Here is a 133,607-nt window from a genome sequence, read left to right as displayed (position 1 = left end):
ATTGTCTTCCCCTTCGGTTTTCTGAATTATTTATGCCAACGAGGCATTTTCCCACAAAGCCTGGCCACAGAGTAGACGGATTACATCCCGTAGTTCCTGCCCGAAAGGTATTCCAATGCATAAACGTTCGTTTCGTTGAAATATTGCGGTTGCATGTTTATTTTACGTTTCATCTGTATGTTTTAGCCCTCGAATAATAAATACCCTTCGATTTGACCCGATTTCCCACGCACTTTTCCACATTTTCCCAACTGCCACGGGAAGCAGTGTCTTTTAATTTACTGTGAAATGAGTTTGCCAGTGGGTGGCAATGGGAGCGATGGATACCGGGGGCCAGGGATGGCTGCAATTGCTGACTTCTTCTCTAATTGACAGGATGGCAAAGTTGCCACGAATTATGGCCAACAACAACAACAAGGTGGCAAGAGCGGGGTGAGCGAGGGGAAGTGCTTAATTCGACAGCCTGGGAGATTTATAAGGCAGAAAGGGTTTTTTTTTCGCAGCGGGAAAACTCGGATGCTGTCCTCTCAGCACAGAGTCCTTGCAAAAAGAATTAGTCCTTGCATTACATATAACATCGTGGAATCAATGAGGGATTCTGCAGCCAAATCACCATTTTTATGCATTTTAAAGCATTACAATAAACATTTTTAACATAAATATAATAGAAGATTAAGATATGCATATGAACCATATATGTTCCACACACATTCTTATTTATAAATGTAATAAAAAATATAATATAATAAAATGCACAAGAGCCAAGTCTGAAACGGGTCTACTCTTTCAGCGTAATTCAATTTGCATTCGTTGTGCTTTTGCATAATGCTGGGATTCTTGGAGCCCGGAATATGCTGAACATACAGCTAATTGGCAGCTGATTAACATTCCCGACTCTTTTCCAGTTCCAAATTGGATCATAATCCCTCGGCGTCAAGGGTCACGTCCAGTCGCCAGTTGATTCGGGTAGGACCGCCAATAATTTTTGGCTTTTTGTTGCACGAATTTCCATTTCGTGTACCGAAATCAACGGTCAGTGGAGAATCGAGTTATGTTTCCAAAATAATTAATTAATAATCGCATTTTTATTAACACTCTTTTGTAGCTTTTGCCGTCGAGGGTGTATGAGCCCAGTTGGGCATTGAGATCCTTAAATGGGGAACTATATTTTTTATGAAACATTGTATTTACTTGCCGGTTTTTTATTTCAGTTAATTTTCAAGCATTTTTATACCCGTTACTTGTAGAGTATACCAGATAGGGTATACTAGATTCGTTGAAAAGTAGGTAACAGGCATAAGGATGCGTCTACGACTATATAAAGTATATATATTCTTGATCAGGATCAATAGCCGAGTCGGTCTGGTCATGTTCGTATGATTGCCTAGATCTCAGGAACTATAAAAGCTAGAAGGTTGAGATTAAGCATAGAGATGTTCCCACATCCGCTCTAACGCCCACAAACCGCAAAAAACAGTCACGCCCACACTTTTAAACCATTTTAAAATTTCCAATATCTATTGATATCTCAGAAAAATTATTAAATTTCGCTTTCACACTAGCTGAGTAGATATCGGGTATCTAATGATAGGGAAACTCGACTATAGCATTTCCTTTTGTTTTTTGATGCAATTTTCGGCATTCCGGAACACGCTTTGTGATCAACACCAAACATAAATGTATTTCATGAGATCTTTTTTGTTCATAATTGACCCACTGTTATGCAATTATCTCAAAAGCTGTGGAAACTTTTTTTTTATTTTCCTGAAATTTCCTTTAAGATAGTCTAGCTAGATATTCCCATAAGAGTGCGTAGCCCATTTTTGCATAGTTTATATACCTTCTTGGGTCCTACAAACTTAAGTCGTACATAGATAGTTAGATCTTTCTTTTCTTAATATTTTTGCATTTTGTATTTTTTAGAATTCACCTATAAATAAGGAAACAATAAATAAATAAAAAACTTCCCCATGTTCCAAATTCTACCACTCCGCCATAGACGCTAACTTAGCGACGCTTATTTCACGCACATCACTAATATTAACAGTTCGAAAAATAACGATTACACCCTCGATACGCTGCCTATCGAACTTATCGGTCCAAGCTGAACCGAAGCGTCTGTCTTGAACACATATCCAAATATTCTAGAAGCGTCTGCATAAAATTTGGGCTCTAAAATGGACTTCAATCACCATGCGGATTCGGCACTAACCACTTTATCGGAAAACCATAAGTTCTTTAAGGAAATGGCAGAATGTGAGTTATGTGACACACCGAGACATCTTTAAAACACACCCACCCACAGTCGTTTCTGATTTCAACGATGGCGGGGAGATCCAGAAGTTGCTGGACCAGAACGTGGAGCTCGCCGAGGATCTCATCCGAACTAAGAGCAAGCACCAATTGCTCAACAAGGCTCTGAAGCATGCCAAAAACTCTAGCAACACCGTCGAGAAGTTCGAGGAAGTCTGGAAGGAGCGCTCCGCAGCGGTGGAGCAAACGCGCATCGATGTCAAGAACTCAGCCGAGTTCAAGAACTTCATGAAAGCGGTGGAATCGGCAGCTCCCCAGGAGGGTGCGGAAATCAATGGTCAAGCGAATGGCCCCGCCCATGATGAGGACCTTATCATGGAAGCCACCGGCGCCGAGGTCTTCTCGCTCTACGATCCCTGGTCCAAGGCCCTGATAAAGAACCCCGTGCGTAACAAAATTTGCGGCCACGTCTACGAGCGCGACTCGGTGATGCTGATCATTAAGGACAACATTGGCATTCGATGCCCGGTGATCGGCTGTGCCAACAGGTCCTACATCCAGCCAGTGCACCTGGTCAAGGACCACGACCTACAGCAGAAGTTGCAACAGCGCATGTCCGACGCGATCGAGGATGAATCTTCCTCGGAGGACGAGGGACAGGCAGATCATTAATTATGCGCAACTTCATTCTTGTCCACTAATAAGCAAATAATAAGCTCCTTTAAATTTCAAGATTTAAATACGACGTCAAGTCTGGTTGAAAATTATTAACTTCATAAATAAAAAACAATCCTTTGGAGTTTGATTGAAAAGAATTTTCGAATCTTATGATATATTTTTATACCCGTTACGTGTAGAGTAAAAGGGTATATAGCATTCTCTCTTGTTCAAAATATAACTTAACTAGAACTTATAATGCTCCCTAAAAAACAAAGACTGCGCTGTGTTTTCATTTTAAACCACCGTTAAAACGGCTTCTTACATTTTGAAAATAGCTTTGCGAAGTTGGCGCTGCAACACGTCTCGAACTCGAACTCGCCATCGAACCAAGTTCGCAGTGGAGCCCCGAACCGAACCTGCGTTCGAACATGTTGTGTTTTGTTCGCGACGCCGCACAGTGAGGCAAGTGTGAACGGTAGTGAGTATGCTCATGTTGGAAACAAACTATAAGGATAAGGTAAGCTATCACATAAAGGGCATAACTAGGGGCTTAACAAAGGGGCCCACAAATTTCATAAAACACGTATGGTATTATTATATTTATGAGTTAGGCACACTTGAAAACCAAATAGTAAGCAGCGTTATTTTCCTGCCATTAATTTGTTGTCTAGCACCTGTTTTGCAGGCATCACATGTTTGTGGGTTTTGGGCCCACTGTGCGGGCTTGGTTCGCTGCGCTGCGATTCCGCTCCAAATTTCATTCTCTAAATTACAGTCGCGGGTGGCGGACGTTCGGCGGAAAAACTCTAACTAACTTTAACTAACTTTAACTGAAAATAAAACCAGAGAAAAGCGAAGAACGTGTGATAAGAACAGCAGAAACAACAACAACAACAGCACCAACAAAGTTGACTTTTGATTTTCGAGCGCGTGTGTTTGGATTTATTTCTTTGCCATTTATAATATTTGAGCAAAACAAAACCCAAGCATACCAACAACAACTAAAACGTGGTTCAACTAATTCGTTCATTTTTGTTTTCACTTTTTTTTACTGTGCGTTCGAGTGTATGTGTTTGTTTGTGTATGCGTGTATTAGTTGGTTTGCCTTTTAATTAGTTCGACTCTTGTTTTGATTTTTGTGATTCGCTCATTTTTTTCGAACGAGATCTACAGAACAAAACAAAGAAGCAAGAAAACAAGTAAGTGTATAATGTGGGAAATTGCATTTGGTTATTGGAGAGTCAATTTAATTTGTTATTTATTATTGTTTTTTATTCTTGTTATTGTTTTTGTTTCTGGTTCGCCTTTCAGTTATAATACAGAAAATACAGATACAGAAAACTGCAAGCGATCTTCTGTTCCTCTTCCTCCCGATCTTCTTTGACCGAACCGCCGCACTATGGGAAATTTACCCCCTTTTTTTGGTCAAAACATATTTTATGTTCGGTCGATTAAGATAATATTAAATATTAAATGCATTCATTATTAACCAATGTTTAGTTCTGCATACCAGAAATAAATATAGATGGCGCCACAACAAATAAATCAGCTGTTGAAAACAGCTGTTGCACGCACAAAATATGTTTGTCTGCAACGTTAGGTTTTTTCCTTCAACCAAATATTTAAATATCTTTCGAACCAAATCGTTTTTTTTTTAGTTTTAAGCCGTCTGGCTTGTATTATGTGTTTGTGTCTGTCAAGACTAACTTACTAATTAAAGATAGTGTTTCCCCTTAAAACCGTAAAAATGTAAGTCGTCTAAAATATTGTTGTGATAAAAACTTAACTTTCAAAAGGGATTTAAAATGAATGCAGCAAGCATCATTCATGAAATAGATAGTTGCCAAGATAGTTTTAATTAAAAAGTGGGATGTACCACGCCCACAATTTTTGGTAACATAAGAGATATGTGCTAGTGTAACCCGATGCAAAAAAATAATTATCTTAATATCTCCTTCTCCCTCTTCCTCTGGAGTTATCAATTCTGGCCAGAAAATGTGATCAAATTTCCCATAGTGCGCCGGCGAAGGGAACATCGAGAGAAAGAGAGAACAAGAAGAGTTGGAGTTGTGCGGCTGCCAACTGTGGGATACCCTTTATTCTAATAAAATGGCGATTAAAAAGTTTTTTATAAATTGACAGGGTTCCCAATAAACTAGACATAAAGTTATGTTAGGTTTTTAGAAGTCATAGTCATACATAGGTCCCGAGATAAAGGTGTTAATATAAAGTCTATGATGGTCCAGATGATACAATGTCTCGCTTAAATTTATTATTATTTAAAGTAGAATAAGCAAAATAAGCAATTGATTCAGAGCAGACACATGATTTTCTGTTTACTGTTTCACTTTAAATGAAAAAGAGATTTGGATTTGAACCTGGTGAGTTTTCAATATGCACATACCCCCTTTCTCCAGAAGTACGGAGTATAAAAGAGAACGTGAGAGAGTCTCGCTGTTTTTGTTGCTTTTATTAGCTCATACCAGGCTCAAAGATCACTTGCTTTCTCGCTCTTTAAGACTCGAATCTCATTTCTAATTGGTTAGCCCAACTATGTAATGCATTCTTTGGCCTCTTCCCACATAAAAAAGTTAGGTAGGTAAATCAAGTTAATAAATATTATATTCATTTTTTGTTTTTTTCAATATAAAGAAGAAACTAAATAATTAATTATCTTACATTTGCCATGTTGATGATAGAATTTCACATTGATGTTAGCAACAGAAAATCCCTATTAATGGGTGTTAGATATTCGCCACCTGCCAACTAAACTACTGTTTGCAGCTTCATTTTGTCAGCCAGCTTTTGGCCCCTTTCGATAACGAAATGACGCCCCCCAACCCCATAAAATATCCAAAAGCTTAAGCCAAAACCAGAAGCGGGAGGAATGATAAAGTGTGGTTCGATTTTTAGGATTTCGAGTGCTGCTGCTTCCTCATCGATGGCGAAATTGTTTTCCGCAAATGCTCTTGGCCTTCAGTGGGTTAATGGCCAGATGCTACAATGCAGATCCTGGCTGAAAAAAAAAAAGAGAGTGCAAAACGCGCTGGGATTTCCCGGGGTAGTGTGTTATGACCGAGAATCGCTTGTTTGTCTGCGGTGATAACGCGCCACGAGCTTCGTTCTGGAGAACCCCCGCAATCCGATACCCCTGCACTCCTTAACCCCGCGGCCCCACCCCCGCTTAACCCCATCCGGCTGTCTGAAAATTGCATTCCCTGGATGAATCTCCGAACTAAACGCAGTTGCAGTCGCATTCCCCGGAGCGGAGTGCAGTTAAGCGCAATCTTGTCTAGAATTTCAATGCCAAACAGAACGCTTGGCGCTTTGACAGCCCATGGAGTGCGGGTGCAGTGGGGCTCGAATGGGTTAACGGGGCTAGGGGGGTTAAGGGCGGTGGGCAGTGGATGGTTCTTAGCAGCAATCTAGACAAGTGGAAATTGCTCCGAATGATGCAATTTTGCAGCAGACGTCAAACGGCAAATGTGGCAAACAAAGGCCGCCAAAAGCGGAACTGTAACTTAACTTTTTGCGAGGGGAGAGGGTTAAGATTGGTTAAAATACCATTCTGCATTAGTTGCTCTTATGAATAATTCCTTTCCACAAGAAAATATAAGAGCTTCGCATAAACAATTTTAGAAACAATTCAAAAATGCAAAAAAATCTAATCGTACATTGAATGTTGAAAATGCATAAAAATAAGAGCTGAAATTATAAAACTGCCGTTTACTACATTCCTTGCTGCTAAGATAGCACATTCGTTTCAGAAACATTAAAATTCAATGAAGATTTATCAAGTGCTAGTCGAATAGACAAAATTGAATGTTGGCATTGAAAGTGCAGATGCTCATCTGGTATTATCCAGATCCAGATGAAATCAAATATTTTCTTATTGATTTATTAACAAACAAATAGAATTCGAGCGTGAAGCTGTTTTAAAATCCCAAGCAGCAGTTTTCCAAATGACTTCGATTATTGTGGGGGGTTCTTGTTTAATCATACGATTTAACGAGTTGATTTAAAATCGTATCAATCTTTTATTTATGGATTCCCGCGCCATCGATATGCCGGCTTATCATTTCTTTTCAACAAGAAGGATCGCCGCATTCTCTGGCATATTGTATTTGCTTAATGATAGCATAAAAGTTAATACATTTGTGATTTATAGAGAGTGAAATAAATGTTACCAAGCGATTGATAAACGATTTGGTATTAAAGTTGATATACAGCTGGGCAAAATGTAATGCCAATGCACATATCAAATATTAAATCAAACTTTAAATACGTTCAGCACTCCAACTAGTTTAAAGCCAAGTCACTTCAACCAATTTCCTGTGGATATTACATTGATTAAAGTATTGAAGCTATACTATAATTTCGAGGGGAGCTGCGTCTCGGTTTAACGATATCCGAGTAACGTGGGGTTTCCCCAGTTCCGAGCCCCCCACTTTTTCCATTGAGGCTAAGTAACCCACTAATGTAAAGCTTGTATCCGTTTTCTGTGCACCTGTTTTTCACCTGCCTTGAACGAATTTTCCTTGCCGCCTCGGGGAATCCCCGACTGTGCCATTTCCCCCCCGCCCCCGGCTGCGTTGCAGTCCATTCAAATGCATTTTCCTGCAGCAGCTTTTCCCCAGATTCAGCTGCTTATGCTCGCCGAACGGGGTGTTCCTCCTGCTCCTTTGGCTTTCATCTTGCCTCGAGTTTCGTTTTTCACTTTATTACCGCAGGACATTTGCTGCTGCTGCTGCTGCTCGTGCGTTGAGGTCCTTGCCGCAAACAAAAACAACAACTGGCAAGGAAAAACGCAAAAGGCCGCAAACAACAAGAAACAAGAAACATGAACGAAACGAAACGAAAAAAGAAATGGCCACCCAAACCACCCACTTTTTGAGGTTTTCCCCTGCAGTTTTCTGTGCCTTTGAAGGGTCGCTCCCATTTTGACATTCAACTTTTCGTGGCATTGTTGGCCGGCAACAATGGGCCACAATTTGCTGCTCTTATTTATGGAAAATTAAAATTAAAACTGATTAATTAAGCAGCTGCAAGTGGTAGTGGCAATGGCAGCAACAACACCAAAAGCAACAGCAGCCGAATCAAATAAAAATAAAAATAATAATAAACACGGCTTTTTTCGTGCCGCTTGGCTTTGCTGAACTTTTTGCTATGAATTTTTAAATTACTCGTATAAAATTTATGTTTTTCTTTTCAATGCTCGCACACATGGAATGGTCGAAAAGGGGCGGGGCCAAAGGGGCGGGTGGCCAGACCAGTTTCAGTCTTTTCAGACTTTGTCGCTGAAAATCTCTCGAACAAATTTCCGAAGCGTGAAGAGCGCGTAAACAGTGACGAGGTCTCGAAAGTAGCGCTGAAATCCATGGCAGAAACAGCTGTTTTGGTTCAAGCCCGATGCACTGACAAAAACTAGGGTACCACTTTGAAAATTATAACTGCATATTAGAGAGAATGAAATAACTCTCTAGAGTTATTGAAATTAAATTGTTTAGAAGAACAAGTTAAGCAGATATTATCTTTTCAACTCGCTGATGTTTTACTGAGAACATAGAAATTTATTTAGATTTTGTAATTAGGAAAAAAATCCATTTGAAAATTATGTCTTTGTTATTTAGTACACCTTTTTTCCCAGTGCATTGCCCACTTGTTTGTTGTTACTGCTGTCGTCGCGATCTCAACTGCCGATCAGAGTTGAGCCGAATTAGATGTCTCTTTTTGGTTTTGATTGCGACTCGGATCGCAGTTTTTCCCCTCACTTCAAGTCCGAGTCTCACGACCAAGGCAAATGCTAACTGAAAGAAAGAATAGAATGTTGCACATTCACTTGGCATTTGTTAGAAAGTGTTATATAAGTAAATCAAAACTTAATGTAACGTGCAAATATTAAAAGGGGAAAAGAATACAATAATATTATTATAATATCTGTATCTGTATCTGTATCTGTATCTGTATCTGTATCTGTATCTGTATCTGCATTAGTATCTGTGTCTGTATCTCTATCTGTATCTGTATCTGTATCTGTATCTGTATCTGTATCTGTATCTGTATCTGTATCTGTATCTGTATCTGTATCTGTATCTGTATCTGTATCTGTATCTGTATCTGTATTTTTGTATCTGTATCTGTATCTGTATCTGTATCTGTATCTGTATCTGTATCTGTATCTGTATCTGTATCTGTATCTGTATCTGTATCTGTATCTGTATCTGTATCTGTATCTGTATCTGTATCTGTATCTGTATCTGTATCTGTATCTGTATCTGTATCTGTATCTGTATCTGTATCTGTATCTGTATCTGTATCTGTATCTGTTATCTGTATCTGTATCTGTATCTGTATCTGTATCTGTATCTGTATCTGTATCTGTATCTGTATCTGTATCTGTATCTGTATCTGTATCTGTATCTGTATTTTTTTCTGTATCTGTATCTTTTTTTTTTTTTTTGTATCTTATCTGTATCTGTATCTGTATCTGTATCTGTATCTGTATCTGTATCTGCATTAGTATCTGTGTCTGTATCTGTATCTGTATCTGTATCTGTATCTGTATCTGTATCTGTATCTGTATCTGTATCTGTATCTGTATCTGTATCTGTATCTGTATCTGTATCTGTATCTGTATCTGTATCTGTATCTGTATCTGTATCTGTATCTGTATCTGTATCTGTATCTGTATCTGTATCTGTATCTGTATCTGTATCTGTATCTGTATCTGTATCTGTATCTGTATCTGTATCTGTATCTGTATCTGTATCTGTATCTGTATCTGTATCTGTATCTGTATCTGTATCTGTATCTGTATCTGTATCTGTATCTGTATCTGTATCTGTATCTGTATCTGTATCTGTATCTGTATCTGTATCTGTATCTGTATCTGTATCTGTATCTGTATCTGTATCTGTATCTGTATCTGTATCTTTTTTTTTTTTTTTTTTTTTTGTATCTGTATCTGTATCTGTATCTGTATCTGTATCTGTATCTGTATCTGTATCTGTATCTGTATCTGTATCTGTATCTGTATCTGTATCTGTATCTGTATCTGTATCTGTATCTGTATCTGTATCTGTATCTGTATCTGTATCTGTATCTGTATCTGTATCTGTATCTGTATCTGTATCTGTATCTGTATCTGTATCTGTATCTGTATCTGTATCTGTATCTGTATCTGTATCTGTATCTGTATCTGTATCTGTATCTGTATCTCTGTCTGTATCTGTATCTGTATCTGTATCTGTATCTGTATCTGTATCTGAATCTGTATCTGTATCTGTATCTGTATCTGCATTAGTATCTGTATCTGTAGCTACAGCTGTTACTGTGACGCCAAAGATAAAGCTAACGCTACAGCTAAAACTGAATCTGAATCTGATGCTGAATCTGATGCTGATGCCGAAGCTGTAGCTGAAACTGAAGCTAAGGCTGACTCAAGGTGACGTAATGGCAACGCCTAAAGTGGCTTTTATACGCTCCACCAGATCAAGTATGAATTACAAATAAGCAAAAGTGGGCACTTTGTGGGTCAGGGGAGTTGGCATGCCCGTAAGCGGGGCGGTGGGGGATTTAGGTTCATTCAGTTGGGCATTTGGGATTTGAGAATTGGGATCGGAGGGCGCTAAAATCGGGGGTAAACAGAGCGGAGTGGCACTTGGCGATACGAAAATACATATCTGATTTGTGGGCAACTGCGAACTTTTCTCGCCCGCTTCAAGTTTTATTTGAGTATAAATTATAGGGCGCTAAAAATAGCCGATCTCATTTCGTGGGCATCCACAGACTGCATCAGTGAGCATGGCTGTGCGAGTGTATCTCGAGGATACGAGTTCTTCTTCTGGTGACAGCAGCCCCGGGATATCGGCTTACATTTGGCCAACAACGTCTCCTGCAACTGACGTTTCAACTTTCCGTTTTGGCCAGACAGACACTTGTGAACAGCTGTCACTCCAATAAAAACAAAAAAAATATATATAAAACCCAACCAAACCAAAATAAAACTCCAAAAACAAAATCTCCCACAAGCCTTCAACTTCAACAGAAGCCCGAAACTCAATGAGAATTAAAAAACCGACACGAATAAAAAACTGAGAACTGAACAACAGTGAAAAAACGGTAGCAATAACAATTCGCCAAACAAATGTAAATAAACAATAATGCGAGGGGTGGGGGGATACAAAAACCAGATAAATAAATCGGTATTGTTAAAATGTTGTACGCCACAGTAACAACAGAAATAACACCATTAATTGGCGGATTGGCAGAAAATTAAACAGCCAGAAATTTCAGCAAAAGCAACAATAAGTGCACAAATTAACTCGCTCAAGTTTGCTGTGTTTTTTAACACCTTATTCCACCAGCGATTTTATATGATCGCAATTCCAGTTCTTAGAGCAGATGAAAGAAATATAAACTATATAGGCATTATACAACGAAACCAAAAATTCACACTAATTTTAATTAAAGGTTTATGGAATTAACAATTTCGTAAACGTTTTCGTTATTCTATAGACTAAAAAAGTCGATTTCATTTGAATTTGTTTGTAATAAAAATTATTACTTGAATCATTTGTTCGAATTTGATATTTAGCAAAAGAAATGCTTTCTTTTGCGTACAATTACCAAAGAAGGAGTTTAAACTAATGATTTGTATTTATGTTAACTTCAGTGTGTATTTTAGTTAGTAGCCGAGCGTATTTCAAGTTCGTTTTGACTTTGATTGGTGTTCATTCTGCTTTATTTCACTTGTTGTATCTGCTTCTTTTGTTTATGTTTATTTTTGTTAATCTGTGTCTTTTATTGTTGTTAATGCCGCCGTTTTTTGCCTATTTGCACTTTTCCGTCGTTTATTTGTCTTTCGACTTTGTGCTTCGAGTTCATGAGCGCCAAAAAGCACAAAACCCCACTGCCCCAACTTCTTGTTCTGCTGCTTGGAGTCATGTAAACAAATGTTTAAAAATGAATTTTTCAATTCCCATTTAATGTGGCAGCGACATGAACAATAACAAGCTGTCCATCCCTTTCCAATTACATGCATCCCATCGCCGGGGATTTGGGCGTGTTTTTGATGTGCCGAGGTCAAGGACGTGTCGAGGTCAGCGCTGTGCCATGCAGCTATACCATGTGTGTGTGTGTATAGGTGGGGGTATTGGTATTCCCCAAGAACTGACCACCACTGGGAAAACTTCACACGCCGCTTTATGGCACACATGCTCCCCATTTGCAGTCCCATTTTCGTGGCGCTGATGATTTATTCATCACGAATCTCTAACCCACTGGCTTCCATAGAGCTTTAACTATATCCCTGTCCAACTATTAGCGTATATGGTATGCAATTTGTTGTTTACCCTCGGTTTCGGTTTTCCACATCAAATGCACATAAAGTTATAGACAACCCTTTCGATTTTCCACTGAAAATTCCCTGCCATGCATTTCGAATTTCCCCTTATTACACAACAGCCGCCGATTTAAGCCCCCATCCCCTCCGGATTCCTGGTGGTTCCCTCGGCATGTGGCGGATGATTAGCATTAATCAAGCTGTTGATGATGGCTCCGCTTATCATTAGGCTGATGATGCTATGGAGAGAACTTTCCGCTGCGAATAAAGCAATCAACGCACCGATCTGGTCCGATCCCATCCCATCCATCTCATCCAATCTGATCCGATCCAATCCATAAACACATTGTCTCGCCGGCCAGCGTGTGCCTCATAAAAATGAGAATGTTTCCATTCGCATTTAGGGGTAATTACCGCGCGGCATGGAATCACTGGGATCATTTGATTCACCCAGGGATCACCGGGGATCACCCTGCACCCCTGTACATACATATATTCCAACCGGAGCTCCCTTTTTTCTGTTTTTTCTGTTTTTGTTTTTGGTTTTTATTATCCCACGTTCGCTTAACTTAACGAATTTCAAGTCCGATTCGCCAGTTGTTTGCTCAGTGTTTTTCTTCCATAATTAATTTTTTCTTGATAATTATAGAGAGCTATTGACCGGGTACACAGTTTATTTTACACCTTACAATTGGTGTGGCAAGTTGAGGGGGGAGTGGTGGAAGGGGAGGGGGTATCTCACTTACAGCTTGCATTGTTCTGGCCATAAAGAGCCCCCGATTGCCACGCCCCTGGCCCCAATTAGAGAAACAGCTGCATTGACTTTTGTTCTTAGTCTCGTCTGGCTAAGTCTTGGCTTAGCAAGTGATTATAGTGATTATACGGGAATGCAGTTTCCATATAGATAGACTTATGCACATACATATATAGGCCACACACAAAGACAACGAAGAAGTCCACGTAATTCGCTTTAAATATTTATAGAGCGCTCACTGTCTGGCGCACTCATCGTGATTCTGATTGTTCATCTGAATGTGAATGCGAGTTTGAATGTAAATGTGAATGAATGTGAATGTCAATTCGAATGTGCCCTGAGGACCAGAGAATAGGAAATCAGTTCAGTGCCAAAGTCGACAATTCATCGTTTAAGCAGCGAGATCATACACAGCTGCAAAATAAGCTAAACTCTCTGGAGATAGACTTTAAAAAATGAATGAAATTAACACTGTGAGCAATCAAATCAATTAGCGCATTTCAGTATCTCTAAGATATTTTGATAACTTCCTAACAAAATTCTAAAGTTGCTCAAGAATTTGTCCAAGTGTCTGTGACTAATGATGATGATGATGACGATGACTTTGCGCCACTCGCATCGAACGAGTATCATATCAAATGTTAATGAGCAATTTGTGCATAATCATGGCACACAAGCCGCAAAAGCCAAAAAAGCCGCACATTGCGAAATCGGAAAGTGCCACGCGTTTAGTGGCTGCAACTGCAACTGCAGCAGCAACATCACAGCGGCAACATCAAGCAGCAGCGACGGCCATGCCAACAAGTGGGGCAATCAGTCGATGAATCGCTTTGGGGCAACTCCACTATTGGGGCTTCATTTTACCGACTTGACTAAAGATTAAGGATTAAGTAAAGGGTTACTAGAATCAGTGGATCAAAGAGAACTTAACTGGTATAAAAATAAGAATTACTTGCTACAATTACTAAAGCTACAAAGATTTCACCATAATACGTGTAATATTTGGTCTGCGTAGCACTAAACTCAGTGAGTCGGCACTTTTATGATCTCTTACCTAATGGATCTGCGTTATTAACCCACACGTTCCCGTTCCTTGTGTGCCAGACAAGAAGTATTTAAGTCTTAGCATCGCATTTATCAACCCTAATCGATCTGCACACAACAAATTGCGATTGCATTGTCCAACCTGGGGACTTTACCCAGATATATGGTATACATGGTGGTAATGTATATATAATATATATTCACATTCTATCGTGTCTGGGCGTCTACTTCCTGCCGTTGCACTTGGCACTCAACACTCGGCACTTGCTGCAGCCGGGGGTTCATTCAAATGCCCGATATCGGTGCTGTAAATGAGCAAACAATTGCGCTTGTCAAATGACATAATCCGTCCATAAATATTGTATAAACAGTATGGAATCGAGTTCTATCTACTGCAGTTGCTGCTCTTGCTCTACCGTATTCGTATGCGTCACAAGACGACGTCAGCTGCAAGGCAGTAGTGCACTGAGAAAAAAGACCTGCAAGTTTGCCATATATTCAATATGTCAGTATAGAGAAGATGCTACTTCCAAGGACTAGTAAGCAGATTGTTATTTATTAGATATTAGTAGGCAGTAGTAGATACTATCTACTAGATAAATAAAAAATCCATTAGATGTGTTGTTACTTTTCCAACACTTTTCCCCAAAGCCTCGATCATTTCCCTGCACTCCCAGCTAAACAAAAGAATGGACTGTGGAGGGGAAGAGACTGGAGCAAGTGAGCTAGTTACACCATCGCCACAATGGGCCGTCGGCGTGACAAGTGCAATCAGTGCTGATACAAATTAATTACGACGCAGACAGAGCGCAGACGAATCGCTATATATGTACATATATATGCACCGATATCGCGTGGGGAGATCTCGGCTTGACATTGGCATCTCAACGGCAAGAAGAGAAGCCCGCCAAGTGGCCGGCGGCGAAGTGGCGGAGCAAGTGCCGTAATCCGAGACAGCCACATCCATATCCACATTCGAGAGACGCCGCCACCGATCGCGGCATCTTCGCAGCTGCAACATGAATATACATATACATATATATATGCACACATGTATGAAAAACAGGAAGTAATCACTCTCCTTTGCATGCGAACGATTTACAATAAATAATTATGATAATGCTGCTCTGCTGCTGGCGATGCCAGTGATGAATGCCAGTTCAAACGACCGGAAGGAAGTGTTTGCACTTGTTAATGGATCCCGGATCCACGATCCTCAGTTCCAAGTGCCCAAGTGCCCCATCTCCGATCTGCGATCTGCAATCTGCAATCTCAGCGGCGCAAGATCATCGTGTCTGAATTGGCAACACCTTCGGGTAACAAAGCAAAATGGGCGGGCTTCTTGGGAGTGGGGGGGCGTGGTTAGAGCCATAAAAGTCGGAACTTGAGCTATCTGGTAAATCAGCAATTAGGTTATAGTGAAAAAGGGCTTAAGTGCCGCCTGCTGTTTGAAGCAAATGCAAAAGCAAGTGGGCTGGGCATTAAAGTTAATTACCTCATATATTCGACACTTAAAGCACAGAAACTGTTGTATATATAATTATTTATGGTAATTTCAGCAATTGCGAAATTGTAGCAATTCATTCCGATGTGGTATTTTTAAAAGCTCATGAGTATTTTAAAGCAAAGCAATATTTGTGTATAGAGATTTCTTTTAGAACCCAATGGAGATTTCGAGCTCAAAAAATTTAGTGCTGCAAAGTGAAATAAATGGTTAAAGTCAAAAAATCGCCAACCGCAGCCTAATGTCATAACAATTCATTCAAACTTGGCCTACCAAACAGCCAAACAAAAGGACCAACTTTTAAGCTCGACCGCACCGTTTTGAAAATATTTTCACATTTCCGCATTTTCACCGCGCCATTAAAGCAGTCAGGGATTTTCGAACTTTCTTTTCAAGAACACTTTCCCTTTTTTTTTTGGTTTTTTTTTTGTTTTGGGTTCAAAGATGTTCGTTGTTCTGGTGAATTTTGGGAACGAGTGTCTGGTTTTATTCGACTTGCTGGCACTCTTGTTCGGCTACAATTTCGATGTTCGACGTTCTTGAATTTCGTCGCACTTGGCGCAAAATGAAAATGATAATAAACGAAAAAAAAGGGTAAAAAAAAGTAATCGAAGGGTGAGGTGCTGGGGTTAAGTCATTGTAATATTCGAATTACAATTCCTGGTATTCCTCTGGCATTCCTCAAATGCTATTATCACTCCGCACAATCGACTTGTAGCATTATATTTTAGCACCCAAAATTCCACCTGAGAACCAATTGAAGTCGAAAATGTTTCGCTATGTATGCTTTATGTTCTGCGATTTCTTTTTACGTTGTTTAAACTAATGGTAAACAAATAGTAAAATTGATTCCATTAATTTCTGCGTAAACTGTGCAGACTTTAGGCTTTTTAATCGCTTGGCGAATAAAGAAACAATCACAAACAGGCAATTAGAACGAGATGGTATCTAGTTATATGTATATGTGAATTACCCAACACTTCAATTGACTTAAAGTTCGGCTTTTGCCTGCAACATGCGCCATGGAGTCAACCAGCTTAGTGGAATTTGTCCGCAGTATCATTACATGATTATTGCCCCCGCGGCGACCTTCGCACCCCCGTGGCCACCCACGCAATGCCCCCACCCGCATGTTTCTCTATGTTTTTTTTTTCCTCTGGAGCGGAAGCCACCAAACAAGCGGGATTCATGAGCACATCATCATTATCATTGGGGCCATTATTATGCATTATGTGTGCCCCGATTACCATCTCCGTTTGTCGGACGAGGGCTTCCCGTTGTCCACGGGGTTGCTGGGGGGGATTGTGGGGAGTTACGGCGAATTCCGGGGAGTTCCGGGTATTCCGGGCATCCCGGGGCATTCCGGGGGTACAAGGATAAGCGGACTTTACGCAACTTTCCGCCATGAGTGCGCTTACATGGGCCATCACATGATTATGGCCATGAATTGTGTAGGATTACGAAATAAATGCGAGAGCGGCAATTGATTATCACAATTTTAAATATTTTCCGGGCGGGAAAAGCAGCTACAATTTGTTGCCGAATTATTCCACATTTGGCGGAAATTAAAATGTGCAAATAAGTCGCATTGCTCGCGACTTATTAAAACCTTGAAATAAGTATTCAATTTCAATGAGCAGCCAACTGTTTAAAAAATGTCGTTTGCAGCAAGTTTCGCGACAAGTTTCAAATGAATATTAAAGCAACAATTTAGATATCATTCTTGAGCAAGTATATAACCCACTTATCACACTTTCCGAAAGTACCAACTTGATAGAGTTTTATCGAAACCATGTCACTGGAAATCTGCTCAACTTTTATGGCTCATACATCAGATGCTCCACTCCGGGGATAGTAGTTTCTTCCCACCCAGCGAACTCTGAAGTTTTTCGACGAGCCAAAGTTTGTGAAATAGCTTGGAAAATAAGTTTAGCTGAGCGATGATAGAAACTGACAAACAACTTGATGCATTGGATAAGCACTTGGCCACGATGATGGGGATTGGGATGGGGATGGGGATTGGAATTGAGATAGAGATAGCGACTCAGAGACGTGGAAAAGCGACTAGATGCTAATTAAAAGCGGCGACAAATTGAATCAAAGTTAAGTCGCGACAAAGTTGGGCCTTGCACGATTTTCTCAATATATCTAATTGTTTCCCCTCTTTTCCCATATGCACATATGTACATATACTCGTATGTTTTATATACATACACGTACATATATGTATATTTACACCAACCGCTCTCTAAAAGCCAGACAAACAGCCGCCAACGATAATCGATGAACACAAAGCCAGCGAAAAATAAAACTTGAAATTTATCACCGAAAGATTCTTGAACTCGTCACTAAGGTCATCCACTGTCCCCCCTGCCCCATTCCCCTTTAACCCCTCTCGAACCCCCTTCGCCACGCGATCAGAACAGGTATCGCGGTGTGTGCTGACTGATTGTTTGACTGATTGATCGCCCGATCATTGATTGATTAACTCCCGCTCGCGCTCTTCTTACACATAGAGAAATGAGTAGTTTAAACAGCGACAGTGGCAGATTGTTTAATGTTTAATGTTTAATGTGCTTGAATTACCAATGTTATTGTTCTTATTGTTAAGTATTCAGTTTCAAACCTTTACCTCTGCTTAAACTATCTGGGCAACTTATTCATTCATTTTAAGTTAATTTTACAAAATAACTTTAATATTCAATTATTAAAGAATATTGATTTAAGCTTTGATTATTTATAGTATTCATTTACTTTATACTTTATTATTTATAGTACTTACTAATTGTTTCTACCCGTGCATTTGTGTTTTACAGGCATGTGGCAGCCATGAGGCGGCAGCGCTCCACTCGCCGCCAGCTGTTATTATGTCCGGCCACTTGTTGCAGGCATTCATGATGCAACTGAAACTGCAGCGACCGGCGGCACAGCGAACTCGATTCCAGTCACTACTGGGCTGCGGCCACGAAAAACACTCATACGCCATGTGGGCGCGAGGCGATCGGTGGATGTTGCAAGAACGGCAGCCAACAACAACAGCAGCCACGGGCGCCACACTGGCCCACGGCCAAGGCTAGGGCTAAGGCTAGTGCCACAGCCACACAGCACCAACAACACCACCACCGCCACCACCACTACCACCACCACCCCAAACCACCCACACCAGCAGCAGCAGCTATAGGAATACAAAACACAGCCACCACCACCACCAACAGCAGACACAACAACAACAACAACAACAGCGACGACTGCAGCAACAACAACGTTCAACATCGGAAACATCAAGGAAAGTTGAAGAATTCCGTTGAACTCGAACGAAACAAAAACATCAAGAAAATGTCTGAGGTAAGCCAAAGTCACACAGTTACACAGAGAGAAATTGAGTGCTGTCAAGATAAAAAACGATATAAGGAGCTTTGATATACACTAAACACTTATCTAATATACTAAGATTTAAATAATGAATGTGTAATATCAACTTATTGGGTTACTATTTTAGTTTAGATATATTTCTTGTGATATGTTGGTCATTCTATCTTTGAAATAGTTCTATAGTTTTTGCAGTGTGTCCTCAAGGATGATTAAAGGAGCCAGACAGAGAGTGTTTCTTTGAGGCAGCCTTTTTAAAGAGACGGGGGTCAGAATTTCCATTTTTATTGAATTAAAATCGATTTTCCGTTTATTTTATCAAAAGACTTAAGAGCATCAAACACATTAAAAGCAAAAAACCACACACACACACATGCACAGAGACACAAGAACCTATTTGCGTGTGTGTGTGTGTATTTTTGTTAGTGTGTTTGTGCTCATAACAAGAAGAACAAGAAGATGTCGCTTTCACATACAAAGTCTTCAACTATAAACTTATATAAAAGTGGGGAATGAAGTGCAATAAATGCTAGATAAAAATCGAATGGGCCATTTTCTACAAGATAGATAAGGAATTATAAACTTTTATGAACAATAACAAGGCCAATTTAAACGTGACTTGGATGGCAAGCAAATGGTTTATAAAACTTAATAATAACTTTGTAAGTGCAAAAAAAGAATATATACCTTTATTGCTCATTTTGAATCCATGTTTCGCCAAAAATATATATTATTTTATATATTTTAGTTATAACTTATTGTGTTTTGATTGCATAGCAAAAGATATGTATCTTGAATTCATTCGTTAACTTTTTCAATTCAAATTCTTGGCGCATCTTGAACGCCATCGGCTCTTGACCTTAAGATTATATGATGGCTCTAAGATTATTCTGGAGCTGCGTTCCTTGGGTCTTACATTGCTTTCGCTGCCCCATCTCCACTGCCACTTCCTGCTGGCATTTCCCGCATAGGCATTTGAATTTTGGGTCACTGACGTCGTCATCGTCATAGCCATCGTCATCGTCATCGTCTTTTGTCGCCAACGTCGCCATCGCCTCATGTTTATGTATGTGTGCGACTCCATGTGGCGGCTATACGGCTATATGGAGCATACCTATGGGGTGGGAGCATCGTGAGCAACAGGCGGCAATAACTGAGTCGAGCAGCTGTCGCCATAAACAAGCGGACGACGGACCCATACGACGGACTCGCACACGCAGACATAAATATTGACCTAATTTGCACCTGTTTACAAATTCATTTGAGCCACCCAACTTCCCACTCCATCTAACCATTTCGCGTCCTGGCAGGACTTTGTGCTTTTGGCGCATGATTTATGCAGCAAACGGAGCGCGACAACCACGACGGCGTCTCCATCGCGAGCACTCCTAAATGGGTCGACCATGTCCACATCCACGTCCACAGGCACATCCATACATCCACATGTTCAGCCACGTCCGCGTTGCACAGAAGCCAAGGAACGCCACTTCCATCGCTCCAATGCTCGTGCACTGCGAGAAAATAGCAATGAAAATGTAGTTTAATAGCCACTACATTTTCGCCGATAAAAATCGTTTTCCATCTAAAATTGTAAAAACGCTCACGTTCGACATAAACGGAAATCACCAATTGCTCTTTTTTTATTATTATTATTATTATGGCCAATAATTTTATTAATAACATGGCATTTTCTCGCTGTGCATGGCTTTTCGGTCAGATTGCTTGTTGGCATGTTATTAGGGAGAATATTTGCATTTTCAACCCGCTCGTTGAAGGGAAAAGTTAGCTGCGGGAGCAACAAATTTGCAAATGCGAATTTCGATGTTATTTTGCGCTGGCTTACGCGGTGTATGATTGATCTGCCTGGGATGGGATGACATGCAAAATGTAACGAACTAAATTAGGGTAATCGTAGGCTGAACTAAATGACATTTGGAAAGATTCACTAGTTTTGCTTTTGAAGAAGAAAACTTTAAAACGCACTTTTTGGCCTAAAGGTAATGTTAAATAAACTAAAGAGGAGACTCATGTTGAAAAATAAATAGTTTACTACGAAATAAATTTGTGAAACAGCTTTGCTTTGACATTTGAGACGACTTCTATTTTCCAAATCAACTTTATTGTTAGGTTATTGATATCATTGCAGCAAGAGTACTTTCATAAATGGAATATAAATAGTTCAGAAACAAGTTCAAAGTAAACTCACTTGAAAAATTCTCTTTAAATGAATTTAATAAATAGGAAATAAATAGAAAGCGGTTTTAGACAGCTCAGAGCTACGACCCTCGAATAGAAAGAGAGATGGGACTTGAAAATCATTTCCAGTTGGACAATTGGTGCTCCATCAGAAGTGAGTTAATCCCGAGAAGAGCCTGAAATTGAGATACTTAGCCGGGTGAATGCTTAACTTTAATTGCCGAGTGCACCAGTTGCGGATTAGGAGCACTCGAAACGCGAAACGATTCAATCGAGAACTTAATGAGTGCCTTGGTCATTTGCCTCGACTCGAATGGAATCCACTGATGGCAATGATGGTAATGATGATGATGATGGTGGGTGATGATTATGGCGTCTGGCAATTAGGCCGCCCTGCCATCAACTTGTCCTCGCCCATGACATTGCCATTGAATTATCCACATCCTTAACCACATCCTCATGCCCATTTCTATGCCCACACTGGTTATTCCCATCGTCCGCATCATCATCGCTGCTTGTCTTTGGCAGCTCGAATCAGTTGTTGTCCATTGTTGGCATTGATTTCCCTTGATTGATGCGTTTTTAATGAAGGCGGGGAGGCGCCAGGTGCCTCGAATCATTAGCGCGATTTTCTCCACTTCTCTGGCGTTGTATCCGTATCTTTTTATGTATCTGTATCTGTATCCGTATCTGTGTGTTGTCTCCGCTTTTTGTTTTGTTTTGCGTGTTGCCCCCGAAAGACAAACAGCCAGCCCTGATCCGCAATAAACTAAATGAAAAATAAATAGTCAATAACAATGGGGAAAGTGGAGCAAGTAGAGGGGTTTCCCCGCACGAAACCAGAAGGCGAAGAAAGTGTCGCAATGTCGTGGCCTGAAATTGACACAGCACTAAAGTTACGGCAAGCAAACAAAAGTGGCCAACAAGGAGCTGTGTGGGTCAGGTAGGAAAAAAGGCCGCACAACTGTGTGGAAAATGGGGAAAAACTAACTGCGATGGGTGAACGAAGAGCAGGAAAACGGGAAAACTGGACAACTGGGCAACTGGCAAACGAATGGAGCTTCCCCACGTGAGACGTGTACAAATGAACTCGGGTGCAGCACCCAAGGATATACATACGTGCATGTAGTTGCACACGATCTGCGCCTGCAAGTGTGCCATAAAAAATATTGTAATCACAAACTAGGCGAACGAAGGACCCAGAAACAGAACAACATGCCACACAGCAAAACGGACACGTATCTCGACCAGTTTTGTCACATTTCACATGAACAGCCAGGCTGTTAGCAGTTCACTTGGGAAAAACAAGACAAATCGAATAAATGAATGGGACAATGTGGATTATAACATGATTTCTTGCAAGTACTTAATTAGGTTTTCCCTCTTGAATGCAAATCGACTCCCTTTTCTAACGGATTTTGTGGAAATAATTTGTGGCCAAATTTTCATCAAAATTTGCGAAAAATTCAAAAATCCTAGAATTTTCAAACTTGAATGCAGATCGAATGGGATTTAAACAACGAACTCAGCGAGGTATGACATTCCTTATTTGAGTCATTATTTTCAATGTTTTGATCAAAATACCGATAATTTTTTTCACAAAAAATCTGGAAAACTTTTTTCGACAAAAAACCCAATTTTCAAGTTGGCTGTTTTGGCTATAACTTGTCTAAAAATGGTCACACAGCAAAAAGAAGTACCATTTTATACTCCTTATAACCAATACTAACCACCCCTTTCACTTTTAAACGGATTCTGTAAAATTAATTTTTGGCCAAATTTTTGCATTTTTTGTAAGGGGTACCATCATCAAAATTTGCGAAAAATTCAAAAATCCTAGAATTTCCAAACTTGAATGCAGATCGATTTGGAATTAAACAACGAACTCAGCGAGGTATGACATTCCTTATTTGGGTCATTATTTTCAATGTTTTGATCAAAATACCGATAATTTTTTTCACAAAAAATCTGGAAAACTTTTTTCGGCAAAAAACCCAATTTTCAAGTTGGCTGTTTTGGCTATAACTTGTCTAAAAATGGTCACACAGCAAAAAGAAGTACCATTTTATACTCCTTATAACCAATACTAACCACCCCTTTCACTTTTAAACGGATTCTGTAAAATTAATTTTTGGCCAAATTTTTGCATTTTTTGTAAGGGGTACCATCATCAAAATTTGCGAAAAATTCAAAAATCCTAGAATTTCCAAACTTGAATGCAGATCGATTGGGATTTAAACAACGAACTCAGCGAGGTATGACATTCCTTATTTGGGTCATTATTTTCAATGTTTTGATCAAAATACCGATAATTTTTTTCACAAAAAATCTGGAAAACTTTTTTCGGCAAAAAACCCAATTTTCAAGTTGGCTGTTTTGGCTATAACTTGTCTAAAAATGGTCACACAGCAAAAAGAAGTACCATTTTATACTCCTTATAACCAATACTAACCACCCCTTTCACTTTTAAACGGATTCTGTAAAATTAATTTTTGGCCAAATTTTTGCATTTTTTGTAAGGGGTACCATCATCAAAATTTGCGAAAAATTCAAAAATCCTAGAATTTCCAAACTTGAATGCAGATCGATTTGGAATTAAACAACGAACTCGGCGAGGTATGACATTCCTTATTTGGGTCATTATTTTCAATGTTTTGATCAAAATACCGATAATTTTTTTCACAAAAAATCTGGAAAACTTTTTTCGGCAAATAACCAAATTTTCAAGTTGGCTGTTTTGGCTATAACTTGTCTAAAAATGGTCACACAGCAAAAAGAAGTACCATTTTATACTCCTTATAACCAATACTAACCACCCCTTTCACTTTTAAACGGATTCTGTGAAATTAATTTTTGGCCAAATTTTTGCATTTTTTGTAAGGGGTACCATCATCAAAATTTGCGAAAAATTCAAAAATCCTAGAATTTCCAAACTTGAATGCAGATCGATTGGGATTTAAACAACGAACTCAGCGAGGTATGACATTTCTTATTTGGGTCATTATTTTCAATGTTTTGATCAAAATACCGATAATTTTTTTCACAAAAAATCTGGAAAACTTTTTTCGGCAAAAAACCCAATTTTCAAGTTGGCTGTTTTGGCTATAACTTGTCTAAAAATGGGCACACAGCAAAAAGAAGTACCATTTTATACTCCTTATAACCAATACTAACCACCCCTTTCACTTTTAAACGGATTCTGTAAAATTAATTTTTGGCCAAATTTTTGCATTTTTTGTAAGGGGTACCATCATCAAAATTTGGGAAAAATTCAAAAATCGTAGAATTTCCAAACTTGAATGCAGATCGATTGGGATTTAAACAACGAACTCAGCGAGGTATTACATTCTTTATTTGGGTCATTATTTTCAATGTTTTGATTAAAATACCGATAATTTTTTTCACAAAAATCTGGAAAACTTTTTTCGGCAAAAAACCCAATTTTCAAGTTGGCTGTTTTGGCTATAACTTGTCTAAAAATGGTCACACAGCAAAAAGAAGTACCATTTTATACTCCCTTTAACCAATACTAACCACCCCTTTCACTTTTAAACGGCTGTTTTGGCTATAACTTGTCTGCTAACTGCTAAGTATAACACATACCATATTTTGGAAAATGCTATATCGTTTGAGGTATGAGATTATCCCAAGCACAACCGAGCAACGAGATATGTACAAATTGGTAGCCGAAGCACTATCACCTATTTCCAAATCCAATCAGTGGGTCTAATGTCAAGTCAACGAGCACAGGTCCACTTGTGGGCTGAGGATATTCGATTCTGGCTGCGAATTCATGACTTTGACGTCTCGTGGAGGCCGCAATCGGGGGTCAAGGCGGGGCCAAGGTCATAATGAGAGGGGGTGCACCGCAACACCCCACATTTGCAGCCACTCTTGTAATCTCCAATCGGCATAACCTTCATTGAACCGCAATCCGAAAGGTCAGCAGGGGGACATTGGCCCACTTAAGTGACATCTGATACTGGGAGGCAGCGTTAATCGGTTGTAGTTAATGGGAAATGGGCAACTTATAGGCATTTTCGATTGATTTGTGCCCTTTTACAAATATGTGATATCCTTGTTTTGTATTTAGGAGGTGTTCTTTGAAAGTAAGAATGTCTGGTGTCCAGAATTTTCCACGTAAACTGACTTAAGGACGTCATCTAGGCAAAGGTCCTGCTTGCCAGCTGTTTCATCGGTCTCCAAGCATCTGCCTTCGCCCTCGTCCTTCGTCCTGCGGCCCTTTCAGCAATCCGATCATTCCGCATCATTATGAGGAAGCCAGCGACGCCTTTGCACTCGCAGCAGCTGTCGAAATTAACATAAAACATTTATGGCAATGTCGCAGTGTCGCGGGCAGGACTAAGCCGTTTGTATCCTGATTTGCATGCATTTGCATATGAGGAGATGAGGGAGGAGGCAGGATGCGGATGCGGGATGCGGTATGCGAGATGTGGGATGTGCCGGATGGAATGGGTTGGCAAGTGTCCTGGCCGCTTGAGCTGTCGCGTTGAGACGCGTTTATCTGTGCGTATGCAGAAAGTTTTCCAATTAAAAGTTTCGCCCAGGTCCAAGTCTGTCGCCGCATCTCCGTCTCTCGGTCTTGGGTTACCAGCTCACCGCCCGGATTCTGCGTCCTTTTGGCGACAATTAAGCCCCATAATGAGCTATAAACTTCCAGCGACAAGTGGTAAAGCTTCGCAGTGGCAGAGGCACGCAAAGTGCCCTGTTAAAATGCGCACATATGGCAAATAAATACGCATACGCCAGGTGTGACAGCAAAGCTGATGGCCCACTTCGCCGAGAAAAGCACACTTTGGCCAAAAAGTTGGCAAAGGTTATTAATTTCGTATATGCTGTAATAGCCAAAAATGTATTCTGATGTTCCAAAATTATTTACAACTTACAATGATATAAATCATAGAAAATAATAGCAGACAACTTTCCAGCATGGCTCTACAGATTCTTTAAGGATTTTCTGTGCTTATGGGAGCGTTTTAAATGTATTGAAAATTCATCAATAGCTTTGATAATCTATTGTCCGTGGCCAGCGGAATGTTTGCGTCTTCTTTCCCCTTCGACTTTTGTTGTCAAATGAAGCGTGACAGCTGCCAGGGATTGTAAAGCAAACAATTGTCGAAAAATTATTGCTGCCTCATTTGCTGTGGCGGCCCAATTTGGCTTTGACACCTTTGACAGATTGCTTGGCATTGTTGGTCTGTCACCCCGCACCCCCTGTTGCCTTTTGCATTTCACCTTTAACCTTTGGCACTTGGGCCTGCCCCACAGAGCCTTTGCCAAAAGAATTTCATAATCAGCAGCAGTGCGATAAAAATAAACTCGGGTTGGGGCTGATAAGAGGGTGGCGCCATTGCGTCAGCCGCCTTTGCAACTCATCAAAAATGTCTGAAATGAGGCTGGTGGGTGGCGAATTGTGGGCGGGGCTCTTTGTGGGCGGGACATGCCCTACAGCTGCCACCAGCGGGGATTTGTCGAACGTCATTTGCAATATGCGAGCAGCCAAAGGAATGCCATGCCAAGTGGCGTGCATCCTTCCCATCTTCCCACCAGCCTCGTAATCCCCAATCCCGTGAAAGCCACCCACCGCCCACATTTTAGCCTGCTAAAAGTGAGTTCCTTCTGCTCCTGGCAGTAATCCTTTACCAACATATGTTGGCGTTCTTTAAACAGTATCAAGAGTATCTATTAAATTGTATATACTAAAAGAAATCCATTTTAAATCATATGAAAGTATCTATAAGAATTTTTAGCTTGCATCGATAAAAGAAATATTCAACGAAACTATCTAATGCAATATTTATATGATTTATTTATTCTAAATAGCTTCATATTGGAAGAACTCCCTTGGAAACTGGGTTAAACCCACCACATTCATAGCCAAGCCATCAATATTTGTTCGTTGTTTCCTGGGAGCTTTTATCCGCCGGCCGAAAATTCAATTTAGGTGGCGCCGCCCACTTGGCTTCCCTCCCTCGGGGACATAAACCCCAATCTGGATATCCCATTCGAGGGCCTTCGGCGATTTGCCAGAGATAAGGAGGCCGCTCGTGGCATCCGCGGCAGTCCGCTGTCATCCGTTGGCCCGGCCGGCCTTATCATAAATTTCAAGCACGCAGCAAATAAATCCAATTAAATTAGCAACAATCTCAAGTGGCCGACGGATGATGGCTGCAGCTCCTCCTCGTGTTGGCTCCAGCTCCTTGTTGGCTCTTTTTGCGCTGCCGCTCCTGTTGCTCGGCCTGATTCTGTCCTGGCACATCCTTGTGCCACTCCTATTCCGCTGGCCGGGATACATTATTTTCAATTTGCCTTCTGCGGCTGTCCAGCATCTCTCTCGCCACCTTCGCCTCATCATCCATCTTCGAGGGCCCATCTCGTCTCTCATCCCACATCGCATCTCGTCTTGCTGGCCAACCAACCTATGGGCATCGGATTTTTATGGGCATTGTGTGTGGTTAATATACCGCCCACACAAGGAGCACAGTGAAGCCTTGACAGAAGGCCATGGGAAAACACTACTACTACTGATACTTATCCCGTCCAACTTACTGAATCACTACTGTAGCTGTAGCTGCTTCACATATGAAGTACTATTTCGATTTGTTTGCCTCCCCTTGAACTTCTTTATGCCGCCTCGCATTTGTTTGTTGTTTGTTATTCAATAGAAAATCAGTTTGTTTCTTCGCCGCGGCTTTTTGTATTGGAGTAAAATGTGCTTTGATATATTATCAGCATACAAATGCACTCAGCTAACGTGAATTTCGGTTTCTTCTCGCATTTCTAAGAAACCAAAATCGAATCCTAGTCTGGAGTCCACCCCAATTGAAATTAGCAGCATCTGGTGCAGAATGTAATGTATTCCTCGGCAGCTGTGTGAAAATTAAAGGCCCAAAAAGGGTTTATCCGCCAGCTGGTGAATGGAAATTATGGGGGTTACATCGAGGAAACTATCGGGAAAACTGAAGCTGAAAACGTTAGGAAATAGCCAATAATCAAAATGTATATTTCACAGCAGATGGTCATTTTTTCTCTAAGTTTTTTTAATTTAATGTACTGCTTGATAAGATTAAAATCACTTTCCACATGTGCATGATATATGATTGTATATGCGCTTTATCAATATCATTGATGAGCCTTGTGCAATCAAGATAATTTCCTTTGCATATGCAACCGATTAACAATATTGATAAGCTTGCTGCTCTGTAAGACAAGTTTATATTGCTAATTAGCTATCTTATATCGCTATCAATTGTTTATTGTTATGAATGGGGGAGGCGATTGATAAACTTTTCGCTCAATGTACAATATCGAGTAATGATGGTCATGATTTACCTTTTGTCAATTAGCAAATGCAACAAATTAAAATGGAATTATTTTCCAGCTAGAAAGGCAGAAGAATGTGCAAAATTGGCTACGAATATTTCAATTAACAAGTGCATTTATATTAAAGATGGGATATTTCTTTTACCCCGTAGAACGGCATTCCAAACTGGGAAGCTATTCCATCTCGGCACTTCATCGTTCTCCTGGCGGGCAGTGGAACGGGATGGGATGGGATTTCTGGGATGCCAGTTGCCGACCTTTGGGCAATCAATTAAGTTCTGCGGCACGCAATCTCCCCGAGTGTTTGCTGACCATCTGACCAAGTGACCAACTGACCAGCTAACCAACTAACCACCTAGCCAACAGACCATCCAAAGGAGCTGCCTCATTAGAACTGGAGGAGTACTCCTGCATTCCGATTCCCTGCGATGACAAAGGGAATGGTGGGGAGTGGGCCGGGGCGTGGAGTGAATCTTGGGTGCCCACGTTGCGGCTACGTGACAAACTTGGCACGACAACGCGTACCCTGAATTTTCAAGCCACTGCGAAGTGAGCCAGCGATTTAATAGAATTTAAGCAGCATTTAGGCGGGGTTATGAGTTGTGAGTTGTGAGTTGCCTGGAGGGGCAACCGGTGACAAGTGGGGGCCAGGGACCTTTGCCACATAAATCTGTCAGGCCGAGAGCAATTCTCATAAAATAATAATGGCAACAGCAGAAACGGGAATGAGAACAAGTGCACTGAGAAAAAATTGTGCAGCTTTCCCAGCCTTAAAACAATAAAAACTGTAATGGTTTGAAACTGGAAAAATATGGATTTCAATCAATATAAACTTCAATGATATAATATATATGTTTTGATGAAACATTCAGTTTTCTTTCAATTATAAGCAAATGTGTCTTTTATCACTTTTTTTATGAATTCGTAGCTTTTCTCATTTCTTTCTCTCAGTGCACCAAAGACAAGGGCAGGTAAATGGTGCAGCGATAAAAACGCGATAAAGTCATTCAAAGTGTTTAACCGGCGGGCGGGGGAATCTGTGGGGATCATCTCGAGAGTTGGGCGGCTGGGTGGGTTGGATGGGCGGTACGAATCGGGGCAAACAAAGTCAAAATTTTCCACATGCGCTGTTCCGAAAGAAGAAGAAGAGGCAAAAAACAAAAAAAAACCGAAGCACTCTCGCTCACCTGTACTTTTTTTGTTCTTTGTATTTTTGTGTTTGCTCGACAGTGTCATAAATTTGTTGATGTTTGCCTAACACTGAAGGGGAGTGGCAGCTGGTGGTGGGCGTCGCAAGGGGAGGGGTGGCGTCAGCTGGGTGGCAGGTGAGAAGCGGGTGCAAGGTCATGCACACAATTATATTACGCCTGGCCAAACAGAGTCGAAAATCATGGAAAAATAACCAATCGCATTCAGTGAACGCATTTGCAAATGAGCGCATTTTACGGCAAGCAAAGGGGGATTAAGGGGGCTTAAAAACCCCTTTTTCGAAAGAATTCCTCTGAGTGACGTGTCAGCAAAGCGACTGCGAAGTGAGCAGCGAACTCTGACAGGTGGTGAGCAGTGCTGGTCCAGAGTATTGTCGCATTATCTCGTCGGGTGGGTAATCCAGTGATTCTGCATTTCGGACATTATCGCAGCTGCACAAATGAGGTGAAAATTTGTGCATTTATTTATTTTACACGCCAGTGAGTCGGCATAGAGTGTGTTGGTTTCAGTTCTTAAAGTAAAGAAGGATATCATAAATATTTCACATATTTCAATTGCATATAGTTAACTTAAACATACCATTTAAGTTACATGCTTTCCAAGCTGTTTCTGCTTAGATTCAACATTCGATTTGCCACAACTTTTGCTTTCTTATTCGCTACAATTTCTTCTGTCTGCCAGCGACAATTGCTGCAATCCCAAGCAATTCAAATATTTGGCGAGCGTTGTCGGGCGACTCAGTACTTTCATTATCAGACATCGTCGCAGCAGCACACAAAGACATTTAAAATGCGCTGTGCCAATGCACTGGAAAAAAAAACGAAATTTAAAGCAAAATTTTAATAAGAAATAGTATGGTATATATACATTTTTTATTTGCAGAGTTATTACAGCACTTAAAGGTTATATTGAGCATACTTACCATGTTAATGATAATTCCATTTAATTTATGCTTTTAATAACACCCCCTTTTATTCACTGTGTAGCTGCTTGGCAGCATTCTGCTTCTTACATTTCTGTCTCAATCTGTCACAGCAGCCAGCTTGAAGTGAAGATCTTATCGCTTATCTCGCCACCGTCAACAATTCTCGTTTGTTCGTCAATTTGTGTGTCCCCATGCCGGTCCTTCCCCCTTCGGTATCCAACCCCCCATCCCCTTGTTTTTCAGCTTGCCTTGTCACACATTTAACTTCTTCTTTTTTTTTGGCCATTGCGCTGATAAGACTGCCAACGCTGTCACCACTTTTGCCAGACGCCTTGCAGAGACGTCATCAGGTGGACAAACGGAGTGATCCGGAGATCGTATATGGGTTGAGCCGTGGATTCCACAGTGAGGCAGAAAAATCTGGCTGCTAGCAGTCCATTTGCATCCCATTGACGCACAACGTGGCGTATGTTTGATATCAGGAAGCAAAACTCTGTGAAGCTAGCAAATAGCAACTTACTATGATATTTCCGCTCGCAAATTCATTCATTTCTCAGCTCGGATTAGGTTGCATGCTACTCACAATGGTAATTAGATTGAAAAATAATTACAAAAATGGCGCAGAGACAGCTCAATCTGCAGGCATCAGTTTGCATTTCATGCAGTGACGTTCAACATGGCGTATGCGTAATATCGGCGTATATGTATATGGCACCAATGGGGATTTGCGAGAACAATCGAAATGGCACCTGATCCGCAGCATCATCACGTTCATTTTCGGTCGTCAGCTACAGTTTCGGTTTTAGTTTCAGTTGGAGGAGTGTCACATTGACTGGGGACCCACGTGGCGTATGCTTGATATGTTTGCCAACAATGCGGGCAATGGTTTCAGTTTTCAGTTCAGCACAGTAGAAGTTCTGGTCCTTGATAGAAAGATTTATTTACCCCGAAATAATGGTTTAGTAAGTAGTTTTCAGTAGCTATATGACTGCTTTCCCAATCTTCGACTGGCACCACAATTAAACCTTGCAGCACCTCCGTTTTGTGTCATCCAGATTGCCTGTCAGTCGGCTGGTGGCGGCATCCACATGAATGCATTTGCGTGTTTCTGTCGAGGGCTTTTCCCATGTCCCATTTCCCATTTTCCGTTTCCCATTTCCCGTTTCCCGCTTCCCTGGGCCTGCCAAACATTTGGCCGAGGAAGCAGCTTGTTATCCCGCCCGCCATTCCCCCTCCGAATCTCCTCCTCATCGTGCTTAAAGCAAATGTCATGCAATGTTCTGTTTTAATCAAAGGATATTCGAGCGCATCATACGAATAACAAATGCAAGCACATGCACATAAGTACACGTATTTATTTGCATATGCATTAAAAGGGACCTGCCAGCATTACCTCGGGAATTTTTTGATTTTTTGCCAGCGAATGTGGCGCTAATTGACGCCACTTTGCACTTAAAGTAATGGCCTCTCAAAGGATCCGCAAAAACCCCAAATACAGTTAACTTCATAATGGAAAAAAGTGTTAGCTGCGTGCTGCGTTTATAGAATACCCTGGAAAACGGGGGATTTTGGTACTGAGCTTAATGATATTCAAGAATTGGGTAAAAAAAAAGAAATAAAGTTTATTGTAACTTGAAAATCGTCTAAATTGAATACAAAAACGCCCATCTAAATCTGATTTTCAAAGGGTATTTCAAGTGGTTGTTGTGAGAAGCCAAAAACTATTTTCGCTGCAGCAAACGTGTCACCTGCAATGAGGGGCGACGTGATGCGAGTGGGCGTGGCAGGTGCAAAGTGCATTATATCTAAAATAAAAATGGAAGATGGAACATCAAAACGGACGTAAAGCTGCACAACAATTTGAGGACAACGTGTGCGGAAAATGTGCTGGGTATAAATCGAAGAAAGGAAAATCGGGAAATGGAGGAGAAGGGGGGATTGGGGGGTTGGGGGTGGACTTTCCATGGGAAACTGCAGCGGAAAAGAGCCACGACTTAGAGTGTAGTGAAGCGTGAAGCGGCGGAAGTGCTGTTGACTTTAGTCGGAAATGCCATAATCTCATGCTCATGCCAACTGAACAGTTCGCTTATATATGTGTATATATGTATAAGCTTCTTTTTCCAATGCATATATACCAGTTTATATATAGACAGAAGTTTTCCGTCTTTGAAATAACGCTTCATTGAAACCAATTATCAGTTGAAAACTTTCCGCGAGCACAAAGGAAATGAACGACGACGAGTTCCTACTAAGAAGTTAATCAATCAATGCTTAAGCAGATTCTGGGGAAATATTTGCAATAATCTTATTTAGAATCTATATCTATATTCCTTCCCAATCAATTATCAATCAATTTTTAAAATCCTTTTCTCAGTTGAAAACTTGAATTATCCTTGAGAACCATAACCATAATGCATGCTTATCGGATTATTGAGCTCGAGTCTTGAGTTCCAGCTCCAGTAGCTTCGATCTTATCTGAATCAGTTTTATTTGCCGCAATTAGGGCACTTATTCCACGTAAATGCCACTGCACGGAGTACGTCATCATGTGTGAGGAGCGGAGCGGAAAATGTTAGCGTTTTATTGGAATTTATACTTATGCGAAAAGGACCTCGGCAATTCCGATTGAGAGCTCCCTTGAGTGCGCGATTTGTGATGGCGAAATCCTTGGTCCTTGTCGGTCGCACGGCATTGGCTGGCGATGATGGTGATTGGGCCTATGATGATTGCGATTTCGATTCCGATTGCGATTCCCATTCCCAATCCCAGTTACAATCTCATTCCGATGGCAGGCACCGTCTGTCTCCGGAATTCCCCAACTTCCCCGACAGAGCTGCGGCGCTTCCTTGGCGCTGCTCATTATCCTTGGCAATGTCTTTTTAAATTGATTTTTTCGCTCTCAGCTTATTACACACACTCACACTCGCACACTCACACACACACACACACAAGTGCAGCAAATTCGCGCGAGTAATTGTCGGTGCCTGTAACTCAGCCTCAATGTGTGCGATATATTTCCACTGTTTTCATTTTATTTTCATTTCATTTGAGCCCAATTCTCAAGAGCTGCAAGTCACATGCTGGGGCACATGATTAGGTCCACTGTAGGTAATATATACTACAAAACCATCGTGGGTTTTAACTATCCAAACACAACTCGTCTTGGCCATCAAGGACTACAATTGCTTTCGAACAAAACTGTATATCCTGCATCCCACGTTCGCAGAGCACACTTACATATGCTGAACTTGGCACACTCTACGTTTTGTCACTGTTTATTGACTTGATGGCGAAGGGTCGAAGGTTGGGGAATCCGCCCCCCCTACCCCTCTTTTTTTGCAATGCTGTTGCGCAGGCCTTTTCATTTCGCATTCAGGGGGGTGGTGGGCGGTGGGGGATTCCCCGCACAATTGTTGCCAACGGATTTTCGGCTTAAGTGCGAGTGCTTCTTTATATAAGCATATGCCATATGTGTGGGTATATATATATGTATCATATATATATATATATATATACATATATGACTCGATTATATTCCAGTTTATGCATTATACATGCCTTTTCCGTTCGCATGTCTGCCCTCATCTTTTTCGTACATCTTTCGTTGTTGTCCTTGTGTAGGCCGCTTTGTTATAATCGCATTTTCAGTTATTGTTTACCACCACCACCCACCACCCACCGCCCTTCGAATCCTTCGTGCCCATCCTTGGAATGTCCTTTGTGCATTTCGAATGCGGGCAAACGGAAAATCTTGCGAGGTCCAGGTTTTTGGGGCTCGCAAAAACCTACTCATGCATATTTCAGTTGGCCATCCAAACGTTCACTTTCTTTCTGCTGCGTGTAAGTGGCATACACAGAAAAAAAAAACTGATACTAAACTAAAATACTCGAAACTACAAATCGTAAATACTATAGTCGTCAACTCTAGCACCTTATGGTGATTATTTCCCAAGTGAATTACCCATTTGATTGACCATTTCCTTCGGTGTGTTAAAACTAATGACCAAAATCAAAATGGATGCGGCTTATTTAAAGTAAGGCCTCGTTATCCTCTTGCTGCTCCAAGTGCAACTTTTTGCGGGCCCAAGTTTAGTGCATTTGCTTTGATTGCATTTTGGCGACGCCATTCCACTAAACACATATCCTTTCGCCCCCATATCCATCGCATCCATGGCGTGCAGGATATTCGCAGGAACACTTGCCCGTTTTCGGTTCCAGCTTCATGTGTATTCATTAAAAATTTAAGTGCTTATTTACACTTTGAGTGAGTTTGTTGGCTCGTCGGGATGCAGGGCGATGCAGTGGGATGCAGTGGGCTGCTGTGCGGTGGGCGTGGCATGTGCAGCACAGGGACCACAAGTGCATTCACTTCGGCCACATGGAAAACCGCAGTGCAACCAAGGCCCTGCTCTCCACATGACCCGACCCATGCCACGCCCCCCTTGGCTGGACACCGCCCTGTTTTGACAGTTAATCATATTTTGGAATGCAACATGGACATGACACCATCCACTGGCCACGGAGCACGGAGCACCCGGCTATGGCATGACTTTGTTGGACACTCATTGCTGGCCCGCCATTCCTTTGTATGCCCAACGGGCAGCAAGGGGTTAAGGGGGCTAAGGGGGTTAAGTTGGTTGGGCTAGGACCGAAAAGCGCTCCTGGTGCAACCAACCACTGGTCCACGAGACGAGCTCCTTGCAAAGAGTGCTAACCACAACGCAATCGATCCACACAAATTGGCCATCGGCAGTGATTGAATTTCAATATGCTTCGGTCAACTGCAATTTTTTCTCAAATGTTGTTAAGATTTCATAGTAACTCAATAATGGGGTTTCTTTATTTTCTGCCAAATTTAAAGTTCCGAATTTAAAGTTCAGAATGCGCACTTTATTTCCAACTGAAGTGTAATGGTCAAAAGAAATTACTAAAATTGTTGTTGAAAGTTTATCGGATTTTAAAGTAAATGAACTAATATTTGTAGCCTCTACTGATATTATATAGTGCTTATATATATATATATACAATATAAAATGTTTTTCTGCGTTCTATAGATTAAAATAGCAGCCTTAGTCATATTATTTTACCACTAATCAACGAGCGTCTCCAATTTGATATGAGCATACCCCTTTATCCACCTGCAAAACAGATCGATTTATCGCTGGTAACTTCCTAGGTATATCCGTGCCACGCCCCTTCGCCGCGGCCGCCTTCGCCTGCGAATCGCCGTACTGAAAAATCCGGCGTAAATTTATCAGTTTACTGATAAGTGGCAGCCAACATGGCTGCTACTTGGCTTTCGCCTCTGCCGTTGGCTTTTCTGCTAATTAATATTCAAAAACTTCTTAACAGTTTGCCGCTTTTGTTGTCGTTTGCCAGGCGAATTGATGCGGCTGCCAAGAGAGTTTAATTAAACAAATATTTGGAATTTGATTTGCAGCCAGCAGAATTGTCGTGCTAGTGGTGGTGGTGGTGGCAGTTTGTGTGAGTGGTGGTTGTTGGCCAAGAATTCAAGACGACTGCCAACGGAATTCCAATTTCCTGTCCCCAATTGCCGAATGCATTATGCAAGCCACTGAGCCAACATCACAAAGGCCCCTTAAATCGAATGTAAATAGAAAAGGGACGCTGGCCAGGACTCTAGAAAGCCAATCAAAGGAATATTTGCAGCCATGGACAGCAGCTTAATTGCCAAATTAAGTCGGCCACTATGTGTTGTATAATATATACATCTATATATACCATGTACGTGAACTGAAGGAGCAGGAATGGCTGAGTGCACGATAATAAAGAAGAGAAATAATATTCGCAAGACATCTGCTTTTGTCAGCCTTTTGGCATTTTATCATATCGCTCGTATCTCTTATCTGCCACATACATATGTATCTACAAGATCGTGGCTTGTCAGAAGCATCTTTCGAGGCATTACTGTCTTTTATACCTTTGTTTTTGCAGTTCAAAGTTCGAAAAAGGCAGTACTTTATAAACAAAAAATATATATATATTTATTGCTAATTTCTTAGTTACTTGTGCCGCTGTTGCCTGTATTTGCATATAATTTCATCAAATGTGTTAATTCCTGGGCATATATTGCGAAGTGACATTGATCTTATGATCATACTAATGAGATCAACTTAGACGCAATAATAAATATTTTGCACAGGCCTTATAATAAGCAAGACCAAATACATATGTTAGTAATAAGTAAATCAAATGAAATACTAAAATATCTTTGACAATTTGCATAAGTAATTCCCGCAAGTTCCACTGTTTTTTTCCAAGTGTAAATTAGTGAATGAACGCGCGAAAGAGTGAGTGTGTAATGAGTGCACTCGCCGCAGAAGTTCAAGGCGATTTCCCCCGGCCAGTTCACATGGCAAAGAAAGAATCGTGTCTGGGGGCGATCCTTATCTTATCTGGCCCCAACTGCCGGAATAGCCGAGCGCTATTTATATTAAATTTTTCTGTTATATTTTACGGGTCCAACAACAATGTCGCCCAACTTCAAAAAGGGGGTATCTCTGAATATGACCTCATAGATTATGGCCGTGGGTCCTTGGCCACTTGAAAGCGATATTCGAAACGGGACTGATCTCAAGTAGATCCCTATCTCTTTCGCTCTCCGATTTCGATTTCGATTTCGAGCGATTCGAGCGATTGCTCAGTTACTCGCCGCCAATTCTCGCTCACCTGGCCTTATCAGCTAGACGATAAGCTGCCTGCTTTTTGCATTCTCCAAACGCTGTGGCTGCGGCTTCTGCTTCTGCCTCTGTCAGCTGTTTGCTGTTTGCTATTTTACCGCTGGCGATCGACGGCGGTACAATCGACACAATCCCCAACGCCGCACCGAAAAATTCAAATCAGTTCTCATTCAGCGTCGCGTCAACGGAATTCGTTGAACCGCACCGCTTCTCCGCTCGGAAGCCATTTGTTGCTGTTGCTGTTTCGTTAACTGTTTCCGTTTCACTCTCAAATCGAATCAAATGAAATCGCATCAAATCGCATCGCATCGAATCGTATCAAATCGAATCCAAACCGCATTCAAATCGAATCGAATAACGTACGCATAGCGCGGGAGGCGGATTTCCAATTACCAATAAATAACGAAGAAAATACGACGAAAATGCTGGGACTCTAAGTGAATTGTTTATTGTTTAACGCTATTTGCCGACCATTCGAATATATGAGCAATGTTTTACTCACGTTCATGGAAATTGTGTGGATTGTTATTCGGTAGGTGGCAGCAGTTGAAAACTAGAACACACATTTTGTTAAAAAACCGCAATACCTAAATGAAGTAAAAAAGAAAACGTGGAGTATTAAGAGCAATTCAAGGGTCAGCTAGCAATTTGCAAATTAAATATTTGCTTTGGCGGTTAGGAAAAGGATTCAGCGGCAAAGGAAACCCAAAATATGCCCACAGATTTGGTTAGATTTATCCCAAAAGTCGCTTCAAAGGGTAAAAAGGTGAAAGAAAGTTGTGTTCGCGCTTGTATCTTGTATCTCAGCCCCACCCAAATGATAAAAGCTTGTCAGAACCTTTTTAATACCCCTTTGTTCGGCATTCAAACTTCTATTCATTTTTGTAGTCAATATTCGAATATTTTGATTTTTTATATTTGATCGTGACTACAAATGTTTTATTTTTAGACTTTTACCCATGTAGTTAAGTAGTTAACAATGTTTAAAATAGCTTATAAAATTATTGAAATGATAGATTGTGTTGGCGCATTTTTAGATTTGTTACTCCGCGCACCTTATCTATTTTTTTTTTTTTTTGTATTCCACCAACTTCTATTTTTGGACCCACTTTTTAGCGGCTTCTTAATGAACAACCAAGTCGCTTTGTATGGTGAATGCTTTTATGATTAACTTAGCAACTTTGTCCGTTTTGTTTGAGCGTTTCGCTCGAGTGCCGCCCACGGGTCGTATACGCGATGCGATTGGGCGCCCGAAATTGACGTCTCTGTTCCTTGATTTTGCCAGCGATTTGCGGCTGCACTTGGGCTGCTGCTTTCTTTTGGCTTTGGGCCTACTGGGCACCCAACCTTCGCTCATTTCACGATAAGATTGCCCGAAATCGAAGGCCGAAAGAAATCAGCAATCGCAAATCAGCTGGCAAATATCAGAAGTCAGAAATCGGAAATCAGAAATCAGAGCCGATGTCGCGTGACTTGCGCTGCGGCAATTTTTGGTGATAATCAAAAATGAGAAATACTACAGGCAAAGGAAATTAAAAAGCGTTTAAAAGGAATTTTTACGAGGGGCCATAATTCAGAGATTTATCACTGTGGCCGGCAGTCCACGTAGTGACGAAGAGCACCGACCAGTGTATGTGGACATCATTTTTGGATATGGTATTTTTTTTAATAAAAAATCATTTTTCGTTACAAAAGCTGATATTGTAACTCTGGTGTTTTGGTGTTGAGGTGCTATCGTCACTAGTTTTTATGTTTGTTTTTATTTGATGTTTAAGGTTTTTTAAAATAACATCATACAGTTGAAATAAAATCAACCAAAACTAGATTCTCAGTGCAATTTTGTGCGATTCGCCTGGGGAAATAATAGCTCGGAAAGCCATTGACCCATTTGCGAAATGGCAAAGATTTGAGGTCCCTTGGCCGTGACCTTTGACCTCGCACCCACCGCCACGCCCATTCGCAATGGCTGCCTCCGTTGCTCCGTTGAATAATCCGCTAATCCCCGCATTTCAACCCCTTTGTTGCTATTAATTATAATTTTGTTTACTTTTATTCTTGTGCCACACGATTTGCGGACTATTTCAGTCGCGTAATTGTTTAAACATTTATACTTCTGAAAGTCAAAGAGCTAAAATGCTGTTTTTAGAAGTTGAAATTTAATGATGTGTACATTTTAGTATTTATTATGGCCAGAAGGAATGACAATTTGTATTAATAATATTTAATTTAAAAATTAGGGAAAAGGGCCTTTACTTTAGATACTCTAAATCTTGCAATATTACTTAAATATGCTATTTTTTCCAAACTAACCTTTTCTCTTGCTTTACTTGCAGTCGCGCCGCCAGTCGGTGAGCTCCAGGGCGATGCCACCGGGCGTTCTGGTCAACGATAGCCGTGCGAACTCCACCGATGACATCCAGATCGCCTTGGCGCCCCACATCCAGACCTACCTGAGCCAGACGGGCCGGCGGCACTCCTGCTGCAGCGTGATGCTCCCAGTGGCATTCGAGCGGGCGGCGGCCAAGTCCTGGCTGGATCCCAAGTTCGACTCCCCGGTTCTCGAGGAGCAGTACCAGGCCAGCGTCTTTCCACACGTCCGCATGCGATACAGGTGAGGGATATAGACGCCACATGCAATCTACATACATATATCCGAAACAAGATTTCGACTTATCACTTAAGGCCAACAAATGTAAAAGTATCTATGTTCCCCTTTCGAAATATGCAGATACATGTTGCCACTTCTTAATGAAGCAGATTCAGATTCATACGAATTAAATACTTTTGATTTTGGGCTTCAATATTTTATTTTATCAGTAGCCTGGGTTTTTCCGGCGCTCTTGTAATTAAAATCGCAGCGGGGTGGGGCATCCAAAACGGAATTAAATCTAAGTGGGGCCAGTGGGTCAACCCGTCCATCATCGTGGCTTCCACCCAGCCAACTACTCAAGTACTCAACTATGCAAATCGAGCTGTCAGCCAGCGCAATCAAAAGAACAAATAGGCCAACTCCACCAGGGGAATACAGTCAGTTTAAAGCATTTACAACGCCATTTATTCTCCACGATTTGGAACAATTTAAATATCGTTTCGTTTAAATCGTTATAAATACGCGAAAAATGGTGTGCAAAATGGAAAACCTTTAGAAAATGAGGCTAATAATAAATGGCTAAAAAAATGCTGGCTCCTAATTGGGTTTGTACCCACTAGTTTATTTTTAGTAATTGTGGCAAATGGAAAATCAAATCTATTCTATTCGAATAATTTAAAAACACGTACTTTCAGTGTCCCTAAAAATCCTATTAAATATGTATTTATTATTACACACTCCAAACCACTTTTCCACATCCAATTATGTGTTTAAAAGTCACAGGTTCGCTGACACCTGGCGGAGATTCCATTTAGCCCAAAGACCCCGACGACTGCCTTCCGCCTGTATAGACCCTTTTTTACTAACCCTTTTGCAGGTGCACGGTTCCATGGAATCGCAGGGGAGTCCAACACACGGACGTGCATGCAATCAACACGACGCCAAAGGACATGGGTTTCTGGGCGGGATCAGGGTACCAGGGGTCCGGAATTAGGGGCGGAGGGGCTGGTAACTGCGCAGGATGGCGAAATTGCCGCCATAAATGCTCCGTTGGCGTGTGCTCACCCAAAGAGGTGGACGCAGGTGTGGGGCATCCGCGGAATTAAGGGGTCTTGGGGGGTGTGGGTTACGGGGTAAGAGGTATGGGTTAAGGGGCTTGGGGTTAGTTGCAGGTCAATGCCTGTTCACACATGAACACGAATATATTTAAAGACTTACAATTTTGGGCTCCGTTCATATCTTATGTAAATGAATCGAGAGCGATAAATTATATTTAGGATTTTGTTATCTAAGGCGACATGGGTGCATTGCTCAAAAACATGTAATTTAAGTGCACACTACATGAGTCAGTCACTTGAGATCGTTCCCCGCCTCCTAAAATAGTCCCTTAGTGGGAGACCACAGATAAGGTCCTCGCCGCTCAAGATAGGCATATGTGCCCGAGCGTGGGACCTCGATAAGGCGGGGACTATTTACTTAGGCCTCTGCGTAGGCCATTTACTTTAAGATGCGATTCTCATGTCACCTATCTAAACCGAAGATATTTCCAAATAAAACGAGTTTCTTACAAAAACTCAACGAGTAAAGTCTTCTTATTTGGGATTTTACAATGCCATTTCGGGCCATTTGGCGGCCAATTGCAGCAGTTTCGCGTGCGGCACCAGAAAAAGGCAAACAACCAATCGATTTGACTGCCAGTACTGTCAGCTGGGGAATTTTTAAACCAAATATATTAAGTTCGCTTGCGGGTGAAGCTAACTTTTCAAAAATCCACTGAAGCCATTAACTTTCATTTGCATTTTCTGTCTAATGAGTTTGCTACCCACTACCTGGTTAGTTCTTAGCCAGGTGTTTTTACAATTCCCCCAAATTGTTTTGAATCACCTGTGATTCCTGGAAGTTGCCATTTGCACTACTTCATTTACTAGCAGTTTAAAATTGAAAAGTTTCCCGAACCAGCTTTTGGCATACGTAAGCCTCGGAAAGTTTTAAGTTCGCCAAGTCCGAATTTTGAATTTTCCAAGATGGAAAGGGCAGTGCTCTGCTCTTGACACTTTTTCACTTGGGGAACTTTTGATGGAGACCAAGGGTGTTGCCAGCCAAAGTTGCTCGAAACAATGGCGACAGCTCCTGGTCCCAACAGCTGGCTAAGCCATCAACAATGGCCGGAGATTAGCGGGCAGGTGGGGGTCGTCATCTGGGCAGCATTACCCGTTTAGTTCCGCAATGACCTCTGCTCCCTGGAGCGGAACCAAGTGGGTGATGAATGCAGTTCCACTGGCAAAAGTTCCCATGGTGACAGCTCGGGCAAGTAAGTTGAGTAAGCCGCTTTCTCCGCTTACCGCTCCAGTTCTCAGCCGCTTTCCTTTCGCTGCAGTTGGCGTTAATTAGGATGAATGGGGCGCTGCCTGCCTGCAAGCGAAAGTTAAATGGGATGAACGTAAGAATCTTGAAGTGCTTGCCATCGCTGGCCAACGGGAAAACCCCGGCGCCACCCAGTTGGGTCAAGTTGGCTTCTCGGGCATATTGTACTGCACCTAACCCCATTAATCTTCGAACTTATACCATCAGAACGGAAATACAATCCCAATTATTTCCTGGGAGCGCGTTCCTAATGATTATTCGTCTCAATTCGCTCACTGCCTTCCAGGTTCACCCTCTCGTACATCCTGCTCTGCTCGCTGATGTGGTGCCTGTACTTCGTGGTGGATGGCGGATCGGAGGACTTCTGGCGCCCCATCTCTAGCTCCTTCTCGATGCTCTCGCTGGTCACCATCATGGCGTTGTGCTTCACCCATTGGGACCTGTACAGGGAGCACCGAACGGTGACCTCGGCGGTAACTGCGCTGCTACTCTGCGGCGCCTCATTGGCATTCCTCACCTACACGGGCCGGGCGTTCAGTCCGCTGGGTCACTTCGCCATCTGCCTGGAGATCGTCCTGCTGATCTACACGGCTCTACCGATGCCCTTGTGGCTGGGCGCCAGTACGGCGATCAGCTATTCGATTGCCTTCGAGATGGTCTCGCACATGGTTATCGGATGCAGTGCGATTCATGGAGGTCCCATGCACGGCGGAGGTGGAGCAGCTGAAGGATCAGGAATGGAGGCCAACGGAGATCCCAGCAATAGGATACTCATACTGCGGATAATGGCCCACCTGAGTGTGCACTTGGTGGGCGTGCATGTGCTGATCATGAATCTGGTGCGCATGCGCGGCACCTTCATGAAGGTGGGTCAGAATCTCCTCGTGCGTCGCCAATTGGAGATGGAAAAGCAGCTCAAGGAGAAGATGATACACTCGGTGATGCCGCCGAAAGTGGCCGATATGCTGCTCAATGAGGGTGGTCCGTCGGGTCTGGATGCCGGTGGACTGCCACCGGAATCCCACTACATGCGACCACGTGCCTCCAACGATGTGAAGTCCCTGTTCCGACCATTCCACATGCACAGCATGGAGAACGTGAGCATCCTATTCGCGGACATCGTTGGCTTCACCCGCATGTCCTCGACCAAAACAGCCGAACAGTTGGTGGAGATACTCAACGATCTCTTCGAGCGTTTTGACGACCTTTGCTCGCTGAGTGGCTGCGAGAAGATCTCCACGCTGGGCGATTGCTACTACTGCGTGTCCGGTTGTCCAGAGCCACGGGCGGATCACGCCATTTGCTGTGTGGAAATGGGCCTGGGCATGATTGATGCCATGCGCTGCTTCGATGCCCAGCGCCACGAGGGTGTCAAGATGCGAGTGGGCGTCCACACGGGAACAGTTCTCTGCGGGATCGTCGGCACGAGGCGGGTGAAGTTCGATGTGTGGAGCAACGACGTCAGCCTGGCCAATAAGTAAGTTGTCGTGTGGGTATCACTTCCAAAGATTACAGTTGCCTAACTTCCGCTTTATCCCTATCCCAGAATGGAATCCTCGGGCAAACCGGAGCAGGTGCACATCTCGCAGGAGACATCCAGCTTTCTGGGCGATGCCTACTACTTGGAGGAGGGCGAGGAGGTGTTTGGTGAGTGAACCCTTTGATTACTTTCCTCTGGAAATCCCCTAAAGTTTGTCTATCCATGTCAGGTCATCGTACGTACTTCGTGGTGGGAAGACGACGCGACTTCACACGCACCAACAGCCTGAGTCCCAGCATGCCTGCGAATGCCACTGGCAGTTCCCTGCTTTTGCCAGGCGCCCATGGCGCCTCCCTTTCCCAGAGTGCCACCAATGTGTCGGCGGTGCAGCCGAACGTTCCTCCGGCCTCGCCGGTGGGCCAGCTGTCCAGCTCGCTGAATCCCTCGCCGGTGCTCTCCATGCGACCGCGTCTCACCTCGTTGAGCATGAAGATGCGCAAGAAGTCGCAGAGCCGCGACCGGGATGTGGAACGTGGCATCATCCATCCGGCGGCAGCGGGCATTCCACCGGTGATTGTGGTGCGGGAACGACCGAAGATCATCATCACCACCAAGTCTCTGCCCGGCAGTCTGGACTCTGATGAACAACCACCAGTCAGTCCACCGTTGCTACCGCCGGCAAATCCCCCGGCGGCCGAAACACGATCGAAGATCAAGCTAAAGGTGTGGAAAATTCCACGATTCCTCAAGCGATTTGAGGACTTAACCAACAGGAGTAGCTGCGGCGGCAGCTCCTCCGCCGGTCATCTGGACAAGGAAAGAGAGAGGGAGCGTGAGAAGGAGAAGGAGGAGCTGCACCATCAAAATCAACTGAATCCCGAGGAGACCTTGGCATTCATGGACAACCAGATGCAGAATGGCAACGGTTGTGGCTATCAGCAGTTGCCCGTTTTGGTAGAGTCCAACCATCGCACTCAGACCCTGGACATCCCGGCCGCTCGTCCGGTGCTCCATCATGCAGCTACATCCACGGCACTGGCAAGCAGCGTGCTCAGATCGCCGGAGGCGGGAGTCAGTGGGGGCGGAGGTTGCTGTCCTCCTGGTCAGTACTCCATGTACGATGACATCATCGATGTGCGATCCTACATCAGTCAGTCAAGGAGCGATATATCTCCATTCGGTCGTTCGGGCAGCTATAGATCGCAATGTGGCCGCCAGTCAACGGGAGGGGTAAACGGAGCAGCAGGACCAGCAGGAGTTGGGGCCGAAGGAAGAGCTGGTACCTCCCAGGCAGCGCCACCGGTAGAGCAATCGCCACTCCCGCGACCACGCGCATCCACCTTGGCAACCGGTAGACCCACTCCGAATAGCCTGGAACCGGGCACTTCGTCCACGAGTCCCTGTTGCCTGCCAGCTCCGGGCAACTCCGGCGGAGGTGGTAGCATCTTTCCGCCCACGCACTCCCGCCAGTCGAGCATCTGCCCATCGGCCACTTCGCGCAAGGATTCCGGGATCAAGAGCAACTCGCGCAGATCCTCGATCCAACAGCAAATCTATGCACTCAACCAGACGGCGATTAGTCAGCACAGGGTCTCCGGTTACTTTACCAGCTCCACGTCCAGTATCTCCAATTTGGGAGAGGTGCAGGGACTGGGACTTCCGCTGGCGGTCCAACCACCACCACCCCTCCTGATGCCCGCCTGCTCCTCGCAAATGGCGGATCCTCTGGCCGCCTGCCTGCAGCAATTGCGCAAGCAATCGGATCTCCAGCTAATCCGTTGCGTTCGGGATAATGCCAGGTCGCAGAGGAGCTATCTGGTGAAACCGCCGTTGCGGAAATTCAGCTTGTACTTCAAGTCACGGCAGTTGGAACGCGATTTCCGCTCGAAGGCCCATCGATTTGGAGCGGAAAATGAGACGGAAGGACCGCCGACTTTGGCCACGCCACGCTATAATACCTACATTGATATATTCGTGGGTATTGCGGTTTATCTCTGCATCTCCGTCTCGCTGTTTTTGATGACCCAGAACACGGTGTCGCCGAGCTTCCGTCTGTGGGTGACCTTGTTCTCCTGCTTCACAGGCATCCAAGTGTTCGCCCTCTTCCTCTTCACAAGGCAAATGTGTCGCCGGCAGAGCGGGAGCAATGTCAGCAATCGATTCAGATCCAAGTCGACGACCAGTGAGGATTTGGAGCGGGAGGAGCGAGGAGCTGCACCGGGAGGAACACCACACTTTGAGTCCTGTGCCGATCGCATCTTCGAGGCCATATCCAGCTGGTATCCGTGGCACATTTGCCTGGCCGTTCTGATGGCCATGCCAGTGCTGTTGATCATCGCCAACTTCCTGCTCCTGGACTTGGAGCAACTGGAGGCGTTTGAGTACCATTATGGATTCCTGATCTTTGTGTGCATCGTGCACTTCTGCAATTTCACACAGCTGAATTGCTGGGTGCGGAATGTGCTGGCCTTTTTGGCAGCCCTCTGCTTTATTGGCATTGCAGTGTCCCAGTTGATGGTCTACAGTCACAATCGGAGTGACCAGCAGCAGGATCAGGAGGCGTCGAATTTCATCCAGGAGATCAAGTGGTTCCAGGACTATCACGTGGAAATCTATCTGGATCTGCTGCTCATCCTGGTGTTGGTCTGGTTCCTCAATCGCGAATTCGAGATTGGTTATCGGCTGACCTTCTACGGCAATGCGGTGGCCAATCAGGATAAGGTCCGGGTGCAGAACATGAAGAACCAGGCCGACATGCTGCTCCACAACATTATACCCAAGCACGTGGCTGAGCATCTGAAGAACACGGCCAAGTACTCGGAGAACCATCACAACATAGCCATCATCTTTGCCTCGATCGTGAACTTCAATGAGATGTACGACGAGAGTTATCTGGGTGGCAAGGAGTTCCTGCGCGTGCTCAACGAGCTGATTGGTGACTTTGATGAGCTGCTCTCACGTCCGGAATTCCGGGCTGTGGAGAAGATCAAGACAATTGGGTCGACCTTCATGGCGGCCAGTGGATTGGATCCCTCGCATCGTGGCACGGGGGACGAGCATATTCACACACTAATGGAGTTCTCAATCGCCATGCAGGAGGTGGTGGATGCCTTCAACAAGGATCTGTTGGAGTTCAATCTCATCCTGCGGATTGGCATGAACATTGGCGATGTGACGGCGGGAGTAATCGGTACTAGCAAGCTGTACTACGATATTTGGGGCGATGCAGTCAATGTGGCCTCCAGAATGGACTCCACCGGGCTACCCAATCGCATCCAGGTGGGCAAGGATTGCCTGCCCTTCCTCACCAATCGCTATGAGTTCGAGCCACGTGGCAGTGTCTATGTAAAGGGCAAGGATCACATGGAGGTGTTCCTCTACACGACGCGAAGAGATAATCCACTGGATGATGACGAGGCTGATAGGGTTGAACGGTTGCCAACCAAGAAGAAGGAGTGCGTGGAGCGGGATGAGGATGTGGTGCAGGGCGAGCAGCAGGCGGAGGACGATGACGAGGAGGAGGAGGAGGAGGACGATGACTTGCACTCCAGTGAGACCACCACGCTCTTCAAGTCACAGGAATCGCTGCAGGCGAATGGTGGCAGCCACTTGGCACCCACCGCCGCAGCCACCAGCCACACCCACACCATTACCCTAACCAACAACAACAACCATAACAGCAGCAACAACAACAACATTGCCACCAGCAACACAACAACAACAGCCAACAACAACTCAATGCCAGTGGAAACTTAGGAAAATTGCAGGGTAGCAAGGCACTTGAAAAATGGTTTCAAAATTGCATTTAATGACTCTAACGGCTGGGCAGCAAGTTTCCCGGACAACCAGACCATCCGTCGACAACCACAAATGGCTAAGAGTATGGAGCTGTGGCCAGAGAACCAAACCGGATCCAGGGGATACAAAATCGGAGGGGCGGGGCGAGGGATTACCCAAAGGGGTGGGGGTTGAAAATTAAAAAAAGCAACCGTGTTTTTTGTGATATAAATGAATATGAATAGATAGAAACGTTAGGAACGATAGAATCGGTTTAAAGTTGCTAGTGATTGATTGGTTGATTGATTGATCCATCGATTGATTGTTGTTAACTGCGTCCTTATGGGATGGCCAACGAGTATTGGAGTATTCGAAATCCAACCGGAAGCAGACCATCAACTATTCGGCATATGCAAATTATGTGTGTGTTTAAGTGTACTAGCCAGTTGACTCATCTGCGCAACCAAAACGAAATGCTTTCTTTCCATTCTACCACTGTTTTTTTTTTCAAATAGATCTAACTACACTTAATTAAACTAATGGAAATACGTGGCTTTAAATGGTAGTAGCGAAATATAGATGTGGATTGTATGTAGATTCAATGTAACATAGAGTTAGCCCACTATGCATATAAGTAACTAAATAACAATTTTTTTGAGCCAACGAATGGATATTACCTGTATAAATTGGCCGTTGTTCAATGTTGATCAATGTGTGTATATAAATGTATGTAGCTAAAGTTAAACGATTGCTGATTGTGTCTCGCAGACGAAGATCTGTTGCCATATAAGTGGGGTTTTTTGGGGTCTGCAGGGGTCGGATTATGTAGGACTACGTCGGATTTCGAAGAATCATAACCAAATGATCATTGTGTCGTCCGTTTTTAGCTATAAAATCGGAGAAAATGGCGAGGAAATTGGTTTCCCAGTGTAGCTTCATTTTTTTTTTTCAAGTTTCTTGTAGTAAAGCAGTTATATTTAACGATCTACAAATGTATGTAGTAATATTATAACATGCCGCTTTTACATAAAATGTACCCCAGCAAAGGACCGAAAAGTATGCACCAAAATGCTTGCCATACACACACAAAGACACGCACTCACCCACCAAAAAAAGCTTTCACCTCACTCACACACACACGCACACACCAACCCCCAAGACACCGGAAAAAATAATTTTATAGCCTTTTGTATAATTTTTGTATACAAACACACCTTTTGTGCAATGCAACATTGCCAGTTTCTAATGGTAAACTTAAGCAGAACTCTATTTGCGCCACGAAAAATATAAGAAAAAATCAAAAAAAATAATTACAAAAATCAGTGAAAATATATTGCAATGTAAACGTGTATGTGTATCGAAACCTATGGACCCTATTGTATTTTTATATTAACAAAACAAGTATTTTCTACTAATTTATTGAGCGACAAAAAAACTAAAAAGACGTACATTTTTTTCTTGTCTTTTTGAAACCTCTAAGTGTACATACAGCATGATATATATATATATATGCAAATGATATATATATATATGAATATTTATATTTATAATTGTATATTTTTATAAAACAAAAACGAAACTGACAAAAAAAAAGCATTGAACTCAAAGAGCGAATGATATTTATGAGAAGTCTAGCAGTCCTGTTTACGATGTGTAGAAATGTTTAAATGTTGTTAACGCTGAGATACAAACAGCAGCCATAACCATTATGGCCATAACCAAATGTATGTGGATCCTACGTGTGTCCTACGTGTGTTTTAGCAAACGATTTCAAAGAGTTTATCGAAATGTTATAGGCAAACCTACTAAGCGAGATGTGTAGTAATAAAAATAAACCAAGGCAGCAGTCTTATATTGTATGTACTTAAAAGAATGTTGTTTCATTTCATTTCTTGGCCGGGAAGAACGGCTCACAATCCAAGTGATAGAAATACTATGCTTTCGTTTAGTTATTTAATTATTTTTTATTATTTGGCGGCTACTCATTAGCAAGGCCGCTGTGAAGGCGTGTCACAGGCAAGCAAAACGGGCCAAAACCATTGGGTTCTACTTTTCTTCTGCTGCCCTCGACATGTTCAAGTTGCATATTACATATTTACAAGTTGCTAGTGTTGCACATATACACATACAGACATTGTACAGTTTTGGAGATATACATAGTTAAATATATATATATATATATATATATATATAGAGCGAGATATATGCGGGACATATGTTTGCGGAATACGGGCGACAATTGCACAATTCGGTTTTAAAATATGCTAAAATTAACCAATAAAAAAACACGCGACAAACATAAAGAGGCGACTATTCTACAACAATCAGGAGTCGCTGAGGATGTCCTTCAATATCGAGCTGGAGTTGCGTGTGGGCGCAAATTCGTTGGAGCCCATGGCCAGCAGCTGTGGTGAGCCACCACCCACGGGCGGTGTGCGAGGAGCCGCAGGATCCTGCTGACTTGCTGCTGTTGGCGCCGGCGAAAATGGTGCCGCCTGCGGAAGATGGCCTGAGGTGGCGGATGTGGAGGTGGCGGTGGTGGTGGTGCCACTGGCGGATGTGGCCGCATCCATCTGGCCCGTCATGCTGAGCAGAGTGGGTCGCGATTGCGCCTGCGGCTGCGACTCCTGCTCCAGGAATTGAACGAAGGCCTGCACCAGATTCTCATTGCCACGCGAAGATCCTGTTGGTTAGATACGGATATCAGATACGGACTTGGGGTATACATCGAAATGGTAGCTTACCTGCTCCCGACGCTGTGGCCGGACCGCCACCGAGAATGGCGCCCAGCCAGCTGCTTTGCTGCTTATTGAGTCCCACCTTGTCCGCCTCCTGGGCATTGAAGTCCAGCACAGAGGAGATCATGCGCAGCACCTGCTGCTTATCCCCCGCATGTCCACTGACCACATAGCCGATGAGCAGGCTCTTGATCAGGCTCTTGTCAATCTTGTCCGTCTGGCTGCTCTCGCTGCTGCTGAGCCGCTGCTCCAGCTGGCCATTCGCCTCCTTCAGGCTCTCCACTGGGCGTGAGAAAAGGAGCAAAGAGTGTGCAGGATTAGTAACCGGAATTGGCAGTTGAATGGACGTTGAATTAGAGGCATGGGCATGTGAGTGGAACTCGGAGGGAGGCACATCCGTGTGGGTGAAGCGCGCGCGTTGGTTTGTTGGTCATGCGGTTAGTGCGATCCGTGCACGGCGTAGTATGACACAAGTACTGGTTGTTGGATTTCAGGCACACCAGTACCTGATGTAATACTCAACCGTACAGACGCTGCTCCATCGTACAGACGATCCTTCAGTGCGTCGCGGCAATGGTTCCCTATGGCCCAATCGGATTGCTTTGCTCCGATGGCTCGACGGGAATCTACTGGTCAGCGGTTGTGATTGATTCTGCTCTCAGCTGGCTGGGTTTGGTCAATTATTTGGTTCGCTCAAATGCAAATTTAAGGGAAAACAAAAATGAAAATAATAAAAGGAGAGAGAACAAGGGCATACGACAACGGAAACAGATCAGACAGCATATCCAAACGATATTTAGAGGCATAGGGATAGATACATATATGATGTATATATAAATCATTATTTATATATATGCATTATGCAGACATGCAGAGTAGATAAAGGCGGTAGATATATATATAGGCTATACATAAGGTGTGTACATAATAATGTGGCATATGCCGCAGTCTCGAGCAATCTCCAATTGCAAAGTGAGTGCGTCAAATGGCTCAAACCGCTCACATTTACAAATTGAGATTATTCAATGCTGCAGATACAATTGGTACTGGTTTTCGTTTTTCTTTGTCTTTTTTTTTTACTTTTGGTACGGATTACGGGTTACGAATTACGGATAACGGATGGTACGGTTTACGGTTTATACGGTTTATAGAGTACAGAGTTTCTTGTCCCTGGTTGTGTCTTGTGTGCAAAAACGCTCATACTTATTAGCTTGTACGCAAGCAATATTAAATTATAATAATCAAAATGGATAAAACAACAAGTGCCAAAGATACATTCAAAGTAAGCAGCGATCAACAACAAATAGGGGTGTGTGGGGCAGCAAGGGGTTAAAGCTTTCAATACTCTACTTTCAAGTGCGCTTTCAAAAATGCAATGTGTTCGGATAAATACAAAATACTAAATATCTAATCAAACATTTAGTTACTATTACTTAATTATCTTTGTATTTTTCTGGCACACTTCAGGTGTGTTTAGCACAACATTAAAACAACATGAAGATCCAAAGATACAAATCACAGATACTCGAACTTAGGGCTACACAAAGTACTAGCTAATTGGTTTACAACATCAAAGGATTGTTTTCAGTGTACTTTCGGTTTTGGTGGTGCAACATTGATGGGTTATCAAATGGTGAGTACTTCCGTTTCGGCGGAGACACTTGTGACGGACGCAAAAGCGGACAAGTTAGTTGCGTTTACCTGTGGTGAGGTGAGCCAATACTGATTTTCATTTGCCACGTGCCGCAGGTGCGATCTATATTGATTTGCCTTCTTTTTTTGTATTTCTGTGGTACTTTTCTATGTGTTTTTGTTTTTATTTTCAAATTGATGTCGTTTGTTTTTTTTTTTTGTGGTGTTTGGTTTCGGTTTGTTGCGCTTATGGTGATCAAATGCAATTCAAAAAAGTCGATACCAACTGAAATTCCGAGTGTTTCATATTTAGGCTTAGCTCCCAGAATTACCAGCTGATATTTACCTTTGAGAATCGTGTGAGGTGACACTTTTCTCTGTTTTTTTTTTTTTTCAATCCCAACATTAAGTACTATTATTACTTTCCTTTAGCAAGCACACTGGCATACTCTCTCTCTCTCGCTCCCAAAGTTAATTCAATATGCTAAGCATTTTCCCAGTTTTATGCGTGATTTAGTGGGAACATGTAGTTACGTGTGTATAGTTTCGATCGGGGTGCAACACCGTGGGTTAGAAACATGCCGGGAATCCCGGAGGTGCTCCAACAGGTTTTTGGGTTAGTCAAGTGAATCGCGGGATGCGTAAGCACACAAATTGGGGTTGGTTGGCTCCCCATAGCGCCACAACCACCAGCTCACCAGCTCCGCTGGCACTCACCTTCATCCCGCAGCACGGCGATCGTCTGCTGTCCAGCCTCCAGTTGATCCGAGAGTCGGGCGGCAGCTCGCAAGCCCTGATTGGCCTCCGCCAGCTGCTGCTGCAGCGCGCTCATCTCCAGCTGGAGCTGACCCTGCCGATCCAATTGGGCCTGCATCTCGCGGCGAATCCTCTGCGTGGCCATTTCGATGTCGTGATCCTTGTCTGAAACGACAGCCCGGATTAGTCTTCATAGGGCTGTGCTGTGAATAGTTTGCGTGCTCTTACCATTTTGGAACTGCTCGAGGGCACACTGCAGATTGGTCAGCGCCGCCTGCTGCTTCAGCTCCCGATCCTCGTACTGGCCCAGTTTGGCCAATAGCTCATCACGCTGCTGCTGGAGCAGGGCGTGCTGCGCCTGGAGCGTCTCCGCCTGCTGATTCGCACGGATGCTAAGGGGGATAATTAAAAGAGTAACTAAGTGACGATGGAACTTCGAAGAAAGGCTCATTGTAATTTCAAATTGCCTTGGTGCTCTAGGTTTTTGCATTTTTGCAAGTAACTTAATAACTATATAGGTGCATGGCTTACTTTCACATCCACAGTCTAGCAATCAACACTATTCCCAAGCCCAATTCTATTATATTTTGAATGACTTTAGCTAATTATTTTAATAACACCCGGCAGCAAGTAATCTAGTTTTTAAAATCTAAACACCACAAGGTGTTTGGAATACTTCGCAATGAAATTGATTGATACTTGATTCGATTCATCAGAATCCCGCTTTTCCAACCTTAAATAGCAATTTTGGTGCCAGTAGACCAGGAAAGGACTCTTATGCAAGAGCACCCAGTGACGATATCCAAACCAGGTCGAAATCGATTTGCCAGCTGGCGATAAGACGAGCTGCCAGGCATGCGGAAATATGGATGGCAATTTGCATGGTCCGATTCCGCCGGCGGCGGGATGGAGTGGGTGGAATGGCAATTGTCATTGGAATTGGAATTGGAATCGTGTGGGAACATGTGGCGAATGCAATTAGCCAGCTTCGATCGCTTATCGCCGGTGTGACGAATATATCAGCCAATGGCAACCAAGGTGACCCCCAGCTGTAAGTTGTTCTGGTCTGTTTCCCTACCTGGCTGATGTGTACGCCGTGCTGGATTTGGACACCTGCTGCTCGAGGATCGCTTGACGGGAGCGCGACTCCTCCAGATCACGCTGCAGCTCGACAGTTTCCTGCGTGTGCAGCTCCTCGATCTCCAGGAGATGGGCCCGCAAACGCTCCAGATCCCGCAACGCGCTGGCCTGCTGCTCCTGGGACTCCGCCTGCTGTTGCTGCAGGAGGCGCTGGTTGGTCTGTTCCGTCAGCAGATTCGTGGTGAGTATGTCGGACTTCTCCTTGAGGAAGCCGACCTGATCCTGCAGCTTCTCGCGCTCCTTGACCAGTTCCTTCACCTGCTGCTCGAAGGGCTGCAGTCGCTGGATTTCCGCATAGTACTGGGTGTTCTCCTGGTGCTTTTGCTGCAGTACCTTGATCAGCTCGTTCTTCTCCTGTCCCAAGCCATCGATGGTCTGCTGGAGTTGCTGGCTCTCATCGGCAGCTAGCTGGCCCTGCAGTTGTGATTCCAGAGACTGCAGCTGGGATTCCTTGGCACGAAGCTGCTCCTCCTTGGCAAGGAGCTGCTCTTCGTTAACTCGAAGTGTCTCCTGTAGTTTTTCCAGTTCAGCTTGGTTTAGCTGGAGTTGCTGTTCCTTGGCCAGCAGCTGATCCTCAAGCTCCTTAAGCCGTTTTGCCTGCTCGGAGTCCAAGCCAGATTCCTGCTCCTTGATCAGCAGTTGCTCCTGCAACCTTGTTCTTTCCTCGTTTACGTCTTGCAACTTCTGTTGGATCTCCGCCAGCTGGGCTTCCTTGACGGTTAGCTTCTCCTGGCATTCACTCAATTGATTGGTTGTCTCGGCCAGCTCCTTCTTGATTATGGTAATCTGTTGATTCTGGTCGACTTCCATGAGCTCCTTTTGCTGCTCCAGTTTGTCCTGCAGCTGGAGCAGTTCTCTCAGCTTCTCCTGATCGGCTTGCAACTGATTTTGGAGATTGGCCAACTGGAGTTTGTGCTGATCCTGACTGTTCTTCATCTGAATGGACTTCTCATCTAGATCCTGCCTAACGGAGCTTAATTGCTCCTCCAGCTGCTTTAGGTCCTCATCCCTGCGTTGCAATGTTTCCCGCAGTTGTGAAAGTTCTTCCAATTTCTTTTGATCTGCTTGATTTTGCTGCTGCTGTTTAGTCAGCTGTTCCCCATTCCTCTCCAGCAGCTTGTTTCTATTGTCCAGTTCCGTTTTGGCGAAGGCCAACTGCTCCTGCAATTGGAAGTGTTCCTGCTCCTTTTGCTCCATTTTGGCCAGAAGCTCGCTATCCAGGGCAGTTTTTTCTGGACTGGATATCAGATGGGCTTCCATCTGCTGTTGGCTAGACAGAGAAGCCTCCAATTTCTGTCTGGCCTCCTCCAACTGGGCCTCCAGCTGCACAATCGTCTCCTCGTGATGCTCCTCAATGGTTTCCAGCTTGTTGCGCTTGTATTTGTCCAGTTCGTTGAGCAGCAGCTCATTGTTCTTCATCAGCTCATCGCACTGGAGGATATACTGCGAGATGTCCGCCTCGAGGGTCTTCTTCTCGTGCTCGCTGATCAGCTGTTGGTTCTGTACGTCCACCAGTCGCTGCTCCACCAGGTCGAGGCGGTGCCAGCGATCCTTCAGTGCGTTCCAGGCTCGCTCCAGCTTCTGCTGCGGAAACGAGCTGGCCAAACGATCCTCCATATCGGCCTGAAGCAGAGCACGCAGCTTGTCCAGCTCGAAGGTGCCGTACTCCGAGTCCGCATCGTCCAGATCCGTAATCTTCTGCTTCTCCTCGTTAATGGCCTGTCGGAACTTGGCCTCTGCTAAGCTGCTGTTCAGCTCCTGACGCAGACGTTGGTTATCCTCGCGCAAATCGCCCAGCTGCTCCTCCAGTTTCTGGGCGTGACCCTCCTGCTCAGCCTCCGCGTGGAGTTGCAGCTCCTTGTCCTGCACGGTCAGTTGCTGCAGGCGAAGCTCCAAGTTTAGCTGAAGCTGCTCCTTTTCCGCCTCGCTGAGGCGCAAGCGCTTTTCCAATTCTTCGAGCTGTTCACTCAGCATATTGATGCAGAGCTGCTTCTCCAGCTGAGTATCCTCCAGCTGGGTATTGGTGAGGGTCAGCTCCGCGATTTGCGATTCTAGAGAGACGAGGCGATCGCGCAGCTTCTCCTTCGAGGGCGGCGAAGTGACGTCGGCATCTGGATCGCGATCTGAGCCGGAAGCGGAGCCAGAGCCCGTGGCGTCCGCCTGGCGCACCACTATGAACTCATCCTCGCTGTGCTTGCCCGTGGAGGAGCTGTTCGATGACGACTCCGAGGTCTTCTTCTCCTTGGCTTGCCGAGACTCCTCCAGATCCTTGAGCAGCCGTTCGCGCTCCGTTTCCGCCAAGCGTACGCGTTCGATGAGCTCGGCAGTATCCTGGCGCCGTTTTTCCAGCAGCTCTCGCATCTCGACCAGCTCAGCCTCCTGCTGCTCCACCCTCCGCTGCAGCTCCTCCTGCTGCTCCTTGGCGGCTGAGGACGTCTGCAGCAGTTCGTCCAACTGCTTTTGCTGCCTGGCATTGGACAATTCGTGCTCCACCAGGCGATCCGCCTGCAATTGCTTGAGACTCGCCACCTGTTCCGCCAGCTGCGTCTTGTGCTCCAGCACATCCCGCATGGCCAGCTCATGCTGCGAGTCCAGCTCCTCCAGCGAGGCATTCAGCTGTTCGTTGAGCTGCTCCAGCTCCGCGATGCGATTGTTCAGCCGCACCACATCGTTGTTGCCCAGTGCGATGTCCACGAGTCCGGACTCCTTGTCTCTGCCCGCCGAATCGCCCGATCCGGCGCTTGTGGCTCCCTTCTCGTCGCCTCCATCGGGCTCCCAGCACCAGCTGTCCTCCACATTGGGCTCCTCATTCTGCTGTTGTGGCGGAAAAAGATGGAAGTGGGAAAACACAACTATTAGTTAGGGTGCCAACTAAATTAGGTGCATTGTTAAGGGTCTACTGCTTACTTTAATTGATATTTATAAACAAATGGTCATTGTGTTACTTGCTATATTCATAGTTAGTTAGCTAGCTACGAAAAGGGGATTCATAAATCTATCTGAAAGACTTACAAGTTTAGGATGCTGTTTTTAAAACGTGTCAGCCGATTCAACTGTAATTTTTTCTTAACTTTTAGTTATTTAAATTAAAGTATTTGTAAGATATCATATCTTATTCAAAATCCACAAATAGATCCGCAGATGATTTTCGATTGGCTGGCTGGCGATTTGCACAGCACAGAGCTCATTATATCCTAGCCGCCAATCGCAATCTTCTGGCACCTGTTGCGCATGCGTCGCCCACTTGGCCACCGGAGTCCACCCAACGCCCCCCTTCCCACCCCTTTTGACTCATTAGCAAACCAGGTCAATTGGCAGACGCTAATGGCAGGTGGGTAAGGGGCAGGAGGAGGTGCTGGAGATGGTGGAGGTGGGTACGGGTGGGACAACAGGTGCAAGCACCGCCGGCGGAAAAGAGAAGGCAACGCGTGAGACATGCGCGCGTTAATGAGTTTATGGATGAGTTGAGCAAAGATGGCTGCCCTCTGCCGCTGCCTCTGCCGCTGCCGCTGGCGACTGCGACGCCGGCGACCCTAGCGATAAGGTCCCAGCAACGAAATCCCCATAAAACCCATGACGAGACCGCTTAGCGGGCGCCAACAAAATGGCTGGGGTCGTAAAAAAAATGGGTTAAATAAAATGAACAACGACGAGCAACGGGAAACGGGCCACGAAATAAATATTTGAAAAAATATGGCAAGCTAATTAAAATTACCTCAAACGACATGCATGTGTCTATGCACACATCTCTGCCTTTACGGCGATGAATCACAAAGGTTCGCCTTTGCCAGGCATTTGAATAGGTTTTGTGATTTGGAATACGGTTTCGCTAATGATAGCCCATATAACTGGTACTAATGAGAACTCAGATAAACAGAGATACGAAAAAATTACTTAAAAATCAACGGGTATTGTATAAACTAGCTGGGTTTACCATATATAAGCTAATAACCATCCTTAAAGATCAGCGCTTCTCTCTTTATCTCAATGTGGATAATGCTGATTAAACAGTTTGATGCCAGAACGATAATACCCATGCGTATGTACTTTCATTCAAATAACACGAGGCAGTAAACAAATCCTGGGAGGAAACCACCAGAAATACCATTCCCACACTCGGATCTCGAAGCAGTCGGACCGGACGGGTAATACATATGCATATATAGCCGCCGATCCGACGTCGGTCTGCACTGCGTTTGTTTGCTCGGCCGGCATTCCGCTTGCCCGTTTCCACTTCATGGGTGTGTAATTATACCCTCTCGGCCCGGTTAGGGTATCGAAACGCCGAAAAGACACTTGTGCAAACTGGGTTATCAACGTGAACAGCCTGCGGAGAATCGAGAACTGAGAACCGAGAATCGAGAATGGAGAATGGAGAACGGAGAACGGAGAACATGGCTGCCATGTAGTTTGGGTGTGAAATAACACTTGTGTTTTGTTAACAAATATTGGAAATATTATTCACGCTCCGCGACCTGGAAGGCACCATTTGTGCCACCGATCTCGACGATCCACGAGGCAATCGATCATCGATTCGAGCCGTGCCACATATGATATGATGTGATACGATACGATGTGATATGATATGATATATGTATAATCTGGACGCCTATATGGGCTGGTCATATAGCAAGATATATGGGCAGAGACAAACGCACTGAGTAGCCATAAAAAGCGAGAGCGAACCCACCGAAAATTCCGACGCGATAAGATAAACTGGTGCTGTTTCCACAGGGGTTAAGCAACAGGTTGTTGGCGCTTCTCGGGGTTTCTTGGGGTTTCTTGGAGTTTCTCGAAGGGAGCGGTTTACAATAGTTCGCCTAGCAACCGGAAGTTCGCAAGAAATAGTTTCGCATTTGATATTTCCCAAAGAGAATAGCACACATATGTGTCACGGCGGCCATAAAATAAATACAGCTGAAATTTGATAGCGCAAATCTAAGCTTGTGTTTATAGTTGAGTGCTATTTAGAGCTAAATGAATACCAAATCCATTCGATAAGCGTATGATTGTAGTATTCATAGTGAAAGTTCTCTTGAAATTGAGCTTCCAGGAAGTAAACCATTATTTTTCATTATTTTTACAGTGAATAGTGACTACATGCTATTCCATCACTACGATAAACATGTAAATATAGTCAAGAACTCGATTCCTCTTGAAATTGAACTTGATACTTATCGAATACACTAACTTCCCAAGAAAAAGACTCTAGGCCAGTCAAATAAGCGAGTCAGGTTTGCCGAAGATAGTGTATTTGTGCAAATAGAGTGTGCAATTACCGGGAAGTATAAACAAAAAAATGCGGAGCATTGCTCGATCAATATTAATTTGAATCGCTTTCGCTTTAGTCATGCCACCCCGCTGACGTCTGCCGCCAGAGCCCAGAGATTCCTTATCTTATCGGTGCCATGGCACCAAGATATCTGCAGTTCACCCCTTTCTCCAGGCACTGGTATTTCGTACTTTGTTTATAAATAAACATTAGCCGATTGCCGGGAATGGTCTGCGTGCTTCATTCGCCCCCGAGGGAGCGGCCCTTCGACTCGATTGAATGCGATACGTTCCGATCCGATCCGATTTCACGCAGTACTTCCACTCCTGATTTCGTCTAGGATACCGCAATCCGAGCCGCGGGGATTCGGAATTCGAATCGGAGCTTATCAGAATGGGCTCCAGTTTTGGGCCATTTGTGGATTTGTGGATTTGTGGATTTCGGTTTCTGGTGTTCGGTTCTCGTCATTTTGCAGCGAAATTCAAACACTGGCGGTACCGAGAATTCGATGTCAGCAAATCGGAGATTTCCGAGGGTCCCACAAATCACTGGAAACAATGCTGACCTAAGTTCTTCGCTCTGTGCCCATAAAGGCGACTGCCAAAGGGGCACTGAGCAATGGACTACGGGTATTAGATTACAGGGCAAATTAATGTTAATAAAGTTACTAAGCAATATATAATAACTGGCATTTTGATGAGCTGATAGAGAAATGAAATCTCCATCGAGACTGCCCGATAGCAACATAATCGAAAGTGACAAATTATTAAATGGCCGAAACAATGACGATAAGAACTAACTCAATTAGGCTGGTTCTCCGTGCTCCACCTTGATACGGAAACCCATGGAAAGTTTCAAATGTGCTTATCTCCGGAATTCCAATCCCCATTCCGTTCCAATGCGAAGTCGGTTGTCTGGCGGCATTTTGGCCAGACTGTAGTGATGACTCTATTAAAACGTGCTCTTCTCGTGATGGCACAATCTAAAGTGATTTCAGGATTTATGATGTTTTAGCCCAGAAGATTTATAACCAAATCTACAATACAGACTTATTAATCTCGGGGAAGTCGGGAAAATTGTTTGACAGATTTACGAATTCTTCACTGAAGAAAAAATTCTACCTAAACTGGGCTGTTTAAATGGGAATTTAGACGTTTTAGTAGTGGAATAGAATAGACTTGCACACAATAATTCCGTATTTAAATGCCACTCCACATTTCACACTTTAGAACACTTTATTTTTCGCCATGTTTTCGCAATTTGAGTTCGGGCAAATGAGTAATAATAAACACAATAATTTAGTGTATGCAGTGCAATAAAAACCAAGAGAAAATTACATAGTTAATAAGAGGAGATGTCAAGACGCGACAAAAGTCGAAAGTCAAGGCGGGCTTAAACGAAAAAAAAGCGAGGAATAACTCAACTTAGCTCAAGTTTAAGCCAAGTCACTCTCGACTAGCCCCGTCTCTTTCTGGCCCCCACCCTGACCCCCTGAACCAGCCGGCTAAGTTAATGGGCATTATTAACTGACGGCAACAATTACATTTAGCAACAACTTACAGTTTTTCACTCGTCAGCTGAGCGGCGATTTTCAATTTCGATTTGGCAGGCTGGGCAGTAAATTCTTTTCAATATTTTTCATTTAATATTTTTCCATTCGGCTTTTCCGTTCCGTTCATCACAAGCAAAAACAAACAAAAAAATAATAGGTTTTGTTCGAGAAAAAAAATGAGGAAAAAACAAGAGTCAAATGTAATGCAACTTTTCACTTGATTACAATTTTAAGGCAGCGATACAAAAAAAAATTAGTCAAACGTATTATTCTGTTTAGGATATATGTGTTTCAAACTTTATAATGTTTTATCGGTTTCGAGGGGGTGGCAACGCCGCACCGACGCGAGCAGCGACTGCGACCGAGTCAACGGAGGAGCGATAATACCGGCACGTCCGATCCGCTGAGCGAGCGATCGACGAGTGATTGCTGCGTGCAGTGCGCCGGTGGAAATAGCGACCTGCGATCGCATGCGACGGAACTGCAGCCGAAGCCGCACACGAAGCCGAAGCCGAAGTCGCCGAGCCGAGCACACGAAGCCCGGCACGAAGCACCGCCATCGGTGGGCAAAGAGCGAGCGAAAGAGACGATAGATGGCGCGAATAAGGATCATCATGTCTTTGAAACGAACTCAGGTTAAGTGGGAACTGTTAAAACCGTTTAAAGTTCTAGTTACTAACTATAGTTATATTTTGATATTACAATACGATAAAGGATTGTATAAAGGATTCTCTAAGGTCAAAGCTACACTAATCTATATAATATTATATAAGGGATTATTATCACCAAGCTTGAATATCCATATATATAATGAATGACACCCATCAAAAACATATTGCCAGCTTATTAAAAGCATACCTACTACACAGTTACTCTCTTTATCGAATTCCAGCTCGTCATGTTAGAGTTTCACATCATCATAAGTATGATTGGCGTTTTTGCGTTTGAATTATACATATTTTTATTGCTTAGCAACTGTGACCACACTGATCCCACTAGATATACTTTAAAAGCGTGTGCTGAAAGCAACACTTTGATGAGTTTGGTGAGTTAGGATGCTAGTTTAAAAACAGTTCAAAGGACATAGCCATTGAGTTGATGAACCCGACCCATCCATGATTCATAACTCTGATTCATGTGAAAGGTATAAACCCATAGATAAAGACCGCGCTGGGTGGGTAGATATCAGCGACGGGGTTAATGGATAAAATGGTAAGACATTTATCATGACAGCCGTGCATAACCTCACTCGGCGGTGGGATGGAGGTGGTGGGTACATGGGCATTCGTACATGGATTCGGATATATGTATGCACATGTGTACATATGTATGGCGATATGCACACGTAGCCAGCAACTTCGACTTGCTCTCCATTTCAAAACTCAAATAATGCGCGTCGGCTATTTAACTTGAAATTAAGCGACGTTTGTTGTTGTTTTTATTTATTTTCTTTCATTTTTTTTCCTTTTGTGTTGTTTAAAGAATTGCTTATGTGTGTGTGCGCTGGTGTAGTTGTCGCTATTGTTGTTGTACCGCTGGAGACGGCTTTATTTGCTTATTTTGCTCATTTTGTTTGTTCTCGGCGCTCAGTGATGTATGCTCTCTGCTGGCCGCTCTCCGATCGCCTAAGTCGTCTGTACCGCCTCTGCCGCCCCGCCCCCAAGCCGTCCTACCGCCCCCCCTGTCACTTCTGCCGACGCTGCACCGCCGGCTAAGATACACCTACAGTACGACAACTCTATGACGATCTTTGAAAACCGCAATCTCGAAACCTCTATTCCCAAAATCTAATTCTAACGTGCATTGTACTTTGAGTAAAGAGAAAGCTTTGAACCTGGACCAAAATTTCGTAATAAAGTGGATAATTTGCATCTCTAACTGCAATTGAATATATATGTATATCCCAGCTTAAGACCCCACACTGTATTTGCTGAGCTCTCCCCTCATTTGAGTTCCTTTCGGGAGAGCCCAGAGATAGAGATAGCAAGTTGTTAAAAGAAAACAAATAAGCCCGATATCGTTGTTGAAAAAAGGTTTGGCTTAGAAAGGGACGGCAGGATGCGACAAAAAGCTGGCTACATAGGCATTACGTGCCATCCAGATAGACCAGTCGAGTTTCCTTGCTTTCCCAAGTGATTTGATGGAGAAAGACGACACCCGGACGCATGTAGTTTCATCTTTTGGCTGTGCAAGCACAATTCCAAGCTGCCCCGCCGCAATTCAGAGTGTATTTTCGGTTATATCATATATGTAGTATATGATATATGGGTATTTATATGATATATGTTATTATATGGTATATGGGTATATGGTATATGGTATATGGGGTTCTAGTGGTTCCATATGGCCACGTCGTTGACTTTAAGCGGGCTGTTGTTACTGGTGTTTCTGTTCGGTTTCGGTTTCTGTTTCTGTTTCTGTTTCAGTTGCTGTTTTCACTGTTTCTGTTGTATTTGTTACTGGCGCAATCGAGCGTCTGTGTTTAATTAGCAGATAAAAATACAGTCAACCCATGAAGGTAGGAAACACACACAGCACACACAATCGTCTAGACCCCAAGCCCATAGAGGCCATCTCTTTTGCACCTTTTTGGCTGGGCAGGAAGAGGGGGTGGGGAGCGGGGCAGTGGGCAGGGGGGCACACTATCAATGCTTGGTAATATATATGTATGTACAAAATGTAGGTATATGCCATTATATACTGGCAGCAAACACGTTGCAGGCGTTAATTAGTTTTGGGGGCATTTCTTTTATCAGCAATGGGAGGGAAAAAAAGCAACTGTAACAACAGTCAGCACAACAATGCGCAACACCAGCACACAGATACACACGCACACACACACGCACGCACACACACACAACGCTTTTCAAATGCATTTCGTTCGGTTGCGAGTGCAGAGCGAATTGTTGAAAGGGGGGACCCTTGTACTTAGCTTCCTTGTTCCACGTCCATATCAATCGGGCGTGCAAGTTAACAGTGGCGTTAACATGCGTTAAGTACAGTACCCCCCAACCCTTGCAGTAACCAAACCACACTTCACCACACTGCCCCTTGCCCCACGCAGACATAAGTCACCGTCTTTGTGGCGCCAATTGTTTAAATCGATTGTATAATAAATTCTTTCTCGCTACCATTTCGGTTTCATCTTCGGATCGCTTGCTTTCTTCAGTGGAAGAAACGCCCATCTATGTATGTGGCGGAAATAATAGAGAGTACTCCATATTGAGGCCACACAAACGAAGCCAAGACAGAGGCGTAACCATAGGGGGGGTTTTTTGGGAATGTCCTTGTAACAAGAGAACTTGAGAGCTAGTTATATTGATAATAAGCCATATAAAGAAAAGGTTCACCAATGCAGGGTTATAGAAGTTACTATTTAAAGATCACTAGTTTTGGAAAAACACCATGAATGCCTCGATTCTGAAGTAAAACCCAGTAGAATTAACTAGGTTAAGTACCCCGAAGAAGAGTGGTTCCAACTACACCGCTGCCTTAAGCAGATACAAGATGCTAACGAACTGCAAAGATAATAAATATTTAAATTGTATTTTATTTGCACACGTTCGATCAATATGTGGAAAACACGGTACCAGCACACAAAGGCGGTACGTGCATAACTTTAAGAAAGCGGTCACCGAAGCAGGAATAGAGAAAGATACGGCTGGAGACCCAGATGCGGATGGCGACTGGCGGATACGGATGCGATTCATAGACGGATCGATGACGAAAGCACGAGGCTCTGACGTCGACCATCCAACTCGATCTGGAGCAGCTCGGATCGGGAGCGGGAGCGGTATCGACGATGCTCAAGAACGAGGTAAATGGACAGAGCATGGCACAGACATACATAGCACTTGGGGATCGGCGATCTGCTAGGTGCGAGTATCTCCGGATGGGTAGATACTAGTTACCTGGCAACGACAACGGATACGTTCGAAATGGAAATGGACATAGAGATAGAGATAGATAGATAGGCAGATAGAGATGGAGATGAAGATGAAGACCGAACCGCCGCCGGCTGTTTCTTGTGTGTTGGCATTCATTTAACACGTTGCTGTTAAAATTCAGACAAGACAAGAAATCAAATTCAAATAACGCGCTTCAATTCGGTCGCACAGGCAGTTCAGTTCGTTACCGTTCCATTTAGGATGCAAAGATGCACACCTCGACCATAGACGCGAATATATATGGTATATATACACGTGCACGGGCTTCAGTTGCAGATGGAGTTGAGGCTGGAGATACAGATACAGTTGCCAGCGACTGGAGTTCAAGAAGAGATCGTCTTCCAGATTAGTTGGCAGCTAACTTAAAGATTTAAATTTACCTAAATAAATTATAGATATATACTTTTTACTTCCCCATTAGATACTGTATAGATATAGATACGAATTATTCACGGGCTGCACTCTCAATCCTTTTTTGAATTTCAGATTTTTCATTTAAAAAATATATACATCTTGCTTTTATTGCTACGCTGCAATTGTTCTCGTTTTGAGCCAAACAAGATCCCTTTCAACGATAACTAAGTGAAAAGGCAAATAGGAAGTCGGGAAAATGACTTTTCTTGTACGCAAACAAATCCCATTTCCATTTAAGCTAGAGCAAACACAGTGGGTTTTTTTTAAGGAAAACTAATGCTTATCGTCGTTGGAAAATTACACTGAACGTGTTTGAATAAATAATTTGGAACCTAAATTCGAAGTGGGATACATGGTTAGTTAAAGTCTATAAATTATGCAAGTATTCGTAAGAACTAAGATTAATAGTAAGAGCAATTAGTTAATACGTACTAAAATCTTAATGCATTTCATTACAGTAAATGGGATTTGCAAGACAAACTAGTGATAAGCGAAAGCCTTTCAACTGGAGTTATATATTTTTGGGGCCTGTTGGAAAAGTTGGCTTGTGAAAATGGAAAATGGCTAATTGGAAAATGCCACGAGTGGCGGGAAAATCGCTGCGTTCGTTCGCTCAATTTGTTCGACTATTTTATGGGCGTTCTAGTTTTTAGTTTTTTCCTTCTCGTTTCTACTTTTTTGTTAGTTATTTTAATTTTCTTTCGGTTTTGTTTTTTTTTTTTGCTCACCGGCTTGTCCGGTTGTCGTTTTTTAGTTAGCAGTTTTTAGTTTCGTGGTTTGAAATTTATACACTTCGTTGTTGCTGCATTTTGTGGCTTCTGCCTTGACGTACAGGTGAACATATTTCCATTTTGGCGTCGTCGCCGCTCGCCGGTGTTTATGCAACTGCGCGACTTGCCAATAAAAATCGCCGAAACGCAGCCCCCATCCATTTCTGCCACTTGCCCACATTTCCGCGAGCCCCGACCACCGACCCCCTTCTTCGTTTGCCACAGTAGTTTTCCAGTGCAAAAACTCTGGGCCATAAATATATGGATGCTTAAATTTCGTCATTTACGGCCCGACTGGCCTGCAAACGAAAAATCTTTTCATAATTTAATGCTTATTAGCATTTGTTCGCCACTCAGCCAGATTTTTCACTGCGGCTTCAAATGGCCGCTGTTTCGTGGCACGGGGGCAGGTGTGGGTGGCTGGTGCTGCGTAATTGCTTATAGGGGGAGGTGGTGGTGGGGGTAAACGGAGCCATATACACCTGACCTAGAGCCACCAGCCAACAGTCAGTCAAGAGTCGACAGCGTTTTGTCAACGTGGCCCAGAGGAAGGTTATGTGAATAGAGCCAAAGAAACAGCAGACCGACAATGCGAGTGGGGAGCTCCAATTGAAGGCCGTTGGCAATCCGTCAATCCTCGATATAAATCAGCCAAAAGAATGCCACAAATCTGCCAGAACATGGCGATTTGCGAGCGAGCAGCTTGCGTGACAAATGCATTTTGGCCAATTTCGATAAACGAGCTTCGGGGCGTAGGCGTTGGTCAGGAAATGGGGGGATTTGGTTGTTTGAGTATAAAGATATATAGAGCAAAAATAGCAAATTTCAAATTTCATATAAGGTGCATTCCCTATGACAAATAACACAGTTGAAATGGTTTTGTGGGCTTCATACATGGTGATGGCAACCCTGCCAGGGAATTTCTTTTCCATCAGCCCTAATTCCATCATACGATCCCCTTCAAAGAGCAACCCTGCGCTCAGTGCCACAGTTCTGCATGTGCATCTGATGACTGCGATCTCAGGAGGTGGCTCCAAACACATGCAATTACGTGCGAAGGTTAAACGCGACGCCAATTGAGCAACTCACTGCTGGCCATGGCAACTCTGGAAAATGAATAGCAGCAGCAGCAGCAGTAGCAACCCCCCTCGACAGCGACGTTTAGGCCTCAAAAGCTGACTCGGCTCGTTAGAAGCACGCGAAGCTAAATGGAAACGGAAATGGACGTGGTTTGTGGATATGTGGCTGTGGATGTGGATGTGGCTGTGGATTTCGATGTGGAAGTGGAAGTGACTGAGAACGAGAATGAGTTGGAAGCTGAAACTAAAGTCCCCATTCACAGGCAGCAAATTGATTTGGACCAAGATTTTTGTTGCGTACCAGACCCCCGCATTGTTCGTATTATTATACTCTTTCGGAAGGGTACTTCCCCTGCAAGATAATGTGATAGTTTCGTACAGACGTACGTACGTTTTTTTTTTTTAATCAGGCTGTTTGCTCCTTTTTTCTGGCTAATTGAATATGCAAAATTACAAAATTACTTTCCAATTTATAGCCAAGTTTTCGACAGAGAGAGGGAGAGCATTTTCAGCTGCGGTGCTTAAAAGGCCGCCTCATTTTCTAGCTCATTTTCCATTTTCCACGTTTTGCCGTTGAAGTTTTTGAAGTTGCTGGTGGCAGTTAGTGAAAATTGGCCGCTCGCTTCGCTGATTGTTTATAGGAACCCACGGGCAGCCGAACAATGTCAGTCATCAGCAACAACAAATGTTATTAAATAATTGCAGGTCTCCACCGACAGCAAACGACAAAAGCAACAACAACGCAGCAGCAGCAACTTAAACTGCAACTGCAACTGCACTTAGCGACATGCAACGTTTGACATCCCATTGGCCGTGGGTCAGTTGCTAGCAACTGGAGTCGGTAGTTCGGTGGGTGGTGGTCGGTGGTCGGTGGTTTGGTGTGTGCTTTTGGTGGGTGGCTGGGCGACGACAGCAACTGCACAAAAATGCACTCCGTTGAGACAAAAACCGAAATAAAAAATAAAATAAATGTCATTCTCATTCGTGCTCGAATGCAACAACATTGGATGATTGCATTATCATCATCATCATCATAGCTGAATGATTTCGCTGACCACAAGCACAACTCCAAACAATAGTTACTGCCGATTATTAAATACGTTTTCATAAAAAAAACTATGACAAACTTCAGTGGATTTCTACGGACAAGAAGTTACCCTAAGTTCGATTTTAATAGGTGTAATTCTGTTTTTGGAAACAAAAGCAACCAGAAATGGAAAAGGATAAAATGCATATAATGTACGCATTGAAACAGTCTTGATTTGGCTATCGAACATTATGTTAGGATATATACTTATGATCTTTAGGCGTCATTCTCGACTCGAACCCCCATCGGAATCATGCCATATTCCAGCAATTGTGCCTCGTTGGGCTCTAAATAATATGTGGATCACTGGCGCGACACATAGAGGTAATCTATAGCATTTATGCCATTAAAACATGAGTATAAACTAAAGAGTAATCATTTAAATCAATTGCAAAGCAATCGTATCCATTTTATCTGGAATTATTCCCCATTTTTTGCGATGCAAGTAACTCATTAGCCGTCAGGAAGCTGCCCAGCTCCTCCAATTAGTTGATTCTAGCCCCCAATGCAAAACATGCCATTTCGAATTCGAAGGGGCTCCAAGGGCAAGGGGGTTGGGAACTGGGTACAGGGAACTTGGAACTGGGAATGAAAACGTTTAGAATGGTGACATATCGGACACGGAGCACTCGCGATCCGTGGCCAATGGGGAAATAACGCCCACAGTCGCCCGATTATTGGGTAGATGGTCGAATGTGATGATGGGGATGGCGGCGAGGGGACATCCAGGTAAACTGAGGTAGCAACAAGTGCAGCTGGGACACATTTGACACAGTTTGGCCGAGCGTAACAAACCGCGTTTATCAAATGGAACTCGATTCGGTTTCGGTTTCGCTCCGGCTCTTGACGGTTGACGTGTCCAAAATCAAAAATAATATAGAAAAAATGGAGCAACTGGCCAGCGGACCACCTGAACAGCCCCCTTCCCCACCACCAGCCACCCACTGACCCAGGCGGGTGAGCCAACCAAGCGGCCAATCAGCATTTCCGCTCTAATGAAATCTGTGCAAGATGAACGCCATCAGCACAGGAGTTCTATGATATGTACGGTAATTACGATTATTATGCACATCGAGCGCAACATTCGATACACATACGTAAATACAGAGAACTGAGTTAGGAAAATGTTATAAACATAGACAACTGAATGCATAAACAATCCCAATGGGCGCACGGAATTCAAAACTTAAGCGTTCAATTTCACAAACATGTCGCGCCATTGAGTGGCGCCATCTATTGGTCAGGTTTCGGCTGAAGCTGAGATATCGGATGATAGATTACAAACAAAGCTATCCATTTATAAACAAAATCGAGCTAAATTATTAATGATCAGCAATGATTATTTCATAATAAACATAGCCGGACTTTATATAACTTACTTTACCATTAGTTAGGTACAGTAACAGGTAAAACTTCTAATAAACGAATATATTTATACAATCGAATACAGAAACCCAAATATTTTGACAAACATATTTGCCTACCTAAGCTGTCATTCGAACAATGGACTTTTATTAAAATATCCCCCCTAATTTCCCATTTAGCCCAATTTTTGTAGCTTATTATCAACGCCAGTTGCGTGTCGCGGGTTTTTGAGTTTTAATTCCTGACCGAAAGTCACCAAATCATTGCGCCTATAAATTTGACAATTAGACTAATTTGCCTGTTGCATATGGGAGTGAACACGAAAAACTACACACTACGTAATTTTCAACTCACCCAAAATAAATACCGCAAAAGTACACACCAGAGCACAAAAAAAAAATATAAAAATGCAGTCGTCGCGAGACTTCCGGCAATAAAAAATGAATGCAAAGAACAAACAAAAAAAAATGTTAAGAAAAATTGACCTTCTTTTTGGATGAAAATTTCACACGATTTTCAAATGCAAATCGCGTTTGTGTCGTTGCGTTTTTCTTTTCTGTAGTTTTTCAGGCCAAAACTGTGCACACCGAATGAGAAAGAAACTGAGTAGAAATTAACACTTTATGCGGGCCTACGTGAATCGATCACACGGAACCGAATGAATGCCAGCCAGCAGGTGAACCGGGCTTTTATAGGCCCCCGGATCCAGGCAATCCAGCCAACCAACCCCCTCGATCCTGGCCAGCTTGGCCCGGATAAGATAACCCGAGCATGCAGATGTCCCAAATGCCCGCCTAATGGGGATGATAATGGTTGGCAGGAGCAGATTGTCATATCCACAAAGGAGGAGGAGGAGGAGGAGTTTGTAGTGGCAGTGGAGGTGGAGGTGGGCCATGAGGGATGTGGATGGAAATGGAAATGGGAACGGGGACGAGGGCACACTTATCGCCGGTCGCCTGGCGCAATTATGCAAAACAATATGGTGACCCAACTATCGATCCAAAAGATAGCCATAGATAGTACATGCGAGATAGCCCAGAAGGAAAAATCTGGGAAAACATATACCCACAAATATAGAAATCGAATGATGAAAGTTTAAGCCCTTCAAGTCATATCATACTCAGGAAGATTTAGATTTGAATTAGCAGACTAGATATATATGTACATATATATACATTATATTAAAAGAATAGCTCAAAATCGCTCACTTGAAAGAAATATATATGCATCAGATATCCATATTGATTTTCCAACCGCTTACTGTTCAGATTTCACCAGTTCCGATAAGGAATGAGTATATATGGTTTATCTCTGAATACTGGTGCTAAATGATGCAATTTTCCCTCATAATTTATGCTTCGTATATTTGATAGGAACTCATTTTTACACATTCGATTAGCTAATCGGAAACAAATATAAAACATGAGTAACAATGGCCGAAACTAGAAAGAGCAATTTGCCAATTTAAGCTGCAATAAAAACCGGGTTTAGAGCAAAATAAAATTTAGCAAGTCATAATGGCACGTTTAATAAGCATGAATATGTATAATATAGTGTTTAGACATTGGAAACTTTAATACCTATTTAAATTTGATTCAAATATTTTGCTGTTTTTCAAACAATCGATTTTAAAACAAAAAACTAGACAACTATATATTTTGTTTAAAGAACTTTAAATTTCAAAAAGCGGTCAGTTTGAAAGTAAAATTCATATTGTTAAAGCCTTTAGTATTTCTGATTATTTACCTACTCGCAATACGATCGATTTGAACTTTAAATAGTAATACAATGTTCATTATTTAAAGAATTGAATAAAGTATCTACGATTCTTATAAAATTGCCAAAGAGTAATTCAATCTTTTAGAAAAATAGGATATCTTACGTTATAGACTCCTGCATTTCTATATGCACGACATTTAGCATTTTAAAACTAGATCTACAATGTGGAAAGCCCTATTTTGTATATTTAAGGTGACTATGGAATCTCAGGTACAGTTGTGCTCTAGATAGATCTCCAGCCCCCCAGTGACCAAACCAAATGGATACAAAAGCAACCCTGTAACCCTGCATTTTCTGCGGGAATATCAGGCACTTGGGGTTGCGCTGCAGTAACTTGCCTAATCAGAAATAATTCGGTAAATTGAACAAGCAGTTGGCGAATGGAGGGCTATGGAGCGATAGGGTTAGCCGCACGTCCAGATAAGGCCAACAGGCATATGGGGTGATCGAAAAGGAGACCAGGGATTTATGACAGCCAGGCAAATAGCAGGCACCAAACACCACCGAATGTCAAATCAAATAGAAGTTGCACGGGGAAAAAGGTTAATGGATGTCAAATGAAGAATCAGAATCAACAAAACGGTTAAATGAAATATTATATACCCTGCTATACTATTAGCACATTCTTTGCAATCAAGAACTTGGCTTACTTATAACCCCTCTCTACTTGTTGGGAAAACAGAAATCGGTGATTTCCAGCGATTTGTAATCGTGCCAAGGAAAACAACCATATGCCACTGCAACCAGTTTTCTCTCCGTGTGGAGCATACAATGTGGCATCAGGTAAACGCGAGAAGTGCAGATAAAACTAGGGTAGTGCCGACTCCTAGCTTATCGCAGTTTAAATATTAACTCAGGGATATGTGGCCAAAAGCGAAACAGAGAGCCCGAGAGCTGGGCTTATCGCTTATTTGAAAGATAAACCCGGTCAAACACCACTCCACGCCGGAGTGCAATGTTTCCTGGAAGACGGAGTGGGCACCGGATGTGGCATGGCCACATGGGGGCCAGCTGCAGGTCCCTCGGATCAAACGTCACTTACCAAATGCGGTTCCCGCGTAGCTGATGTGCTGGCTGCCAGCTTGGATTCTTGTTTCTGCTTGCTTTTGGCCAGTTCTCGGCGCAGTGCGGCTATCTGAAAGTGGCAATCGGGTGGCCATTAGTGGAGAAGCCGCAAAAGTGCCTGTGAGTTGACTTTACCTCACGATCCTTCTCCTCGCACCGCTTGTCCAGCTGCTCCTTTTGCTCCTGGGTCTCGGCCAGCAGTTCCAGGGCTGTCTTGGCCTGCTGCTCGGCGTCTTGGGCGCCAGCACCTCCTGCTCGATGTCCCTCATACTCCAAGTCGCCGGGTCCTGCCGTTTCTGCCAGAACTTCCTGCGCCAGATTGGTTAGTTGGCCCTTCAGCTGGCTGAGACTGCTGTTCAGCCACGACATCTTCGCTGCTCTCTTATGGGCAGCGTGGGCGGATGGGGGGCGTGGCTCTTCTCGGCGGGATCACTCCAATTTTGGCTACCTGTTTACTAATTTTTTGATGAAGTTGGCTTAGTTTTTGGGAAACGATACTTTTTTTTTGCGTGGCAGTGGCACAAACTCAAGCGGTTCTGTTTGCTTCCTTCCACAAATTAAATCCAATTTGGCTATTTGTTTTGATAAAGAATGTGTAAGCTTTGTCTGCTTTTGTTTGTGTTCTAGTAGTATTATTTCTGTTATTTATTATTATTTTTATTATTAGTTTGTGATATGGTATCGATATCCGACGTCCTATCGTCAGCTGATTTTGTTATTGTTATTGTTTTTGGTCAGCTATCGATTGGTGATAGGCAGACCGGCCGCAAAAGTACATGGCAAAAGGCTGGCAGCTACGAAAACGAGTGCCAAAATTCAAAACTTTAACCATACGTTTATTGTAAAAAAATACCTTTAATTATTATCTAATATGCAAGCATTCTGCAATTAGAGCCGCTGAACTTTATAGTTAAAGTTGGATAACTCTTAGCAAACTTAGTAATAGTGTAGACTGAGGGTCTACCTAACGCTGCATTTATCCCAAGCAAATCCAAAGAGAAAGCCACGTCACTTCATAAATTCGGTTGCAACGTTTATTTGAAATCAAAAAAACATTTGCTCAACACAAACAAAAAGTTGTTGAGGAGAAACATATTGACTGACTAATGAGTTGAGTGAGTGGCATGGTATTTACAGCCTGGCAGGGAGCCGATCCGACTCCGTTCCGATCCCTTCTAGAAAGTACGTGGCTGGGAGCCGAAACCAAGCCCCACGCCGCGCATCGTGTGTGTGGCGGCTCGCGCCATCTCGTACTGCTGCTCCATGTTGGAGAACATGCGCTGGCGCTGCTGCACGTCCGTGGGCACTTTCGTTCCGCCAGCGGCTCCCGATGGCGCAGCACCTCTGACTGCGCGATTTCCCTCGCCTGCTGCACTCCCATTGGTGGACTCTGCCCTGTCATCGCCATTGCCGGAAGTACCTGCGTTCTTGATACCCATCAGGCGCATAAACTTGGAGGCCACCTTGCCGTCGGAGTCCTGGGAGAAGTGCGCGTTGCCCCACTTGTTCGCCGAGTTCTCGCTCTTCTTGGAGCCCCACAGCAGCTTGCGCTTCTGCTGCTGCTCCGCATAGCGATTGGCATTGATGATGCTCGGATTGTAGTAACTGGGCAGCTGGATGGGTTCTGCGACTGGTGCTGCTGCCGCTGGTGTGCTCAGCTCCAAGGACATCAGCGAGGGTATCTTGGGCGCATAGTTGGGTGTGGGCAGGAGACCACCGCCACCGCCGCCAGATGAACCGGCTGCCATGGCTGCGGCTGCTGCATTGGCAGCTACCAGAGCGGCCGCTGCAACCCTCGCCGCTGCTGTTGCATTAGTTGCCGTTGATCCTGCTCCGCCGCCTGACTTAGCGAGCAGAACATGAGATCCGGCCACAGCTCCACCGCGAAGTGTTGTGGCATGTTCTTCCTTCGGAGATCTGGAGCGGCTGCTGGAGTCGCGTTCGCGATATTTGCGTGACTGTTGCGACTGATGGTGGCGACGAGTGGGCGGCGTGCCCGGGGGTGTGCGGGAATCGGATCGAGAGTCCCGGCGACGACGACTGCGTTCATCATGGGAGCGACGGACTGATGCTGCACTGACCGCTGCAGCGGCGGCTGACGATGAGTTGTTGTGATGATGATGATGGCGTTCCTTGCCACTGTGGTGGCGACTGCTCTTCTCCGAACGCCTGCGGTCCCGATCCTTGTCGCGATCTCGCTCCCTCTCCCGGTCACGATCCCGCTCCCGCTCCCTGTGGCTGTTGCCGTCTTTGGTACGATGGTGGCGATGGTCGCCCTGTAAATAACATAGACATTAGTTTGGCTGAGTTATGCTGAGTTGCCCGGGAGTTGATTAGGACTCTGTCTCACCTTGCTGTGATCCTTGTCGCGTCCTTTGTCCCGACTGCGTTCTGAATCGCCGCGCTTCTTGTCCTTGTCCTTGTCACGTTCGCGGTCGCGGTCCCGTTCCCTGTCCTTGTCCCGCTCCTGGCGGTGGCGACTGCTGGGCTTCGGCTCCTGGAACGGGATGAAGCAACCCATTGCGAAGAATTACATTAGAGCGTATGGATCTACGAATCAGCGTCGGTGACTAAGGATCTAGATCTAGATGCTAGATGCTTAGGAGCTGGAGGGGGAATAGAAAGAGGATTCGGGGTGTGGGCCACCAGCTGGGGCCCGAGGTCCTTTCCGGGGTGTCCTAGATTGCTTAGAGTGTTGTTAGGTTCTATTTGATCGCTTTTTGTATACTCACTTTCGTGCGCCTTGATCTCTCTTTCGCATTATCTCTCTCTCTCGCTTTCGCGCCACCAGTGAGTGAGTGAGTGGGTAGGTGGGTGGGTGGTTGTGTGTGTGTGTGTGCGGGCGGGCATGTGTGTGGTGAGTGTGATTGTTCTATATGCTTTTACCTTTTTCAGTGGCTCACACACACCCACCAACACAGCCACAGAGTCGCACACAGGACTACACACACAGTGGTGGTCATAACAAATTTGATCGATTGTCGCATTATCGAAGAAGCTATTGGTAATCGAGCGATTACTACGATCGGGCTATTGTCAATTATCGTCGGTCAGGTTTGTTTTCGTTTTTTTTTGTTTGTTTTTGACTTGTTTGTTTTGAAAATGGTTTTTCGTTTTGGTTCGATTCGGTTTCGTTTACGTAACAACAATAATAATGATAATAAAATGGTAGAGTTTAGTCATTTAAATATTGATTGGCATATAAAGTTTGTAGTCTTAACTAAGCTGGCCGAACAACAACAACAATGTGTGTGTAAATCGCAAGCGGACCGACCAAACAGAATTTTCTTTCTTTGGATTTGAGTTTGAGTTTTTGGCCCATAAGAAGCTGGCAGTAGCGAAATTTGGATGGAACGGGTTGGAGCGCAAGCAGTCGATCGTGGAGATCAATATATAATATATATTACTACATAGATATTGAATTTTTCATTGGGGCACAGTAGCTGACCAAATAATAGCACACGAAAATGCCTGAAACCCTTAAAGATGCAGAATTAAACAAGATTTACTATTTATATCTGTAACTAAAGGAAGTATTAATCAATAATAAACGAAGTAAAGTTGAACTCATAATCTGTTCTTGTCGTTAAATTCAATATAATCTATAGAACCAGCGAGAAATGTACTGCATTGTGTTTGACTCTTCCTTTTTCACATTCTATTAATTTAGTTTTAGCAATAAATGCAGTACAATCATATGGATTGCCCTGCGCTGCCAATGACCTTGCCTATGTATGAAATTATTACTTTTGCTGGCAGAAAAGAATGGAGGCACTGAAAACTAGGCCGCATTATTGATTTGATGCAGTGTCCTGTTTTATTGCACAAGTACTTTTCTTCTCTATTTAATTGAACCCAAGTGAAATTAAACTCAAAAGCTTGAAAGATCTCGGTTTCGATTTGATTGATATCTATATTTAGCAGACGTTTGATTTAAAGCGGACTATGCTATATTGATATCTATATTTAGCAGACGTTTGATTTAAAGCGGACTATGCTATTATTCTGCCCGCCACTGTAAGTGCTGCTGCTGCTGGCAGCGCAGTCGGCGATGGCGTCGCCCTTTGCGGCAGCGGAAGAAAACGGCACATGGAAGATCCGCTTCCGCTCCAACCCAGATACACACACACACATACGTATGGAGTAAGTAGTACAATAGCATATGGTATTTGGTATATACATATATCTATATATATATGGGGAGTATATATCGATTTGGTGCAACGGCAATTCTTTACCTCATCAATGCGGCCTCTGCTGCTGCTCCTACGACTCTGCTGCTGCGACATCGGCTTTGTCTTCTCTCTCTCCCGCTCGCGCTCTCTTTCCTTGCCGCGCGGACTACTGCCGCTGCCATTGTTATTGTTGTTCTTCTGCTTTAGGAAGCTAGCAGTTGTTGTTGTTTTCGTGGATTTAGCATGCGGCAAATGCTGCAGTTGTTGTTGTTGTGGTGCCTAGGGGAATTTTTCAACTTTTAAGAAACAGCAAATTCGCATTATTTTACTAAAGCACTAGGATACTTGAACTATATTATTGGAGTGGTTAGTGGTTTTGATGTTTGATTATGTTTTTTGAATTGATGGGATGAGTTAGGTTTATTTATTTCGCATTTCCGCGTATTCGCACACACACACACGCAGTTCTCATATACGGCGCTCTCTTGCCGCGCGTACTGTTGCCACTACCATTGTTATTGTTGTTCTGCTTTAGCAAGCTAGCAGTTGTTGTTGTTTTCGAGGATTTAGCATGCGGCAAATGCTGCAGTTGTTGTTGTTGTTGTGGTGCCTAGGGGTACTTTGCCACTTTTAAGAAACAGCAAATTCGCATTATTTTACAAAAGCACTAGGCTATTCGAACTCTATTATTGGAGTGTAGTGGTTTTGTTTTTTTACTCTTTTCATATGTTTTTGATGGGATCAGTTATATTTATTTCGCGTTTCCGCGCATTCGCACACACAAACACACACAACACTAACACGACACACACGCGCTTCTCATATACGCAAGGAAGAAAAAAGTGATGAAGATGTATGTGTACACAAAATGCGCTCTGACGATTCTTTCTTTTTTCAGCTGCTTCCGGCCTTGCGGTGTAGGCATATTTACCCGTATCTGAAAGCCAGCATCCTCCTGGTCGTCCTCACTACTATAATTCACTAGGGCCTCCATTGTTTTGGGCCAAAAATTGTTTTAGGCCAAAATGTGGCTGAAGCATGCAGGTGCGTCCAAAAAAAAAAAGTAATCAATTGCTAGAGCAGAAACTAGTGGTGGAACTATTGATAGAGATGGAAAGTGTGACCAGCGCGCGCTTCGAACTATCGATACAAAAAAAGTAATCAATTGCTAGAGCAGAAACTAGTGGTGGAACTATTGATAGAGATGGAAAGTGTGACCAGCGCGCGCTTCGAACTATCGATACAATTTCCTAACTATCCGTTGAAAAATAACGTATATTTGAAAAGCCGATGTTTTGAAAAACTAAATTTGCGCGTCTTTTTAGACTAGCTTTAGATTTTGCCGAATAATTCCCGACAATTTAGGCCTTTGATCATATATTTTGTTTGCGAATATTTAAAATAACTTAATAATTACTTATTTTCATATATCTTTATTTTCGAAAGGCATACGAGTGATTTCCAACTGGCAGCTATTAAGTCAGCCCATTTCGGCGCGCCGGCTAACTAAAGTTAGTTGTAACTAAATTTATAAATAACAAAACAGGACAATAACACTTGTCAGTCAGTCAGTCATTGTCTACTGACCCTCCTTAATGGAGATCGAAGAATGAGGTCCCTCGGTTGGCTTCTATTAAGCCTCATTGGTGGGCGGGTACTGTACAGGGCATTTGCCAGCGAATTCCTGTGGTATCTTAGTCAACCAGTGATCGTATTGATTTGGCTGTCGCAAGCAAAGCCCCAGATTTGCCACCCGTACTTCCAAATAGGAGCTAGAATCCTTTTGTATCCCGCCTCAAGCTCACTTTGGGACCAGCAAGTGACACACACGTCATCGGCAAATGTAGGAAGCGGGTTACCTGTCCGTTTTGCCACTTTTGTGGATATCATGGAACTCAACCCGAGCTTTCACTGAGAAGGGAAGTTGATTACCAACGTTATGAGGATGATTAGCTTATGCTTCCCTCTTTTTGATTCGTCTCACAATTGTTCACATTCACAAAGGTTAAACATAAACAAAGTTGATATATTTTGTAGTAAAGGTTTTATTATCATCAGTAGTTTGTATAAAAAATGTAAATATAATTCTGTTTGGCTTTAGTCCCTGAAATTGTATAGGAAGGGATTGATAACTAGCTATCACAAAATTGTAATCACGAAATTGATCACGAATCTGATTACTTTTTGGCACAAAAATGCGATATTGTATACATCGTAGCAAACTTATCTTCCACACGAGTCAAGCATTTTGATGCATGTTCGGTGGAATTAATAGGTGTTTATATAAAATGGTGAATTAAATTCTGTTTTCTGTTAACAATAGATTTGTGTATATATGAAATTCTTTTTGTTAATGGAATTTTTGTGTAAATGCAATTTTTTTCTGTTATCAATATATGTGTGTGTAAATGAATTCCTTTTTCTGTTACAAAAGATTTGTGTGTAAATGAAATTTCTTTTTTTCTGTTAGCAAAAGATTCACGTATCTTTTCAAATGCAATTTTGTTCTCTGTTAACAATATGTAGATACATATGTGTGTAAATGAAATTCTTTTTTCTGTTACCAAAAGTTTCTCGTATCTTTTCAAATGCAATTTTGTTTTCTGTTAACAATATGTAGATACATATGTGTGTAAATGAAATTCTTTTTTCTGTTACCAAAAGTTTCTCGTATCTTTTCAAATGCAATTTTGTTTTCTGTTAACAATATGTAGATACATATGTGTGTACATATGTGTCTTTTCAAATGCAATTTTGTTTTCTGTTAACAATATGTAGATACATATGTGTGTAAATGAAATTCTTTTTTCTGTTACCAAAAGTTTCTCATTTCTTTTCAAATGCAATTCTGTTTTCTTTTAGCAAAAGTTTCTCGTATCTTTTCAAAGGCAATTCTTTTTTCTGTTAACAATATGTAGATACATATGTGTGTAAATGAAATTCTTTTTTCTGTTACCAAAAGTTTCTCATTTCTTTTCAAATGCAATTTTGTTTTCTGTTAACAATATGTAGATACATATGTGTGTAAATGAAATTCTTTTTTCTGTTACCAAAAGTTTCTCGTATCTTTTCAAATGCAATTTTGTTTTCTGTTAACAATATCTAGATACATACATATGTGTGTAAATGAATTTCTTTTTTCTGTTAGCAAAAGTTTCTCGTATCTGTGCAAATAAAATTTTGTTTTCTGTTAACAATATGTAGATACATATGTGTGTAAATGCAATTCTGTTTTAAAGGGTATACAAAAGAAGGCTCTTATACTTAGGCCACAAATAGATTTTTTCAACATTTCTGTTTCACGTTATCCTGTTCCCCTGAGATTTACCAAATTTGGTTACTAAGTCCTGTATTTCTTTGATGTCCCGAGTAGCGGTGGGAAGTGTGTTTTGATCAAGGCGAGATCTTCCAGTTCTTTGAGATCATCTTTCTTTCCATCCGATGCTCTAGCACCAACGCCCATCAGAGTCACTTTCTTGGCGCTCCGACTTAATCATGTTATTAAAACGAGGCTCTGTGGTACGAATGAAGTGAATATATGTACATAAGTGTTAAATGTTTTGCAATCAGATGCTAAATATTACTGATCTAAACGTTTACAAAATGCGAAAACAGCTTTCCAGAATGCAAGAATATGTGGGAAGTGCAAATAATGTTTTGGGATTGATACTACAAGCTGTTGGTACTAAAAGTGCAATAAGCCAATCAAATATTACCAATTTTAATTAAGAAAGTTGTAAAAATTGCGGTCCTTACTTGCAGCATTTAGACCGGGATTTGGCTTGCATCCGCCAAACTGTTCGCCTCCAGCAAAACGTCCTGGAAGTGGTCCTTGCTCTCCAGCTCTTGAGTAGCGCATGTTCGGCTGGGGAGAGACATGTACACTTTGCAGACCAACAAACATGATCATCAATACCTGATTCTCGTGTTGCATCTGGCGATGTCCTGGTAATGTCCTGTCCATTTTATGCGCCATCTCTTGGAGGTTCGATGAATAGTTGCGCGAACGCTGCTGCATCTGTTGTTGCGGCTGTTGGAACTGCTGCCGCTGTTGGAACTGCTGCGACTGTTGGAACTGCAGCGACTGTTGGTGCTGTTGGATCCGATGGATCTGATTGATCTGATTAATCTTATTGATATGATGGATCTGGCGGATCCGCTCCATGAACTGGAGCTGAATCTGACCAAATGGCGGGGAGGAGCCGGTAGCCTCTCCCGGGAAGTATCTGCCAATGGCCGTCTCGAAGAACGCCTCGCCGTACACGGTGTACATCTGGGCAGCGTACAGCTCCATCTGCGACAGGTTGACCAAGATGTGGTCCATATTAGCAAAGAAGTTCATGTAGTTGGCATTGTGCCACCAGTTCTCATTTAGGTACTGGACTTCAGTTGCCGGAGCCGACTGATTATTCGGATGCAAGTTGGCATGCTGCATGGGATAGTTGTTCGGAATCCAGTATGTCGGAGGGGCCGTCACGTTCAAGGGCATCGAATTGGTTGGATTTGACTGGGCCGGCGGATTGGGTGGCACACGTCTTGGCTTGAGCTCATGGGGCTCCACACTCCAAATAGTCTTGTTTGGCGGCAGCGTGCTATCGCTTCTATAGTTCTCCCATAAAAACGCGATGGCGCGGGTCTTAAGTACCACCTGCTCCGCATGGTAGCGGCAGATGAGTTCAATATTTTCCTTGTGCTTCCTGGCCATCAGCATCTCGTAACCAATGGGTTTCAGCGTTTGGTTAGCAAACGTATCCTCATCATCGGAACTGTCGCCATCTTCTATAAAGTTCAGACCCAATGGGTTTCGCCGCAATCTAGCGGATGTCTGTATCAATGACTCGACATATGGTGTGAGTGGTTTCGTCAAGTCGCGGGGAGCATCGAAATACACCGGCTCATCGGGTAGGTCATCGTCGAGATCGATGGGCAACGTCATCGGGTCGTCATATGGCGGAGCATCACTTTGCGAACCAAGTAAGGGGTGCTCCCCATCCATTGGCTCCGTGGGCTTCATTGGATCTGTTGGCCCCGTTGTATTCATTTTGCCCAATAGATTCATTGCCTCCCCTAGATAATTCAATAGCTCCAATGAATTCACTGGCCCCTTGGGATTTATTTGGCCATTTGGATTCACTGACACCCCCATCAGACACATTTTGACCATCAGATTTACTTGGTCGATCAGATCCTTTTGGCTCATGCAATTAATTTGGTCATTTGGATTCACTGGCCCCATTGGGTTTATTTGGCCATTTGGATTCCCTGCCTCCATTGGATTAAGTTGACCATTTGGATTCACTGGCCTCCCCATCATATTCATTTTGGCCATCAGATTCATTTGGCTACCTGAATTCATTTGGTCATTTGAATTCACTGGCCCCATTGGGTTCATTTGGTCATTTGAATTTTCTGGCCAGATTGGATTAATTTGGTCATTTGGATTTTCTGGCCACATTGGATTAATTTGGTCATTTGGATTTTCTGGCCACATTGGATTAATTTGTCCCTTTTGATTCCCTAGTTCCATTGGATAAATTTGACCATTTGGATTCACTGGTCCCCTCATCAGATTCATATCGTCCATCGGGTTCATTTGGCTCATTGAATTCATTTGGCCATTTGGATTCACTATCCCCATTGGGTTCATTTGTCTATTTGAATTCCCTGGCTCCATTGGATTCATTTGGTCCATCGGGTTCATTTGGCTCATTGAATTCAATTGGCCCATCGGATTCATTTGGCTCATTGAATATATTTGTCCATTTTGTTTCGGAGTTACCATTGGATTTATTTGGCCTATCGGATTCATTGGGCCCATTTGTTTCATTTGGCTAAGTGGAGTCATTGGCCCCTTGGAATTCATTTGGCCACTTGGATTTGCCTCCATTGAATTCCATTGGCCCATCGGATTCAGTGGGCGAATTGGTTTAATTTGGCCCATTGGGTCCACTGACTCCTTTAATATTTCTTGGTCCATTGGATTCACAGGTCCCATTGGATTTTGTTGGCCCTTCGGATTCACAGGTTGGATTGGATTCAATGGCTCAGTTGGTGTCATAGGCTTTCTCTCCGACAGCTGTTTCATGGCTCTCTTAGATTTGCCCGAATTTTTTTTGGCTTGCTTGAAAATCTGATTATCGATGAAGCTGCCCAAGGTGATGGTCTGTGCATTTTGGTAGTGGTAAATGGACTCTGGGTAAGTCTTCTTCGGATCCTTGGAGCCACTGCTCTCGCTGCCGGTGTCGCTGCCGGCGATTTTAGTCATCGTGTTTCCGCTCTCGCTACAGCTGTTGTAGCCCCCACTGCTCTGCAATTTCGTCAAACCGATATCTGCGCGAAAAGGAAGAAGTTAACAAATTAGTAAAAATGCACATGTATGTTTGTCTGAATATTTATGTCTCTTAAAAATCCGCCTTCCCATAGATATAAATCTTATGTTTACTGTATAAAAGTAATTCTTACGAAAATGGCTGGCTAATAGCCACAACATTAAGTCACACAAAAATAAAAGGACAAAAATGCACATATGTACATACATGCATTGATATGTGTTACAAAAAGCGGAAAACTAACCGTTTTACCTATTAACTACCATTTTGACACTGGTTACATCTCCATATGAATGTACATACGCACACTTCCTTGAAGCTTGAAAACACACATCCATACATTCGTATGTATGTATGCATGCATATTTCTCGTGTTTTTGGAAATCGCTAAAGTGGGAAAGAACAAACACGGATAAATGTTCGCCAGTGTTCCGAAAATCTTACACACACATACATGAAGCGTCTTCTCGCTGATTCGCATTCACACACTTGTCCCTTTCCACCACTTTTTGGAATTTGCAAATGGGAGAAGGAACGAAAACTGAAAAATGTTCTTCAGTGTTCCGAAGGTCTCACACACATACATAGATCGTCTTCTGGCTGATTCGCCATCCACACACTTGTCACTTTCCACCACTTTTTTTAATTTGCAAATGGGAGAAGGAACGAACACTGAAAAATGTTCTTCAGTGTTCCGAAGGTCTCACACACATACAAAGATCGTCTTCTCGCAGATTCGCCATCCACACACTTGTCACTTGTCAGCACTTTTTGGAATTTGCAAATGGTAGAAAGAACCAACACAGATAAATGTTCGCCAGTGTTAGGAAAATCTTACACACACATGCATAAAGCGTCTTCTCGCAGATTCGCCATCCACACAATTGTCACCACTACATCTTTGAATTCTTTGCGTTTCGTACTTGTAAATGGCGAAAATCACACACATACACAACGAAAGAATTCCAACCTTCTAAAAGACTTGTCACAAGCACATTATTCTCAAGTTAAATGCTATTATTAACTATGCTCTATTATTAACTACCATTTTGACACTTGCTACATCTACTTATGAATGTACACATGTATGTACCTTCGCACACTTCCTTGAAGCTTAAAAACACACATCCATACATACGTATGTATGTATGCATGCATATTTCTCGTGTTTTTGGAAATCGCGAAAGTGGGGAAGAACCAACACGGATAAATGTTCGCTGGTGTTCCGAAAATCACACACATACACAACGAAAGAGGACTTCTTGCGAATTCCAACCTTCTAAAAGACTTGTCACAAGCACATTATTGTCAAGTTAAATGCTTCTCTATTTTTTTTTTTGCGGTCCTTGTTTTTGGTTGATTTAAATTTTTGATTTGCATTTGCTCTTTCGCTTTCTTCGCACAATTATGCTTAGCCAACACTAATACCAATGCAGCAACGCCATGCTGAAAGTTCGCCATTTTGGCAGAAAAGAATGCGAGTTGCTTGTGCGTTTCCTCGCGAAGATGGAAGGGAAAGCATAGGGGAGAAGATTGTAACCGGAGCACGTGTTTCGTTAAACTTACTGTCGGGATTTGTTTGGCAAGCGCAATTCAATGGTCCAATGGTCAGCAAATGTAAGCTTATGTTACCGAAACCCCAATTTGTTTATATGCACGCCGCTGATTTTGTTTATAAGTGACGCCGTACAGACGAGAAGATAATGCATAAATGAATGACTGACTCCGGACTTACAGGTAGCCGCCGGAACGAAAAGCTTGGGATGGCTTGGATAGTGCCTTGCGGTGGCAACCCGAGGCGAGAAATGTGAAGTTAGCGCAAACAATTTCTGGCTAAATGGATTTAGGCAAATGAGCAGCAAAAAGCCAGCGGCCCATGTTTAAAACACGTGCTGGGCTCCCCTGGCTGCTGTTGGCCATCGTCACATTTTTTTGCCGGACCAGCGTGCTGAATTGATGGCGCTGCTGGTGTTTCCACACGGCTTTGCCCCAAAATCAGTGGCCTTGGTTTGGGATTCGCATTAGAATTGTTTTGACCGGAGCTGCCCTGGCGCTTCATCTGCCGCTTGCAGGCGAACTTTTACTTTTTCAAGCCCCCCATTTGTAAATTGTAAGATTTAAAACTTTTCCGGAAACGGATGCTGGGAGACTTACCAAAGAGTCAATGTTGCGTCCTCGAGCGTTGGGCCGTTAATGAACGGTGTAGCATCGATACGTAGGACACTCCGATATCGATGCCACTAGCGCAGGGATCGCCTTCCTTCTCCCCTCTCTAAAGACACGATAGATTTGAACATCCGATAGGTGGGTAATTAATGTTGACTTCGCGCTAAGCCATATTGACTCGAAAGTCTAGCAAAATGCGTGCGTCGCTTCAAATTATTACGTTTCCACAGCGAATAGATCAGCTAAAATAGAGGTGACGCATGCGCAGGCTAAATTCGTTTCTCGGAATTTCGTGAGCTATTTGAAAATAGCGGTGCAACTAGAGATGGACTTTGTGCGACACTGAACACTGTGTATTTGATATTTGAAACAAGAAATAAATCTTATCACGCTATATTAAAATTTCGTACGTTTTGCACGAACGTGGATTCACTTTCACAGTTCAATAATGTAACCACGGTTATTCGTTGATGTAAAACCAATTTTTATAGCACAAATATTAATCGATTATTATTAAAAGTGTCGTGCTATTTCACCGCCAAGTCTTAAATCGCTTGTTAAGTTTCAAATCGCAAACCACTGTCGTTAAATGTGATAAATGGAGTAGGCAAGCTTGGCGCGATAACCGAACTTATCGATACCTGACTAACCGCGCCAAACACGAGCATATATTTTTGCCCCAAAGACTGGTCACACTGCAACGAAGCGCGAAATATTTTTCGAAGTATTTTTGTGCACCTAGAAATTGCGATACTAATTTCTGCAGAGGATTAGCCCAGGAGAAACAAGGCAACCATCATGTCAGATGCAGACTACTTGTTCGCGCTAAACCTGCAGAACCAGCTGAATGCTGAGTCAGACCAAAGTTACACAGCCGCGGATGCCAGCAAAGTACGTAGGGGAAATGGTAATCTGGCCAATAAAAAAACACCTCAATATCATCCACTCTGGGTTCTGCAGGACACGGACTACCAGCTGGCACGCAGGATTCAGGCCCAAATGGACGAGGGCGAGGAGGGCGGTGATAACGAGCTGGACAGCAGTATCCAGTTCGTCTACCCCAAATCGAATCAGCCAAAATCAGTAAGTTTACAATGAAAATCATAGCATTTCATTTATCGTAGGCACTTCTCATATCGTATCGCCTTTCATCTCCACAAGACAAAAATGGAGAACACTAAAATCAAAAACAAAAAACGAGGAGCGGCTCCCACGAAGCCACCAGTGCGCGCTATTCAGGCCAGCTATGATGACTATCTCAATAAGACGATAAATCTGGTGCATCCGCAGTGGGAGCTGGTCGATCCCACTCCGGACATCTACTCCATGTTCATACGATTCGACGAGAAGTTCTTCCAAGAGCGCCTGGGCGCCGTCTCCTTGGAATGGAGCAAGAAGATGTACTCGTGCGCTGGAATCTGCTACCAGCGTGGCAATCGCTTCGTCAAGGAGGTGACCATTCGGCTCAGTGAGCCGCTGCTAAAGCTGCGTCCGCGCAAGGATCTCGTGGAGACGCTCTTGGTAAGAATTGTTGTACTTTTCACGTATATTACGCAGAAATCTTCATAATTGGCATCTCAAGCCTAGAGAACTGCATATGCACATAGATATTTAGCATTACATTAAATCTTTTTTTCATCTAGCACGAAATGATCCATGCCTACTGCTTTGTGCTCAACATCCGCGAGGGCAACGGTGGCCATGGACCCAATTTCAAGCGCATCATGGAGACGATCAACAAGGTGGCGGGCACCAACATCACCGTTTACCACACTTTTCACGACGAGGTGGCCTCCTATCGCACACACATCTGGCGCTGCACGGGCATTTGCCGGGAGCGCTCGCCGTTTTGGGGCTATGTGAAGCGGACCAGCAACCGAGCGCCCGGTCCGAACGATGAGTGGTGGGCGAGGCATCATCGTGAGTGCAGCGGCACCTTCATGAAGTTGGGTGAACCATCGAAGCCCCCAAAGCCGGAGACCAAGTCCAGGGCTAAGAAGTCCACACCGGCAGTGGCCGCGCCCAAGGAAGACATACGCAACTGGTTCGACCAGCCGGCAGCCAAGAAAGCGGCCACCGGCACAGCTTTGCTGGGCGATCTGGCAAAGGCGGTGCCGCCGACTTCTTATCCCGGACTCTCCTCCGAACCCTTTGCCATGCCCAAGACACCAGCTGCTGGCACAAACCGCAACACAAGTGGCGGAGGCAATGAACTCGACAAATCAGGTTCGAAAGCCACCACTGAAATAAGCGGACAGGGCTACAGTCTTGGTGGCTCTAGCGCTATAGAAAACATCGGTATTAGTGACACTGATGTTCCCGATCCCGCTAAACTTCGTCAAATTCGACTTGAGCGTTTTAGCGGAGATGCTTCCAACAAGGGACAGAATAATTCTGAAGCAGATATTACCAAAAAGAGGCGTCGTGTTTCCAGCGACGGCGAGATAATCACCTGGGAGTCCTACGATGATGACGTAATGGTCAGGGATGTCCATGTGCCCTTCGTCAACTTGGTTGACAGCGATAGTGATGAAGAGGAGATGAAGACGCCAGCTGGCAGGAACACCATGAGCAGTCAAGAGCGCACGCAGAATATCAAGCGCCAAGTAATGGAGGATGAGTTGACCTTGTGTGAGGACGATATCCTCTTAATTGATGATGAATACGACGATGAGGTGGCCGCAAATGACTCTTTAACAGCCGCCACGGAACTAGCTGACCAATCCATCATTGATGATATTTTTGGAGAGGACACCCTGCTGAAGGAGTTCCAGCGTGAGAACGACGTGCAGCCCACTTGCTCAAGCTACGGCAAGAATACGGGCAACGACATTGTATCTTGTCCCATTTGCTTTGAGAAGATGAAGCGCACTGAGTTGTCCAATCACTTCGATGGCTGCGCCATTATGGTGCGCTTGGAACCGCCATCGTTTAAGCCTAAAAACCGTCGACCAAGGGCTCCCTTTACCTCAAAGGACTCCTCAGGATCTTCCACATCACGCGGCGCCAAATCGAAAGCCAAGTCATCAAAACGAATTCTTCGCAGCTCCGGTTACACAGAAAAGGAGATCGACGAGCTCAACCTGAGCTCCTCCACTGACTCGTCTGCTCTGCTCTCCAGCGAGGACGAACTTACTCCGCGTCAGCGCCGGCAGCGCAACCTCTTCAAACAGACCGTCGGCTGTCCCAGATGTGGCCTGGAGATCATGCCCCACCACCTGAAGGCGCATCGAAATGTCTGCGCGGGTTGCAAGAAGCGCTAGGACGGCACCTTCTGCAAACCATAATTCGTTAAATAGAGAAAGTACTTCAAAAATTTTTTGTTTTATTAAAAACATGTTACAGGATTCGCCCAAAATATCGCACGTTCTTTTTATCCACATAGCGCGTGGCCAACGCCGGCCAGTGGACCACAAAGAGGTCCGCCAGCGGAAGGAGCAGGCGTCCGCTCAGCGACAGCGTCTCCACGCGGCAGAAGCTCTCCACGAACACGATCCTGGAGTGCGAGGGCAGGCGTCCGAGGAGGCGCCACAGGTAGGCGGCATAGCAGAAGGGCACACAGGTGCCGGGTCCATTGCAGAGGATCAGCTGGGGGCGATCACGCCAAACCAGATAGCAGCTCCAGAGAAGCGCCCACAGGCTGGTGAAGATACTGCTCAGCCAGGATTGGCCCACGTTGCGGCTGCGCGGCACCTTCGCGATTTCCGCACTCTGGGCAGCCTGCGGCATGATCTGCCTGAACTGGCGCTCGGAAGTTGAGTCACTGTTGGCCAGGATCAGTCTAATTGGCTGGTACTTCTCCGTCTGTTCGATGTCTGTCTGTTGTAGCAGCGCCTGGGTCAGCCGGCACATCTCCGCCGTGTGGCCGCCGGAGCCCAGTATTACGTAGGTGGGGTGAGGCGCACTGGTCGTCATGTTGCCCTTCAAAAACACAATTTAAATAACAACAATTAGAGTTGTTTACGTTTCAAGTCGATTGTCGATCATCCACGAACAGCTGTTTCCATTGCTATCGATAACTGAACCGATAATAATGCCGGCGTACCATAATGTTGTTGTTATTACTAAGGGCGCCATTTATAAAATTTATTGAATCTCAATCAGAAAGCAGATCGAGCTGGCCGAGTATTTCCTGGATCAGCCAGATCCATACTAATTTTTGCAGAGGATTGGCCGAGGAGCAACAAGGCGACCATCATGTCAGATGCAAACTACTTGTTCGCGCTGAACCTGCTGAGTCAGACCAAAGTTACACAGCCGTGGATCCCAGCAAAGTACGTAGTGGGAAATGGTAATCTGGCCAATAAAAAACACCTCAATAACATCCACTCTGGGTTCTGCAGGACACGGACTACCAGCTGGCACGCAGGATTCAGGCCCAAATGGTCGAGTGGGATTAGGAGGGTAATAACGAACTGGACAGCAGTATCCAGTTCGTCTACCCCAAATGGAATCAGCCAAATCAGTTTGCCATGAAAATCATAGCATTTCATTTAACCGTAGGCCCGGCCCTTCTCATATCGTTTCGCCTTTCATCTCAACCAGACAAAAATGGAGAACACTAAACTCAAAAACAAAAAACAAGGAGCGGCTCCCAAGAAGCCACCAGTGCGCGCTATTCAGGCCAGCTATGATGAATATATCAATAAGATGCTAAATATGGTGCCGTGTGAGCTGGTCGATCCCACTCCGGACATCTACTCCATGTTCATACGCTTCGACGAGAAGTTCTTCCAAGAGCGCCTGGTCGCCGTCTCCCTGGAATGGAGCAAGAAGATGTACTCGTGCGCTGGAATCTGCTACCAGCGTGGCAATCGCTTCGTCAAGGAGGTGACCATTCGGCTCAGTGAGCCGCTGCTAAAGCTGCGTCCTCGCAAGGATCTCGTGGAGACGCTCTTGGTAAGAATTGTTGTACTTTTCACGTATATTACGCAGAAATCTTCATAATTGGCATCTCAAGCCTAGAGAACTGCATATGCACATAGATATTTAGCATTACATTAAATCTTTTTTTCATCCAGCACGAAATGATCCATGCCTACTGCTTTGTGCTCAACATCCGCGAGGGCAACGGTGGCCATGGACTCAATTTCAAGCGCATAATGGAGACGATCAACAAGGTGGCGGGCACCAACATCACCGTTTACCACACTTTTCACGACGAGGTAGCCTCCCATCGCACCCACATCTGGCGCTGCGTGGGCGTTTGCCGGGAACGCTCACCCTTTTGGGGCTATGTGAAGCGGAGCAGCAACTTAGCGCCCGGTCCGAACGATGAGTGGTGGGTGAGGCATCATCGTGATTGCAGCGGCACCTTCATTAAGTTGGGGGAACTATCGAAGCCCCCCATGCCGGAGACCATGTCCAGGGCTGAGAATTCCACACCGGCGGTGTCCGCGCCCAAGGAAGACATACGCAACTGGTTTGGCCAGCCGGCAGCCAAGAAAGCGGCCACCGGCACAGCTTTGCTGGGCGATCTGGCAAAGGCGGTGCCGCCGACTTCTTATCCCGGACTCTCCTCCGAACCCTTTGACATGCCCAAGACACCAGCTGCTGTCACAAACCGCAACACAAGTGGCGGAGGCAATGAACTCGACAAATCAGGTTCGAAAGCCACCACTGAAATAAGCGGACAGGGCTACAGTCTTGGTGGCTCTAGCGCTATAGAAAACATCGGTATTAGTGACACTGATGTTCCCGATCCCGCTAAACTTCGTCAAATTCGACTTGAGCGTTTTAGCGGAGATGCTTCCAACAAGGGACAGAATAATTCTGAAGCAGATATTACCAAAAAGAGGCGTCGTGTTTCCAGCGACGGCGAGATAATCACCTGGGAGTCCTACGATGATGACGTAATGGTCAGGGATGTCCATGTGCCCTTCGTCAACTTGGTTGACAGCGATAGTGATGAAGAGGAGATGAAGACGCCAGCTGGCAGGAACACCATAGACAGTCAGGAGCGCACGCATAATATCAAGCGCCAGGTAATGGAGGATGAGTTGACCTTGTGTGAGGACGATATTCTCTTAATTGATGATGAATACGACGATGAGGTGGCCGCAAATGATTCTTTAACAGACGCAACGGAACTGGGTAACCAATCCATCATTGATGATGTTTTTGGAGAGGACACCCTGCTGAAGGAGTTCCAGCGGGATAACGACGTACAGCCCACTTGCTCAAGTGACGCCAATGATGTGGACAACGACATCGTATCTTGTCCCATTTGCTTCGAGAAGATGAAGCGCACTGAGTTGTCCAATCACTTCGATGGCTGCGCCATTATGGTGCGCTTGGAACCGCCATCGTTTAAGCCTAATAACCGTCGACCAAGGGCTTCCTTTACCTCAAAGGACTCCTCAGGATCTTCCACAGCACGCGGCCAATCGACAGCAAACTCATCGACACGAATTCTTCGCAGCTCCGGTAAAACAGAAAAGGAGATCGACAAGCTCAACCTAAACTCCTCCACCGACTCGTCTGCTCAGCTGTCCAGCGAGGACGAACTTACTCCGCGTCAGCGCCGGCAGCGCAACCTCTTCAAACAGACCGTCGGCTGTCCCAGATGTGGCCTGGAGATCATGCCCCACCACCTGAAGGCGCATCGAAATGTCTGCGCGGGTTGCAAGAAGCGCTAGGACGGCACCTTCAAACCATAATTCGTTAAATAGAGAAAGTACTTTAAAAATTTTTTGGTTTATTAAAAACATGTTACAGGATTCGCCCAAAATATCGCACGTTCTTTTTATCCACATAGCGCGTGGCCAACGCCGGCCAGTGGACCACAAAGAGGTCCGCCAGCGGAAGGAGCAGGCGTCCGCTCAGCGACAGCGTCTCCACGCGGCAGAAGCTCTCCACGAACACGATCCTGGAGTGCGAGGGCAGGCGTCCGAGGAGGCGCCACAGGTAGGCGGCATAGCAGAAGGGCACACAGGTGCCGGGTCCATTGCAGAGGATCAGCTGGGGGCGATCACGCCAAACCAGATAGCAGCTCCAGAGAAGCGCCCACAGGCTGGTGAAGATACTGCTCAGCCAGGATTGGCCCACGTTGCGGCTGCGCGGCACCTTCGCGATTTCCGCACTCTGGGCAGCCTGCGGCATGATCTGCCTGAACTGGCGCTCGGAAGTTGAGTCACTGTTGGCCAGGATCAGTCTAATTGGCTGGTACTTCTCCGTCTGTTCGATGTCTGTCTGTTGTAGCAGCGCCTGGGTCAGCCGGCACATCTCCGCCGTGTGGCCGCCGGAGCCCAGTATTACGTAGGTGGGGTGAGGCGCACTGGTCGTCATGTTGCCCTTCAAAAACACAATTTAAATAACAACAATTAGAGTTGTTTACGTTTCAAGTCGATTGTCGATCATCCACGAACAGCTGTTTCCATTGCTATCGATAACTGAACCGATAATTATGCCGGTGTACCATTTACGTTGTTGTTATTACTGGGGGCGCCATTTATAGAAATTATTGGATCTCAATCAGAAAGCGGAGCGAAATGGCTCCTCCCGTGCAGAAGGGTAAGCTTCTGAATCACTCCGACAAGACCTCGACGGAAGTCAACTGCGCCATAAACGAGAACGTGCGAAAACTGGTCAGGAGCCTGTCGGAACCGGGGGTAGGTTTTAAAACAGATGTTATCCCTATTCCAATTTAACCAATTTAAAACGCAGACGAGCCAGAAAAAGTTGCGCCAAATGGAGGATACTGCATTAAAGATAATCGCCAACCAACGCAGGTCATGGGATCCAACAACCACGGACATGGAGGTGAAACGCAACCTGGACGATCTGGCGGAGCGATTCCGGGCGGAGGGCATGGCGTCTTTAGGTGATACCATCAAGGACTTGGCCATCAGGTATCTGGCCATGGACGAAAATCAACAGCAGTTCGATCCTAATCGCGGATGGCCAATGCTCGAATTACTCTTCTGCATAGCCGATAGGCCGGTGCAAAAGATCCGGCGCAACCGCGAGCTCATGGAACAGCTCCGGCTGTCCATAATTAACAGCATGGAAGCGGCCGAGCGAGAGCCACATTTACAGGAACAGGCGAAACTGGAGGCCACCAGGAATACCTCCGAAACTGAGGTGGACTGGCCAGCGCTGCTGGCCGAGGATTTCCTGGATCCGCCTGAGGATGACAGCTCGGACAGCTTAAGTGTGAGCATCTAGAGAACTCCAAACACATATCATCCGCTACACATATGTAGCCTGTTCTTTCCCTGAAATCATTTGCAGCATAATAATACCTTTACCTTCTTTCCAAAAGGACTGGTCGGAGGAGTCGGACTGCGACTCGACAACTACTCTGACGACCGATGAAAATATTGGCGTCTCGCGAAGCCTTTTGGAAATGGCCAGGGTTTATGAGCAGGCCGTGATGGCGGTCGTTCCGACTGGAAGTGTTAACAAAAGCTATATACCGACCGTGGAGAGTGTGATCCGGAGTTACGACTTCCGGATAATGAAACCAATGGTTCTGAGCCTCAACAACTTAAAGGGCAACCATCTGAGACGAAGCAAGCTGCTCCTGTTGGCGCCACCCCAATCGCCCCGACCATTCACACAATATTGGCAAAGTGACAACATGGACTTCTTCCGTAAAATCCATTCTCACTGGTGGTGCCAATATGTCTATTTGAACGCCCTGCCCTCCAGTGCTAAGCCACTGGACAACTTTGCTGTCAGCTACGTGATGTTTCTGAATTACAATGCCCGAGGCTTGTTGGCCCTGCCAGTGCCCAAAACGATCACGGAGCCCTGTCTGCTAAGGGAGATCCTCTTCATGTTTGTGCGTCCAGCGAGCTGTTGTTTCTTTGAATTCGACAAGGCCACGAGACGCATTACTGTGCGCGATAATGTCAGTATCTGCACGGTGACTGCGGTAAGAAAATCGAAGCGTTAATGTATAACTCCATCTAAAGTCCTGCTCTTTCTTGCAGAGCACGATGAAGAATTTTCTGTTATTTAATGTGGTGCCTGCGCTGGAGGATATGATGGAACTGCGTCGCATCATCGATAATCATACGTTGCATTTGCTTGGCGTAAAGACTACATACACCGTGGAGTTCTTTGCATACGGCCTGAGAGATCTTGTCCAGCCCATTTGTCAGCTCCTCATCGCTTACGAGGATCGTGTCAATAAGGATCCAGCAAAAAATACGCTGATCCGCTTTACGATTGAGTTCAGGAAACACTTTAGCCAGCTGCGCTTGCTGCGAGAGCTGGCCGAAGATGTCATCCTGGATAAGGGACCTGCGCACATACGCAGTGCCTACTTGCTATCCAGTCTGTATAAGCACACCTTGATGCAGGAGCCGCACCAGAAGCTTGCCACTGCTCTGCTGTTTATTTCCCTCAAGCGATACTGTATCATCATCGACGGCTGGTGGCGCAGGGCCACACTGGAAGATCACCTTCGCGAGTTCATCGTGGAGTTTTGGTAAGCCAAAATGGTGCTCACACACCACCAGCTGAAGTCATAGCTACATTCTTTTTATAGTTACGAGGAAGATGCGCACATACGTAGCCACGTGCGCAAACGAAATGTGGGAATCGAGGATGATTTGCAATTCGTGGAGATCTTCAACAAGCTGCAATCCTGCCCACTCTACCAACTACTGCTGGATCATGCCCTGGAGTCTGGAGAAACGCAGGATTTGCTATGCAGTGTAAATACGCTGAGCGAAATGCTGACCAGCAACAATGAAATCCAATTGCCGTCACTGCACGATGAGCTGTTCGCGCAGCTTTTTGCACAGCTAAAGGTTTACTGTGGTGCCGACAACACGGATTACGAGGATGAACCGGAGCCGGACAAAGACTACGAAGATCTGACTGTGTGCAATAGGCAGGGCATTAGGAACCATGAACTCTTCGCCATATTTACCAAGCCGTTAATGGAACAACGTCTGGAGCGACAACGCGAGCGGCTTAAAAGCAACCCCTTCCTATTGGCCAACATTTTGAAGCGCTTGGAGCGCTCCACTTGTCTGCAGCTGAAGTCTGAGTTGCCGGAGGCACTGCGCGAAATTCTGCGAAGGAGACAGTGGCTGGCGAACGAGTACGCGATTCGTACGTACTGCAAGGAAATGCAGGTGGCCGAGAAGATGCGATTCCTGCGGCATACGATGCTGCTGGAGAAATACTATCTACTCGTGCCATACTACAATGCACTCTTCGTGCGCATGGAGAAGAACAATAGCTGGGCACTGGGCTCGGTGCTCACTTCCAAGCTATGCGCTGTGCTCCTGCCACACTATCCGCAATTGGCTCATCAGCTTCACGTCAAGTTGATATCCCAGATAAACTCGAATTCAATCAAGGTCTATGAGGCCCTGGACGCTATTGAACTGGACTTCGAGCGGCCAGTGGCCATGCACCAGTGGTATATTCTCACACCCGCGAACATGCAAGACTACAATTCGGTGTGGCGTCTGATGCTGAAGGTGAAGTGGGCCGTCTGGAAGCTGGAGAATTTGAAGTTTTTGCGTCGCGCCAGTCCCAATCCATGCGCACCTCTGGATTTGATCGGCCTGACCATTCGTCGCCTGGAGATTGTGCGCTTCTGGTTGATTTTCCTCATCAACAAGCTGCACGCGCACCTTATGGAGGCCGTGAGCCGTCAGATCGAGCACAGGATTGGCGAGTGCAAGAGTGCCCGCGATTTGCGGAATATGCACGACGAGCACTTGGCGTGGCTGAAGACACATTGCATGCTGACCGACGAATTCAAGTCATTCCGCGTCGCCCTCGACCAGATCTTTCATCTGGTCTACGTGCTGGACATGGAATGGACCACCTGCGCCAGCTGCATGCGCGACCACGATGCCCTATGCTTGGACTTCACCATTTCGGATGACGGCATTGATGACGGCGAAATGCAACGCAATAGCTTGGAGTACCTGGCGCTCAACCAGGTGGCCGAGATCGAGTTAACGTACATACGTTGCCACCAAATCCTGGCCGACATCCTTAACACGCTGGTGCACCAGAACGATCACGGATTCCGTAAGTGGTTGTTGGTCCCGAGATTTGGCCATTTGAACTTACTTTTTCAATTCGCCTTGCAGTGTCTGCCTTGGAGGAGACCATCAACTCCAGTGTGCCCCATTAGAATCGAATCTCCACAAAGGATCTTGTTACACATTACGCATTACCGCATTACCATTACCATCACCAGCACAACTACCGATAGTCCCGACCAAACATTCCCATACCAACTTAATTAAAAGCAGCTTATTTTTGTTGACAAAACCTCATTCGAACTCCTCATCGCTGTCGCCGAAGGGCTCGACGATCGGTGGTGGCGGCGGCAGGGTGGTCACCTCGTGCAGCGTGGCTCGCCGGATGTACGGCTGGCAGGTGAGCTCGCACATGCGGGCGCTGGCGAAGACCGTGCGATGTGGGTAGCAATTCCCGTTGACGTGCTCGCAGCGCCGATAGGCGGCCTGGCGATTGAAGACGTACAGATCGGCGCATGGCGAGCAGTTGGCCTGGCCCCTCAGGCGCGGCTGCAGGCACTGGAAGCGGCGATCGTTGGCGCTGAAGCCCAGGGACACCTGCCGTATGGCCATGGCCAGGGCGATGGCCACCAGGCAGCACCAATGCACTCCTTGCCGCCGCATGGTCAGTTGGTCTCTGCAGCCTCGCCGCTCTTTATTCGTTTCGCTTCGCCCGTTTAGCTGGTTTCTCATGGTTGGCGTGGCGCTAATGTGTTCTGCACCACCTAAGTGTTAGACCAATACATATTTGGAGCAGAAAGTAGCCCTTTCAATGGTTTAAACATGTCAAAAAGAGTTTGGAGACTGATAGCTGATTATTTAAACCGAAGGCAGGACCTTTTCGAGTGCGGGAGCAGGCAGCTTAGGTCCTGCAAGCGGCAGCAGTCGCAGCACTCAGAGCTGAAGCGTCCTTTCCAGCTGATTGTGTTGCCCTGTCAACCAGCAGGAAGTACAACAAACGTTGCAGCCACTGGAGATTCATTGCCACTGAACTGAAGTGCAGTGCCTAGAGCGTGCTTGGTGGAAATCCAATCGAAATGGCGTACTCGGTGACGCCGCATCGGGCCAACCTGGTGCTGCAGATGCTGCTGCAGGCCAACACCTATGTGTCCATGGTGTGGGCCATGAGCTACATGATCCACATGCTCATACGCGTAAGTCTTCATTTGAGATTAGCCCCCCCCCTGCGGTATGTGCGGTCTCAACCAGCTTCCGTTTGTCCCCGGCAGCTGCATCACTTGTGGAACCTGGAGGGCCTGTCCATGCTGGTGGCCTACCTTTTGGCGGTGTCCGCTGAATCCGTACGCCTGTACGCCGGCTACTCGGTGAACCTGTGCTCTGGCGCCACCGCCATGTGGATGCTGCTCACCGTGACGCCCTGTATCCTGCTGCCCGCCATGGTCTTTCTTCGCCTCTCAGCTGCCGGACGCAGTTTGTGGCTACGCATCATCACGAACGCCGTGTTCGCGTTGATAGTTCTCGAGGTGATCGTGTCCCTGGTGCACTTTGTCATCTGCAAGCCAGGCTGTAAGCTGCCGCTGCCGCTCCCACTGGAAGAGAACGAACAGCTGCCAGAGGAGGAGGGGGAGGAGGAGGAGGAGGAGCAGCAGCAGCAGTCCGCCAGTGTGGGCACGCCCACGACCAATGAGCAAAGGCGACGCGTGCGACGCTCCCCGGAATCGAAGTGATGAGCCGTGCAGCAGGTGGTTTATAAGTAAGGCTCTGCGTTTTACTTGGACATTGGCATAAATAATAAAGTAGAATAAGCTATTTAAGCTAAGCTAGGCTAGGCTAAGGAACGATCACACCTTCCGTGCATCGTCCAAGTTGTGCGCCTTAAGCAGGGCATCGATCGAGTCCAGATGGGCGCGCATACGCGGCAGAAAGCTGGTCAGCACCTCGATGTTCTCCGCCTGGGCGTCACCCTGGCCCAGCAGCTGGCTGCGCGTGGGCACCCAGCTGTAGATGATCTGCAGGCGAGGGAATAAGCACAATTAGCGAAGGAAGTGAGCGATGCCCGACCGATGCACCCACCTTGATTGTGCTCTGGACGATGAAGCCGTGGTAGGGCTTCAGCGTGCGCTCGTACGCGTCCTGCAGATGCTGCTTCAGTGCCTCCTTGGCCTGGGCATCGTTGTAGATGTTCTCGAAGAAGGTGCATATGAGCTGCAGGCCGCGCTTCAGCCAGAGCAGCGCGTTGGCCGCAAAGTCGTCCACGTTCACGTTCAGCACGATCAGATCCTCCAGATACTGGTACTTGACCACATCCGCTCCGTAGGCTTTCGTCAGTTTCTGAAACGGCAATAAACGGCAATGTAAACGAATGTGTATACATATGTATGTGCAGGTGGTTCGGGCTAGATCTTGAAGATCTCGGAAAGCTTACGCTTATGTTTCCGTTCATGTCGCTGATCACGGGTGTGAATAGTTTGCCGAAGCTCTCTGCAAAATGGAAAATGGTAAACAGATAGCAGTGAGCGGAATTGATTGGCTTCGGTTTGGGTGCGCTGTTATCACCTATGACGGTTACTATCTCCTTGGAGGCGGCGAGGAAGGCCTGTGTCTCCAGCTTATCAGCGGTATCGCCGATGGCCGGAAATCCACGCAGCGCCTTGAACTGAATGCGCGCCGATCCCTCGCTGGCTGCCATTGTGTGCTCGTGTGTTCGGTCCTGTTCCGTCCTCTAGTTTCCTGCTCTGCTCTGCTCCGCTTCTGCTCCTCTTAGCTCGCCGCTTGGTTCCGTCTCCAATGCGCTTCGAACGCCGACTGATTGGTAAATCTGCAAGCGAAGTTGGCCAGCTGCTTAGTTTCGGGCACCAATATCGGCTGTTTATCTTATCGAACGAGCTGCGCTCGGAATTCCAATACTACTCTACGCCCGTGCGACACTTGAGCTCGCCATCGCACGGCCTTCTCCTCCGCCACGGCGATAATGGGAACTGGGCACTGAGCAAGTGCCGCGCGCGACTACGTTGTTTCCACACGCAGGGTGAACGGGTTACGGGGTGTGGCGGAGCGGGGTGGTGGGGGTCAGAGCTTTAACCCACCACACAGCTGGCGTCTTGGATCTTGGAGAGCCGCCAGAGAGCTCGTGTTCCGCACAATTCGATTCAATCCGAGTTGGCTCAGCACGAAAACCTGATTTCAGGTTTGCACCATGGGCTAAAACGTGCTTTTGCGGCTCAAATGTAGGAACTTATTCGACTTAAAAAAAAACGCACGAAAATTACAGTTTGAACGTTTTGATTGAGAAGTTTTGAACTGAGATTGAAAAAGACAACACTTTCAATCGCTAAATGAAAGTATTTGAAAGTGTTTTTAGTTCAAAAACTCAATATACAAACGTTTTTCTAACCGCAATGCGTTTAAATACCAAAAGTATTGAGTAAAGCAGACCAAAAATAGTTAAAAACAGTTTTTCTAGCTAAAAAACAGAGTTTTCAAAAGCTATATGTATTTCAAATGCCAATTTGCAAGTTAGCAAACAAAAACTTTGGGACAAACATTTAACTATCACGCATTTTCGAATCACAGCGATAAGGCTTATCAATACATAAATTTACGGCATTCCCATGTTAATCTGGAGTGTGTTTTCCCTATTTTGTATGCGAAAGTCAGACAGTTTGATTTTGCGGAATCAACCAGGGTGCACGTCACCGAGAATGGAACTGCAATGACTCACCGATGATGGGTGCGATCTGGGTTTCGGTTTTATCAGGCAATTTGATTGCGTGGCGGGGGAATCTTTCGAGCGAATCTTTATCAGCGTAATTGATTGCTGGCTAATTGAGTTGCGTTCAAACAGAATGATATCTCTCTTAAGTTGTTCCCACTGCTATTTTTAGGTACATTCGCTTATTATAAAGCGCTTAAATTATAATATATATTATATAATATATAGAAGCATATATGGCTGATAAATTTAGATTCGTTTTGAAATCGCATTTGGTTTAGTACTTTGAAATATATAGCATATCGTCCAGTTAACTACTCCAAGGACGAGGGCCACTCACCTTGTGCTGCTGCAATCCTAGGAGGAGTCGCAGGAGAGCCGCTTGGTGTCGCCACTGGTGGTCAGCACGAAAACGTAGTGGGTGCACTGCTCCGCCAGGAGATGCCACAGCGAAGCGGGCAGCTGGAAGCGATGCACGGACGGCTGCTCGAACTCCTCGTAGTGGGCCACCAGGCTGTTCTGGTTGCAGCGCAGCTCGACCAGCCGGATGGGCCTGCTGGAGCGAATCTCACGGGTGTCGCGGTTCAATTGAATGCTGGCCGCCTCAAAGTCGGCGGCAGCCGTCTGTTCCAGCTCCAAATTCAGCCAGCGATGATGGGCCAGGATCACGGCACAGTTGCGCGCAAAATAGAAGCTATCGTGGCGTCGCTGGTTGTGGTAGTTGTCCAGTAGTTGGCTGCTCGGCTGCAGTTTCAGTTTGGTGAGGCGGCCACGGTTGCCGGCTGCGGCTGAGGCTGAGGCGGAGGAAGTGGAGGATGATCCGCCCTCGGATGAGTTAGTATTGGCAGGTGAGCCCCTGCGGGCGTCCACAATTCGCTGCGGCAAATGCTCCGTGGGCTGGTCGACGGTCAACACGCGATTCAAGTAGTCGAAGCCCTGGCCCATCACACCCTCGCTGGTGTGGCCCAGATCGAAGCAGTGGCCCAGTTCGTGGCACACGGCGCCCAAGGTGCTGGCATAGACGCCGCCGTACGTCCGCCGATAGTTGCTCTCGTCCGGCAGGCGGGCGATGTCCACCCGCTGTGCGCTGCGCACACAGTCGCCGATCTCCGCAAAGCTCGTGGGCCACGCGTAGAAGTGGGCACTACCAAAGAGCGCCAAGCCGCCGCCACCGAGGGCCGCGTGTCCCTTGAGATGCCGCCGGATGCTGGCGTACGAGGAGTCACCGCTGGCCACCACCGCGTCGCCGTCGTAGCGCGTGCAGCCCACGAAGGCGACGAACTTGAGGAGCAACTGGTGGCCCCACTGCGGGCAGGCGATGATCTCGCCGGCGAAATGCTGCCACAGCTCGTCCTCGCTCTTCGCTAGCGCCTGCTTCCGGGTCAACTGGCTGCGGAAGGCGCAGCACTTGCCGTTGAGCGTGAAGGTGCGGTTGGGAAAGCCCGCCGCGTGCAGTTTGTGCGCGTAGATGGACTGCACCAGGCGCAAATTGAGATCGATGAGGGAGTGCACCTCGAGCTGCTGTGCGGGCGTCTTCTCCTCGTCCTGGCAGAGCAGGTAGAGCGGCTGCACCCGGTAGGAGCTGCGGCGGGGCCGGTAACTGAAGCTAATCGTACGGGTGGCCGTGCAGGATCGCAACTCCAGGAGGCAGGCGCTCTCCTCCTCGTCCTCCTCCTCGCGATTCGCTTGTTCCAAGTCGAATAGGAGCTTAAACTCGCCGCCGGCCGACAGCTGGGTTAGCTGCTCCTGGGACAGGTGCTCGGGCAGATCAAGGATCGCCTTCAGTTGACGCGCCGTGGAACACTTGGGCACCAGGCGTCCCTTGACCAACAGCAGGCTGTGCTCCAGGCGCTCCGACGCCAGCGGCTGCTCAACCTCGATGCTGTGCGCGCGCTTGCAGCCGGCGGTGCCGCTGCTCATTGCCAAATTCTGGCCAGGATTTCCGGTTCCGTTTTTCTGCTCAAATCAAAATCCAGACTCCGAAATCCAATTGGAAAAGCCGAACAAGCGCACTGTGCTGCCAGACCGGGAAAATAACCGGTACGCCAGCGGACCGAAGCTGGTTGCTACAAGTGACCAACCGGCATTGTTATCGATAGTGAATGCAATCGAACTGTTATATTTTATAATTTATATAAATAGGCACAGCCATTTCTCTAGCCTTTTTTTCGGTATGGCTTTATGGCATATAGTGGTAATTGTTTTGTTTAGTGCGATGCTGGTCTTCCTATCGTTATCGGTTTTTTGATAGCTCACCTCATATCGACGTACTAAAGGCCCGATAGAATCAGAAACTTATCGCCACCCGATTTCGATGACCGTTTTTAAATAAATGGGCAAATTCTTTGCTAATAATAAATTGTAATCAATTAACTTGTCAAGCGCAATTCTGGATGCACCTGGCGACGCGGACATGATCGCCGTCGCAGAACCGCCGCTGGAGTTTGTGCCGCGCGGCCGTCAGACGTCCGCGGAGCATCCGGGTCCACATGACCAGCCAATGGCGCGCCACCAACTACCGACCACGGAGCATCTGTTGCTGCAGCGCCTCCAGAATGTGAACATCTCGTCGGCCGGCGAGGACTGCACTCCGGGCGGTCAGGAGTCGTGGTCGGTCCGAGAGCTGTACGATGACTACGAGGCATCCGAGGAGCGCGCCGCCCTGCGATGCAAGTTGACCGAGCGGACCAAGCGATGTGGTCCCCAGGCCACGACGCTGCCGAACAGACTGCTCAATCCGCCGGTGGTGCGGCGCGTGGAGCCAATGTGCGACTATATGGTTAACAACGAGGAGGAGCTCTATGTGAACCGGAACACGGTGGTGTGGACACAGGGCGTCAACGATGACGATGACACCGACAACGGGGTGTACCGGCGCATGTGTTTCACCACCGATACGCCGGTGCGCTTCGCCTGCTTTCTAAATCGCAGTTTTGTGCGCGGACGACTGGCGCAGCTAAAGGCGGCTGTCGACCCGAATGACGACCATCTGACCGCCATCTGTGTGATGGATCAGGACGCTCTGCGGGTGTACTGCAGCAACGGCGAGGACTTCCTGGCCAATCTGGACTTTCCCGTGTCACAGCTGTGGCAAACCAAGTATGGCCTGCTGCTGGAAAAGGACTCCAGCAATGCCTTGATATCGCACATGTCCATCCCGATGCCGCGTCTCTTCTCTATGTCGCATCCGCTGCACGAGGCCTGTCCCGTCGTCCTGAAGACGTCCACCGGCTCCACCGGCTACATGACCGAACCGGAGTACACAGTGGTCTTCACCACCGAGGATTCGGACTTGGTGATGCTGTACGATGCCAAGTTCTGTAAGCATTTCGTTGCACGCCTGCGTAAGGTAACGCCCGAAGAGGTCAACTATGTGAGCCAGCAGATGGAGCTGGGACAGACGCTAATGGGACCCAGGTCGATGGCAGGCAATAGCTTCAGTTCCACCAAGCAAACTGGAGGTGAGTTGATAGCAATGCCAGCAAGGTCATTCGATTTATTCACCGTCTATCCATTGCTAGCCACACCAAAAGCAACGAACTTATCGTTCGCGGCCAGGACTACCAACACCACCACCATGGGCATGGGCAACCATTTCGGACTCAGCCAGTCGCAGTCGTTCAGCGGAGTTCTTGGCCAGTCGAAGTAGGTTTAAGTCCGTATCATCCAGCACTTACTTCTTATTGCTTGTACTTCCGTTTAGTCGCGCCTCCCTGGGCACTCCATTGAGCCAACTGCAGAACAGCATTAGCCAGCAGTCCATGTCCGTGAAGGATATGCGCAAGTTAACGCACGTGAAGCCGGCAAAGCCCATTGAGCCGGAATTGTGCATGGAGCACATCTGGACGGAGAACACCTACGGAACGTCAGTAAATTACAAAAGATGTCACTTTCAGTACTAAAATTGCCTGTCTTCCTTAGGCAACGAGAATTCTGCGAGATGGCCACCCGCGCATTTATCCACACGGATTTGGTGGGTCAGACCTTTCTGTGCTACCTGCTGGCCCGCTCGTGCCGCCTTCAGTTGGTCCGCCTCACTGGCTACGAAAGTGGCGAGTTGCAGCTCTCCACGCTCGCCTCCACGCTGGCCGCCAAAGATGCAGTGGGTCTCCAGAGAATGCACATGATTGCCGTCCTCGATCCGAGTGGCAGCTTACTTCTATACACAGGCACCGTGCTTATATCCAAGGTGCACATCACGCCGTTTTTGGCGCCTACCCCCATTCCCACACCGCTGGTAACGCCCATGGCTGCCGCGGCATCTCCGTCGGTTCCGTCGGCCTCGCCTGCTCCGTCTCATGTCAAAACACCAATGTCAGCTGCTGGACCTGCAAGCGGCATTCCGTCCGGCAGCAGTTCTTTCGTGGAGGTGCGAAGGAGCAGCCTACTGCCCACAAAAGCGCCGGGGGATGTGGCTGCCTTCGAAGAGGAGCTGCACATGCTGTCGCCCATCCAACCGCAGCCGGTGTCCTACACACAGCGGCAGGCGCACAATGTCTGCAAATCGCTGAGAGATCCGGCGGGCAATCGATTGACTTTGGTTTATGCCACCGGCAGAATGCTCAGAATAGCGCTGCCATTTCTAAATGACACACGATTGCTTACCAGATGTGTGGCTACGCTACGGCAGGTTCTAAGTCCGACCCAGTTCCTGGACTTTGTTATCCGTTGGTACAGCGACAGGAATCCGCCGGGATCGAGGAATTACTCCATAGAGCAGGAATGGCTGCTATTCCGGTCCACACTGCTCGCCCTAATGGGTCTGACTGCTGCACCGGATGTGGATGCGGGCGAGAACTACGCTAGATGTGCCACGCCACCGCTGCACACTCAATTTGGAGGCGGCGCTACTGCGGCGGAATCGAGTAACGGTTCTAGTTGCAGCTCCAGTTCCACACTGGGCGGCCAGGATGAGCCGAAGAAACGGCGAATATACAATGACTGCGATGATTTCACGGACGACGACTGGGAGTTCCTGCTGCTCCAGACGACACTGGCTCCCTGCGGAGCCGATGGCCACAGCTACAGCGTGAACATCGGTGCGCTGCTCTTCCAAATGATCCCCGCCATCTTCTTCAGCTTGCATTTACTGTACGAGGATCTCAAACTGGACGCTGACTTCTATGGAGCGCTTCCATATCTGGCAACGGTAGGTGGATCATTAAATAGATCCATTAGTGGCTTCCTAACACCATCTCCTCGTTCCAGTTCCTACACCAGCTGGCCATCGATATGCAGCTGGAAAGCTATGTGCTGCACTACATACTGGACTTCCCGGAACTCTCGAATCGCACGGGCAAGCTCTCGTTGCTGGGAGCCGAGCACGGAGCTATGATGCTGCACCAGGAGCTTCTGAGGGTTCCGGCGCCCAGTGTGTTTGCCCAACTCGAGCACATTATCGTCGGCGAGGAGGAGGTGATGCCTTACACCTTCTTGGAGTGCGTCAACGAGAGGAGTCGCATTTTACTGCAGCTCGTATCGCTGGTGGCTCATGGGCATGAGCGTCTGAATTACTGGTGGCAGCTGCTCGAGATCCCCGGCGCCGTTCAGGCCAACTTTACGCGGCGTTCTAAGCGCAATATCACGGCGGATGCTCCGCGTAGCCATCAGATGTTACAGCTGCTGCTGGCCATGCGCTTGACACGGCGAGACATTGAAAGATTCCCGGCGGCAGTGCATCTGATCGTAGCGGAGGCACTGGAGGAGGCTCGCCTATCGCCGCCCATGGGCTGCAGCATGGCCACCTATGAACTTATCCTGCGTCCGGAATTGGCGGCCCACGCTCAACTGCCGTTCCTCGAAACGAGCACTGGGCAACCGCATTGTGGCCGGGTCTACAAGGAAGACTCCCTGTCAGCGAGGTGTCCGCCGACCGGCGGATTAGAAACTGATGCACCGGCCCAGTTGCGGCGCGACGACATGGACAACATGGACACAAAACTGCTCCGTCTGCGTTTTCCCGATGACATGCGGGTGGATGAAGTGCGTCGTCTGCTCAACAGCTCGGAACCGGTGGTCATTGAAGTGCAGCAGGCACCGGGAACCAGCGATCACGAGTTCATTGAGGAGCAGGAGAAGCAACTGTTTGCACTATGTGCGCGGACAATGACACTGCCCCTGGGCAGAGGTATGTTCACCCTGAGAACGATGTTGCCGCGGCCCAGCGAAAGCTTGGTCATGCCCAAATTGTGCCTGTTGGGCAAGGAGCCGGTGAAGGGCACCACCATCGAAATGCAGCAGATCGAGTTCCCAGCCAATATGCAAATGTGGCCATCGTTTCACAATGGCGTGGCCACTGGCCTGAAGATCTCGCCCCAGGCTCAGGACGTTGACTCCAATTGGATTGTATACAACAAGCCCAAAACGCATTCGCACAATGCCCTGGAGCACGCTGGCTTCCTCATGGCCCTGGGCTTGAATGGTCACCTAAGAACGCTGTCCTTCATGAGTGTCTATAAGTATTTGGTCAAATGCGATGAGATGACCAACGTGGGTCTGCTGCTGGGCATTTCCGCCGCCCATCGCGGCACCATGGATACGAAAACCACAAAGTTGTTGAGCGTTCACTTGGAGGCACTGCTGCCAGCCACCGCCATGGAGTTGGATATACCGCAAAGCACACAGGTGGCTGCTATAATGGGCATCGGTTTGCTCTATCAAGGATCAGCTAAGCGCCACATAGCCGAGGTGCTGCTCCAGGAGATTGGCCGTCCTCCAGGCCCAGAGATGGAGAACAGCATTGAGCGCGAATCGTATGCCATGACAGCAGGTCTATCCCTCGGATTGGTTACCCTCGGTCAGGGTGAATCGCCGGCGGGCCTAAGGGACCTCCAACTGCCGGATACACTGCACTACTACATGGTCGGTGGAGTGAAGAGACCCATCAGCGGCTCCCAGAAGGAGAAATACCGACTAGCCTCGTTCCAAGTTCGTGAAGGCGATACCGTTAACATAGATGTCACTGCTCCGGGTGCAACGCTCGCATTGGGACTCATGTTCTTCAACTCGGGGAACGCGGCCATTGCCGAATGGATGCAGCCGCCAGATTCGCGATATCTACTGGACATGGTGCGACCTGATTTTCTTCTGTTGCGCACTATTTCCCGGGGCCTCATCCAGTGGGAGAATGTCCAGCCGAACAACGCGTGGTTCCAGGCACAGTTTCCGCGAGCACTCCGAGCTCACCTGAAACTCCCGTTCTACGAAAATGAGTATGCCCCCGAGGATCATGACGTGGACTACGAGGCCATCTCGTGAGTAACTGAAGTTGAATGCCAAGTAATCAGATACGAAATACATACTCTTGTCCAGGCAAGCCTATTGCAACATCATGGCTGGAGCTGCCTTCTGCATTGGTCTCAAGTACGCCGGCACTGAGAATATGGTGGCCTTTGCCACGCTGCGGTCGGTGATCAAGGATTTCCTGCGCTTCCCCAGCAGGCCCATGGGCGAATGTGCCGGTCGCACCACCGTGGAGAGCTGCCTGATGGTGCTGCTCATCTCGATCTCGCTAGTGTTCGCCGGCTCAGGCAACTGCGAAATTCTTCGCATAATTCGTTTTCTCAGGTCGCGAGTGGGACCACAATATCCGCACATAACCTACGGCTCCCACATGGCCATACACATGTCGCTGGGCCTGCTCTTCCTCGGCGCGGGTCGCTTCACCATTTCCCAGACACCGGAGTCGGTTGCTGCACTGGTCTGCGCCTTCTTCCCCAAGTTTCCCATACACAGCAACGACAATCGGTAAGGATTGATCTTTTTGCAGCAATCTGTTAGCACACTTCATGGATGCATGGATTTACTTTTTAAGATACCATCTGCAAGCGCTGAGACATCTCTATGTACTGGCTGTGGAGCCGCGCCTGTTCCTTCCCCGGGACATTGACACCAACAAGCTGTGTCTGGCCAACATATCCGTGCTGGAGGTGGGTGCCACCGAGCTGCGCCGCCTGCCCATCGCTCCCTGCATCCTGCCAGTGCTGAGCAGCCTGCAGCAGGTGGTAGTGGACGACGAGAACTATTGGCCAGTGTGCTTCGAGCGATCGCGCAACTGGCATCAGCTGGAAAGGGCGCTGGCGATGAGTGCACCGATTGATATTAAGAAGCGAACGGGCTGCCTTTCCCACTTGGAGGACCCGGACAGGCTGAAGAGCATGCTGGCCCAAACATTGACGATGGAACAGAGCATCTGTTGGCAGATCGACATGAACGACCTGCAGCAGTTCGCCAGTGAACGCATGGTGAAGCAGTTCCTCAGTCGCTGCCTGGACACCAAAGGCACGGATTTGAGTCCCCCGGAGCTGATGAAGCGGCACCAGGTGATGCTGCTATTCTACAATGCCGTGGTCAAGGATCGCATGCATTTCCTGCCCGTTTACCTAACGCTATACGATGTAAGTGCATCCATCCACTGGCGCAGTCTTACCGCGAATGTAACGTTCTTTGTCCTTAGCACGTAACCAAGTCCATGCCGAACAACATCGATGTGTGGCAGATGAAGCTCATCGATGCCTATTTGAGTCGCAGCCAGGAGTCCGAGCATCCGCTCATCTCCGTGGAGCTGATCCAGATGATGCAAGAGCTCTTCAAGCAGGAAATGGAGGACTCGACGCGCGAGTTGTGCCTACCGCTGCGCGAGTTCCTCAGTCGAAAGCGTCTGGATCCCAGCTATGTGACCACCGTCAGTGGACCGGACTTGCAGCGCGCTTTCTGCGTGATCAATTACTACAATCTGCTGCCGAATATGTTGAATGGAGTGGACTTGAGCACGGGCACAGTTAACTACTTGCGTCTTATGTACGAATTCCGCCGACTGAATCTCGGCGCGCACACCATCTTTGGCCTAATGAAGATCCTGCAGTCACTGGCCACCGAGGTGGTGACTCTGGATGAGGCAGCCCTTCTGGCGTACACCATGGGCGACCAGTGATGCCCGATGGAAATTCTCTTTTGCTAGACCTGGAACATTTCTTCTGACGTCTGCGATTCATATTGTACATTCATATCTAAATTACATTATTGCACATTATTTCTAAATTTCGCCGCCACTTGTAATCGAAACTTTGCATAAAAGTTTGCTGCTGTATTCTTGAAATTATATTGTTATACAATCATGTCGAAACGTTTTGGATATGAATATTTGAATGCATGTTTAACGATATGAACTAGCACAAAAATTGTATAAAATATATTTACAAATAAATAGTCCATAACGTTTGCAATAATTAATAGGTTAATTTTATTGTACAAAAAAAAAAATGATTATCCCAACAAGTGGGTTGGGTGCGTCTTAGGTGTAGGAAATTCTGGAGTATAATACGCTTGAGATTTGCGGCATTCCTTGGTCCCAAATTCAACCAGCATCTATCTCAGCCTTGTCTACGTGCTACCACGATGTATGGGTTATCAAAATAACAAATATGTACAAAAATAACTATATGCTATAGCCATGCTATATAGCCATGGTAATGCTAATGTATTGCCCCAGCTATCCGCTCCGCTTCGGAGGCGGTGGCGCTGGCCTCGCTGATTCGCTTGTTGCCCCAGCATCGGTTGTACAGATAGATGCCCAGCAGGGGCAGCGGCGTCATCACGGCCACCGACACGGGCACCACCGTGGTGATGTCCGCCTCCGGCGATTCCAGCGTGGTCGTCAGCAGGAAGATGGCGATGCCCGTGTTCTGGATGCCCGTCTCGATGGCGATGGTCAGGGCGTCGGCTGCATTTTGGTGCAGCAGCTTGGCCGCCAGGAAGGCGAAGATGTAGCCCAGACCTGGCAGAGCCATGCCAGCGACGACGATCTGGAAAGGAGTGTTTAAATGGGTTTACATTTACATTTAACTGTTTTTAAATGTTGTTTTTCAAAACAGGTTTATCTCGCTGTTTATTATTATTATTTATGGAGTATTCACGATAGTTCATCTTGATGTTGAAACCAGAAGTGCTTCCAGTTAGTTAATTATTTAGAATGAAAGTGGATACAAAGATGGATATGAATATATAAACACTTTTTAAACTTAAACAAGATAAACCATTTCGATCAAATAGATGATATCCACTGAAATATCTTGAGAAGTATCAATATGTATCAATAAACTCACCTGCCAGGAGAACAAATAGAACAGGTAAAAGTTGTTGATGATCGCGAACACGATGATGAACAGGATGATGATGGCGGAGACGGGCTTGAGCAGGCGGACCAGCACCCTGGCGACCTGAGGCATTTTCTTCTGGACGAGCAGCCCGAGCAGGAGCGGAAGGACCAGGCTGCTGCTGTAGGAGGCGATTTTGCCGTACGGCACCTTGATGCCCGCTCGCTCGAAGATCAGCTGGCCAAGTGTGATGGTCCACAGCGGTATGGTGGCGAAGGCAGCCACATTGGAAACGGTGGTCATCAGCACCGAGAGATGTATATTACCGCCGAGAACGGCGGACCAGGTGTTCGATGCCCCGCCGCTGGGCGAGATGCCGGTGAAGAAGAGACCCAGCTGCATGGCCGGCGCCTGGGGGAAGATGAAGACGCCGAGGGCGTAGCTGAGCAGAGGCATGCCCACCACCTGCATCACGAATCCGATGCACGGGCCGGTTGGCCGGGTGATCAGACCCCTCAGCACGTCCAGATTTAGGGCGGCTCCAAAGCTGATGTACAGCAGCGACATAAGCAGTATAATCGTGCCCACGAATATGTCATCCACCACACGTTTCGGCCGCTTGATCTTCACGTCCAGCGTGCTGTCGTTGCTCCAATTGGTGGGCAGTTCACTGGTGTTTCGTTGGCTGTCATACAGCTTCACTTGGATCTTGGTCTGTCCCAGAAAATGGCCATTAACCACGATGTCACCCGTCCAGTCGCGTGTATCAGTGTTGAATACATCCAGGGATATCGTGGCATTCTCGCCAGGCACACTGGCCAAATCCGTGTCCACACTTTCCAGGCGGAAGTGGTAACGCGTCGACTGCTGCAGCGTGGAAGGTGCCACATTCTCCAGCTTCAGCTGCACCCGATCCCCGCGCTCCATCTGTAACGTGAGCGCTGCTGGACGAAAGTGGGCCATCCAGCCGTGGGTGGATGCGAGTCCCAGTGCCAGGGTGAGCAGGAGGTAGCCCCATGCCCAACCAGGACGACCGTGCGGAGACATTATATTCGCCGCCCCACTCGGGTGATGTAATTCGTTAGCCGTTATCCGTTGGCCGGAATGTTTTTGCACGCAACAAGTGCTCCAACTGGAATGAGCGTGAATTCTCACAAAACAGCGGTTTACAATTGCAATTGCAGGTGGGAGCGGGATGGCGGCATGACTTGACTCTCGGGAGGGAGCGGGATGGCGACGGTGAACAGCTGGTAATTAACGGGCTCTGCGAGAGTCGGCCATCTCTTATCTCGAATACCCTACGTTACAATTGGGATGATACAGATAACGATAAGCACGAGATCGTAAATGTCCATGGACGTAGGTCGAAATTTTAATGGGGATCAGAAAAGAAAATGGGATTTCAAAATAAAATAAACATAAATATTACAAACATTAAATATTATATTATTCAATTAACAAGATATTTATTTATTTCCCTTCGCTTAACAACATTGTTTATAAATAGTTGCAGATAAGGTTTAAATCCATGTTCCGCATATAAAATCCATTTACGCATTATCACTCCAAATTTGCTTACGTATTTGTTTTTTGGACCAAAACTTTTGGTAGAAAATGAATTTCGACTTTCTTCCAGATGTTTCGGTTGCCCTTGATCTTTATTTATATATAGAAATCCTAATTTGTTGATTCACTGTTTTTTTCAAGTTGTAATTCTTCAATCAGATTGCCTTCACACATCGTATGTTTTTGATAGTCAACACGTGCTTTAAAATAGAAGGTGTTTTTGAGTGTCTTTATAAATAATGACAAAGCATTTTCATGATTTTGAATACATCATTAGTATTATGAGCCTAAGCTTAATATGTTTACAAAGTTGTATATTAGTAAAAAAATCTAATATCTCCAAACCAATATGCCTCGCAATGTAGAGGGAAAAGAAAAACATTGGAACTGTGTGGGGTTTTCTCTCGTTGAGAGTACGTGAGATGGGTTTTTATTGGAGCTGCTTAGGTGAACAGTGAAATGCGCAAACAATAGATAACTAGTGTGGGTCCGTCGTCTCCGGCGCCGTGTCCCGATTCGGTTATGGATTCGGGTGTGGAACCGGTTGGCGAATCGGGTGCTCAGTACCGGTAATGGTCGGGCTTGAAGGGGCCGGTCTGCGAGACGCCCAGGTAGGTGGCTTGCTTCTCCGTCAGCTTGGTCAGCTTCACGCCCAGCTTCTCCAGATGGAGACTGGCCACCTCCTCGTCGAGGATCTTGGGCAGGACGTGCACGCCGACGGCGTACTTGTCGGACTTGGTCCACAGCTCGATCTGGGCGAGCACCTGGTTGGTGAAGGAGTTGGACATCACGAAGCTGGGATGGCCGTGGGCACAGCCCAGGTTCACCAGACGACCCTCGGCCAGCAGGATGATGTGCTTGCCACTCTGCATGGTGTACCGATCTACCTGGGGCTTCACGTTCACCTTCTCTTTGGCATTGGCGTTTAGCCAGTCCACGTCGATCTCGATGTCGAAGTGCCCGATGTTGCACACGATGGCATCGTCGGGCATTTGTTGCAAGTGCACGCTGGTGATGATGTCCCGGCAGCCGGTGGTGGTCACAAAGATGGAAGCCTCCTTGCTGGCCTCCTCCATGGTGGTCACCTCATAGCCCTCCATCGCCGCCTGCAGGGCGTTGATGGGATCGACCTCGGTAACGATCACCCGACCACCGAATCCCTTCAGCGCCTGGGCACAGCCCTTGCCCACATCGCCGTATCCGGCCACGCAGCATACCTTGCCGGCGATCATGACGTCCGTGGCCCGCTTGATGCCATCGATCAGCGACTCGCGGCAGCCATACAGATTGTCAAACTTGCTCTTGGTCACCGAATCGTTGACATTGATGGCCGGTACGCCAAGACGACCCTCCTTGAACATCTTGTACAGGTTGTGGACACCGGTGGTCGTCTCCTCGCTAAGGCCCTTGATGTTCTTCAGATACTCGGGGAACTTTTCGTGCACCAGGTTGGTCAGATCGCCGCCATCGTCCAGGATCATGTTCAGAGGCTGGCCGTCGGGGAAGACCAGGGTCTGCTCGATGCACCACATGTACTCCTCATCGGTCTCACCCTTCCAGGCGTAGACGGGCACTCCGGTGGCAGCGATGGCCGCGGCAGCGTTATCCTGGGTGCTGAAGATGTTGCAGCTGGACCATTGGACCTGGGGAAAGAATGGAAATGTAGTTCAATGCGTTGAACTTGAGATGTGGATTCTACATTCTATAGATATTTGCAAGCTGATTGATTAATATTTAGAGAAAGGCTTTCAGCATTTTGGCACCAAATAGTTGCCATGTGCGAGGATTGAAAAGCAGATGGTGCTGCGTCAGAGGAAGTAACAATCTGGAGGTCTTATCTTGGGCGCCTTGAACTTGCCCCCCTGTTAAACGAAAGTTTTGTTATTCAAATTGGTGCGTAAACAAAAGGTGATAAGGGACCAGCCCTTGGACAATGCTTGAAGATACCTATTTTTCTACATGATTTACAAATTCCTCTCGGATTTTTTGTTGGGTTTATAGTTTTTTGAATAGTTTTTAGTATAGAAATGATGCTATCTTTGTGTACTACCCTGACTGTTCAGCCCCCTACAGTTGGGCATACATTTCGAATGGTACGATGCGTATAATCTGTTAGAGCGCCAAAGAGGCACTGAACCCACCTGAGCGCCCAGTTCGACGAGGGTCTCGATGAGCACGGCGGTCTGGACGGTCATGTGCAGGCAGCCGGTGATGCGGGCGCCCTTTAGGGGCTTAGATGGGCCGTACTTCTTCCTGCAGGCCATTAGGCCGGGCATCTCGTTCTCTGCAATGATGATCGCCTTGCGTCCCCATTCCGCCAGACTGATATCGGCTGTAGAGTGGGAAAATAAAAGGGAGATAGGGTCAGATAAGCAGGCACTGCTGATTTATACGCCATACGGTATGAATTTCGACGTATTTTGCCCCGGCAACAACGTGGTCTGCTCTGTTTTGCCTCTTCTTTAACCTCAGAAACATGTGCTCATGAATGGATGCCCATCACCCGCACATGTCGCCTGTTGCCGGCCGGAGATTCGATTCGAGAGTTTGCCATCCATTTGGGTTTATTTATAACACAACTCACCGACTTTGTAGTTGGGCTTCGACATTCTTGCAAGGATTGGATGTTGGACTTGGACGCGGAGCAGACAGAATCGCACACAACCGAATTGGAGACGCGGGCAGCGGTAAATGAATCGAATCGCAACCCAAAACACTAGAATTCCAATTGCGGAATGGCGGCAGCAGGGATGGGAACTGGTTCCACGCAGCTGGTTCAGCTGGAGAAGTTCCGATTGGCACGATTGTTGTAATTTAAATTTGAAAATCATATGATAACAGCTGGTTTACATCCAATTGTATATATAATCTACTTTTTTCTGTCATTCTTATTATTATTATTATTATTATTATTATTAATGTATTAATATGTCCTAATATAATCAGATCATGGTATACCAGTTATTTATATTTTCCAAAATTGTAGATTAATGTTAAGTGTGTTAAATAATAAGTTTCTCTGACAATATTAATTTAATTTGTAATCCAAATAACATTAATTGTTTAAAGTAATTCTTCCGATAGCTGACGCCCACACTTTGATTGCAAACGAAAGCTTATCGATGCTGAGCCATCACTAAGACCGACATCGATAACTGAGCAGAGTCTTAGGGAAAATATACACAGCGAAAAGCAAAGTGCGAGTCAGTGCGTTTTCCTGGTCATTGAACAGCCGTATCCAAAGTAGAATTCCCATGTCCGGCTCCGGTCTCGACGAGAATCCCTTCGGGGAGCCCAATCTGGACAATCCGTTTGCGGTGAGGCGATAGAAGAGCGTGGAGAGAGAGCGCGGAAGCCGAAGAAAAAACCCATCGCACACACACGCACACGTACGCAAAGGAGGGGTATTGGTGTGCGTGCCTGCGAGTGTGTGTGTTGGGTGCATTCGTCACATATGTTGAATGAATTGGTTTCTGATTGGGATTTCCCGGTTTTCCCCCGCAGGACCCCGCCATCCAGCAGGCACGACGACTCCAGAGCGGCGCCGCCCTTGTCTCTCTTGAGGATTACAATCCGTTCGAGGAGCAGGCCAAGCCGCAGCTGCAGATCAACTCAACGAACACGGCGGCGGTGGTCCAGCCGCTGTCCCAGAACATTCCGCCCCCGCAGACCAGTTCCCTGGGCGCCTCGGCGCCTAGCACCAGCATACAGATCACATCGGAGGAGCTGCAGGTAACCCACTTGGCCAGTCGTCTCGCGTTACCGCCCACACAACAGTGAGCACTCTGCGGTGTTCCGTGCCGGCATGGCCACATCCGCATTACTCTAAAAACCACATCTCATAGAGGCTGTACATCCAACACTCGGAAACAATTGAAATGGACCACACCACCCACCCACATTAAAAGCTTGCCCTAAAAGTCTGCACAGTAATCACTTAGAGAGTGCCGGATTAGGGCAGGCATATCACATTTTAGTTTCCATCAAAGATAACCGGGCTTATCTCGATCTGCCAACGATGTATCCGCTGTGGAGCATTTATCTGGCTGAGACTAGAAGCGACTGGCGCTCCGAGTCTTCACTGTACAAACTGCGGTTTCTCTTGATTTACTTGGCTTCTTCGGCCCTACACAAAAATTCAAGAAATACTAGTTAGTAGACCTAAATACACATGATTTGAAGGCTTTAGTTTGCACTTTATTGTTGTACAGAATCAGATGTTATATTTACTATATAGATAGGGCAAATGCCTAAGTTTAAGATACAAGTTCAACTATTGCAAGATTTGGATTAAATTTCGCCTATGTTTTCCCAAAGATGTAAGGGAATGAGATTTAAAGTATTTACCATATACAGCCAATTTACTAAGTCGTACAAAATGTATTTTAAAACCGTCGATAATCGTATGATTTTCATTATATCTAGCGCCGGCAGGAGGAGTTGGATCGCAAGGCCGCCGAGCTGGACCGCCGCGAGCAGCAGCTGCAGGGCAATGTGCCGCAGCTGAACAACTGGCCACCGCTGCCGGATAACTTCTGTGTTAAGCCGTGCTTCTACCAGGACTTCGAGGTGGAGATACCGCCCGAGTTCCAGAAACTGGTCAAGCGATTGTACTACATTTGGATTTGTGAGTATTGGTTCTTTATGGCTGTGTTTTCTACATGTTTTCGCTGATAAGCGGTGCCATAGGTTGTGGGATTAGTCATCGCGTGTGGTTCACAGGCCGATGCCATGATTAATATAGATAGATATAGCTGAATGGCTAATGTTCTTGGATGTGTGCGTGCCTTTGTGCAGAATATGCTTGCAAAGAGGGGAGCATGCAATTTGTTTGATTTACATGTTATCACTATTAAGATAGTTTTTAAATGCATTTCTAGCATTATTTATTGCATGCATTGTATATAGTTTATGCTTTCCTCCACAGATTATAGCATTATGCTGATTGTATGTGCCTATTTTGAATACTTTCTCCGACAGTTTACACCATGACGTTGTTGGCCAACGTGATAGGCGGTCTAATTTTGCTGTTCCACGCTGGCGAATTCGAGACCTTCTTCCTGGCCATCTTCTACACGATGCTCTTCTCGCCCGCCTCCTATGTCTGCTGGTGAGTTTATGCCTGGAAGCTTCTTAAAACATCAATAACATGATGATGTGTGATTTCTTTTCAGGTTCCGACCGGCGTACAAGGCATTCCGCAACGATTCGAGCTTCAACTTCATGGTCTTCTTCTTTATCTACTTCTTTCAAACGCTGTACTCCATTGTGCAGGCGGTGGGCTTCAACCAGATGGGCTACTGTGGCTTTATTACGGCCATCAAGCAGTTCGATGGCAAAGCGTCGGGTATTATCGTCGGCATTCTGCTGCTGAACGTGGCATTCTGTTTCACAGCGGTGGCCGTGGCCAATGTGCTGATGATCACCAAGATTCACTCGATCTACCGCAGCACAGGGGCCAGTATGGCCAAGGCCCAGGCGGAGTTCACCACCGAGTTTCTGCGCAACCAGCACGTCCAGGAGGCAGCCTCCTCGGCCGTTAATACGGCCATCAATTCGCAGTTTAACAACAGCAGGTACTAAGGGCACTCTGCATTCCGGGGATCTGATCAAATCAAAAGGAGAATCAATCAATCAACCACGAACTCAAGCAGCACTCATCCTGCTAAACTGGGACAGACAAAGATGATGATAGCCGCGCCAGAGAGAGGGAGATGGAGAAGGAACACTTGATAAACATTGAAATAGCTTAACACGAAATAAAAGTAAAGAAAACATGAAACTAAAGCTAGCATTGGAGCATGGAACTAATAACTATTTGCTTTTGTGCATAAACAATTCCTAGAAAGCCGTCGTCTTTATTACAAATAATTACTGTAATGATAACACAGAAACAACACACAATGCATTAACAATATTTATAAACGGAGCAAAACCGAACTTGGAACTAAACTGAAAGTGAAAAAAAGAAAACAAACAAACAAAAAGGAGATATGAAAAACAAAAGGAAAACTTAAGCGGCCCACGATGCCTTCGACACACAGCTGCAGCGGATCAAGTGGACAGGACATCTTAATCGCACGATATATGCCTCCAAATACGAGTATTTAGACTAAATTATTGTGTGTGTGTCTGTCCTCTGGAATAATTCGATTCTGATACTAACCCAGATTAATCAGGCGAAAGGGATGACACTGATGACGATGATGCTGCTGCTGCTGATGATGATGATGATGTTTTCTAGTTCTTTAAGTCATTAAAACGATATAGGAATATCCCCACTCCCTCGCACACGCAACACACACAAACACACCCACACACACCCACACACACCCACACACACATACATATATACGATCTTATATATATAACAAACATAATATAAATAATATATTTAACGCTTACATTATAGAACTTTATCTCTCGTCGCCTCGACCAGAGACAACAAGAAAGCGAAATTCATTTTTCATCCAAGCTGTGCTCCACCGCCTCCTGCTCCACTGTCCCCGTGTCCAACCCACCCCCCTCGCCCCTGTTCCATGTACCGACCCCCTTTTTCCGCCGTCACTGTCCTGCACTCACATAAAATGTCGTGTTTTTTTGTAATCGTAATTGTTATATATTATCTATTATCTATGTACATGAAGACAGCATATAAAATATATTGATTCACTTAAGTATTCACATTTTTTAGATACATTTTGTTCGTTTCTGTTTTGCTTGCAAGTCAAACTTATTATGTTACGACCTATTTAAAACTGAATTGAGAATAGCTAATGACGATCTATGGATGTGTATTTGAAATTCAAGCAAAATTTATGATAAATTCCAAAATAAATATAAAATACTTATAGATGTAAAATCAATGCTTGATTTTGAATTGATGGGATTAAAGAGGTATAAAGACTTTTAAGAAATCCACATAAATTCTCTGCAAATTCCAGCCTTGAAACGCAATAATCAGGCTTAAATTCCAGTTTTATTACTGCTGGTTATCTGAATGGAACTGCGAACAATGCTTGTGTGTTTATATTAGTCAGTTTGCTTATAGATTCTAATCTAGAGTTTGCTTTGTATAAATAAATTCCAATAAAATTGGAAGCCCCACAAAATGACTGGCAAATAGTTCGGATTACCGCCTTAATCGTCTCCTAATTAATAGGAAGTGTATAATGCCATTTAAAACTGAGCACGAAGACCTTTGAATTCGAGAACTCATTCGAAGGAAAATCAATTAGAAGGAAGAAAAGTTTACGTAAGCCAGTCGGTAATTAAGACGATTGAACATGGTCGAAGAGTGTTCCGGGAAATGCATAGTTACTGCACCCACGTCCCATTAGGGCGATGCACGCCCACATCTTGCAAAGGCATCTCGGATTGATTTGGGGGGGCAGGGAATCGGATTTGGTATGCCCATAAGTGTGATGATTGTCAACGAAAGATGCAAATTTTATTTGGCAAATGTGGAATTAAATCAACAACGGGTCACACACTCAGCCATGAAATATGTGTGCTAGGCAGTTACAGATAAACATACATATATGAATATATATATATATCTACTCGTGCAGATATACATATATGTATATATACTTATCGCCCCCTTCTAGTTTGGGCAAAAATTGCGCATACGCCACGTTGGGCGAATATTTGCAACGATTTGTTTGCCATTTTGCTGGCAATCGAGAGAGCCGCAGAGCAGTCTATGAATAGAATTGTAGAATCGCTTGGAATGGTTCGAATGGCGGGCAAACCCACTTTCGGGTGGCATTTTGTGGGCGGTGGGGCTGTAAAAAGCGAGCATGATGAGCAAATATGCTCGAGAGTGCTGCAGACACAGATACAGATGCAGATGCGGATGCACTGCATCGTTAGTGGCAAATCCTTTTTGGCACACTTCAGTCGAAAGCCTGCATCACTCACGTGTTGCAGCTGGATACTCAGCTATCCGCACATGACCACCAAAACCAACCAGGCCCCAATCAACCAGCACCTGGTCCAGCCCACGTGGGCGTTGAATTTACCCCAGTAAATGGTACATGCATGGGCGTCTGGGCGGGATCGGGTATCAGGTCTTGGGCCGGACGCTAATTGCTGACAACGATTTGCTATTGATTGCATTTTCACGCTGCTTGCGTGCCAAGAGCTCACGGAGCGAAGTCAAAGGACACGCTGTGACAAGGTAACCATATTGATTTTGTGTCGCGCCAAGAATACCCAAGTAGTGCCACGTAATGCAGCTGACTCTCTAGCCGAAACTTCATCCTGGTTATGGTGCCGAATGTTAGGATTAAATAATTAATACTCGCAGGAATCATTTTTTTAATTTAAAGATGGATCAAAACTAATGATTGGAAGTTAGCTATGCATTCTGCATATAAGTTTCTGAGATTTGCCAAGCTCCTCTTCTCTAATATTCCATATAGTTAATTGTTAAAAAATTAAATAAAATATATATATAATAAATAATAAATATAGAAGTAGTCCACAGCGGAATGGCAGTCTATCTTTCCATGGATTAATTGCATTCGGTAAATGCGTTTTTGGTGAACTAATGATACATTCTGAATGGACTCTAGTCCTTAATCCTTTCACTTTGCAAAGTAGCCACACAGTTTTCCCGTATCATTTTCCGCTCGAGTGATAAACGCTTTCCGCTCGCTTGTCAGTCGCCAGCTTAGGAATCACTTAAATTATATTTTCCTCGCCCGCCGGCAGCTAAACGCTCGCCCCGCAGGCGGTCCTGCGACAAATTAGGCATCCACTGTGGGTGGCACGGCATGGTCGTGGAGGATGGGGCATGGCGATTCGAGGGAATTCCTGGCCAATTTTTCACACTACGCGGAAGTATTATTTGGGTCACATTTCCTGCTGCTTTTAATTAAAATCTTCCTCCACTGGCGGAAGTACAAATTTCTTGCCGTTACAAAGCGAGCTGTGTGACGCTCCACGGGCGTGGGCCCAACACCAGGCGCGGTTGGATCCAAAGGGGGGAGGGGGTAGGGAGGGGGCCAAGAGGTCCTTGCCAGATAGCGGGGTTGACTGGCTTAGTGACTTGGTCAGAGCTAAGTCGCAGCCGAAGGCGTTTGTCGACCCGGCAACCCGAACTTTATCCCGACACCGATGGTGGACCCGAGTCCACGGGAGTCGCCCACAACCTATTGCCCTTCATGATGCGGGCCGAAGGAGCGGGGCGGGGGCGGCCTTTCCCTTCACTGCTTGGCGTGGGGAAGGGGTGAAGGGGGGATGGGGGCGGTGGTGGTGGTGGTGCAGATGATTTCAGCTGAGATTGAAGATAAAACACATGCGCTCATCACGTTTGCTGTTTGTGCCGTTTCTGTTTGTGCTCTCGTCGTGGTTCTACTGCTGCTGATGCTGCCTCTCGTCCTTAGCCCCCCACCCCGCACCACCCCGCTCGCAGGACCTCCGCTCACAGACACACACACACACACACATGCTCGCTCACACACAGGGACACCGCAAGGCCGCACTCACACAGACGCCGACACAAAGCGCCGCACATGGCACTTGGCGCTTCCTTCGTCCCAGCACTGAGCAAAATAAATAGGGTACTTCACAAAGTTAAGTAAGAAATTAATTAAAAATGTTAATAGATTTATTTAAAAAAGGTAAATATAAATACATCAATTTATAATATATTCTAGAATACATTTATAAGCCCATGTATTTACATAAGTTAAATTCAAAGAGCACAGAACTCTTGAATCCAAAACAGCATGAATGCATTTTTAAAGCATTCGTGTGAAAGAATTATTGTTGGCAATTTACATATTTTTTTAAATAAAGTGTTTATTGATACACAATAACTAAATGTTAAGAGCATATCTCACATGCTTTTTGTTTTTAAAGTAACTTAATATAGAAGCTGGCATATTTCAAAATTATGGATAAAAAACCTACAGAAATATTTAGAATTTATAATTACCATAAAAATGAATCATTTACAATCAATATAATATTATATATGTATGACCACATACCACAATATCAGTTAAGTTATTGTTTCGAAATGTTGTTAGCTTAAGGTGTCCAATTGGTTCTCAGTGCACCATTTCTGTTTCTATCTGTGGTGCTGGCTGGTCTGGTGCTGTTCTCCTTGCTCTTGTTGTTCTTGTTGTTCTTGCTGTGGAGCTGTGGAGCTGTGGGGTCTTCTGTTGGCTTTGTCCCCGCTGGGAAATGCGCATCGCCCGCGGCAGACAAATATTTTTTTATCTTTATTCAATTCAATTCCACCAGCGAGCACTTCGGTTTTTCTTTGGCCCGTCCTCGGATATGATTCTCTTATTGTCTTAATTGGAAATCCCGACCAGTTTCATCTGCCAAATGGAGCTGGGAGCAGCCGGCTGCCCGATGCCTGCAACTTTAATGTACCATGCAGGTGGGTGGTTCCATGGGAAGTTCCATGTCCCTATGTCCCCACGGAGTTGACATTTCGTCGACCATTTTCATAAAACTATTTTCAGGTGCGGAAAACTTAGTGGGAAATGTACTTTAAATACACATTAGTTTTAGATATAGATGGCACATTCAAAAGTTACTATATCATTTATAACGGACAGAATAACAGACTTAGTAGTTGTTAAATAAACATTGAGTTGTTTTAAACAAAACGTTTTCTAAATCATAAATTTATGTGCTTTAAGCATTGCATACTCAGTGTTTATGTTTTTAGAAGCTTTCCATTTATATTCTTTTTTTTTATTTTATTTTTTATTTTATTTTAGAAGAATTCAGGTTTAGATTTTCTAAACTAGTTAGATTTTGGTAATATAGTTGCCTATTAAATCTTTACTTTTTACATAAAATAATGTGAATTATACAATAATATATTCTTTCGACAATTCCTTTTTTACAATTAAGCAATTTGACATTTAAAAATATTTCTAAAAATGTTTTCCCTTATTTTCAATTCCAAATTACCTTACATAATTAGCGCAGATTTTTAATTTTCTATATGAAAACTTTTGCCACGTTCCTGCTATTGCATTTTAATAATTGCCAATGTCACTTGATTTAAATCAATTTGCTTCTATAACACGCCTAATCTGTGATTCCCTCCCAAAACAAAAATACCCGGACACTACTGCTCCATTTCCCAGCGGGCTGTTCCGCCTGAGGAGCAGTAGTAGTGTCCTTTCGGCTCGCAATTGGGCTCGGCACTCGTTTTTGGCCCGCCTCGGTTTCGGCTTGGCTTGGCTTGGCTTGGTTCGGTTCACTTCGTTGGGTTTCGCTTCGCCTGGAGTCCTGTGCCCATGCTGATGGTGCTGCTCCTGCTCCTGCTCTTGCTCCTCCTTTAGCTCCTGCTGATGCTGGGCTTTCCTCAATGAACATGTGAGTGCGTGGGGGGTGCAAGGATGTGCGGCAGGCGGCGATGCGGAGGCGACAGGGCCGAGCTTTGGGCCTGGCTACAAACATTTTTTTGTAACAGTCGCGCATATCCTTAAGCGAGAGAACCCCCTCCCCTCCTCCTTAGCAGCCCAACCGCCAGGATGCCGATCATCCCCCCGCTCATCCATCCAAAAGGACTCTCGGTTGTTTGGGGGGCATTCGGCGGGGCCTTCGGGCCTTGGGGGCTTCGTGCCGGCTCGTTTCCGCTCGGCTCTGATAAGCTGTGGTCCTGGCCCAGTCGTCCTGGCCGTGGTCCTGCTCCTGCTCAGTGCCAAACTGTCAATCGTGTAGTGCGGTCATGTGGTGCGGAGCCAGCGTGCGCTCGCCTCCCATCATCATCGCCCTCTGAGTGGTCTTTCAGTCCTCTTCAGTCGTGCCACAGCCACAGCCAAAAGTCCACAACCACAACCAACCGAATCCAAATCCGAAACTGAATCTGCATTTGATTCTGAATTAGTATCTGAGTCCGCAACGAACACTCTGGCCAGCGGAATCGCCCTCGACAAATATTTTTTGTTCTTGTTCCCCGAATTCCATTGCAACATTTAGCCAGCAGCTAAAACAAAGTAAATAAGCGCAAGAAAAATATAATAAGCAAAGTGCTCAAGTGCCAAAAAAAAAAAAAATAAGAAAATAATAATAATAAAAATTGCAAGAAAGAAAGAAGAAAATTAAACCGGAACCTTTCCAGCTAAGCTGAAGAAAATAAATATTAATATAAATGTGCCTGCGACAAAAAAAGAAGGAAAAATGCCAAGAGGGATAAATATGCTACGTGCAATTGTTAATTTTTTTGAGATTTTTTGTTCTTGTGCGGTTTGAACACGAGTGCGAACAGAACAACCACAACACAATATACATATATATATAAATATATATAAAATTCAACAACAACAACAACAACAGCATCGACAACAACCACAAGAAAAGGATGAAGGACTGCTGCAAATGTGCGTGAAATGTGACCAAAAACAGCAGGATATGTAACTAAACCAACATTTATGTTTGCATGGCTTTCGAATTTGTATTACAGGGTATTTTCCAGTCTGTTCCTCATGCTCATACCACTGGCCAAGTGAGAAACCATTCGGTACTTGGTCCTAATCCAATTTGTGACCCAACAACTCGAGTCGAGTCAACTTTTCCATGTGTGCCAGTGTGTTTTTTTCTGTGCCAATTAGTTGACAGATTACGCAAAACTAATGCCAACATTTAATTTCTGGCCGCATTTTAGCATTTTTATTCATATAATTTATATAACACCGATTTCCCCCGCGTCCCAATCTCCGCCAGAAACCCCGAAGAACAGCCCCACATCCGAATTCATCTAATGAAGTTGTGTGTGGCGGTTGGGCGGCGGTGGGATTCCAAAAAAAATTACTCAATCGTCTTGGTGTGTGTGCGCCGCTGGTGTGCTAGTGTGTGTGTGCTAGTGTCCCTGTCTGTGTGACAGTGGTCCTTGTAGTCCTTGTGCCACCCTCGATTTAGGCTTTTTTGGCACTGCCGCCTCTTGTCTGCGCCTTGTTATTTTTACAGCTCCTTGAGCCACTGACCAAATTTTCCTTTTGCTTTCCTCTTTTTTTTTTCTTCGGCTGTAATTTCTTTTTTTTTTTTTTTGGGGTGGTGGGGTTGCAATTTTGGGGGGGTGTGTGGGCTGGTCCTCAAAACTCTATTAGCTCCATTATTAATAAAGTTTTCCCTTTTCAGTCCGGACTCCTAATGATATTTTCTTGTATGGGCATTCTCAAAGTCGAGTATTTGCTGGCGAAGGGGTGTGGGAATTTTGATGAGGGGTTGCTGGCTTGAAAATTGAGTGATTATGGGTGTTGTGTCGGAATGCGGGCAATAATTTTGCGTATTTCACTGGCCCTCATGTGTGTGCCTTTGTTGTGTTCGGAAAATCATCAGCTTTTTTGGGAAACAGCTTTACCCTTCTGGATTTCTGGATGAGGGGGATTAAAGGTTGAAAAATATGCATGTATGTACATATATTCGAAAAGCGATGATTTTTAGTTAATATTTATTCGATTTGGAAGAAGAAAAAAGCCATGCAAAATGCAGTTGCTCGCTTTTAAAAGGTATAAATGTATTTTTTTAGAGATTTAATTGTAAAAACAAAATGCCATAGTATTTTTACATTCCAAAATTATTCATCATAAGCTACATCTTTTATTAAATTATCTTCTTATCTTCTTTAAATATATTTAAAGCTATTTCCTAGAATATTCTTCTTCATCACCATTTAATTAAATTTATCAGTTACTGACTAGCTTCTTAATTTCGCTTAAATCGAAAAAAAATCGAAATATTTAATTATAGTATTAATTGAATTATTATATTAAAATAAATACTTGTTTGGCAATTACCACTTCTTCATAATTAATTAGTCGACGGCATTGACTAATTATGGTTTTAAATTGAAACTCTGTGGATTTATTTGTTCGCAATTTCCTGCTAATTGGTGTTTGGATCCCAAAATGCAATTCAAGGCTTTTTCCCGACCATTTTCCAGTGAATTTGTCCATATTTGTGGCACTAATGATGCGGTTAAGCTATGCATTCAATACTTCTTGGAATCTTTAATTAGAAAGATAATACCAATTCTCCGTGGGTTGTCAAGTTTACAATGCAATGGTATTTTGCATTTTAATTAATTTGATATACGATTCCGGTTTTAATTAATAACCACATCGCTGTACATTTCGGCGTCACAAAGCGACCGGAATGCAAAGTGCGCTTTGTTGCAAGCAACATTTTGCCATTTGTCGCTCGTCGAATATAAATTTGCCTGTCTCAGCAGCACACACACACACACACAGTGCTGGCCAAGTTAGTAGGAGCGATATGTATTTTACTTTATTTGCAATGTTAGCCAAGTTTATTTTATATAAATATGATTACTAATGACAGAACTAAATGGGTTTTAGGAACTTTAATTTAACAAATATGGTAACTTTTGGCACAGCATTCATTTGAAAGTAAGTTTGGGAAGTAACCAAAGACATAAATCATGCAAATTTAATGTACTTTCCAACTGATAAATCACTTTTATAAAAGAAAATGTACTTGCTTAGCAGAAGGAATTTACTTGATACCGGAATCAAATAAATCAGCGTGAAAAGAACAAGTTATGCCTTCGCACGACAAAATGTATTTAGTTTACTTCTAAGAAGTAAACTAAACAAGTTAAAGCATTGCACACAGTTCACAGTTCACTTCTCTAGTGGTCACTATCGCATTGACCAGTGCTTTACGCATTCGATGGACGTGGGGAATCCCCCATTGACGGCACTGTCTCACTGACGTTACCCATACGCCGTGTATGCCCGCCTGAAAATGTTGGCTTGCCTGCTTGTTTGTTTGTTTGCTCGCCGCTGGTCGTTTTGTGACTTTGATGACCGGATAGCTGGATGGCTGGTTGGCTGCTTGGCTGGATGGACAGAGGGTTTGGCTTTTGCGAGGATCTGGGTTTTTTTATTTTTTATTTTGATTTTTTGCCCATATTGGCAGCTGATTTTGCTGTTGATGCTATTTTCGCTCGGAGCTGTGAATGAATGTCATAATCGATAATTTAATGTGCAAAGTGGCTGCTTTTATTTTTGGTCCTGTGTGTGCTTATACTTTCCTTTTTATTTCTGTTTCCCTAGCCAACTTTATTTATATTTTTTTTCGCCACTTTGCTTTTCTCTTTCGACTGGCCGAGCCATAAACGTGTTTAATTAATGGCAATGACACAAGCACTTGCACACTCACACACACACACACATAATCCTGGCAGATTAAGGATAAGAAAGAGAGGAAGAAAAGAGTGACTGGATAGGGAGGAGGAGCGGGCAGGGGATAGAGAACGAGAGAATAAAATGACACTCGGCCAGTCACATTCGAAATGTGTTCACAAAATAAACACTGAAGCAGAAGCGGCAAAAGTAAGACACACACACACACACTCGCATTCGCATTCGCAGGATGCTTGAGAAGATGATGAAGAAGTAGAAAAATAAGAATAAGAATAAGAATAAGTGAAAGCGGGGAGAGAAAGCGCGGAGAAAGCGACACGGTGAGAGCGAGAAAACAGCAGAAGAAAAATGCCAAAGATGCCGACTATGAGGAAGGACAATGGCAAGCAGACGACATCTTTGCTAGCAAGTGTGAATGTATCTGTGTAAAGGACGCTCTCCCTGCCTTCACATGTGTGCGTGTGTAGGTAGTGTGTGTGTGTGTGTGTGTGACAGCAATAATAATAAAACCCTAGAAGACCATGTGTGCGCGTCTCTTGGTCTCTCTTTATGCGAAATGCCAAAAGGAAATGCCAAGAAATGAAGTGCTTCTCCCCCACACAAGCACACAACGCACACATACAACTGTAACTGCGTGCGTGCCCATGTGTGTGTGTGTGTGTGTGAGTGAGTGAGCCCTACAATTACATAATATGGTACGCGCATAAGACGAAAAGTATTGTTAAAGCCCTTTTTGATTTCATCGTGCATTCGCAGCTGGCATGAAAAACTATGCCATGCCGGGCGGAGATTTCCCTCTTTATTGATTGAATGGCACTCGCCCAAAAAGGGGGCGCGCTGGCAAAGGGGGCGTGGTGGGCGGAGAGCACGAGAGTTGGAAGGGCGCCGGGGTCTGGGTGGCATTTCCGGCTTGAGCCCCAAAGTGAAAGTGAACTGAATTTGAGCTCAGCTCCTTAACACGTCCTTACTTTGTTCGTTGGTGTACGCTCAACTTAAATGCATTTGTGCACAGGGAGAAAAGCCCAGCGACATGTGCTTTACTTGTAATTGTAGTTTAAAGTTTAGTTTATATATATCTAAATAGATTAATATATAATTTTAAGTTTGTAGTTCATATAAAAAGAGACTTGTACATAACTGAAAGAACATTTTGATAATTGTTAAATTTTATTGCCATAAAATGTAAATAACTTGGAACTATCAAATTTTAACTAATCTTTTTTCTACTCTCTCTGTGAATGTGTGTTTGTGTTTGTGTCCCTGTGTGTGTGTGTCCGCTGTGGCTGTGTGTGTTTGCCCTACTGCCCTAATGAAATTACAGAGTCCAACGATGAGCTGCCAACGCAGAGAATGCACTCAGGGCACACCAATACACGCATATACATATATGTATGTACATATATATATACCCAAGGAGCGACTGCATTGCTGCATTGTAACCCTGTCACACACTCGCACACTCACACACACGCACGCAGACATGCACACTAAGAACTCACCGACACCGATAGTGTGTGCTTTTTCATAAATTGCATTTAGTTGGCCAAGTTTTTTGTTACTTTTCAGTTGATTTGATTTTATGGTCTGCCAGGATCTGTGTCCTCGTGCGAACGAGTCGGGTGTGCGGACTCCAGGGTCCGGAGCTCCGGACAAATGTGTCCGTAATGGATGCCAAGTTGAAAAAGGTTTTTATAGAGATTATTTATAAATGTTATTACGCTGCCGAGAATGTAAAGCAGCCCGCCGGGGATGTGTGAAAAAGCGACGAGATTTGATCGTTCTCGAAAAGAGTTGAGCATTGCATGTTTTCACAATGCGCTTTTGTGCGAATAATGGCCAAGTTGATGGATGGGGGCAAATGGTAGATGTAGTAATCACTAAGATAGATACATGCGCTTAAATTAATTCCCTTCTGCAAGTGCAGAAAAAGCACATGAGGTTTAATTACGCCTTTGTCTTCCATTGAAGCTCCCTGTTTGATTACTCTTCCAGATATTTCAAGTATGATAACCAAGTATAATAGTGCTATAATAGGTTTAAAGGTTCCTAAAAATTGTTGAATTTCTCGAATATCTGCTACATATCAGACCTTTAACAAGCACTTTCCATCCCCCAAAAAGCAGCCACTTTAGCTTTGGCTCCACTTCTTTCACCCATTTACTTGAATTTTACCTTCCCCATTTCATTTTTTTTTGTTTTTTGCTGGCTTGGGGGTCTGTTTACCTTAACTTTCGATTACCCGTGAAGCCAAATACCGAGAACCATAAAAATCGCTGTTACCTTCGTTAAGCAGCAAGGCAGGCGTCTTCATTTGGTCCTGCTCTCTTGGTCCTTTCGTCCTTTGGATCCTTCTGGCTGGCTGGGGTGACTTGGTGATTGGGTGACTGCCTGGCTGGTTGACTGGCTGTCTGGCCGAGTGGGTGTGGACTGACTTCTGGCCAGCATTTCCGCACTTCCGCATTCCGTGAGCTGTCCTCAGAATGAGCGGCAACTAACTCATTTGCCAGCCGGCTTTATCGCCGCATCTTGGCAACTGCGCGTGGTACGTGCCTATTAGCCGGAACGTGTTCCATTCGCAGGCGGCTTTGCCGTGTAACAGACACTCCTTACCATTAATTTCCATTTTGATTGGGTTCGCCACACATACTCATCCACTCCGTCCCTTTGTATCTATCTCACATCTTTTTGATATCTTTTTGTTTCATCTCGGACGGCGAATCAATCAAACATAATTTACTGCGCTATGCAAAACTGAATCCTGATGGTTTCTTCATTTTCATTTTTCCCGGCACACTTTTTATTTAATTATGCTGCCGCCGAGAAATTGATTGTATGCCTCAGTTGGCCGAGCTGCAATCAATCACGGGATTCGTCTTAAAAGGGTTACGGATCCCGGCAAAAAAAATTTCCGTCTCGGGTCGAGGGCTATAATAAGATCACCCATTCCCCGCCCAGAGTTTCCCTGTTCACTTAAATCAATATACATATATTCTTTGACATTGTGAGAAGTTATATGGCAAATTTATTGAATAGCTGACATTCTATTCGGTTTCAAAGGTTACTTTTTGGGTCTCTAAGGAAACTTGTTCTCATTGAAATACAAGTCGCTGTACTATATCCCAATATTATCCTCCATAGTTAATATAAAGTTAATATAAAATGTATACAACATTTTGTGTAACACCCGAAACAACTTGAAAATGCGGAAGGCATAATTTTGGAAAGCATCCATCAATTAGCTTCCGATGAAATATCATCTTTACACACATGTGTACCCATAATGTGGCCCACTCGTTGGGTCTCGGTCGTGGGATTCCCCCATATGCCCCACTCCCCACCCATCACCACTCCGAAGGGCAGCCAAATGACTGGAAGAAGCCTCTGTAAATGCACACCAGGGACTTTTTTGGTGGGCGTCCATGGAGGAGGCACACATGCGAACACCACCCACCGAAACCCACTGTGTTTTTCTTATTATACCCATTAGACGTAGAGTAAAAGGGTATACTAGATTCGTTCAGAAGTATGTAACAGGCAGAATAAAGCATTTCGGACTATATAAAGTATATATATTCTTGATCGGGATCAATAGATCAATATAGATCTCAGGAACTATAAAAACTAGAAGGTTGAGATTCAGTATACAGATTCTAGAGTCATATATACAGCGCGAGTTTGTTGATCCATGTTGCCACGCCCACTCTTATGCCCACAAAACGCACAAAACTGTGACTCGCATACTTTTGAAAACTGTGTTAATATTTTTCACATTTTGAGTAGTCTTGTAAATTTCTATCGACTTGCAAAAAAACTCTTTACCAATTCGTGTTGACCCGAGTAATGGGTATCTGATAGTCGTGTAACGCGGCTATAGCATGCTCTCTTGTTTTTTTTTGTGGGTTGGGGATGAGGAGGATGGGGACTGTGTGTTTGGATGGCCTTTGCGTGTGTGCGGACATGAGGCATGTCAAATAGTTGTCAATTATTTTTATTACAATTTCCCCTTTTGTGTTTGCGCCTCGACTTGACTTGAGATGGCTTGTTCTCTGCGAAATCCCCCACAATGCTCCTCCAGTTTGCCCGGGCACCTTTTGGACGCACTTCGTCACGCCCCTGCACTGTGTTCTTTTATTTTACAAAAAATTCTCAAAAAAAAAACGAAACGAAACTGAGAAAGAGCAATACGAGAAACGAACACATGTAAGCTTGTCTGTAGGATGCTTGTACACCGACAAAAATCAGTCGGAAAATAATGATCGATGGGCTCGAGCAAGCTACTTAATCTTGGGCTGGAACTCCTGTCGAGCTGGTGGAGAAAAATAAAGAACTAGGTCAACTTATAAGATACAATTTCATAATAAATTCATTAATAATATATACGTTTATCTGCAAATAAACATACAAGCAGTTAAGTAAAAACAAATAGTGTTTTTTACCATATAGATATATGATTTATAAGCAGATATTTCTCAGTTTCTTTAAACGCGAATGTAACTTTAGTTCTTTCACTCCCCGTTTCTCCCAGTGCACAATTGTACGAGTGTATGCATGCGTGTGCGTACTACACGTGTATGTGTTGTCGTGTCAGTGTGTTTAGCCTTTTTTAACGCATTTATTATTTCGACGAGCGTCTTTTGTTGATTGCCAGTGAGGACGGTGCGCGGCAATTCGCCTTTCATTCAACGCATTTCGTCCTTCGTCCTTCGCCGATGCTGGGGTTCAAGTGTAGGCTTAATTGGCATTCATTTGCCTTTCGCTGGGCTATGCTTTATGTGTGTGTGTGCCTGGGTGGTTCTGCTCACTCTGTGTGTGTGTGTGTGTGCGAGTATTTTATAATTTTTCCATTTCTCTCCGCGCTCATTGCATACACATTTCAGCTTCCTGCTGCGGCACTTTGCCATCTCTGTTGCTTTTTACGCTTTCATGCGCATTGTGCTCACTTTTCCTGTCATTCGCGTAATTGTGTGAGTGTGATTGCGTGTGGGTGTGCCTATACGCCTGTGCGTGTGTGTGTGTGTGCGTGCGCCATTTGATGGAAACAAGCTCAGCCAGCTGAGTCCTTCTTCCTCCTTGTTGAGCTGGTTACTGTTAGTCTCTTTAACTGCACCAGGAAAAATGAACATTTTATTATGACACTTGAGTGTTTTTCATCTAAACACTTATACATACTAATTGCAGTAGCTAACCCCACATTTAATAGCTGCTAAAATGCTTCAATCGAAGTCAGTCATTAATCGAACTTAGCAGTTTGTTAGCATGAATATGGAGTAGTAACTTTGTAGTTTAGTATTCATTAGCAAACAAAAGTGCATGTTTGTTCATTGCAAAATGAATAGCTGATGCCGAGGAGCGGAACTTCTTATTTCTCCAAGTGTTGTGTCGCCAGCCTTATCAACAAATTCAAATCCAGCGGAAGTAATTTGACGCACATGCGGGGGTCCTGACTGACTGACTGACTAACTGTGACCTGGCCCCGCCCACCGTTCATCCTACCCCTCTCGCCGTTCATCATTTGAATTGGGATTGACAGGCGGAGGATGAGAAGGACGAGAATTGGTCCTGCGAACGAGTTGATGCCAATTATGTGTGTGCGTGCCGCTCTCTGTGGGTGCGAAAATATGCTTCTTACGAACACACACACATGCATCCTCACTCCCCCCTTCATCACGAGGCCAGATTTTATTTGCCTCAATTAAATATTTAAGCTAATTAGCTAACACTTCACGGCCAGACAAAAGTTGATTGATGCAAGGCGTTAAATAATTATGCTGCTTATGCTTTCGGCGCCTTTTTCCCCGCCTCCGTTTTTTGTGACTTAGCACTGCAATTAAGTGCAAAAGCATTAGGACGGGGCCAATCCAATTCGGGTTGAACGTCGGGGTGAATGAAAGTGAAACTTAAAATGAACTCAAAATGAACTGAGAATGAAAACGAATATGGCGGACAGGAAATGGGTTTGAGTGAGTGTGTGTGTGTGTGTGGTGTGTGCAAGTTAGTTGAAAGTGACGGGCGGATGTTGGGATGCCATTGTGCGTTGAATTGGATTATCAAATTCTCAATGAAAAGACGGCAATCGAATCTGTAGCTGTCAATAACTTATTTATGCGATTGTTTTTGTTAGCCCAAAATATCGGCGAAAAATCAATTGGCTTTAAAATACATACATTTTGCTTTTTTGGACTAAAGATAGACAGAGCCATTTCTGGCATGCATATTTTATGGGCTACGTTTTCTATTTTTTGTAAACGTCCTTGATTTTTGCATTTTCCCCCACAATTCGTTACGTTTTCATTCTTTTTGGCATTTTGCACATGGCTCTGGAATATTTAATATAGCTGTTAAATAAATGAAATCCGTTTTTATGCGCTGTTGGCAGTCGCTTTTATTAAATTCAAAGGATTTTAATTGTATTCTATGTGTTGATAGCACACTTTCATTTTGATTAATACAATCTGATTCAGATGCGCACACTAAACGGTTGACTGAAAGTCATTTCGTTTTGTTGCAAAGTTAGCTTAAAATAAAAGCCTTTGAAAATTCAAAACTTTGTTATGACTTTTCAACTATAAAGTGGAGTTTCGAGTATTTGAAAGTAATTGCTGGGAATTTTAAATGCACGCAAAACGATTGAATAACATTTGTTTCTTAATCACAATATATCAACTTGCATTCTATAAATATTAATACTATTACATAATTTAAGCACACATATATGTTGGCTATTCCTGTAAAATTTCCTTGTTTCGTGTGCTAAGTTATATTATTTTAGCCACGCTTTGAACTTAAATGAAGCCGACTGCAATTCCCTTTTGTAATTTATCGTTATCGAAGCGAAGTGTCCTGTGGGATTCTTTATTATCCCGGCCTGTGCATTGTTAAGCCAATTCAGGCTAATCCACGCCCCTCTTCCCACTCCCTATTTTTTGCCAGCCTTCGCCACCAAATTGCATTAAGTCGGCTGCGAACACGCGGCGTATGCGTAATACGGCACTACGATGCGATTGAGCAAAATTAAACGCCCGCCAACTGGCAGCCACCAACAGCATGGCCATTAATTTCCATTGCCGCTGCCATTAAAACGTTTTTCAATTTTTCAAACTCGCGGCTGAAAAGGTGGCCGCCAAGCAGCAGAAAAAGCAGTGGCAGGAAAAGCGGGAGCGACAGAAAAGTTCCGACATTGAAAAATTGTTGAGCCAGGCAGGCAGGCAGCAGGTCCTTGGTCCTTGGTCCTTGGTCCTTGGTCCTTGGTCCTCGGTCCTTGCCAGTCGACAAGCCAGCGCACATTTGGAGCAAGGCCTGTGGGCGCGGGACCTTAAATCAGCACCACCCACTCGCCGACGACGCCGATAGGT

General features: G+C 45.1%; 18 protein-coding genes across 23 annotated transcripts; 8 read left to right on the top strand and 10 right to left on the bottom strand.

Moving 5' to 3' along the window:
- The first annotated feature begins 2,072 nt into the window (after window positions 1-2,072).
- Window positions 2,073-2,989, top strand: LOC117148390 (E3 SUMO-protein ligase NSE2-like). Its single transcript, XM_033315752.1, has 2 exons — window positions 2,073-2,256; window positions 2,306-2,989. Exons 1-2 carry the CDS (start codon window positions 2,178-2,180, stop codon window positions 2,923-2,925), a joined length of 699 nt encoding a protein of 232 aa, XP_033171643.1. The 5' UTR covers window positions 2,073-2,177; the 3' UTR covers window positions 2,926-2,989.
- Window positions 2,990-18,754: 15,765 nt separating this feature from the next.
- Window positions 18,755-49,383, top strand: LOC117148647 (adenylate cyclase type 9). Of its 2 annotated transcripts, none has more exons than XM_033316148.1 (5): window positions 18,755-18,903; window positions 39,636-39,913; window positions 42,543-43,733; window positions 43,803-43,903; window positions 43,966-49,383. In XM_033316148.1, exons 1-5 carry the CDS (start codon window positions 18,895-18,897, stop codon window positions 47,490-47,492), a joined length of 5,106 nt encoding a protein of 1,701 aa, XP_033172039.1. In that variant the 5' UTR covers window positions 18,755-18,894; the 3' UTR covers window positions 47,493-49,383. The 2 variants fall into 2 exon arrangements, with proteins under 2 accessions (XP_033172039.1, XP_033172040.1); XM_033316149.1 differs by lacking the exon at window positions 18,755-18,903 and adding an exon at window positions 37,492-37,834.
- Window positions 49,384-49,452: 69 nt separating this feature from the next.
- LOC117148648 (trichohyalin) lies at window positions 49,453-72,812 on the bottom strand. 2 transcript variants are annotated; one of them, XM_033316150.1, is made up of 7 exons: window positions 72,245-72,812; window positions 72,087-72,179; window positions 53,718-56,593; window positions 52,868-53,031; window positions 52,601-52,804; window positions 50,258-50,533; window positions 49,453-50,196 (listed from the first exon to the last, which is right to left on the bottom strand). In XM_033316150.1, exons 1-7 carry the CDS (start codon window positions 72,476-72,478, stop codon window positions 49,838-49,840), a joined length of 4,206 nt encoding a protein of 1,401 aa, XP_033172041.1. In that variant the 5' UTR covers window positions 72,479-72,812; the 3' UTR covers window positions 49,453-49,837. The 2 variants fall into 2 exon arrangements, with proteins under 2 accessions (XP_033172041.1, XP_033172042.1); XM_033316151.1 differs by having other exon boundaries at window positions 53,718-56,590.
- Window positions 72,813-73,121: 309 nt separating this feature from the next.
- LOC117147451 (arginine/serine-rich coiled-coil protein 2) lies at window positions 73,122-77,384 on the bottom strand. 3 transcript variants are annotated; one of them, XM_033314333.1, is made up of 4 exons: window positions 77,216-77,375; window positions 76,348-76,563; window positions 74,460-74,606; window positions 73,122-74,385 (listed from the first exon to the last, which is right to left on the bottom strand). In XM_033314333.1, exons 1-4 carry the CDS (start codon window positions 77,276-77,278, stop codon window positions 73,285-73,287), a joined length of 1,527 nt encoding a protein of 508 aa, XP_033170224.1. In that variant the 5' UTR covers window positions 77,279-77,375; the 3' UTR covers window positions 73,122-73,284. The 3 variants fall into 3 exon arrangements, with proteins under 3 accessions (XP_033170224.1, XP_033170225.1, XP_033170226.1); XM_033314334.1 differs by having other exon boundaries at window positions 76,348-76,580; window positions 77,216-77,364; XM_033314335.1 differs by lacking the exons at window positions 73,122-74,385; window positions 74,460-74,606; window positions 76,348-76,563 and adding an exon at window positions 76,588-76,911 and having other exon boundaries at window positions 77,216-77,384.
- Window positions 77,385-79,015: 1,631 nt separating this feature from the next.
- On the bottom strand, window positions 79,016-84,786 carry LOC117148391. Of its 2 annotated transcripts, XM_033315755.1 has the most exons (4): window positions 84,768-84,786; window positions 80,201-82,614; window positions 80,041-80,149; window positions 79,731-79,798 (listed from the first exon to the last, which is right to left on the bottom strand). In XM_033315755.1, exons 2-4 carry the CDS (start codon window positions 82,547-82,549, stop codon window positions 79,731-79,733), a joined length of 2,526 nt encoding a protein of 841 aa, XP_033171646.1. In that variant the 5' UTR covers window positions 82,550-82,614; window positions 84,768-84,786. The 2 variants fall into 2 exon arrangements, with proteins under 2 accessions (XP_033171644.1, XP_033171646.1); XM_033315753.1 differs by lacking the exon at window positions 84,768-84,786 and having other exon boundaries at window positions 79,016-79,798; window positions 80,201-82,549.
- Window positions 84,787-85,453: 667 nt separating this feature from the next.
- LOC117148600 (sprT-like domain-containing protein Spartan) lies at window positions 85,454-88,095 on the top strand. The gene is made up of 4 exons (XM_033316081.1): window positions 85,454-85,670; window positions 85,740-85,862; window positions 85,941-86,300; window positions 86,423-88,095. The coding sequence occupies exons 1-4, from the start codon at window positions 85,578-85,580 to the stop codon at window positions 88,040-88,042; spliced, it is 2,196 nt and encodes a 731-aa protein (XP_033171972.1). The 5' UTR covers window positions 85,454-85,577; the 3' UTR covers window positions 88,043-88,095.
- On the bottom strand, window positions 88,085-88,779 carry LOC117148607 (UDP-N-acetylglucosamine transferase subunit ALG14 homolog). Its single transcript, XM_033316088.1, has one exon. The coding sequence runs from the start codon at window positions 88,692-88,694 to the stop codon at window positions 88,119-88,121; it is 576 nt and encodes a 191-aa protein (XP_033171979.1). The 5' UTR covers window positions 88,695-88,779; the 3' UTR covers window positions 88,085-88,118.
- Window positions 88,780-88,841: 62 nt separating this feature from the next.
- LOC117148601 (sprT-like domain-containing protein Spartan) lies at window positions 88,842-91,502 on the top strand. Its single transcript, XM_033316082.1, has 3 exons — window positions 88,842-89,053; window positions 89,123-89,678; window positions 89,801-91,502. Exons 2-3 carry the CDS (start codon window positions 89,331-89,333, stop codon window positions 91,415-91,417), a joined length of 1,965 nt encoding a protein of 654 aa, XP_033171973.1. The 5' UTR covers window positions 88,842-89,053; window positions 89,123-89,330; the 3' UTR covers window positions 91,418-91,502.
- LOC117148606 (UDP-N-acetylglucosamine transferase subunit ALG14 homolog) lies at window positions 91,457-92,152 on the bottom strand. Its single transcript, XM_033316086.1, has one exon. The coding sequence runs from the start codon at window positions 92,064-92,066 to the stop codon at window positions 91,491-91,493; it is 576 nt and encodes a 191-aa protein (XP_033171977.1). The 5' UTR covers window positions 92,067-92,152; the 3' UTR covers window positions 91,457-91,490.
- Window positions 92,153-92,181: 29 nt separating this feature from the next.
- Window positions 92,182-96,029, top strand: LOC117148599. The gene is made up of 6 exons (XM_033316080.1): window positions 92,182-92,389; window positions 92,445-92,933; window positions 93,043-93,657; window positions 93,716-94,215; window positions 94,276-95,783; window positions 95,846-96,029. The coding sequence occupies exons 1-6, from the start codon at window positions 92,270-92,272 to the stop codon at window positions 95,887-95,889; spliced, it is 3,276 nt and encodes a 1,091-aa protein (XP_033171971.1). The 5' UTR covers window positions 92,182-92,269; the 3' UTR covers window positions 95,890-96,029.
- Window positions 95,912-96,409, bottom strand: LOC117148608. The gene has a single exon (XM_033316089.1). It carries the CDS (start codon window positions 96,398-96,400, stop codon window positions 96,032-96,034), a length of 369 nt encoding a protein of 122 aa, XP_033171980.1. The 5' UTR covers window positions 96,401-96,409; the 3' UTR covers window positions 95,912-96,031.
- Window positions 96,318-98,100, top strand: LOC117148605 (transmembrane protein 17B). The gene is made up of 2 exons (XM_033316085.1): window positions 96,318-96,930; window positions 97,006-98,100. Exons 1-2 carry the CDS (start codon window positions 96,814-96,816, stop codon window positions 97,462-97,464), a joined length of 576 nt encoding a protein of 191 aa, XP_033171976.1. The 5' UTR covers window positions 96,318-96,813; the 3' UTR covers window positions 97,465-98,100.
- LOC117148604 (glycolipid transfer protein 1) lies at window positions 97,484-98,750 on the bottom strand. Its single transcript, XM_033316084.1, has 4 exons — window positions 98,294-98,750; window positions 98,163-98,218; window positions 97,811-98,068; window positions 97,484-97,746 (listed from the first exon to the last, which is right to left on the bottom strand). The coding sequence occupies exons 1-4, from the start codon at window positions 98,424-98,426 to the stop codon at window positions 97,579-97,581; spliced, it is 615 nt and encodes a 204-aa protein (XP_033171975.1). The 5' UTR covers window positions 98,427-98,750; the 3' UTR covers window positions 97,484-97,578.
- Window positions 98,751-99,802: 1,052 nt separating this feature from the next.
- Window positions 99,803-101,488, bottom strand: LOC117148602. Its single transcript, XM_033316083.1, has one exon. It carries the CDS (start codon window positions 101,367-101,369, stop codon window positions 99,807-99,809), a length of 1,563 nt encoding a protein of 520 aa, XP_033171974.1. The 5' UTR covers window positions 101,370-101,488; the 3' UTR covers window positions 99,803-99,806.
- Window positions 101,489-101,743: 255 nt separating this feature from the next.
- Window positions 101,744-108,676, top strand: LOC117146610 (anaphase-promoting complex subunit 1). Its single transcript, XM_033312935.1, has 8 exons — window positions 101,744-102,910; window positions 102,971-103,094; window positions 103,153-103,314; window positions 103,371-104,598; window positions 104,658-106,702; window positions 106,761-107,195; window positions 107,263-107,845; window positions 107,905-108,676. Exons 1-8 carry the CDS (start codon window positions 101,863-101,865, stop codon window positions 108,379-108,381), a joined length of 6,102 nt encoding a protein of 2,033 aa, XP_033168826.1. The 5' UTR covers window positions 101,744-101,862; the 3' UTR covers window positions 108,382-108,676.
- On the bottom strand, window positions 108,667-110,702 carry LOC117146611 (P3 protein). The gene is made up of 2 exons (XM_033312936.1): window positions 109,553-110,702; window positions 108,667-109,252 (listed from the first exon to the last, which is right to left on the bottom strand). The coding sequence occupies exons 1-2, from the start codon at window positions 110,588-110,590 to the stop codon at window positions 108,923-108,925; spliced, it is 1,368 nt and encodes a 455-aa protein (XP_033168827.1). The 5' UTR covers window positions 110,591-110,702; the 3' UTR covers window positions 108,667-108,922.
- A 795-nt stretch (window positions 110,703-111,497) lies between these two features.
- On the bottom strand, window positions 111,498-113,851 carry LOC117147773 (adenosylhomocysteinase). The gene is made up of 3 exons (XM_033314809.1): window positions 113,694-113,851; window positions 113,251-113,441; window positions 111,498-112,752 (listed from the first exon to the last, which is right to left on the bottom strand). Exons 1-3 carry the CDS (start codon window positions 113,716-113,718, stop codon window positions 111,670-111,672), a joined length of 1,299 nt encoding a protein of 432 aa, XP_033170700.1. The 5' UTR covers window positions 113,719-113,851; the 3' UTR covers window positions 111,498-111,669.
- Window positions 113,852-114,241: 390 nt separating this feature from the next.
- LOC117147659 (secretory carrier-associated membrane protein 1) lies at window positions 114,242-117,077 on the top strand. Its single transcript, XM_033314636.1, has 5 exons — window positions 114,242-114,426; window positions 114,614-114,841; window positions 115,535-115,736; window positions 116,090-116,219; window positions 116,284-117,077. Exons 1-5 carry the CDS (start codon window positions 114,364-114,366, stop codon window positions 116,690-116,692), a joined length of 1,032 nt encoding a protein of 343 aa, XP_033170527.1. The 5' UTR covers window positions 114,242-114,363; the 3' UTR covers window positions 116,693-117,077.
- Window positions 117,078-133,607: the final 16,530 nt, after the last annotated feature.

Source organism: Drosophila mauritiana, chromosome X (assembly GCF_004382145.1).
Source record: "Drosophila mauritiana strain mau12 chromosome X, ASM438214v1, whole genome shotgun sequence".
NCBI lineage: Eukaryota > Metazoa > Arthropoda > Insecta > Diptera > Drosophilidae > Drosophila > Drosophila mauritiana.
This window is presented reverse-complemented; position numbering and strand designations above follow the sequence as displayed.

Excerpts from the sequence above, each read along its gene's own strand:
- LOC117148391 (XM_033315755.1), bottom strand. The coding sequence starts at position 82,549 with ATGACTAAAATCGCCGGCAGCGACACCGGCAGCGAGAGCAGTGGCTCC. Across the intron at positions 80,150-80,200 it reads AGATGCAACACGAGAATCAG|CCGAACATGCGCTACTCAAG; the intron begins GTATTGATGATC and ends GTCTCTCCCCAG. Across the intron at positions 79,799-80,040 it reads TCCCGGTCTAAATGCTGCAA|AGCCTCGTTTTAATAACATG; the intron begins GTAAGGACCGCA and ends TTCGTACCACAG.
- LOC117148602 (XM_033316083.1), bottom strand. The coding sequence starts at position 101,369 with ATGAGCAGCGGCACCGCCGGCTGCAAGCGCGCGCACAGCATCGAGGTT.
- LOC117147773 (XM_033314809.1), bottom strand. The coding sequence starts at position 113,718 with ATGTCGAAGCCCAACTACAAAGTCG. Across the intron at positions 113,442-113,693 it reads GAAGCCCAACTACAAAGTCG|CCGATATCAGTCTGGCGGAA; the intron begins GTGAGTTGTGTT and ends CCCACTCTACAG. Across the intron at positions 112,753-113,250 it reads TCGTCGAACTGGGCGCTCAG|GTCCAATGGTCCAGCTGCAA; the intron begins GTGGGTTCAGTG and ends TTCTTTCCCCAG.
- LOC117146611 (XM_033312936.1), bottom strand. The coding sequence starts at position 110,590 with ATGTCTCCGCACGGTCGTCCTGGTTGGGCATGGGGCTACCTCCTGCTC. Across the intron at positions 109,253-109,552 it reads TCTATTTGTTCTCCTGGCAG|ATCGTCGTCGCTGGCATGGC; the intron begins GTGAGTTTATTG and ends ACTCCTTTCCAG.
- LOC117148599 (XM_033316080.1), top strand. The coding sequence starts at position 92,270 with ATGGCTCCTCCCGTGCAGAAGGGTAAGCTTCTGAATCACTCCGACAAG. Across the intron at positions 92,934-93,042 it reads ACAGCTCGGACAGCTTAAGT|GACTGGTCGGAGGAGTCGGA; the intron begins GTGAGCATCTAG and ends TCTTTCCAAAAG. Across the intron at positions 93,658-93,715 it reads GTATCTGCACGGTGACTGCG|AGCACGATGAAGAATTTTCT; the intron begins GTAAGAAAATCG and ends TCTTTCTTGCAG.
- LOC117148390 (XM_033315752.1), top strand. The coding sequence starts at position 2,178 with ATGGACTTCAATCACCATGCGGATTCGGCACTAACCACTTTATCGGAA. Across the intron at positions 2,257-2,305 it reads CTTTAAGGAAATGGCAGAAT|TCGTTTCTGATTTCAACGAT; the intron begins GTGAGTTATGTG and ends ACCCACCCACAG.
- LOC117148608 (XM_033316089.1), bottom strand. The coding sequence starts at position 96,400 with ATGCGGCGGCAAGGAGTGCATTGGTGCTGCCTGGTGGCCATCGCCCTG.
- LOC117148647 (XM_033316148.1), top strand. Across the intron at positions 39,914-42,542 it reads CACGTCCGCATGCGATACAG|GTTCACCCTCTCGTACATCC; the intron begins GTGAGGGATATA and ends ACTGCCTTCCAG. Across the intron at positions 43,904-43,965 it reads GGAGGGCGAGGAGGTGTTTG|GTCATCGTACGTACTTCGTG; the intron begins GTGAGTGAACCC and ends TATCCATGTCAG.
- LOC117148604 (XM_033316084.1), bottom strand. The coding sequence starts at position 98,426 with ATGGCAGCCAGCGAGGGATCGGCGCGCATTCAGTTCAAGGCGCTGCGT. Across the intron at positions 98,219-98,293 it reads GGAGATAGTAACCGTCATAG|AGAGCTTCGGCAAACTATTC; the intron begins GTGATAACAGCG and ends TCCATTTTGCAG. Across the intron at positions 97,747-97,810 it reads TCGTCCAGAGCACAATCAAG|ATCATCTACAGCTGGGTGCC; the intron begins GTGGGTGCATCG and ends CCTCGCCTGCAG.
- LOC117147451 (XM_033314333.1), bottom strand. The coding sequence starts at position 77,278 with ATGGAGGCCCTAGTGAATTATAGTAGTGAGGACGACCAGGAGGATGCT. Across the intron at positions 76,564-77,215 it reads ATGCTGGCTTTCAGATACGG|GCACCACAACAACAACAACT; the intron begins GTAAATATGCCT and ends AAATTCCCCTAG. Across the intron at positions 74,386-74,459 it reads GCGACAAGGATCACAGCAAG|GGCGACCATCGCCACCATCG; the intron begins GTGAGACAGAGT and ends TGTTATTTACAG.
- LOC117148607 (XM_033316088.1), bottom strand. The coding sequence starts at position 88,694 with ATGACGACCAGTGCGCCTCACCCCACCTACGTAATACTGGGCTCCGGC.
- LOC117147659 (XM_033314636.1), top strand. The coding sequence starts at position 114,364 with ATGTCCGGCTCCGGTCTCGACGAGAATCCCTTCGGGGAGCCCAATCTG. Across the intron at positions 114,427-114,613 it reads ATCTGGACAATCCGTTTGCG|GACCCCGCCATCCAGCAGGC; the intron begins GTGAGGCGATAG and ends TTTCCCCCGCAG. Across the intron at positions 114,842-115,534 it reads TCACATCGGAGGAGCTGCAG|CGCCGGCAGGAGGAGTTGGA; the intron begins GTAACCCACTTG and ends CATTATATCTAG.
- LOC117146610 (XM_033312935.1), top strand. The coding sequence starts at position 101,863 with ATGATCGCCGTCGCAGAACCGCCGCTGGAGTTTGTGCCGCGCGGCCGT. Across the intron at positions 104,599-104,657 it reads CGCTTCCATATCTGGCAACG|TTCCTACACCAGCTGGCCAT; the intron begins GTAGGTGGATCA and ends TCCTCGTTCCAG. Across the intron at positions 107,846-107,904 it reads TTTACCTAACGCTATACGAT|CACGTAACCAAGTCCATGCC; the intron begins GTAAGTGCATCC and ends CTTTGTCCTTAG.
- LOC117148605 (XM_033316085.1), top strand. The coding sequence starts at position 96,814 with ATGGCGTACTCGGTGACGCCGCATCGGGCCAACCTGGTGCTGCAGATG. Across the intron at positions 96,931-97,005 it reads TGATCCACATGCTCATACGC|CTGCATCACTTGTGGAACCT; the intron begins GTAAGTCTTCAT and ends TGTCCCCGGCAG.
- LOC117148600 (XM_033316081.1), top strand. The coding sequence starts at position 85,578 with ATGTCAGATGCAGACTACTTGTTCGCGCTAAACCTGCAGAACCAGCTG. Across the intron at positions 85,671-85,739 it reads CAGCCGCGGATGCCAGCAAA|GACACGGACTACCAGCTGGC; the intron begins GTACGTAGGGGA and ends TGGGTTCTGCAG. Across the intron at positions 85,863-85,940 it reads AATCGAATCAGCCAAAATCA|ACAAAAATGGAGAACACTAA; the intron begins GTAAGTTTACAA and ends CATCTCCACAAG.
- LOC117148648 (XM_033316150.1), bottom strand. The coding sequence starts at position 72,478 with ATGTCGTGGCTGAACAGCAGTCTCAGCCAGCTGAAGGGCCAACTAACC. Across the intron at positions 72,180-72,244 it reads GCGAGGAGAAGGATCGTGAG|ATAGCCGCACTGCGCCGAGA; the intron begins GTAAAGTCAACT and ends TGCCACTTTCAG. Across the intron at positions 50,534-52,600 it reads CGCCGTGCTGCGGGATGAAG|TGGAGAGCCTGAAGGAGGCG; the intron begins GTGAGTGCCAGC and ends TCTCACGCCCAG.
- LOC117148601 (XM_033316082.1), top strand. The coding sequence starts at position 89,331 with ATGGAGAACACTAAACTCAAAAACAAAAAACAAGGAGCGGCTCCCAAG. Across the intron at positions 89,679-89,800 it reads ATCTCGTGGAGACGCTCTTG|CACGAAATGATCCATGCCTA; the intron begins GTAAGAATTGTT and ends TTTTTCATCCAG.
- LOC117148606 (XM_033316086.1), bottom strand. The coding sequence starts at position 92,066 with ATGACGACCAGTGCGCCTCACCCCACCTACGTAATACTGGGCTCCGGC.